The following is a 143,882-nucleotide window of genomic DNA, read 5'->3' as shown; positions in this document are numbered from 1 at the left end:
GTGCCTCTCGATGCCAGCCTGATATGTGGTCCAGGCTGGTTTTGTCCCATGCAGCTGCACTTCAGGGGAGGGGACCCGTTTCTCCTGCTGCAGACTGCGCCCCTGGCCTACCACCAAAGCCGGAGGTGGCTCCCCTCCTCTCCAGGTGCACAAACAGGGCAGCCAGCCCCAGTCAGGAGAAAGCCCGGCAGTTAGAGATGGGATCCCACTCCACCCCATTTCCAAGGTTTTTCTCTTGTCCGGATACAGTCCTGCACCTGCCAGCTCCTCTTTCTCTTCCCTTTGTCTCTCCGCAGAAGGAGATCCCTCCCCTCTGTGCCTACGCGGCCTATTTTATCTCCCCCACTCTCAATCACCCACCTATAGCATGTCAGGTTGTCCCAGTTTCTCCCCAGTAGACTCAGTCTCTTTTCCTCCCCAACTCTTGGGGTTCAAAGTCCTTTGGCTTCAGCCCTTCTTTGTTTGAGAGATGCAGGAGGTACGGATCCCCCTACTTCTCCGCTGCGTTGGCCCCTCCTCCCCAAGAAATTCTTTACTGAATTCACAGAAGGTCCTATGGAACAGTGTTTGGGTGTGCAGTCTCCAGAGTCTGACAGGCCCAGACGCAGCCTCTTTACTCCTGATTAAGCTGAGCAGACCATCTAAGTTCCCATTCCTGGTTTTCATGCCCATAACATGTGCATGTAAATAGCATCTTCTTCCTGTGGATGTTTTGAGAATTAAAAGGGCATAAGCATGGGAAATGGAGGATGTGTGCTGGTTACCCCTCACTTCCCTAACAGACATAAACTTGCACCTGAGCAGAGGTAGGGATTCAGTGAAAACTCCGGGCGCCTGGGTGGCTCCGTCAGTTACGCTTCCCACTCTTGATCTCAGCTCAGTTCTTGATCTCAGGGTTGGGAATTCGTGCCCCGTATTGAGCTGCACGCTGGGCATGAAGCCTACTCAAAAGAAAAAATATATAACATTTGACTAGGGATTCAGTGAAAACTGGCATTCAAAATATTAAAGTACTATCAAATGACCTACTCGTAATAAACATCTTCATGTAAGTCAGACTTGGGATTTTTTTTAATCAACAAAAGTCCTTCACAAATATTTGTCATTATCAGCAGACTGGATCGCTTTTGAGTTAACTGGTGTAAAAGACCACTACGGGGAATAGCGTAAGCATTTCTATATGTCTGAGGATTCAAATCCTGCTTTATTATTTTAATGTTTATTTATTTATTTTGAGAGAGAGAGGAAGAGAGAGCCTGGGTGGGGCAGAGAGAGAGAGAGACAGAGAGACAGAGAGAGAGAGAAAATCCCCAGTAGGTTCTGTGCTGTCAACACAGAGCCTGATGTGGGGCTCAAACTCACAAACTGTGAGATCGTGACCTGAGCCGGAATCAAGAGTCAGATGCTTAACAGACTGAGCCACCCAGGCACCCCTCAAATCCTGCTTTAAATAAAGCAAATAATTTAGTTACTCCTGAGCTTTTCATTTCTGTATTAATATTTGACCCTCTTAAAATCTTAGTGAATGACTGTACATTTAATATAGTTGACTACAGTAGAATTTTCCCAGTGGAAACTGTGCGCTTGCTTGCCTTGTCCTGAATTCTAATGCACCCACAAAGCATTAAAGCCACTAGGAATATCCTGTGTCACTTCAAACACCAAATCCTGAGGTGTATGCCCGGGCAGCCTCGTAGGTTTGCAATCTAGATGCATTCCTCCGGCAGCCATGGACGTGAGCGGCAGGGATCTCCATCGAGGAAGCAATGGCTGATCCTGCCAGGAACGCAGTCAACCAAGAGCTCCCAGCTGTGGTGCCTTAGGGATCTGCTGCAGCAGTCGAGCTGAGGCCATGCTCTTCCCAGGCTTCCCCCAGCCAGGGACTGAGAAAGATGGGGGGGGGGATTATAGGCCCTGGCCACTTCTGCCCAACGTGGACCTCCTCTATGGGAGATCTCGGTGTCAGACGTCCCTGCTGGGCTGGCCAAGACTTTCTCGCAGCTGCACTCCTGCCTGAGACCCTTCATACCCAATCTTCTTCCTCGTCCCCTCCTCTCACAAGTGCTAGATCAGCCGTGTGGCCTGAAGGTTCCCCCCGCCGACTCCTGTTCTCTCTCACCTTTATTCTTCACAGACATTACCCCCAAACATATATTGCACATTTAATTCCATATTGGCATCTGCTGGCAGGAGGGTCCCTCCGGTATAATTCTTAATCAATTAATGATTACTAAATCCTGGCGCAGCTGGGTGGCTGAGCTGGTTGAGCGTCCAACTCTTGATTTTGGCTCAGGTCATGATCTCACGGTTTGTCAGTTCCAGCCTCTAGTCCACCCCTAGTCCCTATTCGCACTGGCAACTGGGAGCCTGCTTGGGATTCTCTCTCCCCCTCTCTCTGCCTCCATCCCTCTCTCTCTCTCTGAATAAAGTTTAAAAATAATTAGTAAATCCAAAATAGGATAATTGCTATCATGAACCTAAAAGCAATATGAAAGGCATAAATATATCAGACAAGCTCAAGAAAATACCAACTCTTCCTGTCATAATCTGTCTTTGTAAACATACCTTTGAGAGGCCAAGCCTCTCTGTTTCAGGGATTAAATTTATATTTCTATTCCTAAATGTCGAATATTTCCACTTAGATAAAGTAAGGATTTAGTAGGCTGCACATCTCTTTCATTTCCAAAAACTCCATGATCAACTACCAACGCCAAAATTATCTAGGAATCAGACTACTCTGATTATCATACCATCTCTGGTGTTCATTATGAGAACTGTTCCTGCTTGGTCTTTGGCTAGTAAGTTCTGCTACTTGGTTCTGATTCCTCGGACTCCAACCATGACCATTGTGTTTATGGACGTTAGAAGTTTCCATAGTAATTTCTGGCCAACAGACAGGAGCTACCATAGAGCTCTTCAAAGATGCTGGGGGTCTGATTATAAATTAATTTTTCTCAGCCTTGGTGAAAGTTGTGTCTTCTGGACCCTCCAAGAGGTAGATGAGCAGATCTTACATTAAAAAAATTCCCTCTAACATAATCTCCCAGAGGCCTTTGGATGCCTCACGCTATAGTCCACTAGGAAAGTTCTTGCGTTTCTCCTTAATTTAGAGTAAGCGGCCGTTGTTCCTTATTTCACTTAACCAACCAAGCAAACTACTGGAGCCAGCCCAAAAAGCAAAGAGATTTCATTCACAACCTCATTTTAATCATTCCAAATTAAGACATTTGGCTTGATCCAACTTTATATTTCTCCCACCTTTTTATACTCTGCCCTTAAGGGCCATTTCCAAACAAATATCCGCAGTTGTTGGTTATACGTATTGGGAAGAAGCTTACAGTTTTTCAGTTATGGCACAGCTCCCAGTGGGTGGCAGGGTATACCTCGCTCCCTGTGCTTGTGGGGACTTGGGTGTAGTCATTCCTCAGAAGCAAAAAGGGGTGGAAGGTGGAGCTTCTGAGGAGGATCTGAGTGCCCTGGAACTGGCTCAGAGAAACCACATCAGGTTCTTCAGAAAAAGAGGAAACTGAATCTCCTTGGGCAAGAGTGGTAGAGTGCTGAGGAGCAAAGAAAACTCACAGAGCTTACGGGGTCAAGGTAGACAATTTCATCGCAATGGACCAATATATCCCAATGATAAATGTCGAGATTCTGTTCCTTTCTACTCAGTGCCCTAACATTAGTAGAAGGCATCCTGTGAATTTGGGATCCAATGTGTTGTAATTCAGTGTTATGGACTGAATGTTTGCATCCATTCAAAATTCATATCTTGAAATGTTAACCCCCAGTGTAATAGGAGGTGGAGTGTTTGGGAGGTAACTAGGTCATAAGAGTGCTGTCTTCAAGAGGACTGCCAGGCGAGGAAACCAGGAAAAGGTCCCTCATCAGAACTTGACCTTACTTGCACACGGATCCTGGACTTGCCAGTCACCAGAACTGGGAGCAACAAATGTCTGTTGTTTAAGCCAGTTTCTGGTATTCTCTTATGGCAGCCTGAATTCAGACATCGAGCCACTTACAGGATTATACTTTGGATCCGGTTTTCCCAAATCTCGGGACTGCAGTTACTGGAGGTAATGGCTTCTTCAAAGGCAACTTGCCAATACCGCAGGTCCTTTCTTAGACCTTGACCAGGGGATGTGAGAACTTGGGCTCCTCAGTGTCTTTCCCTGGCTCTCAACACATTTAAGAAGCAACCAACCAACCCTGTTCTACTTTCTATTGCAACCACAATGTTCGAAGGTAACAGATACTTGGTGACTCAGAGCCTGTTTTTTTTATGGACACTGATTAAAAGGGAGATAAAATTCACAAATTGAATAACTCTTTGCCACTTCCTGCCACTCACTACCTGTAGCCTCTTTAACACTGGAAACAGGGGAGCTGATGCCTCTAAATCTCATGAGATTAAAAAAGATGTTCCAGAAAACACAGAAGCAATTCAGAGAACAATCCCTAGATCTAGGTTTCTCTGGAACTCTGAGCACCAAAATCAGTATCAGCCACACTTCAAGCAGGAAAAGTAGAACCAATATATGTGTGTAGTATACACATATATTCATAGATAGTATAGAGTTCTAAATATATATAAAATAGATATAATTTTAAATATCATATGTATGTATGTGCATATGCACATATATATTATATACATATATATATATGGCCTTATATAGTATTTGGAGGTAGTCACACTGTCTCTGTCTATGAAGCTGTTGTCTCACGTGAAATGCTGAAGCAGGGCAAACATGCAAGAAGGGGAGATGAGACCAGGCTGACACCTACAAGCACCGGCTGAAACTCCGTGAGGATTGATGGAAACCCATGGCAGTTCTTGCCTCTGCCCTTAGAGACGAGGGTATCCTGTAGAAGCAGAGGCCTTCCAGAACGGAACTGAAGACACCCTCTTGGTCCTGGAGTCAGAGAAGCCGAAGTCAGACTCCGGGAAGAGAACAACCGATGAGGTGACCCAGCAGATTGGCCACAAAGTGTGTGAGCCACAAAACGGTCACCGCTTCCCTCCTGCCCCTGAAAATCCCCAGGAATCTCCCTTGTGTTCTCCTCTGTCCAGAAACACGTGAGAGTGGAGACCAGGGAAATTGTCCATCAGCCTGGCCACCTTGTAGTATGACAAAGGCATCAAATGGCCATTGCACGAAGGCGGTCAGGAGGAGCCCTGCCGCAGAGAAGAAACCCCAGAGCAGGTGGTTAGGCAGGCGTGCATAAGGGAGGGCCTATTCATCGATCGCATTGGGAACATACCTATCCTCTGACTGGGTGGACTTTGCCACAGCGGGGACTCGAGGAAGGTGAGCCACTAATCTGGATACGGATTTGTTTAACCTTCCTATTGTTCATTTATCAAGTGGCATTAAGTGAGAGTTTAGAACAGATTCGATTTTACATTTCTCAACATAAACTAGCGAGATCACCGGATGGGCCACGTGAACTGTCAGGGATGGTAGTTTAGTTTCCTCTACTTGAGAGTTAAAAATAGACCCCAACTTTTGAAATGACTGCTAATTATAGAGGTTTCGCAGAGTGCTTTTGTAGGGGATTCTAAGATGGAAAATGAGGGGGCACCGGGGTGGCTCCGTTGGTTGAGCGTCCACTGTTGATTTCGGCTCAGGTCGTGATCTCATGGTTCCAGCCCCATGTTGGTTGTGGGATGGAGTCCCGAGTCAGGCTTCGTGCTGAGCCCGCTTAAGATTCTCTCTTTCTCTCTCTCTCCCTCTGCCACTCTCCCCCAGTCACACGCCCTCTCTCTTTCTCTCTCACCCTCTCTAAAAGAAAAGAAAAAGAAAAACAGTTTTCAAAAGATGGAAAATGAGTTGTGAGGTTCCCACTGCTTCTTTGGCAACATTTAATTTCTCAGAGCAGTGGGTGAAAACTCGCAGACCACGTACTGGAAACATCTAAGCCGGGGGCACGGCTTAGCGTGCTTACAGAAATACCGTTCCCAGCCAACAGAGCGGCCACGGCTCAAACACATGAGACTTCCGGGCCCGGGCAAGGAGCCGCGCATGCAGTAGGTGGTGTGCCGACTTGGCTTCCAGACTCTGCTCTGACCCCAGCTGCCTATGATCCTGGATGGGTCCTTCCCTCCTTGGGGCCTCCTGTGTGTCTCTGTAAAATGGCAATCCGGGGACAGATGATGCCATAAGGTCCTTGTGGCCTGGACACTGCTGTCTGGAGAGGTGGCTTTCCCTGGCCACAAGTGGTGTGCCTCCATCCTACCTTTCTTCTAAAGTCCGAGTGACAGCACAAATAGTGGAAAGAACACGGAGAAACTGGATTAATCATGTTTCGCTGGTGGGAACATAAAACGGTAGAGCCATAATGGCAATCTCTTATAAACCTAAACATGCAACTAACATATATATTTTCAAACAACTAAATTATCTGAACATATTTACTGGTGCATGCATTTATCAATTTTAATTGCTTCAACTTCGAAGTTGAAAATGATCTTTATGAATAAATGTTATTTATGAGTAAGAGATTGAATGTGTACTCCCCACGTGCCATAGTTTTTGTTTTTCCTTTGCACGTGTGCAATGGAGCCGGAACAGAGAAGGAAAGTGTATTTGATAAGTTAAGAAGCATGTAAAGAACTGTCAAGGCCCAGACTGCAAAAGAGCCTAGAAGTTTTCTAGGATGTTTATGTAAATCATTTCTCAAATAAATCACAGTTACAGAAGAGAAAGAAAGAAAGAAAGAAAGAAAGAAAGAAAGAAAGAAAGTCTGAAAACGACCTTGTTGGAAACCAAAAGAGTTCCCGTAAGGAATTTGAGGTATTCCCTGGACACTTGCGATGTTTCCTTCATTCAACAAATGTTCATTGAGGATTTCTAGCGCCGGGATTTCTAGCGCCGGATTTCCACAAGGGGTGGAAAAGACCAGGTGTCGATACTTTGCACATCTCATACTTCAGGGGCACACTGCCCTGGCAGAAAATCTGCCGTGAGTCCCGAGATGGCTCAGGGTCTCACACAACGTGAAGTTCACAGGGGCAGGCAGAGCAGGGTCAGGACTAGCTTGAAACAAGTGAAGCACTCCAGGTGCAAAATTTTAGGAACTGCTGAAGCACTTGGCAATCAATATGAGTAATGGCTTACCAACATTTTTTTTTAAAGAGTGCTCAAAGGTTGGTTGGTTGGTTGGTTATTTATTTATTTATTATTTTGAGAGAGAGCATGCGCGCGTTGAGTAAGGGCGAGGGGGCAGAGGGGGAGAGAGAATCTTAAGCAGCCTCCACGCTCCTCGTGCAGCCCACCTCGGGGCTCGATCCTGGGATCATGACCTGAGCCAAAATGAAGAGTCGGACGCTCAACCGACAGAGCCACCCAGGTGCCCCTCAAAGGTTATTTACTGGCGGAGCAAGTTTGTGGAGACAAATTTCAGCGCTTGCCCTTCCAACTTCACTGCGTGTCATAATCCGGTCCCTTTAAAATCTGTTCAACCTCATCCCTCAAAAGACTCAGCCTCAAACTTGAGGCTCCTTGTGGTTCCTGAAGCTCATCGCACTCTTGGGTACCTGGGCTTCCTCAGTGATGTCACCTGGAGAAGGCCCTCCCTCCCCTCTATTCATCGGTCCATCTGCCGTCCCATCTTGTTCCTCCTGTACATTTGAGTTTATGCCGCGGCTCCTCTGAGAAGCTTTCCCTGACAATCCAGGTTGACGCACTGGCACGTCCCCTGCTCTCCCACCACGCTTTGGATGCTCACCCAGAAGACCGGGACCTTTTTCAGGACGAGGGCTATGTGCCTTTTCATTTCTGTATCCCCATGCTTAAGAGAGCCTAGAGCGGTAGAAACTTAATGAACATCTTCTACGTAACTGAACGGGTTATACAGTGCCACGAGTCGGGGAGCCTTGACTCTGACCCCAGTTCAGCACCCTAGCTGTCTCTGTGACCTTTCTCAAGTCGCTCTTCTTCTCTGGCTCTTCATTTGCTCACCTGAAGGAATGGAACTGGCGCAACTCTAGGTTCTTTCTACCTCTACTGTTATGTTCTTTTCCTTCTGGGTGTCCATCCTGAACCTAGTGAATACATAATATTTACTGGGTACATACCACATTGAGAGTCTTCCCAGAATATCTTTCTTCTTCATCAAACACTGTCAATATTGCCATTGTGCAGTAAAATTAGAATTAGAATTGTTCTGTCTTGGAGATCCAAGCCCCTTCATTCTATGGCCTTAGTCTACCACTGGACTATGAAATTCCATTAAATTTAGCAAAAATGGCTCGCTGTCATTTCTTTTTTGTTATTTTTTTAATGTTTTTCATTATTTTTTAGACAGAGAGACAGAGCAAGTGGGAGAGGGGCAGAGAGAGAGAGGGAGACACAGAATCTTAAGCAGGCTGCAGGCTCTGAGCTGTCAGCACACAGCCCGATGCGGGGCTCAGACCCACAAGCCGTGAGACCGTGACCTGGGCCGAAATCGGACGTTCAACTGACTGAGCCACCCAGGCGCCCCGGTTCGCTGTCATTTCTTAAAAATCAAAATTAATGCAAAATAATCGTGATGAGCACAATGTCAAAATTTTCTTTTTTTCTTTTTTCTTTTAGTTTATTTATGCATTTTGAGAGAGAGAGAGAGAGAGAGAGAGAGATCACAAGAGGGGCAGAGAGAGAGGGAGACAGAGAGAATCGCAAGCAGGTTCCGCACTGTCAGCGCAAAGCCCGACACAGGGCTCGAACTCATGAACCTGTGAGGTCATGACCTGAGCCAAAACCAAGAGTTGGACCCTGAATTGACTGAGCCACCCAGGTGCCCCTCAAAATTTTAAATACAGGATTCGACCTTGTACTTGCACAACTGTGATAATCACACATGTGAAGGGAACAGCAGGTGCCACAAGCCAAACACTGAATACGTACTCTCGCTGGCAATGCCTTCTAAAGGCCATTGCTTCCTAAAGAGGGGAGTTGGCAAGACGTTACCTTTATATGTTCTGGCACTCCACAGTGCTTCAGGGCAAAAGGGATAGTTTGATTTCATTACAAATATCTATTTGTCCAATTTTTGAAAATATTATCGAGAGCACTCAGCAACTTACACAAATTGTATTCATTAATGTATTTGACATTTTGAAAATGAAGTTTGATCAAATGTCAAACATTTCTTGAAAAAAATATTTTTTGCCAGGAAGAGAAACATTTTCCGAAAACTTTTATACTTTATTCACTTAACACAACTATGTAGATGACAACGGTGCTCACTTCATTTTTAGAAATTTATTTTTCACGAGTTTTCTCCACCACCATGGTCTGGAAACGTGGTGTGTAATTTTCTGTTTGTAATTATTGGTGTTTGTATTTTATACAAATTCTTGTGTGTACCTAAGTGCAGTAAAATCTTAGTTTGCGAGCATAATTCGTTCTGGAAACATGCTTGTCATCCAAAGCACTTGTCTATCAAAGCGAATTTCCCCATAAGAAATAATGGAGACTCAGATGATCCGTTCCAGAACCCGAAAATATTCGTATCAAAATTATTACAATACTGTAATAGAATACACAATAATAAATAAAATACAAAATATAAAGAGTAATAAACAAATTAACCTGCACTTACCTTTGAAATCTTCGTGGCTGGTGTGAAGCAGACAAGAGAGAGGAGGGTTATGGTGTAGGACGACTTTCACTATCACTCATGGAATCACTGCTATCTGTTAGCTCAATGGAATCTTTTTCTGCACGGGGGCCATTGTATATGCTCGCACGGGTGTTGACTACAGTACAGTATTAATCAACTCTGGTCATAGACTGTATTTAATGTAACTGGCGATAAGGCAGCAGAGGAAAGGGTCTCTAACTGCAGGCAGCCTGAATGACTGAAGCAAAGCATTCCTGAGCTTACTCTTGTCTGGAAAAGTATAGGACCGTCCACAGGTGCCTTGAAGTGACAAAAAATACACTAGTGCCAGTTGTGGGCACCTTCCAACGTTCTGAAAACTCACTGATTTCTGCCGAACGCTGCAGACTGAGACCGAGCCTCCAAGCATGGGGGATGATCACCCACAATCCCTCAGAGCGAGAGTGAGAGAGAGAGAGAGAAGAACCATTGGCTCAGTGGTGATCATGTGATGTTCGGCACCACGTACTACTCATATTGCAAGACATCTCTCATTTATTTAAATTATTAGTTAATAATTAAATTAGTTAATAATATATATAATAATATATGTAATTATACATATAATAATATTATATGTATAACTATATATAATATAATTATATATAATTAATAATTAGTTAATAATTAAATTATTATTTAGTTAAAATTTATTAGAAATGTTTGCTCGTCTGCAGAACACTCGCAGAACAAATTACTCACAATCCAAGGTTTTATTGTATTTAATATTTTAATTTAGATGCCTATAGGTAGTGAATATAAATTACTTAAATATGTATTATACATGAGTTACATATGACATTTACTCTAAATAGGTTGTATTAATTTAAAAATATATTTGTAAATTATACAATTAATTAATGAAAATAAGACGTCAAAAGGACTTCTTTCAGGAAAAGAGGAAGTGGAAACTTGTCAAAAGTACAGGAGTCAATCCGTTACAATTTTGACATGGAAAAGTATCGTAGCTTGACAATGACAGGTATCGTAGCTACCAAAAATGAAAGAGCAGTCCCTGCCCACGTGGAACCAATGAAGAACCAAAAAGCAGGCCGATTAACTGTCTGCAAGTGGCAGTGCTCTGACAGTAAAGGGACGGAAGGAGAACTACTGAGGTCTTACTTTAGTTGGGTGACCCAGCACTTCTCTGAGGAGTTGACCTTTAAGGAGAGAGGGGACGGGTGAGAAGACGTGGGAAGCAGAGCTGAGGCAGGGGGAAGAAGAGCCGCAAAGACCCACGAATGGGCGCAGGCTGCCACATGTAGGGAACCAGGAGGCCGGCGTGGGGCAGCACAGGGATGGGGGAAGGGAGGGCTACCAAGTGTGTTTGCACACGTCCGCGGTTCTTTCCAACTGCCCTTCCGTGATTGCATGGTCAGTCGCACGGGGCTGAAAGGGTCAAAGTTATGGTTAAAGTAGATACACACGGGGGTTCCCGGCTGGCTCAGTCTGTTAAGCATCTGACAGTTGACTTCAGCTTAGGTCACGATCTTGAGACCCCACGTGGGGATCTGCGCTGACAGCATGCAGCCTGCTTGAGATTCTCTCTCTCCCTCTTTCTCTTCCTCTCTCTCTGCACCTCCACCGGTCACACACTCTCAAAATAAATAAACATTTTTGAAAAAGAAGGGAAAAGAACAAAAAAACCCAAGCAGTTTAAACACAGGTCTGTGCCGCCCACTGCTGCCATCATAAGGGACTTTTGCCAGAAGGTGATAACTCTATTCCTCTTCTTAGGCTCCCTGACCATCATTTCTGGTGATTCCATGAATTGGATAATGAGCTTCTGGAAAGTCTACTTGAAGCAGAACATCAGGGATAAGAAGCAGAGATCTGGGGAGCCTCTGGGGAGGCTCCGTAGGTTGAGAGTCTGACTTCGGCTCAGGTCATGATCTCACAGTTCGTGAGTTCAAGCCCTGCATCCGGCCTGCTGCCATGAGCACGGAGCCCACACTGAGCCTGCTTCAGATCTTCTGTCCCTCTCTCTCTCTCTGCCCCTCCCCTGCTCTCTCTCTTAAATGGAATAAACATTTATTTTAAAAAATAAGCAGAGACCTGCTGCCCATCCAAGGGCACAACTGCTCGCGACCCTGATTTTTGTTCATCCCACATGATCTACTTGTCACGTATTCGCCCTTTCCTGAACCATCAGGGTAAGTTGTCATGGAAGAAGGACATGGAGATTAGCACCTGAGGTTAATATGACCCCCCCCCCCCCAATCAAAGCTCCTGAATCCATTTCCTGCTTCCACTGGACTTGCTGTTTACCGCTGTCCCCTCTCCTCTGTGAGAGAGCCGGCCTCTGCTTTGTTCTCTGAATTCGCCTGTGGTTTTGCTGGAGCCTGCTTGGCCCGGATCGCAGCTCTCGGCTATTCCCAAATACGTGCATTTTGCTGGCGAAATAACTGACGGTTTTCTTTTGAAGGTTAGCAACTTCTTCACCCGGCGAGGCAAGTCCGCATGCTCTTTAGACTTTACATCTCAATTTAGTAAGGAATGGAGTTTCCCTTTTGTGAGGTCCGGGCCCAGAGCTGCACGGCTCTCGAGAGCGCACGCAGTGGAGGGAGGGACGCCCGGGTTGAACTCTGGCTTCAGCTCCCAACCAGCTGTCTGACCTTGAGCAAGGACGTGCTCCCTGGGGGCTCAGGTTCCTCAGGTGTTGAGGGGAAATCGCAGCCCCTGCCTCATGAGGTAGCTGTGGGGTTGAGGTGAGCGGGATGGGCAGAAGCCCCAGCCCATCCTGGCACGATGTGGGTGCTCTGCAAATGTGCTGCTCGGGGTTGGTGCTGCCTATGGGAGACAGTCGTGGCCCAGAACCCAGGAGAGGCTACCAGCTCCGGGGCAGAGAGCAGTGCACGGTGGGTCATTCACTGATGGGCAGGGATCTCCTTTGGGGCACACACAGAGAGCAGACTCCCCTACGGGCCTGGCACTGGCTGAGGGACACAAGCTTAGGCCTGTGTGACAGGACAGGTGTCCCTGGGAGTCCTCAGTGCTGAAGGGCGGAGGCCGAGGCTGAGGCAGGTGAGAGCTAGGCCCTCCCTCCCCTGGGAGCTCCCATCAGGGAGGGAGAGTGAGCAGAGAATGTTCCAGATCCAGGGTCAGGTGACAAATAGGGACCAGTGGGAGACTGTGGGCCAGGGGCAGCCAGAGGCTGTGGAGTCCAGGGGCAGCATCGGAGGCGTGGAAAGAACTTGGCTTCAAGGGAGACCCGGCTCCCAGTGGTTCCTCCAGGGACCCCCTCCTTTGCTCTTGACCGGGGGCTCCGTACAGAACATCTTTTTTTCCACATCCCCTTTGGTGAACTGAGGCTCCTGCCACCATCCACCTCCCCTGCTTGTGGTGAGGAATAAAAATAATTCATTCAATATGTGTTAGAGCCCATCTAAGTGCCAGCCACTTACCTAGGTGTGAAATAACCGTGAACTAGACCTCATTCAAATGGATCATCCAGGAGACACTAGCCGGACAGAGAAACTGCCAGGTAATGGTACGCACTCTGCAGAAAGTGGAGATGGGATGGAGAGATGGGAAAGGGTGGACCGTATTTCCCTGTGGTGGTCAGGGAAGCCTCTGCGAGGAGGAGACATCTCACCCGCAGCAGAGTAAAAGGCCTTGGCAGTCAGTCCATTTCCAAGGGCCCTGGCCTCTGCAGAATAGCCTCTTCCCCAAGGCCGGGTGCAGGTGAACGGGCCCGCGCTTCGGCGGTCTTCGCGGTCTGCGTGGGGGGTGAAGCTCATGTCCGTGGGTCTCGGCCTGCTCCCGATCTCTTGCTCCTGAACACCTGCCCTGCTCCGGCATCGGAGGAGGAGACCGTGGTCCTGCAGAGACTCCTGCATGAGCAAGTACCACTGCATGCAACCATTTCCCGGCAACAGGTCTATACTAACACACACAGCAACATACTTGTGCATGTACGTGTACAGACACGTGTGCGTGTTTTCCCCTACTGGTTTTCCTTTCCTGGCTGAAGCCTGATTGATACAGATTTTATACTGAGAGTGGTTCCAGAAAAACAGAATGCTAAGGATGAGTACTTTGAAATTGTTCTGGGTTTATGGGATTTCTTCTTTAATCTGATTCGATTTAAAGGCATTAGTGACTCTGTTTCCAATGGTAAAAGAGCACTGGTATTCTGTGGCAGAAGTGACCACTGAGTTTCTCAAACTATGACATCTGGATGCCTATAATCAAGAACCTACAGAATCCGAAGGTCGGCGTAAACAGTAGGTGCTACCTGGGAACATTTTAGTCAAAATATGGAGTATATGGTAGAGGAGTGGTTGCCTCCAAGTCAGCTAGAGAATATAGGGAAAGAAAATAATGCCCTCATGTCCTTAAAGTCCCAGCTCAAGGTCTACATAAAGGACGTGCAAGCTTCTATGAACCAGCCACGAAAGAAATCATTATCTCCCGTGGCCACAGGGCCAAGAGGTGGGAAAACCAAATTCAAAGTCTACTCTTGCCATCTTCTGTATTACAACACAGCATGAAGTCCCAGATTCTCATGGTTTTTTCACATAACGTTAGGGCACTACTTGGGAATGGTCGGGGCCCTGAAAATTGTAGTGCAGCACATAGGCACAGCCTGATGAAGCTGTGCAATTTGAACCCCCGAATTCTCTGAGGTGTCTTTGCCAACAGATGCAGACTTTCTGAGGAGGTATTTCCTCTCTGTCTGAAGAATCTGTCATAATCTTGCCTGACGTGGCCGCCTTGCAGGGCACTAGTCACCCTGCACCGAAGCTACATCCAGCACCTCTCGTTCCTTCAAAGCCCTGCAACGGGCCTCAAATTCCCACAGGCCAAAAACTGTGAGTTTTAGTGAGACCTATGCACAGGTGTAGAATCTACCCAAACAACGGCACGATTTTTCTAAAACAAGGAGTTAGAAATCTGGGAAATTTGTGCAGGAAAATACTTGAAGGTAGAGTATGAAGAAAAAATAAAGTCAAGGTAGGCCAAATTTATTGATAGGGAGTCATTAAGCCAAGGCTGTGGAGTCAGTGGTTTTGCTTGAGCAGATAGGGGGATGGCTCTAACAGTTTGCCTGGTCGGCTGACTGAGGTAAGTCCCAAAGGTGGCCCATCCTTCTTTCAGGAGAAATGCAAGAACTTTCATGATGTACTGCAGAGGAAGAAATCCAAAGCCTTAAGGAGACTGGAAAGTTAGAGTGAATTTATCATGTAAGATGTGTTCACTCACCTTGGGAGTTCTAAGAGATACAATTTCCACCAAGGCCATGGTAAAATGCTTTCTAAGGGGAGCCCAGGCATCTGTGGTGGCTCTTCTCTTCTCTGCTGGTCAGAAATTACTGTGGGCTTGTCCTTGAGGAAGGACCATGCTACATCGCCAAATATTTATGCTGTGAATTGCTATCCCAAGTTTCCCCAATTGACCCCGGGCCAATTGCTAGGGTGACAATGCACAGTGGAAAGGTACATAATGAGAATTCCATGAGACTATTCAATATTGGCTCTGACCCGACACTAATTCCAGGCGACTCAAATACATACATCAGTATTGTTCTCTGGTTAGAGTATTGGCTTATGGAGGTCAGGCAATCAGTGTGGTTTTATCTTAGGTTCCCTCTCACAATGAATCCAATTAATCAATGAATCCATGCTCTGGTCATTTCCAAGAGCCATAGTGCAGAATTAGAAAGAACATACTCAGTAAGTGGCAGAATTTCCACATTGGCTCCCTGACCTATGGAATGAAGGCTATTCTGGTAACAAAGGCTACATAGAAGCCGCTAGAACTGCCCTAACTATAAAAATAGTCAACCCAAAGCAATATCATGTTCCTATAGGGAGTGGAGTGATTTTGCCACCATTAGAATTAGAAAGATGCAGAGTTGTGATTCTTAGGACATCCCTTCCAACTTCCATACTTGTCTTATGCAGAAAAGATGGATCTTAGAGAAAGAGAGATTATTACCATCAGCCTAATGATGGCTATTCCAATTACAGCTGCTGTTCTACATGTGGGTTTGTTGTTTTAGCAATCAACACATCCCCAGGCACTTGGTATACAGTATTGGTTGGGTAAATGCTTTTTTCCTTCTTCAATGAATATCACCAGAAGGAGTTTGCCTTGAGCTGGAAAGGGCAGCAATGCACCTTCACTTCCTCTTTCAGGCTATATCAGCCTGACATCTCTATATCAGAGATGAGCTTATGTCATAAATTATTCCTTAAGGACGGGGCGCCTGGGTGGCTCAGGCGGTTGGTTGGCCGACTACAGCTCAGGTCATGATCTCGCGGTCTGTGAGTTCGAGCCCTGCGTCAGGCTCTGTCCTGAGAGCTCAGAGCCTGGAGCCTGCTTCCAATTCTGTGTCTCCCCCTCTCTCTGCCCCTTCCCTGCTTGCTCTCTGTCTCTCTCTCTCTCTCTCTCTCTCTCTCTCTCAAAAATAATAAACAATAAAAAAATTTTTAAAAAATTATTCCTTAGGGACTTTGATTACATAAATTATTCTTTCAGGACTTTGATTACCTTTCCCTTACTGCATGCAAGATACTGTTTCGTTGCATTGATGACATTATTCTGGTTGATAAAGAAGTTGAAACTAATATGGCCACATTGCAACGCACTTGAATGACAGAACATGTAAAATAATTTGGTAAATAATTCCCACACAAAATCAGGCGCCTTCCCAATTAGTGAAATTTTTAGTGATCTAGTAGTCTGGGAAATGTCAAGATAGTGCTCATAGGTGAACAGAAAGTTCCTACATCTTGCCTCACCACCAAAAAGGAACTCAGCAATGAGGTGGCCTGTTGAGATGCTGGTGGTAACATATAACACATCGTGGTGTGGCACTATGATCCACGGACAAGTGATCTGAAAACCTGCTACTTTGGAATGGAACCCCCAGAAAAAGAGAAAGTTCTGTGCTCTTACACCTATGGCTTCACAGGGAGTTCCCTGTGACCAGAGGACTAGAAAAGAAATAACATTGTGCTCGATTTTCAGTTATTACTTCACAACAGCCATGCACCATCAAATTGATTTTCTATTGTTGTATAACAAGTTACCCCGAATTAACAGCTCAAAACAATGCAAGTATTTTAGCAAACAGTTCTGTAGGTCAGCAGCCAAGGCAGGGTCCATTGGTTTCTCCGCTTAGGGTCTCGTAAATTTGAAGTCAAGGCGTTGACCATGCGGGCTCATTAAAGACTCGGAGAAAGAAATTGCTTCCAAGCTCATTCAGGTCTAGTTTAATAAGGATGTAGGACTGAGGGCCCTATCTCCTTGATGTCTCCTAGCTGAGGCCACTCTAGGTTCCCGGGACCACTCCTACACCTTCTTCAGAGTGGTAATGGAACATGATGGTCACAGTGGCTATGATGGTTACTCATGGGCTCAACAAAATTAACTTCCACTTACCATGACCCATCTCACTAGAGCCACTGCAGACCGTGTAATCTGCTGGCAGCACACCAACAATAAGCGGCCAATATGATACTGTTTCTGAGAGTGGTAGGTCAGCTTCAAGGTGACAAGGTGATTCCTTGGGTCTGATTTCATAACTGAAGCAGTGCTTTGCTCTTACTCAGTTATTCTGGATATGGATTTTCTTCCCACTCAGAGTTCTCATAGAAAACCAGCATTTGTAGTCTTAAAAACGTCATATCCAAGGGTGGGGCTCAGTCAGTTAAGCATCAGACTTCAGCTCAGGTCATGATCTCATGGTTCGTGAGTTTGAGCCCTGCTTCCACCTTGCTGCTATCAGCATGGAGCCTGCTTTGGATCTTATGCTTCCCCTCTGCCCCTCCCCTGCTCATGCGTGTGCTCTCTCTCTCTCTCTCTCTCTCTCTTCTGCCCTCTCTCTCTCTGCCCCTCCCCTGCTCATGCATGTTCACTCTCTCCATTTCTCTCTCACTCTCTCTCTCAAAAATAAACACTTAAAAATGTCATATCCACCATCATGGTATTCTACACTGTATCATGTCTAAGAATGAAAATCACTTTACGGGAAATAAAGTACAGCAATGGGGTCGTGCTAATGGATTTCACTGGTCGTATGTTCACTATCATCTTGAATTGGCTGGCTCAATAAATAACGGAATGACTCTTGGAGTCTCAGTGTTAGTTCCAGCTTGATGTCAATTCCTTTTGGAACTGAGGCGAATCTGGGAGGCGGCAATGTTCTATCTTAGCGTCTGGTATGTGATGGCGTTTCTCCCATAACCACATTTGTGTCTTCGGCAGTGAAGAACTGGCAATGTGGGGACCTCCTCCCACTTATTCCTACGATGTATCCAGTAGCAAAATTTGGCTTCCCATCCCCACATCTTGAAGCTCTGCCAGACCAAAGGTTTTTGTTCCAAATGGGGAAATTTTATCAACAGGTGACCCAGCAATGACTCATTGAAATGGAAGTTGAGACTGCCAGTTAACTACTTGGGATTGCTCATCTGTCTCAGTCAACAGATACAAAGGGGGTTTCTGAACTGGCCGAGGTGGTAGAACCTATCAAGGATATGGAGTTCCCTGCTAAGCTGTGGCTAAGGATAAGGATGTGGGGAAGGTCTAGAACACTTCCTAATATGCCCATGTTTTGTGGTTAGAGTATGTGGAAAGTTACAACCACCCAAATCAGGCAGGACATCTAATGGTCCAGATCCTTCAGTACAGAAGGATTAAGTCACCCGACCCCCAGGCCAAGCACCATGACTAGGTGAGGTGCAGTCTCAGGGCAAAGAAATGGGCATTTCCAAAGAAATGGACAGTGAGCAGACACTGTAATAGACACCAGTTATGACCATGTGACCTGCAGAAACTAGGACTGTTCCATAGTCTGATGACTTGATAGTAACTCCCACCTCAGGTGGCAACACAAACAAACACAAGTTACCCTTTCAAATGAACTCGTAGGGCAAAAGCCCAGCTTTTATTAACAACAATTAATAAAATTTTTAAAACTTACAACAACTTTTTCTTAGCCTCTGGAAGGCAATTCTCTTAACTAACACATGCTAGGAGGCTTCAGCAATATCCCATTCCGTTCTAGAAGACAGCAATCTGGTTCTTATTTTTCGATTGTTGAGATAACAGGATTATATGTTTGGGCTATGCTTATCTTTGCTGAGAAATTTGTCAGATTCTATTTTGTCGAGTATCTTCTCAAGGTGCTTAATTAAGTCTCGTCTTTTAAATCTGAAAATGAAGAGACACGTCATTAACCAAAAGACACCCCCCAAAAAAACCCCTATGATGTGGTTCAATCTACATGGGAATAGAAAATGGACCCTGGTGGTAGGGAAAATCCAGCAAATACAAAGAGTGTCATTCAGGGTCAATGCCCACCTAAAACTCTGTGTGAACAGAAGTCTCCTGGAGCTTAGAAGAATGAGTGAGACTTAGATAATATAGATCTAAATAGCTGCAGAGACAGCACGAATTCTGAGTGAGGACCAGGGTTTGAGAAACGCCAGGCAGTCCCATCCCCACCCCTCCCCCAACACTGCACTGGGCCCCAGTGTGAGACGTACTGGAGTTTCTCTCTATACCCACCTTGCTGCTTCCTTGATGGCAAATTCAACAAACTGTCTCCTCACTTTTGGAGGTCCTTGAATTCCTTCAAGCAATTTGAAGATTTTTTCATATTCTGAAGACATTTAGAAAAAAAAAAAAAATCCCGTCAATATGTCTAAAATACAAAGAGAAGGTAGAACTCAATCTTGGTGTATCTGCTGCCCCAGTAGTCATTCAAGGGCTAGAATGTTACATAGTACGTGTAACAAGCTTTACATGCCTACATCTGGACACCTGAACATACCTACCTATGGAATTGTGGTAAACAATAACCAACTAAGAACTGAAAAAGAACAAAAAAAGAAGTCTACTGGGACATTTCAGTTAGAATAAAAATGAGCTATCTTAAATTATGGGAAAACCCCATTCTGGAAACAGATCAACCTCAAGAGGCAAGCCGGATTTATTCCAAGTCGTGAAATGAGAGGGGCTTCCCATGGGTTTTTGTTTGTTTGTCTGGATACAAGTTCTGACACTACTTACTTCGTCCAAACTGTCTAATTTCTTTCATGATTTGATGTTTTACATCACTATTCATCGCCTCTGGATTGAATGACAACTTATCCGGCATCATTCCGAACAGCACAGACTTCCTGGTGACCTTGGGGTCATCTGTAGAGAGACAGCTGGGAATGATTCGTCCCGCCAGTGAATCGCTACCAGGTTTGTGACTCAGCCCACCTTTGCTGAGACGGGTTAAGTCATGAGACAGAGAATCCAACTGGTTGGCGTGGAATACCATCTCCTGCCACATTCATAGGCTCTGGGGGAACGGAGTTGGACAAGAAGCCATCAGTGTGGATCGACCACTTTCCCTCACCTCCCCGTGGATATTGTGACTGACAGGAGCATGTAGAAGCTAAATTTAGAGATTGAGCTGTAGTTAGGTACAGGGGTGTTTGAACAACCCCACAGAGACATTCATGTACTCCACGGTTTCTTAAATTTTGTATTTCATAGCAGAAATATAGGCCAGAGGAAAATCTCAGACCTGACATATTCTCATGGGGAAGTCAGGTAATACACGTAAAATGGACAAAGGAAACAACACAGTGTGAATGTGCGTTGGGAAGGAAGACATCAGGGATGTGACAGAGAGCAGGAAGGGGAGTCTCCGTGACCCCAGGGTCGGGCAGGGTCCTCTGAGGAGGTGACCCCTGGGCAGAGTCTGAAACAGGAGACAGGGCGGCCTGTGCACATGAGGAGGACTTCTGGCTGCCGTGAGGGCCAGTGCAGGGCCCCTAGGAGGGGACGAGCCGGGGCCATGGAGCAAAGGACAGAGGCAGAGAGAACAAGGAGGACACCCAGAGGACGCGTGCAGGAGAGGAGGGCAGGCCCGGGTCCTGCAGAGTGTGTAGACCAGCGTCGGGAGCTCTGATTCTGTTCTGAGTGCTCGGGGGAGTTGGTGGCGGGTTTCGGGATGGACGTGGCAGGGTCGGATTTCTGTGTGCACATGGTCAGTCGGGCTGCAGAGGTAGACAGTATGAGTCAGATCAGAGCTACAATGATAGATCAGGGGCGCCTGGGTGGTTCAGTTGGTTTAAGTGTCCAACTCTTGGTTTCGGCTCAGGTCATGGTCTCATGGTTCATGGGATCAAGCCCTGCGTAGGGCTCTGTGCTGACAGCATGGAGCCTGCTTGGGATTCCTTCTCTCCCTCTCTCTCTGCCTCTTCCCTTCTCTCTCTCTCTCCTAAAAATAAATACATAAACTTTTTAAAAAGAATGATAGATCATATAAGAAGCTACTGTAATATCTTGGTGAAAGATCATGTCAGAGAGAATTAGGAGCACAGACAGAAATTGTTGGATTCAGGAATTTTTACAATATTTATAGGGAGAAAAATAAAGGAAAAGCAGAAGACAAGAATGAAAAGGGGTTACCAGGGCACCTGCGTGGCTCAGTCGGTTAAGCGTCTGACTTTGGCTCAGGTCATGATCTCATGGTTTGTGGGTTCAAGCCCCCCATTGGGGTCTGTGCAGACAGGTCAGAGTCTGGAACCTAGTTTGGATTCTGTGTGTCCCTCTCTCTCTCTGCCCTCCCCTGCTCACAATCTGTCTCTCTCTCTGAAAAATAAACATTAACAATTTTTAAGAAAAAGAAGGAAAGCGGTCACCAAAAAAGAGAAGGAAACCAGTAGAGTGGGGAGCTTGGGAATCCGGGAAGGTTTCCAAGTAGGAGAGTGGGAACACCTGTGCCCAGTGTGGCCGAGAAATTAAGGGCAGCGTCACCCAAAGCCGGTGACCTTGAGTGAACTGCTCCCTGGCAGGGAGGAGCCAGAGGCCAGGCTGCACTGGGGCAGGCCAGGAAGGGGAGGGGGGCACAGGCATCCTCACCATCTTCCAAAGACACGGCTGAGCCCCTGGCCTGGAATGCTCCCTCTCCTTCCGGCATCACTGACAGCAGCCCCCTGGTCAGCCTACTCTTACACAGAGGAGAAGTCATGGGTTCTCCATGACATTTCATTTGCTTCTCGGGCCCAACAGTAGACTCCTCTGCTTTATCGGTCATCATTTCCTGAGAAATATCAAGAAACACAGTCCATCAACGACAAAAATGCAACCATTGTAAAACCGCCTTGTACATACGTGTATACAACATGCATCTGCATCATTGTGAGTTTTCTCGGAGGCCAAGGTTTACCAGGCCCTCACAAACACCCTGTTCTCAAGAAACCCAGCCTCACTTCCATCCAGTCTAGGGGGCAAACGGAGGAAGCTAACATAGAAGACTATACAAAGTCAAACATGTTATAATCATAATCACAGTGCTTAGGGAATGAACAACTGTCATCAGCCGAACGTGGATAAAAACATGATTACCTCTTTGAAGAAGCACAAACCAATCTGTGTCAACCTGTTAGGGGAAATAGTTCCTCTTTTCTGTTCTCTTTTTAGGAGGCCACTACAAACCTGTTCACAACAGCTGACAAGACGATGGAAGGAAAGGAAAACCTACAGGCCAAGATCTCTCCTGAACTTAGACACAAAAATCCTAAGCAGAAGTTTAGCAAATAAAATATAATAGTATCCTGAAGGATGCACGTCTTGTCTTAGGAGGGGGGGTTATTGCAGAAAGGCAATATTGTTTTGAAATTTGAAAATCAGTGTGATGTGTCGCATTAACAAGCAAACAAAAAAAGGAAAAACCATATAAGTTATATAAATGGATTAAATTTCAACACCTATTCATGACAAACACAATTCGCAACTTAGAATACAGGGTGACTTCCTTAATCTCATAAAGCACATGTACAAGAGAAAACTATAATAAACGTCATACTTAATAGTGAAATATCAAAACAGTTTCTCCCTGAGTTTGGAAGAAAGGCAAGGATGTCTACTGTCCACTCAATAATTTCCGGAAGGTCCTAACAAGTGCAGGAGCACCCGGAAAATATAATAGTTATAAAGTCTGGAAAGGAAGAAGTAAAACTGTCATTATTCACAGATGAAATTGTTCTCTATATAGACTATGCAAAAGAATACAAATCATTAGAGTTAATAAGTGAATTTAGTCAAGTTGTAAGATATAATAAAAACCACTTTTTCTATTTCTGCAACAAATAATCGGAAAAGAAAATTTTAAATGCCATTGAAAATAGTATCAAATACATCAAATATCTGAACCTAATGAGAGATGTGCTAAAGCATGACATGAAAAGAACAAAACGTCACTGAGAAATTAAAGACTCCAGGAAATGAGGAGAAATACTTTTTGCATAGATTGAAATTCTTGTTGGTAAGACTCATTATGATCAAATCTCCCCCAGGTGATCTCTACCAATCCTGCTTAAAATCCCACCATGTTAGTGGGTTGTTTTGTTTTTTTTTTGAAAATTCACAAGCAGATAGTAAAAAGTCTATGGATACCTAAGGGCTCAGAATACACAAGACAGTCTTGAGGAAAAAGAACAAAGTTGGAAGACACACCCTACCGGATATGAAGATTCACTATAAAAATACTGTCATTAAAACAGTGTGGTCAGGGTGCCTGGATGGCTCAGTCGGTTAAGCATCCAACTTCGGCTCAGGTCATGATCTCCCAGTTCATGGGTTTGAGCCCTGCATCGGGCTCTCTGCTGTCAGCAGGGAGCCTGTTTTGGATCCTCTGTCCCCTTCTCTCTGCCCCTCCCCTGCTCGTTCTTTTTCTCTCTCTCTCAAAGATAAATATTAAAAAAAAAAAAAAAGTGTGGTCATGAAGTAAGTTTGGGCAAACACACCAGTGGAAGGGCAGAGGACCTAGAAACAAACCCGGAAATACAAAACAGCTAGATTCATCACACAAGAGTCCCTTCAAATCATTGTGGAAAGGATACTGTCTTTGATAAATCCACATGATAGGTACAGGGGGAGAAAATGAACCTTTATTCTTACCCCATTTCATTCCATAAAACTTTATTAGAGATGAATAGGAGATCTAGTAGAAAACTTAGGATATTATCTTCATGGCTTTAGGGTAAGCAGAGATTTTTTTAACAAAGAGAAAAGAAGCACTGACTAAAAGTAATAGATTGTTTAATTGGATAGAATTAAATTTAAAACTTCTGTTCATCAAAAAGATGCTTTTAAGAGAGAGTAAAAGCAAAACAGATTGGTAGGAGAGACTCAAAATTGTATATATACATAGTTGGACAAACATTTATATATAAAATATTCATATATTCATATATATTTATAATGTATAAATATATAGTAAATATAAATAATATGTAAATTTTGTGTATTTAAATATATAAACATGTATGTATAACTGGAGATATATATATACACTTCTCTGTCCAAAAATTGCTGGAATCCAGAATGTATCTACGTAGAACTATATCAGTTTAAAACTTACAAACATTCCAGGTGCCCCTGGTGGCTCAGTCAGTTAAGCGTTCGACTCTTGATCTCAGCTCAGGTCATGATATCATGGTTTGTGAGTTCAAGCCCCACATTGGGATCCTCACTGATAGCGTGGAGCCTGCTTGGGATTCTGTCTCTCCCTCTCTCTCAAAATAAATAAATAAACTTAAAAAGTTTACAAACATCCCAGTAAAATATAAGCAAATGACCCAAAGAGGCACTTAATAGAGACACACCCAAATGGTCAATCCATATGTAAAAGGTGCTCAACTTCATTAATCAGCAGAGAAATGCAGTTTAAACATCATGAGAGGTCCCTGTACAGCCCCCAGAGTGGCCTAGATTCCCAAATGTCTGTAGAGTGTTTATAACGCGGTGCATCTAGAACTCTCATCCATTGCTGGACCCAGACTCCCACCCAGATTCCCAAGGCCATAGTTGAAAGGTTAGATAGAACTTTCAAGGCTGAGATAAATGAAGGAAAATACAACTGAGCAACCTGGTGTCAGTTGAAACAGGGTAATTCTGGAGATACAGGAAGCATGAACTGATGAAGAGTTTTTTTAAGATGTTGCTGTTTGAACAACTCAGCCTTGACTTTTGTCTGCAAAGAGTGTGGGCTGCCCTAGTTTGTGTTAGGAGGGGCACAGTTCTGGTACGACCCTGTGAGGGAGAGGACGCGTGGTTCCCCAAAAGGACACAGTAGACAAAAACAACGGACATCAGCTTTGCTAGTGAATAAAAACATGTCCCCATACACCCGTTGGTGATTGTTGCTTCTTCTTTAGTGAATTGCTTTTTCTTTAAATGCCCTTAACTTCCCCAACTATTACATTTGTTCTTCTCTGTTAGGTTTTTATACATTAAGACCATATGCCCCATATCTTTCATATTCATTGTACATACTTTCCCCCTAGTTTGTTGAAAGCTACCCTGTATTCTTTTTTTAATTATTTTTTGAAGTTTATTTATTTATTATGAGAGAGAGTGCACAGGAGAGTCAGAGAGAGACACAGGAGAGTCAGAGAGAGACAGAGACAGAGAGAATCCCAATAAGTGTGGTTATTATACTGATGTGGGGCTAGAACTGATGAACTGTGAGATTGTGACCTGAGCTGAAATCAAGAGTCAGACGCATAAACAACCGAGCCATCCAGGCGCCCCCTCTCAGTATTCTTTTTAAAAAGTGTTTGTTTAAAAAAGAATAATAAATAAATAAAATAAAAAGTTTTTGTTTTCGGGGCACCTGCGTGGCTCAGTTGGTTAAGTGTCCAACTCTTGATTTCGGCTCAGGTCATGATGTCACAGTTTGTGAGTTCGAGCCCCACGTCGGGTTCTGTGCTGACAGTGCAGAGCCTGCTTGAGATTTTCTATCTCCCTCACTCTCTGCCCCTCCCCCACTCGCTCTCCATCTCTCTCAAAAATAAACATTTTTTAAATAAAAATAAAAAAATAATTCTTTTTTTTGCTAGAATGAACCAGTGCCTGTTCAAAATGTTTGAAATGAAATAAAGATACGAAAAAATAAAGAAAAAAGTCAAAAGTAAGTCAAGAAAACACTACATTCCATATAAATGTTAAAATTAAGTACTAACAGGAGTAATTATGGCCAAAGTGACAAGAAAATGTGCCTTCTTGTAAAGTTTCCTAACTGCTGCCATTTTTTTGAAGGTTAATGTTTCATGACTTCGTCCCCTGCAATACTGTTTCTGCTAATTTATAGATGTGAATTTTATAAAATATTGTCTATAAGTATTATATTATAAATGAAATTTAAAAAGTGGAAAATTACACATATACTGAAAGCTTAACACTACAGAAGCGGTGAAATATCTTTATATTGCTACAAGTACTTTGCAACCATTAAAGCACAGGTTTGACACTAACATTGACCAACTAGAGAAACTGCTGATGATATAAACTTATAGGACACAACAGGTTCTGAGATATGCAGCATGATCTCGATTTGGGTTAAAACGTATCTGCACATAAAAAAAACTGCTGAAAGGGAAGATAAAAAATATATTCATGCTTTACTGTTTTCTCTTTGTATTTATAACATTTCATCTTTTCCCCAATAGGAACAAGTTTTGTTTTTTAAATCAGAATAAAATGTCATAGCTAAAAGAAAAAAATAATAAATCAAAGAAAAGTACCTCACCCCACAACTGAGACACAGCATCCAAGGAACAGCACCCCCCCAAAGTGCCTTCGCGCACCCAACGAAGACCTCCCCCCAAAGGCTGAGACAGAGCCCCACACGGCTCCGCAGCCACGGCTGAGACGGCAGCCGGGGCCTAGTCCCCCCACTGCAGAAGGGACACCTCCTCGGCCAGGGCTGAGGCGGAGCACTCAAGGCGGAGTCCCCCTTCTGTGCACAGATGGACCTTTCCAACGACAGTCTCAGCTCCCCAGACGGCAGCAGAGGGAGCACCGAGAAAGAGCCCAAGCCGCCAGCGCTGAGAAAGGACCCAACGTCAAGTTGTCTCCCCGACGGCTCACACAGAGCCCCCGAGGGCGACTTTCACTCCAGTCTTAGACGCCCGAGGAACGGCACCCCCACTGGCTGTGACGCGGCACCCGTGAAAGCCTCCCCGGGACTAAGCGTCCCCCCACCCCCACCCCGCCCGGGGACCCGCCCGACGCGAGCAAAGCCCACCGCCATCGTGGCTGCGACAGAGCACCCAGGGAAAAGGGCCCCCTCAGGCTGAGCCAAGCCCCGAGGAGAGGCTCCCACAGGCTGAGGCAGTGGCCCTCGTGGGCAGGAGCCTCGGGGCTGAGGCAACGCGCCGAGGAAACGCTGCCCTCGCACGGCTCGGGTGGACTGCCAGGAAACACCCCCGGCCCCGCTCACGACTCAGATAAGCCCCCGGACGAGAGTCCCCTCCCCAGCACCGAGACGGTTCCACGAGGAACGCCCCTCGCGGCACTCTGTCTCTCTGACCACCAAACTGGCCGACACCCGCTGCCCGGGGAGACGCCGCCCACCCCCGGGCTGAGGCCAGAAGCCGAGGAACTGTCTCCACGGAGCTGAGGTAGATCACCCAGCAAGATACCGCACCTGAGGGAGACACGCCCCCCGAGTTCAGGGACAGCTCCCAGGGACAAGAATCCGCGCTCCGAGTGTGCAAATCCTGACCTTGTTCCCGGAGCCTGGCAGCAACCCGCACGATGGCGGTGAGGCTGTGGTGCCTCTCACGTGGAACTTTCTAGAAATGCGCCCTCTAAGGGTTCTGGGAGTGGTGTGCACAGGCACGTGTGTGGCCAGAGGACTGATACATTATTACTTTCCCGGGGGGTGTAAGCCAAGCTGCAGACCCCGGATGCTGCTCCTCGGCGCAGAGCCCGGTGCTGGAGAAGCCTCGGGCCCCCAGGAGCCTGCTGTGCCGGTCCCCCAGCGCCACGAAGCACGTCTTTCCACCCCCCACGCCCCCGCTAGCATGTGCCAGGCGCCCCCTACAGACAGACCTCGGTCACTGACGCCACAGGAAAACTTTTAAAGGAACCAGAATTATTTTTCACATTTCAGGAAAAAAGGGTGAGTAGGAAGCTGAGACGGAAAAAATAAAAATCCAGCATACTATATTCACAGGAAAGGAGGAATGCTTATGATAAAAATGAACACATATTCATGAGGAAAAATTAAAAGCATTTGTTAAGACAGGTGTCTAGCAGAAATTGACATTGCACATTCTCCCTGGGGGAAAAACATTAGAAGAGTTCCAAGTAAAATCAAAGCAAGATGAGACTGCCCACCATCATCCCTTCTATTCAACACTCCCTACAGGAATTCCTACCTTGCACCTTCAGGTAGTAAATACGCTGTGCACACAGGGGGTCTCCGACTGTTCAATTACAGATAAGCCCCAGAAGTGGTGCTTTTCAGGGTGACTACCAGGCATGTCAAACAGTGACAATTGTCTAGGAACAGAGATTGCTGGGGAACTGCAATCAGTTCCGTCTCCTCTAGTGGCGGACAGCTTGCTGGCGTTCAGAGCTACCCTGGATGTGAGGTCATGGGTTTCAAGGCCACCGTGGAGCTGGGGAGGGGGCGGTGGGAATAGTGCTGTTACCACAGCCCGAGGCTCGCTGTTCCTACTGGGATGTAGCCAGGTTTCGGGAGTAAACGCTCTTCTGGCCTGGCAAGCCTTGGGTTACTTTGCACAGTTGTGAGCCAGTTCATTTAGATACGATGCCTGTGTTCGTATTGCTTTTATGCTGGAGTGGATTTTCACAGGATCTCATTCCACTAACCCCCGCGCCTCTTCGTGTATGTTACATTTTGAACAAAGTCTAAATCCAGTGCATCCGGTTGTAAATTACTTACACTGTTTCTCTTCTTGTTTTGGAAGAAACTAGAATCGGCAGTGCCTGCCTGTTAGGAAGAACTCCCCAATCCAGGCCTCATGCATTGCTTCTCTAGCCAACTGGTTTTCGTGAAATCCACATGGGCATATGTGAATCCCCATTCGGAGAGGGTATTCGTTTTTTTTATTTTGTGTCACAATTTGCCCCCAGTTTAGTGACTTCAAAAGGTATACCAAACTTGGTGGATTGAAACAGTCTTTGTTATTTCTTCTCCCACAGTTCTGTAGCTTGAAGTCTGGATAGTTTTGACTTGGTTCTCTCCTTTGGGGCTTGAAAGGCCGAAGCCAGTATTTTAGCTGCGCTGGGTTCTCATCTGGAAGATCCGGGATGGAATGAGCTTCCAAATTCACTGGGATTGTTGGCCGAAGTCAAGTCCTTTGTCCTGTGAGACCGGTCCTGCATTTCTCACGGGCTGTTAGCTAGGGCTCAGTGTCACCTCTAGAGGCCACTGTCAGGCCCTTTTCAGGGGCTCTGTCCATCTCCAAGTGAGCAATGACACATCAGATTCTTCTCGAGCTTGCTAACTACCTGGGCTGCCTGCAATGCTACCAGCTGGAGGAAACTGCAGAAAAGGCTCAGGAGGGGAGCTCTGGCACTCCCATGAATCCCACTCTAGAGGTCAGATGGGAGGACGCCAATATGACGATGGGAGAACACCAGAGGGCAAAGGTCACAGGGAACATCTTCAAATTCTTCTCTTCTTTCCAAGAGAAAGAAGTTAAGGTAGCAGGAGTCAGAGCCACGGGTTTTGGGCCCACTTCCTCGTGCAAAGCCCTTGTGGCTTCAGGACCTGCTTGAGTTGATCTTGTACAGCCACTTGCACTGGAAAAGGGGTGCTTCTCTGCACACCCACTGCTGTGACTGGTGGGTCACCCAGGTTAGGACGGGCAGCTCAGGTGACCTGGGAACTCGGTGTCCCTTGGTCAAGCATTCATTCCTGCTAAGTCCCAGTGGTAGGCCAAATGTTGTTCAAAAGGACCAGGATGACATTTGATATGTCAAGGATATTAGTGCCACTTCAGAGCTGGAGTCCTGTGATCTTGGATAAATCTGATAATTTCTTGTCCCCAGTGCACAGTCACACTGGTAAAGGGTTGCAGGCCCCTTTGGGTATGAATGGGAGAAAGATAACAATAGAAACTTTTTTTTACAAGGGTCCTTCCAACAATAGAAATTTCTGTAGAAGGGTCCTTCCCTAAGAAGCTTCCCCTTCATACATGAGTCTTTGGACCTTTAGTGAAGTCTGGGCTTTGGTTGACTCAGGGACCCTTAGTCATTAGTAGAGTAAGAAGTATGGTCTGCAGTGCAGGTGATCGTGTGGGGGTCACCTCTCCATACTCCCGTGTCCCTTTACTATGGTCAATGCAAACTACACCAAGCTCATTTATTCAGGACTAAGGACCATGAACCTCAGGAGACAAAGTTAGGGTCGACCCCCCATCAGGAAAAGGAGTATCACCAGTCACCAGGTAAGAGGATGTGGAATGGAGAGTGGAAGAAGTAATGATGTAATCAAATGCAGAAAAAAGGACTTTAATAATGAGTATTTACTTCTTTCTTTTCATATGAATTTATCCACATATTTATTAACCAAATAATTTTGGTTTTGACACCCTCCCTTCCCTCTGTCTTGCAACACAAGGTGTGTTATTAACTTTTTTTCAGCATTTAAGGTACAGGATGTTAAGTTGGGATGTGAATCAGGTAGCAGAAGAATAAGCAAGGCGAGAAAATATAAGACTTAGTGCCCTCTTTTAGAGAAGGCTTAGGATTTTCTCAGTGTCACGGAGAAAGTCACTTGTAATGTGTCAACTTGTGTCACTTGTAATGTGTCAACTTGGCCAGGCCAAATCACGTCACCCACAATACCCTTTCTGGTATGCATCTGGTTAGCATGTGCCACGGGCAGCTTCTGTGAAGATAGGGGGTGGTGTGTGAGCGGAAGCAGCAGCCATTTTGTAGCTCACACGCGTTGTTGCTGATTGGCTGATTCACTTCACTGGGGTGAAGTAGCAGCTGGCCCTGCAATTTCTCTCTTTTCCCCTGGATCCTCCTTCGGCGGCTCTATCTTCTGGGCCAGGTGTGTGTGTTTAGCTGCATGCAAAGGGCCCTCTTGGCTTCTATGGGTCACCATCATCACCAAGGTCAGAGGCAACAAGGATGAGTATGCACTTCAGTCTGTCCTCATAGCGCCCCAGATCACGTTTGTGAGTTCCAGCCTGTTTGCTACCTCCTTACCCTTAGTTGAGATGACAACAACCTTATAGAGCCTGCTTAACTGCCTTCCACAGTTGTGTAAGGCCATTTTCTTTAACAAATCTATCTATCTATCTATCTATCATCTATCTATCCATCCATCCATCTATCCATCTATCCATTCATCTATCCCCCTGACTTCTTCTGCAGCTGGCTGAATGCTAAGCGAGGGAGATGTCCAAACCCTTACTAATCCCATTATACCACCATCTTCTAGACTTGTGAAGACTGCAATCTCTGTGCTGATATCTTCAACATTGGCCTATTTTGAAATCCACCTTTTAAAATTACCCAGCTGTTAAGTTCAACATTTTTTAAAGGTTATTTATTTATTGAGAGAGAGAGAGAGAGCACATACGGGTGAGCAGGGGAGGGGCAGAGGGAGGGAGAGACAGAATCCAAAGCAGGGTCCGCACTGTCAGTGCAGAGCCAGACGCGGGGCTCAATCTCACGACTGTGAGATCCTGACCTGAGCCAATATCAAGAGTCAGACACTTAACCGACTGAGCCACCCAGGCGCCCCTGAGTTCACCATTTTGGAACCAAAAATGAACAAATACCATTGATGACAATGAGGGATGTTTTGAAGTCCAAATTCTTATGAGCTCATCTTAAATTTCTAAAAGAAAATAGTAGAATTTATTTTTCTATGAAGGAATGACAAATCCTGAGAGAGACATAACTAGAAATCTCTCCAGCATCAATGAACTTGCGAAAAATCAATAAAATGTATTCTTTTTATACATGCAAAGTCAGTCTTTTGCTACACAAAATATCTGCAAATCAATAAGAGCGTAACACTGCTAAATATAACCTTTGGTATAAACATGAAAAGAAAAATTCATATTTTGCTTGTCTTTTAGTGTATCTTAAAATTATGTTTTATTCTGATTTTTTAAATAAAAAATTGTACATGTTTACGTTTTACAACACAGTGTGTGATACATATATACACGGTGAAATGATTATTACAGTCAAGCTAATTAACATCTCCTCACACAGTTACCGTGTGTGTGTGTGTGTGTGTGTGTGCGCGCGCATGTGGTGAGAGCACCAGAAATCTACTCTCTCAGCAAATTACCAGGATTCAATACAGAATTAACTAGAGTCACCATGCTGCACATTAGATCTCTAGGCTTCTTCGTCCTACACAACCACAACCGTACCCTTCGACCAACATCTCCCTCTTTTGGTGCTTTAAAAGCATAGAAGGTGCCAGTCAACCTGCACGCGGTCTTCCCTTCCTGCCTGCCTGACTTGCTCCAAGATCATACCTGGAGACAGTAGCCTTAAGGGACTGCTGGAACCAACTCCGCATAACAACTACATTCATTGTATATATACTTGTCTACGTAATATACATACACCCTTTAAAAGCTCCCATTAGTTCTGCTTTTCGGGTCGAAGGTTGACTGATACAGGTTGTGGTCCCGAGAGTGGTTCCAAAGGAACCGAATCTTGACAGTGTGTTCTCTGAATTTGTACTGTGTTTTCTGGAATACATCCTTAATTAGATTGGAAGGCTTTAATGACCCTGTTTCCAGTGGTAAAGTGGGCACTGTTAGTCCGCAGCAGGAAGTGGCAAAAGCGTTACACAAATTTTCAACTTTTCATACCTATAATCAAGTGCCTATAAAAGACGAGTCTCCGGGTGACTAAGTGTATGATATGTTAGAATATTTTCATCAAAATAAGGAGTATTATGAAGACAAAAGATAAAGAGTATTATGGAGTAGATTTGTCATTTCTAAAGGAGCCTCAGAACTCGAGGAAAGAAAATGCTGAGCTCAGAACCTTACAGTCTCAGACCAACGTCCAAATGAAGGACCTGAAAAGTCCTGTGACAGGCCTGAAAGAAACCAGTACCTGGTATAGCCACAGGCGCAAGATTTGGGGAATCCAGATCCAAAGTTTAATCTTTGAGGGGCTGAATTACAACACAAACTGAATTTACAACTTCACGGGGTCTCTTCTGCTAACGTTAGGGGAAAATGGGATATCGGAAATTGGAATAGGGATATACGGGTGCATGCCAATGAGTGCGGGTCCCTGAGCCTCTGAATTTCCGGAAGTATCTCTGCCAGGAAAAAGCAGGCCTTCCACTCCTGCCTGAGAAGGGCTATTTCCCCTTTGCCTGAAGAACCTGTAAGGGTCTCACCTGAGATGGTCCTCTGGCAGGGCCCTGCTGATTCCCCTCCTACCACCACCTCTCACTGCTTCTTAACCTATGACTAGACACGAGTGCCCGCCGGCCAGAAGAGCGGGTTACACAATGAGACCCACGGGGAGATGTGACATTCACCAAAAAGAACAGCGTGATTTTTCCAATATGTATAGGGTAGCCTGGGGTAAATGTAGGAGAATGGTTCTAGAGGGAGGGGTAAGGAGGCAGAATTGGTATATGCTTGGATCTCGCTCGTGTACAAGTTTTTGCGTGGACACGAGCTTCTATTTCTCTTGCATGCCAGCAGTGAAATTGCCGGGTCACTTGATACCTTTATGTTTAGTGTTGTGATGAGTTGCCAGGCTGTTCTGGGCAGATGCGCATCATTTTGCATTCCCACCGGCAACGTGGGAAGGTCCCAATGTCTTCACCCTTGTTTTTTTTTTTTTAAATTTTTTTTTTTCAACGTTTTTTATTTATTTTTGGGACAGAGAGAGACAGAGCATGAACGGGGGAGGGGCAGAGAGAGAGGGAGACACAGAATCGGAAACAGGCTCCAGGCTCCGAGCCATCAGCCCAGAGCCTGACGCGGGGCTCGAACTCACGGACCGCGAGATCGTGACCTGGCTGAAGTCGGACGCTTAACCGACTGCGCCACCCAGGCGCCCCTCTTCACCCTTGTTAAACACCTGTTAGCAGCTATCCCCGTGCGTGTCAAGTGGTATCTCATTGTGGTTTTGATGTCCAGCTCCCTGGTGACGGAGAAGGTTTGGGGATCTATTGGCGTGTGTAAGACTGTAAAGATGAGGTCCCCATTGCCTTGCTGAGTGTCATCCAGGAGCCGCTGTCAGCTCCTGCTTTCCTCCGCACCCCTTCTCACGTGGACCCCAACATCTTCCAAGCGGCAAAGGGTGGCCAATCCTTCCTGGCTTCCTCTTCTGCTCCCCAATCAAGAAATCGGCCTGCCTTCGATGGACCCACCTGCGTGCGTCAGGCCCATCCACGGGACGCGACAGCTCCCGGACAGTGGAAACAGGGAGGTTAGGCCAGCTGCAAAAGCCCATCACAGAAGGTCACCGCCGGGGTGGGAGGAGGCTGCGGGGCTGCTGGGAGCAGCGAGGACCAGGACGCGGGGACGCTGGAGGCCCCGGTCGCGGAGCTGGGGTGCGGTAGGGCGGCGGCGGGCTGGGCGGCTTCCCGGTCGCGTGCGGCTCCCTGCAGAGGACCCGGGGACTCCGAGGGCGCCTCCTAGTGGCGGGGGCGCCTGCAGCCGTGCAGCCGTGGGGGCGGGGTCGCCTGCAGCCGCGGGGACGGTGGCGCGGGGGCGGGGACGCGCGGAGCCCCAGGGTCGCCGGCGAGCTGAAGGCCTTCGGAGCAGGACACCACCCCCCCCCCACCCCCACCCCCCTTACCCCTCCCCCCCTCCCCAGGCCGGGATGAGTCAGCGAGGGCAGCCGCGGGGTTCTGGCGATGGCTGGGCGTGTGCATTTCCGTCCGTTTCCGCAGGTGTCCGTTGGCAGTGTTGACAGTGACCCCAGGGACCGCCCCAGGGACCAAGAGAAGAATGCAGCTTTGCGGGTGGGGTGCGTTAACGCCGAGTACCCCGACTCCTTCGGCCACTGGGGAGAAGCCAAGTTCTCCCAGGCCAAACATCGGTGGGGGGAGGGGCTGCGTTTTGTAAGGGAAAATGTCAAAAAAACCCTCAGGACGCTGCCCGACTTCACGCTTCTGCTGGATGGGGATCACTGCCTAGCCCCCAGGCTTTTACCGTGTCTTCGAAAAGATGGGAAAGTTAGAGGGGACCTAGATAGACTGCCGGGCGCAGTTTCTGTGGCACTGCCCACAAGGTGGGGACGAAAACTTGGCACCCCGCAGACTACACCGCGGGCGGGCCTTGCCCGGGATGCGTATCAGAAGCGGCGAGAATGCAGACACTTTCTGTTCTGATGGTGGTTGTCGCGGGGACTGGATTCTTCCATATGTGACAGTACCCTGGCTTCCAGCATTCTGGAAAGTGCGGTTCCTCAAGTGCCCAGCATTTTTCACGCTGGAAACTGGTACGCACCACAAGAAAACCTGTAGTCCAACCACCCAGAATTCCCGCATCGAGCCCCTCTTAAATAATGACAAACAGTACATGTTTCCGGAAACTCTATCAGTGAGAAGTTTATTATGGCTGCCATTTCCCCACCCGGGAAACAGGGGGGGGGGGGGGGGGTATTAGGGACTATGAACTCTGTGAAAGCTATAGAAGACCCCAGAGAAAAGTCGCAATTACAGAAGCAAAAGTGACAGTCTTCCAGTTCAGATATTGGCCCAATCAGGATACATAATCGAATGAGAGGGCCTGGGAACCAGATTCTGCTTTAATACAAAAAAGAAGAAATCTTATAAAAGGTGTCCAAATGTAGTAAACGTTTCCAGTTACAGCTGATTAAGATTTAAAACTTAGGGGGCGCCTGGGTGGCTCAGTTGGTTAAGCATCTGACTCTTGGTTTCAGCTCAGGTCATGATCTCACGGTTCCTGAGATTGAGCCCCCGCCTGAGGCTGCTGTGCGCTGACAGCGTGGAGCCCGCTTGGGATTCTCTCCCTCTCTCTTTGCTCCTTCCCTGCCCATGTTCGTTCTCTCTCTCTCTCTCTCTCTCTCTCTCTCAAAAATAAATAAGTAAACTTTAAAAAAAAAGATTTAAAACTTGGGTTTTCATTTTGGGAGTGGCATTTTATTTTTTATTTTCTTTTTAAAGTTTATTTCTTGATTTTGAGAGAGAGAGAGAGAGAGAGAACACAAGGGGAGAGGCAGAGAGAGAGGGAGACAGGGAGAGAATCCCAAGCAGGCCCCACATTCTCTGTGCAGAGCCGGACACAGGGCCCGAGCTCAAGAACCCCGAGATCATGGCCACCCAGGTGCTCCGGGGGGGTATTTTAAAGTTCAGCTCATAGCTGCTAAAGGTCAGCAATCAAAGATAAAGGAGGGGAGGGGAGGGGAGGGGAAACCTTAGTAAACTGCATCTCATAATCATTTTATCTGGGACTTTATATACTTTCCCACTTTCAAAGCTTAGTTTAAATACAGCGAAATTTATGTAAAATTGCCACTGCAGTACAAAGCATTACAACGAAATCGTTAGAGTGTTGAATGGAACGTGCTAGTTCACTCTTGACACATGTGTTTGGAAGGGGTTGCTTCACTGGCTTTATAATTCAAAAAATAGGTTTTTAAGCCCCCTGTGAGAAGAGAGCGATTTTCAGTATTACAGACTCCTGCACCACTGTGTTAAGATGTGCCTGGGCTTTGGGACCTTCATAAAACATACTCTCATCTGGATTCCATTTGACTGATAACAAAGTTTAAACAGTGTTTTCACCTCACCGGTAGAAACACCGTTGTTTGGGGTTTTCGTTTAATGCTACCACAATAAAATACGCATTTTGGCATTAAAAAATCCGACCTCAGCAGTACGCATATTAGTGTCTGAATAACCAGACGACCGGACTATGGTGGGGGCATAATTAGAACCCTGCCTCCTACGCAGGCCAAAAGCGGACAACTGCCGTGCTACAGCCCCACCTGCGACCGCCCTGAAGGACAGTGGTGAAGAGGAAGCCTCCCAGAGGGAAGATTTTGAGCAGTGCGCTTGCTTGGCCATGCTGTCTGGAGGAGAGACGGCCAGCGGTATGAGCGTATGGCCATGCATATGCCACGTCCGAGTCGTTAGCTGAATGGTCAGGGACTTTGAAAACACATGACTGAAAATTGGTGGCAAGGAGGTCTAGGGAAGACGTATGTGGACACACTTACCTGAAGAGACATATGAAGGGAAGTGTGTGTCACGGGTGATCTGCCAATCTAACTTGGCAACTAACCTCACTGGCACAAACACTCAATATTCTGATGGCTAGCATACCCATTTGGTAAATATCCACCAGGCTCTTCCCCAGCAGTCATGTCAGAACCCAGAGGGGTCAAGAACTAAGCGGCCAAGTGGCAGGGATGGAGGTCGTGCTCAGCACCATGGGCCTCCGCTCACCAAGGCTGACCTCACCACAGCCACTGCTGAGTGCCCCATCTTCTGAGGGCCAGAAGCAGGGCCAACATGGAGCCCCTGATATGCCACCAGTCTCCAGAGTGATCAGCCAGCTACCAGGTGGCAGGGAGTTCACTCTAGAACACTTCTATTAAGGAAGGGGCAATGCTTTGTGCTTACCCAAACAGATACTTACTCTGGATATGGATTTTCCTTCCCACCTGTAGTGCTTTGGAGAAACCAATATTTGTTGATTTGAAAAATGCCTTATTCACACCCTACGACCCACCAATTGCATTACTGGGAATTTATCCAAAGGATACAGAAATGCAGATTCGAAGGGGCACATGTACCCCACTGTTTATAGCAGTACTATCAACAGTAGCGAAAGTATGGAAAGAGCCCAAATGTCCATCAACTGATGAATGGATTAAGAAGATGTGGTGAACATATATACGATGGGCTACTACTTGGCGATGAAAAACAATGAAGTCTTGCCATTTGCAACAACTAGAGGTTGGAACTAGAAGGTATTATGCTAAGCAAAATAAGTCAGTCAGAGACAGACAGATATCATTTGATTTCACTCATAAATAGAATCTGAGAAACTTAACAGATGCCCATAGGGGAAGGGACGGAAAAATAAGATAAAAACAGAAAGGGAGGCAAACCATAAGATACACTTAAATATAGAGAACAAACTGAGGGTTGATGAGAGTGGGGGGTGGGGGGTGGGTTAAACGGGTGATGGGCATTGAGGAGGGCACTTTTCGGGATGAGCACTGGGTGTCATATGTAAGTGATGAATCACTGGGTTCTACTCCTGAAGTCAAGACATACACTGTATGTTAACTAACTTGAGAATAAAAAAGAAAAGAGAAAAGAAAAGAGGAAAGGAAAGGAAAGGAAAGGAAAGGAAAGGAAAGGAAAGGAGAAGGAGAAGGAGAAGGAGAAGGAGAAGGAGAAGGAGAAGGAAAAGGAAAAGGAAAAGGAAAAGGAAAAGGAAAAGGAAAAGGAAAAGGAAAAAGGAAAAGGAAAGAAAAGAAAAGGAGGGACGCCTAGGTGGCTCAGTTGGTCAAGCGTCCGACTTCGGCTCAGGTCATGATCTCATGGTTTGTGAGTTTGAGCCCCGTGTCTGGCTCTGTGGTGACAGCTCAGAGCCTGGAGCCTGCTTCGGATTCCGTGTCTCCCCCTCTGTCTGTCCCTCCCATGTTCATGCTCTGTCTCTCTCTCTCTCTCTCAATAATAAATAAACGTTAAAAAAAATTTTAAAGAAAAGAAAACTGCCTTAGTCACCATATCATGGCATTTCAAACAGCATCACTTCTAAACAAGAAACCCATTTCATAGGAAATGAGTGCAGCAATTGAGCAATATTCGTGGAATTCACTGGTCTTCGGTTTCTCCTCATCCTGAAGTGGAATGACTTTTGGAAGACCTCCATTGTTTCTAGCTTAGTGGCAATAATTTGAGGGTCTGGGGCAACAGCCTCTAGGAGATGGTCACCATTTACCTAAGCACGTACATGCATAGATACATGGTGCCGTTCCTCTTGTCACATGGCTTTACGGATCCTGCAATCAAGGTATGGAAATGGGTATGCCTCTCCTCACTTTTACCCCTAGCAATACAATGGAAAATTTTTGCTTCCTGTCCCCGTGGTAATAGATCTAGCTCTTCTGGACCAGAGGTCTTAGTTCCAAAGAAAGAAATGCTTTCACCAGGGGATAAAACAATGACTCCATTGAATGGGAAGTTGAGACTTCCAGCTGGCCACTTTGGACTCCCCAGACCTCTCGATCGACAGGAAAAGAAGGGCTGTACTGTATTGGCTGTGGTGACTGAACCTGACTATCAAAGGCAAATTGAGTTCCTACTACAAAAGTGCTACGGAGGAGTATGTCTGACATATCTAGAGAGCTTCCTGATACACCCGTGTTCCGCGATTAGTCAATGGATGACGTATGTATATCACATCATCACGGTATGCATTTTAAATACCTTACACTTTTATTTGTCAATGAAGCTGGAAAAAGGTCAATAGATAATAATAATAACCTAACTGAGAGAGAACATCTAACGCCCAAACCATTCAGGAATGAAGGTTTGAGTCATCTCCCCAGGCAAGGACTCAAGAGGAGCTGAGGGGCTGGCAGAGGACAAGGGTTGTGAAAGAAGGCAGTTATAGGGGCACCTGGGTGGCTCAGTCACTTAAGCATCTGCCTCTTGATTTCAGCTCAGGTCATGATCTCACGGCGTGTGAGATTGAGCCCCGAGTTGGGGGCTCCATGCTGACAACATGGAGCCTGCCTGGGATTCTCTTTCTCCCTCTCGTTCTGTTCCTCCCCCGTGCTCGCTCTCTCTCTCTCTCTCTCTCTCAAAATAAATAAATAAACATTTTTTAAAAATAAATAAACTTAAAAGAAGAAGGTAGTTATAAGTGCCAGCAATGTGATCTGCTGCAGAAACCAGGAATATAATAGCTTCTGCCTGAAGAGTTACTAACACACATCTCCTCAAGTGGGAAAACAAACAAGTAAGAAATCCAACTGTATTTTCAAAGGATATCCTTAGGGCTAAAGCCAAACTTTACGGATGGAGAATCATAACATTAAAAAGCTCCATTGCTTTTTCTTAACCTCTGGAAGGCAATTCCCTTGAGTGTCACATTCTAGGAAACCAGAAAAATCCAGCATCATTCTACAGCACAGCAAACCTATCCTTGTTTTTCCCAGAGAGTTGCGATAACAGGTTATGTTTTTGATGTAATTAGCTCTGTTATGAAGATGGTGAATGAAAATTAACTTTTTCTAGTACCTTCTCAAGGTCCTGAATCTTTTTTTAAACCTGAAAATAAACAGAAATGCCATTAACCAAAAGATGCCTAAGACATCTATGCTATGCAAGACATTGTGGGGATACAAAACATGGGACTATAAAATGAATCTACATGAAAGGTTGCAGGATACAAAATCAACACGCAAAAATCAGCTGCGTTTCCGTACACTAACGACGAAATACCTGAAATGAAAATGAAGAAAACAATTCCATCTATAATACCATCAAAAGGAATAAAATACTTAGCAATAAACCCAACAAAGAAAGTGACACGCTTGTACATTGAAAACTACAAGACATTGCCGAAATGGGGTGCCTGGCTAGCTCGGTTGGTAGAACATGTGACTTTTGATCTTGGGGTCATGAGTGTGAGCCCCACATTGGGTGTAGAGTTTACTTTAAAAACTCACTGAAACAGGCACCTGGGTGGTTCAGTTGGTTGAGCGTCCGGCTCTTGATTTCAGCTCAGGTTGTGATCTCAAGATTTGTGAGATCAGTCCCCGAGTCAGGCTCGACACTGACAACATAGAGCTTGCTTGGGATTCTCTCTCTCTCTCTCTCTCTCTCTCTCTCTCTCTCTCTCAAAATAAATAAGCTTAAGGGGCACCGGGGTGGCTCATTCAGTTGAGCGTCCAACTCTTGATTTCAGCTCAGGGTTCATGGGATGGAGCCCTGTGTTGGGCTCCATGCTGAACATGGAGCCTGCTTAAGATTCTCTCTCTCCCTGTGTCCCTCTCCCCCGCTCATGCTCTCTCTCTCTCTCTCTAAAAGTAAAAAAAAAAAAAAAAATTAAATTGCAGACAGAAATTAAGATGATACAAATAAATGGAAAGACATCCCATGTCCATAGATTGGAAGGTTTAATATTGTTAAGATGCTTATACTACCCAAAGCAATCTACAGTGCAGCCCCTACCAAAATCACAATGGCATTTTGTGCAAAAATAGAAAAATTCATCCTAAAATTCATATGGAATCTCAAGAGACACTGAATAGCCAAAACTATTTTGAAAAGGAGGAAAACACCGGAGGACTCAGGCACCTGGGTGTCTCAGTCAGGTAAGTGACTGACTCTTGATTTCCACTCAGATCGTGATCTCACAAGCCCCACATTGGGCTCTGGGCTGACAGCATAGAGCCTGCTTGGGATTCTCTCTCTCTGCCCCTCTCCTGCTCTCGCTCTCTCTGTCTCTCTCAAAATAAATAAATAAACTTAAAAAATGGGAAGACTCACATTCCTAATTCCAAAATGTATTACAAAGCTTCAGTAATTAAAACAGTGTGGTACTCAGGGCGCCTGGGTGGCTCAGTCGGTTAAGCGGCCGACTTCGGCTCAGGTCATGATCTCACGGTCTGTGAGTTCGAGCCCCGCGTCGGGCTCTGTGCTGACAGCTCAGAGCCTGGAGCCTGTTTCAGATTCTGTGTCTCCCTCTCTCTGACCCTCCCCCGTTCATGCTCTGTCTCTCTCTGTCTCAAAAATAAATAAACGTTAAAAAAAAAATTAAAAAAAAAACAAAACAGTGTGGTACTGGTGGGAAGATCCACAAAGAGACCAATAATAGGATAGAGATCCTAGAAATAAATCCTTGCATATATGGTCAAACTCTCTTCTACAAGAGCGCCAAGACCACTCAATGGGGAAAGGAGTCTCTTCAAAAAATGGTACTGGGGGGTGGGACGGGGGTGCTTGGCTGGTTCAGTCAGTAGAGCATGTGATTCTTGATATCAGAGTCATGAGTTCAAGCTCCACATTTGGCGTGGAACCTGCTTTAAAAAAATTTTTTTAATGGTACTGGGAAAACTGGATAGCCACGTAAAAAAGAATAAAGTGGGGCCCTTATCTCACACCATAAACAAAAAAACTCAAAATGGATTAAAGACTTCAATGTAACACCTACAATAATAAAACTCCTGAAAGAAAACATAGAGGGGAAGCTCCTTGACATTGGATTTGGTAATAATTTCTTAGATATAACACCAAAAGGCAAAATGGTGCTGTATATAGAGAAGGCTTTTGCAAGTGAGGGAGTTCAGGAGTTCCGTTTATTTATTTATTTATTTATTTATTTATTTTAATGTTTGTTTATTTTAGAGACAGAGGGAGACAGAGCGAGAGTGGGGGATGGGCAGAGAGAGAGGGAGACAGAGAATCCGAAACAGGCTCCAGGCTCTGAGCTGTCAGCACAGAGCCCGATGCGGGGCTCGAACCCACGAACCGTGAGATCATGATCTGAGCCGAAGTCGGACGCTCAACCGACTGAGCCACCCAGGTGCCCCAAGGAGTTCAGTTTAAATGTGTGGAACGGGTTGAGTTTTAAATGTCTCTTAGCCATGCAAGTGGAGGTACCATGTATGCATTTGAATTTGAGTCTGGAGTTCAGGAGCAAGTTGTAATCTAGAGGTATAAACTTGGGAGTTGCTGAAATACACATCGTATTTAAAGTTCCAAGACTATGTGGGACCATCTAGGGAGAGGGTACATTCAAGGGGAAGAAGGCCCAGGATTCGAATTAGTGGCCCTACAATATAGTGTCGGGAATGAAAAACAACAACCAGAGAAAGAGAATGAAAAAGAGGGCAGAAATCAGGAAAACGGGGTTTCTGGAAACCCGAGAAGTTTTTCGTGGGGGACTGAGCAAATGACTGTGTCAAATGCTGCTGAGAAGTTAAAGGCAACACAGTTTCAGGTAGAGCGGAGGAGGTAGGAGCCAGGCTGCACTGGGTTAGAATGTGAACAGGAGGTGAGGACTGCAGAGAGTGAACACAGGCCCATCTTCCGGTTGAGCCCGTCATCTTCTACTGCCCCCAGAGACCCGCTTCATCCTACTGACTCTTGCAGCAGCTCCAACTGGTTGCACATTATTAGATTCTTTCTCGTTCATTTGCAAGCATGCTCATATCTGTTTCTCAGAGACATAATTACCATCTTCCTTCCTATTTCATTAACAGCAAGGCCATACTCTACCTTCTCTTAGATGACGAAGGACCGTCGAGTTCTCCAGGACTTTTCATTGTGTTTTCAAGCCCTGCAGCAAACTCATCTGCCTCATCAGTCACCATTCACTGAAAAGAATCAACCAACATGTCCATTAATGACAAAAAATGTAACCACTGCAAAATCGGAAAGTCTGCATATATGTCTAAAATCATGCATTTGCATCATTAACATAAGTGTTAATCGCGCAACAAGAATTTACCATCCACCAAGAAATGCTCTGTTCTCAGGGCGCCTGGGTGGTTTAGTCAGTTAAGCATCTGACTTGATTCAGGCTCAGGTCACGATCTCATGGTTCATGGGTTCAAGTCCTGTGTTGGGCTCTGTGCTGCCAGCATGGAGCCTGCTTGGGACTCTCTCTCTCCCTCTCTTTCTGCCCCTCTCCCACTCATGCTCTCCCTCTTCAAAATAAATAAATGAACCTAAAAAAATAAATGCTCTATTCTCAGAAATGCAACTTAATTTTAATGCAGTCTAAGTGAAATGAGGAGGAAGTAAAATACAAGGGGTTGTCCAAAGTCAAACATGATACAACCATGATTAATCAAAACGTTTGGGGAATGAGTGGCTCTCATCAACCAAAAGGAGCCAAACACGTGGTTACCCATGGACGAGGTATAACCCATTCTGTGTCAACCCTCTTTAGGGGAAATCATTCGTGTGTGTGTGTGTGTGTGTGTGTGTGTGTGTGTGTTTATGCTTTAAACTCATCATTGACAACTATTAATTACCTACCTAATGCTACACATAGATGGTGAAGGGTTAGGTAGTTTGAAAATGTTAAGTCCCCAAACACAGGGAAATTCAAATATGTCCATCAAGGTGCCAGGTAGAGAGGGGTGCTTTTCGATGTTGGGGAATAAGGACCAGAAGTATAGAAGGTTATCTTTTTTTATTTTTTTAATGTTCATTTATTTTTGAGAGAGAGAGAGAGAGCAGAGGAGAGGCAGAGAGAGAGAGGGAGACACAGAATCTGAAGCGGCCTCCAGGCTCTGAGCTGTCAGCACAGAGCCCGACACGGGGCTTGAACTCACAAACCACGAGATCATGACCTGAACCGAAGTCGGACACTTAACCAACTGAGCCACCCAGGCGCCCCTAAGTTATCTTTAAGCTGTCAACATCCAAAGGTAACCAAAACTATGCCCCGTGTTGTTTGAATAAAATCACAAGAAACAATTTTCCACACCATTTGCATCTTCCACAACAGGAGAGTACAAAGAGGGTGAAAACATTTCATTGAGTACCTGCCAGGTACTGTTCTAAATGCTTTACATGTATTGACTCACTCACTTAATCCCCTGCAGAGCCCTGTGAACTAGGTATGACTATCATTCTCATTGTTATAAATAAGGAAACCAAAGCACAGAAAGATTAAGGAAAACTCTAATTAATTGAAGATTGGGGTAAAACGGAATACCATCAAGTCTAGTTTTTGTGAGGCAAGGATTATTACCTGTCCTGTGCCTCAATACCGATGGCCTCTTCCACAAGTGCAGATATAACATGTCCCTCCCATCCCCACTAGGGCTGCGATAGAGCCCCAGAGAAGAGCCAGCCTTCAAGGCTTAGAAAGAGCACCCAAGGAAAAGCACAACTCCCAGCACTGAGTTACAGCACCAAAGGAAGCATCCTCACCAGGGCTGAAATATAGCACCCAAGGAAAGTCCCCCAAATGCTTAGCTGAGATATGGTGCCGAAGGGAAAGCCCCTCCTCCAGTGTTGACATAAACACCCCAGAAAGAGTGTCACACTTGGGCTGAAATAGAACAACCAGTGAAAAGTCCTCTCCAGGACTTAGCAAGAACTTAAGAGGAAAATCCCCACCTCCAAAGGGTTGAAGTCCGGATCTTGGAGATGCCGAGCTATGACTCAATGTATGGCAGAGGATTTTTGTGGTGCTGGAAACCCAGCCTCTGGAATGAGAGCTGTAGCACCAAAGGGAGAATCCCTTTGTCCAGGGCTGAGAGCAAACACTCCAGGAAAAAGCCCCCCTTTTCACATGGTTGAGATGGAGGGCCTTGGGAAGATCTCTACCCTGCCTCCACTCAGACAGGGCACCTAAGTAAAAGCCCCCTCTCTGTGTCTAAGACAGAGCATCCAAGGAAGAACCCCCACCCCAGGGCAATATAAAGCACCCATAGAGGAGCGCACTTTCACAGGGCTTAGATACGGAATCTAAGAAACAGCCCCCAACCCAGGGCTGAAATGAAGCAATCAAGAAAGTAACTCCCCACTGCATGGCTGATAAGCGAGAAAGGCAGGTCCCTTCCCCCAACATAGCTGAGATAAGGAGCACCCATGGGAAAGTCTTCCCCCAGTACTGAGCTAATCATCCAAAGAAGAGATCCTCCTCGCTGGACTGAAATAACACCCAAAGAAAGCCCCCTCATTAACACAGCTGAGAGAGAGAGTGCCCAAGGGAAATCTCTCCCCTGGGGCTGAAACAATCACCCAAGAAAGAGTCCCCCATATAGCTGAAGGCAGAACCCCTACAAAATAGTCTCCCCACCCCATGGCTGATCTATAGCACCCAAGGAAGCACCTCAATCCCTCCCAGGGTTGAGATAGGTCAACCAAGGAATAGTACCACCCCCTGGCCTGAGAACACCCAAGGAAGAGTCCCCCTTCCAGGGCAGAGATAAAGTGCCCAAGGAAAAGTATTCCCACCCCAGGAGTTGAAATCCTTACCTTACTGAAGGAGACTAGAAGTAACTCAGACAATGGCAGTCAAGTTGTGGTGTCACACCGTTGGAACTTTCTAGAAATCAGCCTTCTGACAGTTGCCTGAAATCTGCCTCAGGGGTCGCTGAGGATGTTGTACGCAGAGATGCCTCACCGGAAGCGCTCGGATGTATTACTGCTTGGGAGGGTTTAAAGGGAAGCTGTTGGCGTGCTGCCGGCCACACCGCCCTGTAGCAGCTGGGTACAGGAGAAGCTGCGTGCAGGGTCTGGTGCTGGAGAAGCCTGGTGCCCAGCAGGTGCCAGCGCCGCCCGATCAGGAAGCAAAACTTTCCCCCTGCAATGTCTCTGGCGCCCCCTACAGACAAACTTCAGTGACGACTGCCGCAAGAAAAAGGAACCAGATCAGGCCAAATCTGGTGGGCCTGAATTGGGAGCTGAGAGGCAAGAAATCCGTAACCAGTACGCTGTATTCACAAAGGAGCAAAGTCATACAATGATCCTAATCAATGTAGAAAGCACAAATGATAAGACGTAATAACTATCCATGAGGACAAAATCAAAAGCATTGGTTGAAGAGTGAATCTGCCAGAAATCTGCAATGCACATCATTCCTTGTGATGAAAATGAGAAATATTCTTTGCCAGGACAAGAACGTCCACTATCACCATGTCTATTCAACACTGCACTACAAGAATCCCTAGCTTGCACCACGAGACAATAAAAGATAAATAAGTTGTTTAGCTAACCTGAAAACTCAAAGTAGTCTATAGACTAAGAATTGAACAATGAGGCTAGATGTAAAATCAACACATGAAAATTAACTGTATTTCTATATAACAGCCACAAGAAATTTTGGGAATGTAAGTTTTTAAGCTATTGCTAAAGTTAGCTAAACTATATAAGGAATAAATATATAAAGATAGAAATACATAGTATATATATGGAATATATATGTATATGAGAGTGTGTGTGTGTATGTGAGAGAGAGAGAGAGAGAAAGAGAGAGAGAGAGAGAGAGAGAGAGAGAGAGAGAGAGAATGGAATGAATATAGCCAAATGTGTGTAAAACCAGTATGCAGATAATTATAAAATTTTATTGAAAGACACCAGAGAATATTTAAAGAGACGGCTATGCCATAAACACCATAGATAGGAAGACGTGGTGTCCATTTCCTTAACCACTCATTTAGTGTATAAATCTAGCACAATTACAATCTAAATCCCAATAGAGTTGTTCATGAAACCTGACAAGCTGATTCTGAAATTTACATGGAAAAGTAGATGCCCCCAAATAGCCCAGACAAACATAAAGAAGAACAAAGTAGGAGAATCTGACTTGCTGTCTCAAGACTTACTAACCTTTAGTAATAAAGACAATGTGCCAGGGATACAGAGATACATACATCGAACAAAGCAGAGCCCACATCATGCATAGATGGACATTTCATGCATTTCAGAGATGCCATTTCAGATCACTGGGGTAAGAACAGACTTTTCTTCTTTTTGCAGTATATGGCACCGGGACAATTGGCAATCTATGTGAAAAATAGATTGGGTTTCTTCTTTATACCGTATACAAAAAAAGAAACAATTTAGATGATTAAGTACTTAAATATATAAAAAAGACTGTAGAAGAAATTTGGAAGACTTCAGAATAGGATGTCAACTATACTTCAATAAAAAAAAGAAAAAAGACTTCAAATTAGGAAAATACGTCTTTTTTCATGTTTATTTCTTTTTTTAACGTTTATTTATTTATTCATGTTTATTTCTTAAATTTATTTTGAGAGGGAGAAAGAGGAAGCATGAGCGGGGGGGGGGGGGGAGAGAGAGAGAGAGAGAGAGAGAGAGAGAGAGAGAGAATCCCAAGAAGGCTCCATGCTAAGCACAGAGCACATGGGGCTTGATCTCAAGACCTGGAGATCACAACCTGAGCCAATATCAAGTGTCAGCCACCTAACCAATGGAGCCACCCAGGCGCCTCCAAAATAGGAAAAGATTTCTTAAGAAGGAAAAAAAAAATTGCTAAGCATAACAGAAAAGGTGGATACAATTGCATTGGTAATACTCTCATTTTTAAGTTTGATGATAAATTTACAAACATCCATTTTATTAAGTTTCATCTTACGTAAAATGTCCCATATATTTTTGTATGAATGAAGTTACATTATAAAACGTTTGCCTGGGAAAAGAAAGGCTTATAAGTTACGGCAGAGAAGGAGGACAGTGCCCTTAATAACCACGGAAGAAATAAATCCAACTTTTAGCAGAAGTTTAGTCTTACTAGTGAACCTGTGGTTTGAAGAAATTATTATAGAAGCAGGGTTCCCATTAAAGAAAATTGAAAAAACAAAAATCCTAGCAGGCTGTTATTTTTAATGGATATTTGCTACATCCCTTGAATGCAAAGATGAGTCAACATTTAAAAATCTATTCTTGGGGCACCTGCGTGCCTCAGTCGGTTGAGCGTCCGACTTCGGCACAGGTCATGATCTCGCGGTCTGTGAGTTCGAGCCCCGCATCCGGCTCTGTGCTGACAGTTCGGAGCCTGAAGCCTGCTTTGGATTCTGTGTCTCCCTCTCTCTCTGCTCCTTCCCTGCTCATGCTCTGTCTCTCGCTCTCTCTCTCTCTCTGTGTCAAAAATAAATAAATGTTAAAAAAAAATTTTAAATAAAAAAATAAAAATCTATTCTTATAATTTACCACTTCAATAGGTAAACAAAGAAAAAATTATGATTATCTCAATATATACCAAAAATGCATATGACAAAATTCAAGATCCATTCCCAATTTTAAACATAACAATAACAAGGAGTAAGATATAAGGTTAATATATAAAAGTCAATTGCTTTCCTAAATACCAGTGATTAATATTGGAATATGAAATTTAAAAAAAAAATGCCATTTGCAACAGCACCAAAATAATGAAACACATACACATCAAATGAAATATGCACAGGATCTCTGTATGGAAAACCACAAGAGCTATATAAGTCAAGAGATATTCCATGTTCACAAATTGGAAGATTCAATATTATTAAAATATCAGTTCTGTCCAGCCTGATCTGTTCAAAGCAACCCCAAATCAAAATCTCAGCAAGTTATTTTATTGACCAACTGGCCACAAAGACTATAGGGAAAGATGCAAGACCCTGAACAGCCAACACAATACTGGAAAATAAGAACAAACACGGAGGACCCACACTACCCAATTCCAAGACTTAATATAAAGCCATAGTCGTTGGGGCTCCTGGGTGGTTCAGTCGGTTAAGCGTCCGACTTTGGCTCAGGTCATGATCTCACAGTCTGTGAGTTCGAGACCCGCGTTGGGCTCTGTGCTGATGGCTCGGAGCCTGGAGCCTCCTTCAGATTCTGTGTCTCCCTTGCTCTCTGCCCCTCCCCTGCTCACGCTCTGTCTCTATCAAAAAAAATGAATAAACATTTAAAAAATTAAAAAAAATAAAGCTATAGTCATAAAGACAGTATGGTACTGACAAAAGAGTAGACACGTGGATCAATGAAACAGAGTAGACAAGCCAGAAAGAGACCAGCACATATAGTTAACTGACTTTTGACAAAGGAGCAAAGGTGATTCAAGGGAGAAAGCATAGTTTTCTCAACAAATGGGATTGGAACAATCAGCTATCCATCCATGTGGGAAAAAAAATGAACCTAGACACAGATCTTCTGTCTTTCACAACAATTAACTCAAAATGTATAATGGGCCTAAATATAAAATGAAAAACAATAACATTTCTGTAAGAAAACATAGGAGAAAATCTAGACGACCTTGGGTTTGGAAATGAGTTTCTAAGTTCAAAACCAAAAGGAAAATTCACAAAAGAAATCTGATAAGTTGGACTTTACTAAAATTAAAAACTTCATTGTGATACACGCTTTTACAAGAATGAAAAGACAAACCACAGGGGAGCCTGGGTGGCTCAGTCGGTTGAGCGTCGACTTCAGCTCAGGTCATGATCTCACGGTTGGTGACTTCGAGCCCCGCATCGAGCTTGGGCTTGCTGCTCTCAGCGCAGAACCTGCTTTGCATCCTCTGTCTCCCTCTCTCTCTGCCCCTTTCCCGCTTGCACTCTCTCTCTCTCTCTCTCAAAAATAAACATTAAAAAAAAAAAAAAACGACAAACCACAGAATGGGAGAAAATCTTTGAAAAACACATATCTGTAAAAGACTTGTATTTGAAATATACCACAATCTCTTAAACCTCAACAGTAAGAAAAGAAACAGCACAATTTGAAGTTGGGGAAAAGATCCAAATTAGATACTTCACCGAAGACAAATACAGCTGGCAAAGAAGTACGTGAAAAGGTGCTCAACATCATTTGTCATGAGGGAACGGCAAATTAAAATGAGATATCACTGCATACTTATTAAAATAGCTAAAACTTAAAACCTGGCAATACCAGTTGCTGACGAGGATGCAGAGCATTATCTCACCATATGGTCCAGCTAAGCATGCACCTTGGTATTTATCCAACTAATATGAATAATTATGCCCATACAAAAATGTGCATGCGTTTAAGCAGCACTATGCACAATTGTCAAAAACTGGAGATGTCCTTCAAAAGGTGATGTGCAAATAAACAGTGGAACATCGATCCAACGGACTGTTATTCAGAGATTTAAAAAAATGAATTAAACAGTAGACAGACATAGAGGAACCTTGAATGCATATTGTCAAGGGAAAGAAGCCAGTCTAAAAAGGCTACATAATGCAGGATTCTGACTATATGACATTCTGGAAGAGGCAACACCATAGAGACGGTAAAAAGATGAGTGGTAAACTGGGGCTCAAGGGAAAGGGAGAGGGTTGAGTAGATTAAGCACAGGGATTTTTAGAGCTATGAAATTATTCTATATGAGAGTGCAATTGTGGATACATAACATTATCAATTTCTCAAAACCCATTGAACTTCAAAGCACAAAAACTGAACCCTGATGTATACAATTTATTTTTTTTAATTTACATCCAAGTTAGTTAGCATATAGTGCAACAATGATTTCAGTAGATTCTTTAATGCCCCTTACCCATTTAGCCCATCCGCGTCCCACACCCCCTCCAGTAACCCTCTGTTTGTTCTCCATATTTAAGAGTCTCTTATGTTTTGTCCCCCTCCCTGTTTGTATATTACTTTTACTTCCCTTCCCCTCTGTTTATCTGTTCTGTCTCTTAAAGTCCTCATCTGAGTGAAGTCATATGATTTTTGTCTTTCTCTGACTAATTTTGCTTAGCATAATACCCTCTAGTTCCATCCACGTATTTGCAAATGGCAAGATTTCCTTCTTTTTGATTGCCGAGTAATACTCCATTGTATATATACACATCTTCTTTATCTATTTATCCATCGATGGACATTTGGGCTCTTTCCATACTTTGGCTATTGTGGATAGCGCTGCTATAAACATGGGGGTGCATGTGTCCCTTCGAAACAGCACACCTGTATCCCTTGGATAAATACCTAGTAGTGCAATTGCTGGGTCATAGGGTAGTTCTATTTTTAGTTTTTTGAGGAACCTCCATCCTGTTTTCCAGAGTGGCTGCACCAGCTTGAATTCCCACCAATAATGCAAAAGAGATCCTCTTTCCTGCATCCTCGTCAACATCTGTTGTTGCCTGAGTTGTTAATGTTAGCCATTCTGACAGGTGTGAGGTGGTATCTCATTGTGGTTTTGATTTGCATTTCCCTGATGATGAATGATGTTGAGTATTTTTTCATGTGTCGGTTGGCCATCTGGATGTCTTCCTTGGAGAAGTATCTATTCATGTCTTTTGCCCCTTTCTTCACTGGATTATTTGTTGTTTGGGTGTTGAGTTTGGTAAGTTCTTTAGAGATTTTGGATACTAACCCTTTATCTGATATGTCATTTGCAAATATCTTCTCCCATTCTGTCGGTTGCCTTTTAGTTTTGCTGATTGTTTCCTTCGCTCTGCAGAAGTTTTTGTTTTGATGAGGTCCCAATAGTTCATTTTTGCTTTTGTTCCCGTCACCTCTGGAGACGTATTGGGTAAGAAGTTTCTGCGGCCAAGATCAAAGAGGTTTTTGCCTGCTTTCTCCTCGAGGATTTTGATGGCTTCCTGTCTTACATTTAGGTCTTTCATCCATTTTGAGTTTATTCTTGGGTATGGTGTAAGGAAGTGGTCCAGGTTCATTCTTCTGCATGTCGCTGTCCAGTTTTCCCAGCACCACTTGCTGAAGAGACTGTCTTTATTCCATTGGATATTCTTTCCTGCTTTGTCAAAGATTAGTTGGCCATACGTGTGTGGGTCCATTTCTGGATTCTCTATTCTGTTTCATTGAGCTGAGTGTCTGTTTTTGTGCCACTGATGTATACAAATTTTTAAAAATCATTTAGGTCAGGGGAATCCCAAGATAGAATGCAGAATGTGACAAAGCAATCGAACTGTGTTACAAATTTGTGAAGCAAACATACTGAAGGGGAGGGGTGTAGACCTAAGTAACTTTGGAAATGAGTGGGGTCTATAAAACCAATGGCAAACAAACATGTATAATCACTGCTGTAGTTGGGAATGTTGTTTTCCATGAGAGTACAGGGTAACGATTCTGAAACCATGTATAATGGGTTTAAACAATTCAAGTAAACAGGTAGCAGACCGTGGGAGCCAGGTTTCTTAGCATGGGAGTAGCGGTTTGCAGATCAGCAAGGGGAGGTGGTTCGAATGATTTATGTGATGATGGATGGAATGTCGGTATGAACTCGTGTTTCACATAATAGAGATACAGCAGTTATGTATGGAAATATTTATATATGTGTGTATATGCACAGGTTAGTGTATGCACATATATTTTCTTGCCCCATCAGTTGAAAGGGCCTTGACGCAACAAAACCCCAGCAGCACTGGGGCCCAGATCCTGGTTTCTAATACCATTCTTCAAGAAAAGGACTCAGGTTCCCTGGAGAAAAGCCCGATTCTAGGACTGGGGAAGGAAATATACACGATGAGCCTGGAACATCTTGTAGTGGCAGAAGGTAAGGAAGTGCTTAAAACAAAACGAAAAAATCCGCAACAATGGGAGTATGTCAAAGGGACACACAGGAGCCCAGTGAAACAGCTACCAATGTCCAACACTGGGGCAATTTCCACCTCAAAATAGCGTTGCATGATAATCCAAAGTATAAAAAAACATACCCAAGAGTCGAAACTCATATAAATGACCAAATAAGTTAATAAGGGGGAAAGAAGAAACATACCTCCGGTGCAGAAGAATGCCAAATGGGGCTCCTGGGTGGCTCAGTCGGTTGGGCATCCAACTTCGGCTCAGGTCATGATCTCAAGGTTTGTGAGTTCGAGCCCTGCGTTGGGCTCTGTGCTGACAGCTCAGAGCCTGGAGCCTGCTTCAGATTCTGTGTCTCATTCTCTCTGTGCCCCTCCCCCACTTGTGCTCTGTCTCTCTCTGTCTCTCAAAAATAAATAAATGTAAAAATAAAAAAAAATAAAAATAAATTTAAAAAAAGGAAGAATGCCAAAAATAACTTATGTAGATACTCCATCCTCAAGGAAGTAGAGCAGAAGTCCCTATTCCCTGTGTGGGCTATGCATAGTGACTTCCTCCCAAAGAGGACAGTATGGAAATGGGGAAAAAAAAGAGGGACTTTACAGTGGAGAAACCTGACAAACACTAACTTAGGTGATCAGGAATTACATCAACAGTGGTAAGTCATGTTCATAAATATGTACCCTTGATAGAACAATAGCACGCGTAATCCCAGTGTAATGGTAAAAACATCAGACAAATCGCAATAGAGGGATATTTTACCAAATACCTGGCCAGTATCCCTCAAAGCTGTCAAGGTCATCAGAAACAAGGACAGTATAAAAAACTGCCACAGCCAAGGAAAACCTAAGAAAACATCACAATTAAATGCAATGCAGTATCCTGGCTGGAATCCTGGGACACACAAAGGACGTTAAGTAAAATCTGGAGAAACTTGAATATTAACTGTAGTTTATAACAATGTATCAATATTGGTTCCTTGATTGTATCAAATGTCTCATGGTAATGTAAGATGTTAGCAATAGGGGAAACTGAGCATGGGGTATGTGGGAACTCTGTGCTATCTTCCCAATTTCTGTGTACATTTACAGTTCTGAGAAATAAAGTTTATTTGGAAAATATCATTTTTTAAAAAGAGGTATAGGAACTGTTTAAAAGGGACGAGAGGGGCGTCTGGGTGGTTCAGTTGGTTAAGCATCTGACTCTCAATTTCGGCTCAGGTCATGATCTCACAGTTCGTGAGTTCGAGCCCCGTATTGGGCTCTGCACTGGCAGTGTGGAGCCTGCTTGGGATATTCTCTCTCTCTCTCTCCCTCCCTCCCTCCTTCCCTCTGCCTCTCTCCCACTCGTGCTCACTTGCTCACTCTCTCTCAAAATAAATAAATGTAAAATAAAATAAAATAAAATAAAATAAAATAAAATAAAATAAATAGGAGACTAGAGAGACACGCTATAATGTGTGAACCTTGGTGGGCGCAGCTATGAAAGTCATTCTGGGGACATATGGGGAAATTTGAATATATTGGATGGTTCACCATTTTCTTCAGTGTGACAGTTGTATTGTGGTTAAATGGGAAATGTACTCATTCTTACAGAAATGGCACACTGACATATTTAAGGATGTCGTGATGTCGTGAAGTGTGATTATGAAGTCCCCAATTTACCATAAACTATTCAGGAGAGAAAAACAAAAGTGGCAAAATATTAGGAATGGTGACTCTAAATGAAACATATATTGGCATTATTATTACTCTTTCACGTTTCCCGTAAGTTTGAAATTTTTCAAAATACAATTTTAGAAAAATAATCAACAGGATTCTAGAAATGGACCAAACGATACTAATATCCATCTGGAAATATAAACATGCATGAATAAGTAGGAAAAATCCCGGTCATTTTTGCAACAGACTTCAGAACTCAGAAACAGGTCTAAGTATATACATAAATTCAATGTATGAATGAGGATGGCTTTTCAAATCAGTATGGGGGAAAAAAGTCAAAAAATGGAGTTGGGATAACCACACAGCTATTTGGGGAGAAAAATGTTGAATCCTTACCTCACTCCTTCTACCTAAATAAAGTCCAAATGAATCAAAGATTTAAAGATTAAAAAAAAAAAAACTTAAAAGTACTGGAAAAATACATTAAATTTATTCTTAAATGTAAAGAAGGCCTTTCTAAGCAAGGCATGAATCCCAAAAGCCATAAAGACTGAGAAGTTTAACTACATAAATAAGTAAATAAATAAATCTCAGGAAAATATTGCTAAACATATGACAATGGACCAATTTTCTTAGCTTACAAAGAGTTCATACAAATCAATAAAAAACAAAGCATCTAGTAGAAAACAGAACATGACCACACAGTTCACAGAAAATGAAATATAAGTAACCAATAAACATGAAAATGTGTCCCATATCCTTTATTAAAATGCAATATAGCTGAAGTAAGGTGCAAGGTATCACTTATTCAGTTTCAGATGATCAGATGTTTAAGTTTAGTACCCAGCAACGGCATAGGCCTCGGGGATAATTGTTCTTATACATTATATGTGGGAGAATAACTAGGCAAAGACTTCTGGAGAACCATTTGGCAATAACTACTTAACTGAAAGTGAAAAATAGCCTTTGACCCAGCAATCCTACTGCTAGGAAGTAACCCTGTGGGTGTAATCTCATTATATGTACAAGTCTGTTCACTGGAGTATGGTTTAACCATAGAAAAATACTGAAAACCTGAGATCCCATGAGTGTTTCGACATTTGTAACACATTCATACACTGGAACGCCACACAGTCATTAAAAAGAATGAGGTATTTCTGTATAGCCTGATACAGAAAGATCTTGCAAGACACAGGTGGCAAAAATAGCAAGATACAGAAGAGTGTATACATTCTGACTCCATTAGTGTAAAAAATTTTTTAATATATATTTGCTGGCAAATAATGACATCCCCGAACAAATACACATGACACTTTAAGCTGGTTACCTTTGGAGAGGGGCATTAGGCACGGGAGGGAAGGGGGCAGGTTTTAATGTCATGCCTTTCTGTACAATCTGATTTGTTGTTTTTGCCATGTGCATATTAACTTCATACTTGATTTGTAGGTTATTTTGACATATCCCTAGGTAGAATTGAATGCTGGTGGTGTTAGTTTTCAAAATACTCCAGAGAGGTGCCAAGTTTTACAAACCAGAACTTCCCCCTGGATTTTCATCAGACTCCCGATTGGCCACCTGATGCTTTAATCATAATGATGTCAAGTATAAAGTTATAACAAATTTGCAATGGGATGATTGGACACTGCTACTCACGGACTGAAATTCTTATACTCCAAAGGGCACGTGATAATTTATAAATATAAGTGAGATTACACATTCTGTTTTGACTCTAAAAAAAAACACAAAATAGCCATTAGACTTTACATGTACAAGAAAAAGTGAAGTATCCATTGAATTTAGTAAAACAGCATCACACTGGAAAAAAAAATACAGTCATAAAATTAGCTCTTACATTTTTCTGGGGACAGAGAAGCAGAAGAGAATGATATTTAAAAAACAAAACAAAAACAAAAACCACTACCAAAAACAGGGTGAGACAATCATTTATTTATTGGACAGGGCAAGGTCATTTAAAGAGAGGAAACATATCCAAAAGAAGGTGTTTAGCTTGGTGTTACAGGCATTGATGTTCACAACAAACAACACTACTCAATACATCATGGAAACAGGCCACATACAACCGGGAAGATGCTGTCATGTCACTCAAAAATAAGCCACACTGCTTAGGAAACAATCATTAGGGAGTTAGCAGAGCATCATGGTCTCTAATCCGCCGATCTGCATTGTCTGTGGCTGGGACATTAGCCGATAGCATTTGGCTGGTTCCCTGGTTATTAAGAAGTGTCTTGCTATATTCTAGCGAGCCTTCAATATTGAGTACACGCTTCTGAACGTCTCTAAAATTGGCAGTCACCTGCAGGCTTAACTAGCTCACATCACTACATTTTTGGACTACCCTAGGTAGTCGTGGACGGTCTCAAAGTATTATAAATAAAATTCTGAATTTAATTCATTTAGCACAGTTACGATGCATCCAAATCAGCTTTAGTCCTATGGTACATACTTGAAAACGGAAACAGAAATTCACGGGAGGAAAGTAAAGAAGAAATTTGGGAAGCTCATCTGGCTTGAGGTATACACACCTGCTAACAAAGTTAGACGCACCTGAAAACTATGTCAATTATCTGCCAAAATATTTGGCATGATTTTTACTTGGACTTTCCTGACTGGGCAGGCAAAGATTTCAATATCCATTCTAGAGCCTAGCCAAAATCTTGTAAATAGTAGTAGATCATGAGTGACTGGTTACGAGGAAAAACTATTCAGCCTAAAACTGACTAAAAAACAAGTAAGTGTCTGGCCCTCCCTAGTCACATCCACTGATTTTACCAACCACTTCCTTCCACAGAAATCACGGTTCTCGGGAGGAGACGCGCTCACTCCACGTGCAACAAAACTACACTCGAGAAGCCAGTCACTAAAAGACCAGACACTGTACGAATCCACTCATATTAAATGACCAGAATAGGCAAATCTATAGAGGCAGAAAGCAGATTAGTGGTTGCCCGGGGCTGGGAGGCACTGGGAGGTGGGGTGGGGTATGAGAGGTGCCTGCCAAAGGGTACAGGGTTTCTTTTGGGGGTGACAGAAATGTTCTAAAACTCACTGTGGTGGTGGTCATACAACTTTGTGAATATATTACAAAACCACTGAACTATACCCTTTAAATGGCAGCATCGAAGGTATGTGAATATTAAAAAAGGAAGACAGCCCCCAAAAAGCAGAAAAGAGGCTCTTGCAAGTCAAGTCATACCTGAGGAAATGGTAGACAAGCCTGATATAAGGAGCTGCCTTCTCACACACTATTTTGATTTACATTATAACCACATTAACCCCTGAATTCCACTGTTCATTCATTTCTAAATTATTCTAGGCTATCAGCAGATTTCTAACTTTGTTCTCCTTAGAGAGCAGAGTCAGTGTTCCACAGACAGACTGGCTTGGCAAAACAAAACTAAACGACAATAAAAACTCAATGACGAAATAATCTCGTGCTTTGGGGCTGTGTGTTACCAGGCAGAATAGAAGAGCTGAGGTTCGTTTCTAATGGGAAAAATGCCACCAGGCATAAGGGCACCTTACGACTCTTGCCTAAAGCATATTTCCTTTTCAAATCTGCACAGTTATTCCCTTTGCACCTATACAATTCAACAAAAGCAATGTTTTCATACCTGCACAGTTCAACAAAAGCAACCTTCTCTACAAAACAATGTGACGCTCCCTGCAGATCAAAGAGCTAGCCAAATTTCCCCGAACCTAAAATTACTGTTTCTAAACAAAAAAAACAAAGTCTCCTCTGTACTCTCATCCTTACCTTCAGCAGCACACAATGAAGATGGAAAACTCTAAGCCTGCTATAAATCCGAAGCCATAAAACAATTTCTTAAATGACCTTGTTTTTAATTAAAGGTATTAGTTCCAAATATTTAAAACACATTTGTCCCGAGGCCTTGGAAGTTGACCTCTGATGAGAACTTTCCTTTAGTTTTACTAATTCACTAGTTTAGTATGCAGTAAAATAACAGAGTCTTCGAAGAAGTTAAACAGGCTAATGACCAGTCATGGGCTTTCTTCTGTGATTACTATTCTTCTGCAGACAGGATAATTAATGAAACCATGAATGGTCTTTTTGGTCTATCTGCAGCTATCCTTAAACTACATAATTGGTTAGGGAAATTTCTGACAGATAAATGAAGAGAACACAAGTAGCTTTACGGCAAGTTGAATTTGTTAAACCTACTTATGACAAAGAATTTCGGACACAATCGCTCACTGCACACAGAACCCCAGAGAAGTGATGGCACAAGACAGCTGACGTGGGAAGGTATACGGGAGTGGGGCGGGGTGAGAGGTCGTGAGAAATTAAAAACTGGCATGTATCTGCTGGAGCAGAGCCACTGTTTAGGGGGCGTCAGAAAAACTGCTAAGTCACCATTTTGGTCTCTTGAGAGAAGTCCATTTGTTGTTAAGAACCAAAGACCTTTCTACTATCATTCGTGCTGCAAAATGCAGTAGTCACATTATTGCCAAAAGGATCCCAAAAACTCAAGTGCAAAAGAAGAGAAATCTAAGAAAATAAATAGTTACAAAATCATCAACATTTTTCAAAGAAATGTGTTCAAAACAGTGACTTTTACAAAAGATAGGAATTTCTTTTAAGTGGAAAAAGGAATTCTCTCTATGAAAGCTCAAAGACTCATTTCACAGATAACTTATACTCCATAATGATTTGATTAACAGTGTACAAACAAGGGCCATAGACTCTTTTTAATTAGGTCTGAAAAATCAATATAATATAAATACTGATGATGGGGGGGGAGTGTTTTATACCCCAAACTCCAATATTCCAGCTCTGTGTCCTGTCCTGTTATTATAATCTGTAAAAATCTTAACGACGCAGTGATTCAAGTTTTCGTAACTTCAATGATGTATTAGAGGACAATGCATCTTGATTTGAAGAGTTTGTTGTATCCGAAGGCCGGAACAGCACTCGACCACGATGATTAAATACATAAAATGATGGGTGATTCCTTAATGTGTCAAATGTCCTTAAAAGAAAAAACAAAGAGCATCCACTTTAGATAAACCTGTCAAAAAGCCTATCTGAAAACAAGCAGGCTTCTAATGAATTATGAATTTGCTCTTAACTAAGTTTAAATCCGTGAAATCAGGCTATAAACAGGCTATAATCATACTGTGTTTCATTTCTTTTTCCTGCGCAAGGACAATAAGAAGCCTGGGAAAGAAACATAAAGCCCTCAAATTTGTCTTTCAGCCATTCCTTTCTATGAATAATAGCACGAATCATCGCTCAACTGTAATCACATCTATAAATCTTACACTAGCTAGCCATGCCAAAAATTTTTTTAAAAACCAGTACACAGATTTTACCTTTGATTATTTTCATTTGGCCCTCACTACTCAAGCAATACGATCGTTTCACAGATCTGTTTCCAAGAATCTTTCAAGTACAACAAAAAGCTCCTTTTGGCCCTTCTGTACCTTCTGTTGTCCAAACTCATACATTTTGCTACCACCTACTAAATTTATATATTTTGCTACCACCTACTTAATGCCATTCTGTTTTACTTCTTTCCTGGCCCTCTGCCTGCAATTCTTGGTAGACTCTTTGTAAGAACTACAGTGGGTGGTGATAGTAGAGTATCCTTTCTATTTTCTCAGCAAGATATATATATATATATATATATATATATATATAGTCTAAAAAAGTTCACAAACACCTAAGTGTATGGCTTTTAGTATTGGTTTGTTTAAACATTATTTTCCTGGAGAAAGAAGGACTCTGCCTCGATAAAAATTCACATCTCAAAGTCAGCCCACCTAAAAATCCAAGCATACTCCCACGTAAAACAGGAAGCCTGAGATGTGACTATTCAAAATGTAAATTGAAAAGTAAAAGTAACAAGGGGGTGGGTTTCCTCTAACAAATAAATGCTCACTGTGAATCCTTCTGAGGACACATTGTAAAGGGTTAAAATTTCCAGGTTCAAGAAGGTGGGTGAAGTCCAGAGATGGAACTGAACAAAGGTACAAGGATAATTTCATGACAGTAAGAAATATGGAAAAGAAAAAGCAAGCAAAGCTCAAGGACATAGCTTAGAAGTACAGGAGAAAAAAGAAAGCAAAATAACAAATATACTGTAGTCCAGGAAGAGGAAAGGGCGAGAGAGCAGAGTCTATGTCACAGACTAGGTTCAAGTGGTAGAGGAAACAGAAAACCCCTATTCTTCCAAAGACTGAGCTGGAACAAGTGGATAAAGAGAGTGGGGGGGGAGGAAGGAAGGAAGGAAGGAAGGAAGGAAGGAAGGAAGGAAAGGAAAGGGAAGGAAAGGAAGGGAAGGAAAGAAAGGGAAGGAAAAAGAGGAAGGATGAAAGGAAACAATTTCTGAGGGGATATCTTCCTATACGTCTATTTCTTTCCATCCGTCAAACCAATAAATAATTTTAAGCAAATATAACACATCTTAGTCTACTGTCAATAATCTGTCATACGACTTTCATTTTTCCATCTCATCAAACACTGCCTCGGTATTTTCACCTCACTACTCAAACGAGCTGCATAATCAAAATGTAAAAACAAAACCAACTTTTATGTACCAGAAAACACACATTTTAAATTATGTAAATGAAGCAAAACTCCTATGAAACTAAATGCCTATGAAAAGGGAAGGACTTACTTATTTTTTAGTTCTGAAGTGGCATCCATGTCTTTAAACTCCCCTGCAATATGAACTATACCGTAACAGGTAACTGCAAAGGCCAGAAGTGTCTGAAGAACTATCTGTGAGTATAAAGATTGAGATTATCAAATAACATACAAATATTATCATAAAACTTTGCCATTTTCTCTCCATCTCTTTTTAGCCTCTGACAAGTATTTCTCCCAGGTCCTACCAAGGAGTCAATTCTCCCTTTAAATAATTTGAACTCAGACACACCAAAATCTTCTATACATTCTGTGGATCGGCTGCAAAGATACTTCTGGGTCTTCTCAAATAGCAAACAGGTACTGAGCCATTCAGAACTCAGTTATCAATGGTTACCTGCTTCCAAGAGCAACTAAGAATTTTTAAATGTATTATTGTTAAATATCATTGAGTATAAAAAGAACACCCCTGACCCACCACCCAGCTTAAGAAATAAACCTACCAGTACCTTTCAAGTCCCACATGTCCCTCTCCAGTTATATCCTTCACCCTTCCCTCAAGGTGAACTATTGTACTGAACTGTAGATTAACCAGTTTTTGAGGCTTTTCTTTATAATTTTACCAGCTATGTATGTACCTCTAAAATGTATATTGCTTCCTTTTTCCCATTTTTGGACTTTCTTGTGAGATTCACCCCTATTGTAGTATATGTATCCTTGTAGTCCATTCATTATCATCATGTTTTACATTATATGAATATTCCAAAAGTTATTCATTCCACTGCTGATGGCTACGGGGGCTGTTTCCTGTGTGTTACTTTTAAAATGTCAGTATGGATATCCTGGTGTATGTCTCCTGGTACATGGGAGTAGAACCACTGGGGGAGAGTATACACATGTTCAACTTTATTAGGTAATACCAAAATGTTTTCCAAAGTGGTTGTGCAAGCAGAAACTTGCAATGTTTGATATTAACCAACATGGGATTACAGGCACATTTGATTTTCTTGATTGTGATTTTTCTGTATTTTCCAAATTTCCCAATTTGTAAACAGCAGCAAGGTATTTTAAATAGATATAAATGAATACATGTGTGGTGGTGGTGGGGGGGGTTAATCCACCACAAAGCAAAGGTGATAGGAGAGTGAGTTAATAGTCTCATCTATCAAAACTTTCATTACAGACAACTAAAGTCAAAATTAGCCACAAGCTATTACTCTTAACTTTCTAAATTAAAACTCATATCACATGTTATACCAATTTACATTCCCCCACCAGTGTACCAAGACCTATTTCATACAATGTAATCACAGGCACCATTAACAAGAATGTGGTAAATCAATGACTTATCATGAAATTATGTCACAATATACTGTTAGGTAATAAAGAGCTAATTATCAAACCATACATATACACACAGAGATAACAACTTTTTAAAAGAAAAACTGTTTTGATTAGGTAAAACTGTACATATGTAAATAAAGATAATACTGTTTGTGCACAGGAAGAGGGCTGAACCACTGACATACTCCAAACTGTTGGGAGTAGAAGCAGAATTGCTGACCAGTGGGGTCACTTCTCTTTTATTGTACAGGGTCGGTTTTACTTTTTACACATACTGTTTGATTCTGTTACAAAGAAGTTACTAGTGTGTCATTTACAATCCTTTAAAGATAAAAAGGGTGAGTGAAACTAATGTAACATTTTAGCTTAAAAAAAACCAACAACACGTGTTTGTTTTTATTTACTTTTACCCCCTACATATATGTCCCTAAACAATGTTGTTACTTTTTCTTGTTCTTAAACTTTACATAAAAAGGAACTTTGCTAAAAAATGAAGCCAAATAATCAACTTTTTAAGTTCGTCTCAGACTATGAACGGAGAAACTTCAAGAATGACTATTTAAACTACAGTTCTAGAAACCAAACACAGAAATCTTTTGTTTCCAAATCTTCGGGTTTTACAATGAGTGACAAAAAGTAGAAAACAGATGTTATTTCATGTCTGGAAAATTTTATGAGAATAAAAACCAGTAAAAAATTATGATAAGCTATGTGGCTAATTTTTAAAATATATTTTAACGGAATATAAATGACCAACTTACATCTATTGGCAGTGATTCATCTTCCTTTTCTGTTAATCGCATATAAGAACGATCTATAAACCAGAAGCATACCATTAAGGAAATTGTAGCCCATTTTTCTTTCTTAAAATGCAAGCAAATCAATACACCAAAGAAGCGGCCGACTAATATGCTACATAAAGCAACGCTAATCCCGGATTCCTCAAAAACCTCTATCTTCTAAGGCAGTCAGCCTGATCTTGAACTATTTTATTTTCATCACGACCTGCTTTGTCACCTTATAAAACACAGAAAGAGTGAAAGGTGAGCAAGTACAAGGAAGAAATACCTAAAACCATATTTTTTTCTTTCTTTCAGTACTATAGGAAAACTAGAATCCTCTGAAACTGTTTCTTTCGCTAACGGGTCAAAGAAATCACAATTATTTAAAAACGAATAAGCCTACAGAAAATCTCAACTCTGAAGTAGCACCACCATCACATAGTATGGACCAAGTAATACCGGTATGGATATGTTTTTCTCCTGCCAGAATATGTTGGAGCAGTGGGAGAACAGGTGAAATTCCAGGATGTCAATTTCTGCCTCTCCGATTAAATTACAATTCCGCTGCTGCCTTAGCCTCAGGAAGCAGCAAGGTAGGAAAGAAAAGCATCAGGATTTGGAAGCTGATAAGCCTGGATCATAAAACCAGCTCCTCAACTTACTGTCATTGAGTTTATCTCATTCAACCCGAAGACATCCATCACCATGAGTTGTAACATGTATCTCAATTTCAGAATGTTAGAATGAAGGACTTGGAAAGGGACGTGTGTCTGAGTGTCAAAGAAATACAGTATCTATTTTTCAACTGCCCATGTTTCTGCAACAGTAAAATGGGGATAATGTGAAGATTAAGTAAGATACATGATAGCCATTCTGCCATAACAAAGCTCATTGCAGCAAAGATGGGCATTGCTACAGTACAATAGTTTGCTATCCGCTGCTACGGTCTGACAGGACACAATTAGCTTCCAAGGTAAATATTAGTCTTTTTGCAACATAAGCATTATAAAGAGGCCCCACTGCAGTGACAAATGCCACAAGGCATTCTCATCTCACCGGAAACACGAGTCTCTAACTCTAGAAGAATCTTGCACAAGCCCTATTTAATAATGTGCTGTGGACTAAAAAACCCAAACTGCTGTCAGGGAACATGTAGTGACCCTTAAAAGAGTGCACTTACAGACATTTCTCAAGTTTTATCTTATGGGTTTAACATAAGGACCGGTGTAAAAGAAACATCCAGCCAGTACCAAAAATAGGTTTGGCTAGCTTCCTACTGTCAGTTCGATTCCCAGCCAGCCTTCTTCTTTGCATGAAGGCTAATCTGACTCTAACACTACCTCTAACCAGGCATTTCCTCATTTGTAAAATGAAGGAGTCGGACTTACTTCCATGATCTCCTCGCTCTAGAACTCTGAAAATTCCAACGCCGAAGCCAACTGTACAGAATGACGCAGAACTCAAAAGTACCCTAATCTCGTCTACAGTAGCGCTTCTCAAAGGACTGCACAACCAAATCATCTGAGGATCTTATTAAAATGCAGATTAGTATTCAATAAACTCTGGGGCAGGACCTGAGTTTCTGCCTTTCTAGCAAGCTCCCAGGTGATTCCCTCGAGGCTGGTCTGTTAAACACACTTGGGCAGCAAGGCTCTGAGATATGTTCCTTAACCTCCTTGTCTCTCACCTCCCACCCCCGGCCCATCTCCAAGCATCCTTATGTACTTTCAGCATAGCATCTATATTACTTTATTGTGACTATTTATTGATCCATTTGTTTCTGCACTTGACTTTGAACTTCCCCAGGGCATCACTGTACCTCTAGCACCTAAGCACAGAGCAATTTCAACCAATTACATGAAACTGAATTTCATAAAGTGGTGCAGCACATAGGCTCTAGAGCCAAACTGCTTGTCTTTGAATCCTGACCCCGCCATGTATCATCTCTGTCAGTTTGTGCAAGTTTCCTAGCTATGTTCGTCTCAACTTCTTCATCTTTCAAAAGAAATAATAACAACAGCTACCTCCCTCACAGCGCTTTTGGTAGGACTGAATTATATAATACACATAAAGTGCTTAGTTCAGCGCCTGGCACATGGTAAGCACGTAATGAATGTTAGCTGTTATTATTGTTATCATTAAAGATTGGAGCTTTGGAGAAGCTGTCACAGAATAGAGAAGACTGGGGAAACAAGACAACCAAATGTAACGTGATACCCTGGATTGATTCCCGGAATAGAAGACCTTATTGGAAAAACTTGTAAAATCCAAATAAAAGCTAGACTTTAGTTAACAGTAATATGCCAGTGTCAGTCTTTCAGTTGTGACAATATGCCACGGTAAGAGAAGATGTTCCCAATATGGGAAACTGGGCGAGGGGTATACGGTATCTCTGTACTACCTTTGAAACTTTTCTGCAAATCTAAAATTTCAAAATAAAAATGTACGTAAAAAATAAAACTGAATTTCTGTCAGACAAATGTCATGTCATAATACATGCATGAAAAAAGTAGTGAAAATAGCTGGGTCATTTTAACTGTGTATAATAAACAGAACAAAAGATTTTATCTTGAAAAAAAATTAAAGCTTTGAAGGAATTCACATTTCATTTTCTACTTTACTCCTGAAGATGGGAAGTAATCTAGCAAACGAATAAAGTTCAACTTTAAATTCACTTCCTTCATTTAACAAATTTATTGAGTACCTACTGTGGGGAGGATTATGCTAGGCAGACAGATCATAGCAATGGATTGAGCTGCCCACGTGCGCTAGGACAGAGGTTAGCAAACTTTTCCCGTGAAGAGTCAAATAATAAATATTTTAGGCTTTGCAGGCCACACTGTCTGTGTCAACATCTCAACTCCCCACTTAGAAAGCAGCCAGGCAACACCTAAATGAATGGGTGTGGCTGTCTGCCAGTAAAACTTTATCGATGGAGACTGAAACTTAGATTTTTTTTTATTTTTTATAACTGTCACGGATCATAAAATGATATTCTTTTGCTTTTTCCCCCAACAAATTAAAAAATGTGAAACTATGTGTAGCTGACTACAAAAACAGGAGAGAGGCTGCATTTGGCCCACCTGCCAGAGTTTGCTGACCCCTGGTCTAGAAGAGAAGAAAGACCTAAAAACGGATCCGCTGTCTAAAGACTGCACTACCTCGTCTGTTGGCCTTCCAAGTTTCTTCTCCACGATACAACCGTATTGGTATGTTAAAGTACTTTTACTTGTTTGCTTTTAAATTTCCCAACCACTCTGTGACACAGGAAAGGCAAGAATTAAAATCCACCTCAGTGAAAGCTCACAGAAGGGACATGACTTGCCCAAGGTCATACAGATTTAGTGGTAAAGCAAGTTTTTCGGAACCAGCCCTCCAGGCTCCCGGTCCAGTGCCCTTTCTCCTGCAACACAGTGCCCCCACAAGGCAAACGGTCATTTAACTTCTCAGTCTCCGCCTGGACAGCCCAGGAGCGCCCAAGATGCTGTCCGCCTAGCTGTCATGGGACCATGAGCACCAGAGGTCCTCAAGCCGACACTTAGCCTGCTCAGCCCCACGCTGGATCTGACATCACTCGTCACGGATTCCGGGCCAACTCCCTCTCTGGCCACCCTGCAGCCCCACGGCCTCCCTCTTTGCCCACCCTGCAGCCAGCTCAGAGCCCTCTGCCAGGCACCCCCTTCCCCTCCCATCCCTGCTGCAATTTCAGGTGCCCGTCTCCTCAAACTCAAGCCCCGCGCCGCTTCTCGGAGTCACCCCCAACTCTAAGGGCTCAAATGACCATCCCCGGGAAACTCGGTCCGACACTCCCTCAGCGTGCGCCCACACACCGCCCCCGGAGTCCCGCACAGGAGCGGCCGCGGTCTCGCCCCCACCCCACCCCGGCACTTACGCTGAGCAGCGGAAAAGGCCGCGTGGGCTAGGGCAAAGAGGCCGACGCCCACCAGCCCCTTCCATAGCGACGGCGCCATGATTCCGGAGGAGCGGCAGCCCAACAAAAGAGGCGAAGGGCGGCGGAGCTGTTCCTTCTTCCACGGGCGGGTGTCCGCGCAGCGCAGACAGATGACGTCACCGAACCCCTGGGCGCGAAATGCCTTAGAGGTGGAAAAACCAAAGAGCCGTGAGAAAGCGGAAGCAGGAATGCCGGGAAGGAGGGGAAAGCGACACGGAATAAGGTCCGCGAGTGACCACGAGCCGAGCCTGCGCCGCGCGGCCTCTCCGCGAGGGGCAGCGCTGAGCCGAGAGCCTCGCAGAAAGAAGCGAAAGCGGATCAATGGAGAAGCGGAACGGAAGGGCGCCAGCAAATGAGCGTGGGCCGCGGGGCAAGGGGCGGGGCCTGCGGAGAGGCCGGGGTGGGGCTTGAGGGGCGGGGCGGCGAGAGGGCCGGAGGGGGAGGTTCAAGGCGGCCCCGGGTCTCTACTCCTGGCAGGGGGGTTTGTTTGTTTGCTTTGCCTTTTCGCTCCAGAAGTCTCGTGTGTTTTCTGACGGCCGGTCCAGTGCTTCAGCCTTCTGGGGGCCGACACTGCTGAAGGAGGCAGAAAGGGAAGCGGCGGCGGGGTGGGGGGGGGGGGTGTATAGAGGAGGAAAATCCCGGGATTTGGAGTCCCAAACACGTGGCATGCGTGGGATGCTCGGTAAAAGTTAGTTCCTTTCCCCTTACTTTCAGAAGGGCTTGAAGGAAGATTCACGCCCCAGGGGGTATGGTGCCATGGGAGAATTTTGTTCTGGAGGGAGCCAGTTTACGTTAGGTTGCAATGAAAGGGCGCGAACGACGCCGGCCCATTTTCTCTCTCTCTCTCTCTCTCTCTCTCTCTGATCAGAAAAAAAAAAAAAAGTATACTCTCCTTTCTTGATTTGTCTTTGTGTCCATCCCCTAAAATGTAGACATTCATTAGTGAGGTTCTTCCCTGGAATTCTTTCCACCCTGCTCTCCTTTGGCGAGCTCACCTATTCATTCCCACCGCTTCGACCACAGGGATTCCAAAGCGACGTCTCGATCTCAAACGTCTCTCCTTCGCTCCAGATCTGCATTTCCAGACCCGCTAATCTTATTTCTGTCCCGCGGCACTTCAAACTTAATGTGGCCGAAACGGAATTCATTCTCAGCTTCTCCAGTGCCCCCTAACTGATAGGCACAGCGTTGTAAGCTGCACATCAGGAGGTAAATGCCCTCTGCCCTGTCAGGATTCCACGTTTTGCTAACTGTCGTGTGCTCGAAGATCCCTATCCTGGCCACCCCCTTTAAATTTGCAATCTCCCATTCCTGTTCCCCGTAGCCTACTCTATTTCTATATCACCTTTTGAAATATTCTATAATTTACCTGTTTACGATGTTTGTTGTGTTGTTTTTGTTTATTGTCTCTCTTCCCACACTGGAACGTAAGTTTGGAGAGAACAGAGATTTCTGTCCATGCCTGAAACATTGCCTGTCACATGCAGTAGGCATTCAACCAATGTTTGCTGAGTGAATTATGGGAAAGAAGTGGGGAGTGATGTATCCTTGTTTGAAAGGATCTCTATAAAGAGTCCTTCCATTATTTTGGATTGGGTTCAAAAATCCCTGTGGACTTGTATGCCCTCTTAAATTTTGATAACTCTTTGATTGATGATGAACATTTTCTTATATACTTGAGCTTCCCCAAAGCTGAAAAAAAAATTAGAAAATAAAGAAGGCATCCAAGAGCCTTCAGATTTCCTAAACTTTATGTGTTTTGTCCTCGATCCCATTTTCCAAACCCTTAATTATGGTCATTATTTTTCTCTGGGCCTGCTCCAGTTTTTTCACCTCTAAGCCAAGATTTGACACAGTACTCGATCAATATCAAGTACAGTATAACGTATTCCTTACAAATGTAGGTGTATTTATAAACCTCACAATCAGGAAGAACAAGGAAATAATCTTTCTGTACTGATTTGAAAGTGCTTCCTTCCGCCCCGGGAGGTAGCAAGATAGAAAAGGTAAAGACCAAAAAAAAAAAAAAAAAAAAAAAGAACTTGGTTTTAGCTTTGACAATGGTCAAATTGAAATTAGCGTTTTCAGGCACCTTACTAAATTGTCTCTGCTAATATTAATTTATCTGAAGTAGAAAAATTATTAGGTTTCTGAAGAGAGCTTAGATCTGGTTCCTTTCTTTTCTTAATGTTTATTTATTTTTTAGAGAGAGGGAGACAAAGCGTGAGTAGAGGGGGGGCATTGAGAGAGAGAGAGAGACACAGAATCTGAAGCAGGCCCCAGGCTCCGAGCTGTCAGCACAGAGCCCGATGTGGAGCTCAAACCCATGAACTTTGATATCACGACCTGAGCTGAAGCCAGATGCTTAACCAACTGAGCCACCCAGGTGCCCCTGATTTTCTCCATTACATTCTTAATATGAATGCCCCATTCTCTTCTTTTAAATATCTTACCCGTGTAAAGAATGCAAAAGAAACGAGGCTAGTTTCACATCTTCTAGAAGTAAATGGTCAACTCCTATTCATGGAGTGGGATTTTAATGGTCTTATCTGTAGATTTTAACATGAAGGGAAGCCTAAGTATTCATAGTCATGGTTACCAAGTTCTGTATCATTCAAATAAGTACCTTGGGTCCATTCATCCATTGTATTCCAGGTTGGAGTTAATCCCAAAGGTGCAAGGTACAGCAAGGGGCAGCGCTGTGTTCATGAACTCTTATAACAAAAGAGAAACTTCATGTGAAAGAGCATTTAAGTTCCTAGGTGAACCCAGAAGTGCCTTTAGTTTGCCTACGGAAACAGCCATTTTCCATATTCACAGTGGGTACATGATGGGGATTTGTTAAAGGTGGGGACAAAGACCTCTGAAGTGTTTCCTACCCAGATGTTATTTACGAAGACTCATCAAGTCTTCCCAGGATCGTTCGTTGTATAGTGAAGGCACCACAATCCAAAATTGTCTTCAAGTTAATTCATTTTGTTATGTGTCACCCAGCGAGGCGAGTGACTTCATACACCATTCGTACGTGCCATTTCCCATGCAGATTCTCTTTCTATCCAGCATGCTCTGTCCTTTCCTACCTAGTTCAAAAACCCACTTTCCCTTTGACTGTACAGGTTATCTAGAAGAGGAATATATCTGTTGCAGGTACTAAACCTTTCTTCAAACTATACTTCTTCTAACCTCACTGGGTAACAAATTCTAGAATTTTACCACCTGCTGGGTAAACTATTTTTTTTTTAATTTTTTAATGGTTTTATTCATTTTTGAAAGACAGAGAGATACAGAGCGCTAACGGCAGAGGGGCAGAGAGAGAGAGAGAGAGAGAGAGAGAGAGAGGGAGACACAGAATCCGAAGCAGGCTCCAGGCTCCGAGCTGTCAGCACAGAGCCCGATGTGGGGCTCAAACCCACGAACCGTGAGATCATGACCTGAGCTGAAGTTGGACGCTCAGCTGACTGAGCCACCCAGGTGCCCCTAAACTACTATTTTCAATATTTGTCTTGATAATTGCATAATCTCTTTTTTCTTCACAAAAATAGTGTATGTTCAGTGTAAGAAATTCAAACAAAACGCTGTATCCCTCTTAACGTGTTGAGTGGTGCTTTGGTATCTAGAGTTTTGAATCTTAGTAAGCAAGACTGTGATTACTTGATTCATATCTTTAAGATTTGTTCACTGAAAGGTTTATACCACTGGGGTTAAAAGCATATGCTCTAGAATCAGGTTGGATTTGAATCCTGGCTTCTCCTTTACTATCTGGGAGATTGGGCAAGTTACTTAACTATGCCTCAATTTCCTCATCTGTAAAGTGGGGATAATGATAGTACTTACCTTGAAAGATTGTTGTTTGTACTGAGTGAGACCATCCGTGTAAGTCGTTTGGAATAATCTCACATGGTGAGTACTAAATAAATGCTAGCCATTATTGCTGCTGTGCTACTGTTGACTCTCCTAGATATTTTTCCAGACTAAAAGGGTTCCTTATCCCTTTAGTTCTTCCTGAAACATCAGTTGCGTCTCACCTTTGGTGATTTTAATTGCTCTTCTCTGGACCATTTCTAGAGCTACTAATAACTCTCCTGGGGTTTCATTACCACATCTGCACGAAGTATCCTAGGTTACTTGTCTGAGGTTAATATGATTATTCATTTCAAGTAGCCTTGGCACTGAAAATGGCACCAGAGGTCTTATATGCTTTTTTTTTTTTTTTAGCACATTGAGCTGGTACATTTAGAAAATAAATGGAAAACTCCAGCATTATACCAGGTCCTAACTGATATTTGTGACCTGTTCTTTCTCTCGCTTTTTTAAAAAATTTTTTATAGTTTTTTTTTTTAATTTATTTTTGAGAGAGAGACAGAGCATCAGCAGGGGAGGGGCAGAGAGAGACGGAAACACGGAATCTGAAGCAGGCTCCAGGCTCCGAGCTGTCAACACAGAGCCCAACGTGGGGCTCGAACTCGTGAACCGTGAGATCGTGACTTGAGCCCAAGTCAGCCGCTTAAACGATTGAGCCACCCGGGCGCCCCAGTCTCCCACTTCTTGAATATAGGCATTCCCTATAGCACTGCCCCAAAACCGGGTCTCTTTCTACCTTCCCTTCTTTGGAGAACACATGAACTCCCATAACTTCAATATTGTGCATATAGCTCCCAAATCTTTAACCGGTCCTGACTTCACTCGTGAACTGCAGACCCTCTACTTGGCCATCCCGCTGGTCCCTTAAAACCGACCTATCCAGAGCCAACCTGTACCTCCTGCCTCCCATCTTAACGCTACCAGCAGTCCTGTGTTTTCTAGTTATGCAGGTTCAAAACCCTCCAGTCATCTTCCAGTCGTTCTCCCTCAAGCATTCCCAGTCTACCCAGCCAATCAGTTGCAAAGACGGGTTAATCCTACATCTGCATTGGCTCTTGCATCCAGCCTCCCTTCTCCCTTTTCCATTCCTACTGCAACCGATAAGTTAAGGCCCCCTGACTTTTCAGCAAGACTACTGTTCTAACCACTTTTTTCTCACCTTTCTAACTTCTCAACTGGCCTCACCTCCTGCCCCTTTCTGCTGTCAAATTAACATTGGGGAAGTTTGGGGTTTATTATTTTTTATTTTTTATTTTAGAGAATGCACGAGCAGGGGAGAGGAGCAGAGGGAGAGAGAGAGAGAGAATCTTTTTTTTTTAAGATTTTTTTTAAAGTTTCTTTTGAGAGAGAGGGAGCGTGGGGGAAGGGCAGAGAGAGAGGGAGAGAGAGAATCCCAAGCAGGCTCCACAATGACAGCGCAGAGCCTGAGGCGGGGCTGGATACCACGAACCAGGAGATCATGACCTGGGCTGAGAAAAAGACATGTTCAACCAACTGAGCCACCCAGGCGCCCCATCACTGGGGAAGTGTTGACCAGGGAGATGAATGAGTTAAAAATGTCTGCAGCATAAAGACCTTCCAGGTATGGCCTCAGCTTAGTTTCTGGCATTTCCCCCAACACAGGAATTAATCAACTCAACGTTTATCAAGCACATCCAGTAAGCCGAGGACTGTGCTAACCGCGAGGCTAAACTTATCTACACTTTTCAGTGACCAAGTATTTCCTGAACACTTACCTTGTACCCAGTACTGTAAAGTCCTCTTTCAGTTTAGTCCTTGAACCGAGTCTATGTTGCTAAGAGAATTTAATGTCCTCTGCAAACATGGTGATTTCCTTGGTACTCAGTTAAATTTGAGAGACAGTCATGGATGCCCAGATGTGTTTTATTGAATACCTGTTTTGGTTAGACTTTATGCTAGGTGCTGTCGGTAAAGAAATAAGTAACACCTGGTTACTGCCCTCAAGGTTCCCATGACCTGTAGAGTAACAGATCTGTAAATCAAGCATGAAAATACTTCAGGAAGGCTTAAGAGAGAGTTGCGCAAGGGGCTGTGGGGGCTCATACAAGGGGCGCCACACTCAGCCTGAGGGCATCCTGGAGAGCTTTAAACTGAGTTTTGTCAGGTGAGCAGAAGTTAGGTGAGGAAAGGGTTGAAGAACATTCAGGCAGAGGGAGTGCATGGAAATGCACGTGAAGCATTTGGGAAACTACAATGACTTCAGAATGGCTGAAGCAACATATATTTTGGGGAGAAGGATGGGCTAGGAGGTAAAGAAGTGGTCGGAAGTCAGGACTTCAGGAGTGTTGTGTGCCACGCTAAGCAGCCAGAACCGAAGACAATGGTGGGGGCGGGGGGGGGGGAGGTTGGAGCTGGGCTGTGCTATATATAATCAGATTTGTGCTTCAGAAAGATCCCTCTAGTAGAAGTATGGAAGGATAACTGGTGGAGACCATGGCAGAGGTCAGCAAACCTTTCCCATAAAGGACCAGGCAGCAAATAGCTTAGGCTGTTTGCAGGCTCCACAGTCTCTTTGGCAACGACTCAACTCTGCCTTATAGTGCAAAAGCCGCCACAGACCATAAGCAGACAAATGGGCATGGTCGTGGCCAATAAACCTTTACTGATAGACACTGAAATGTGAATTTCACATCATTTTCACGTGTCACAGAATATTCTTTTTTTATCCTTTTTTTTAAACTTTATTTTTTTATTTTTTAAAATTTACATCCAAATTAGTGAGCATATAGTGAAGCAATGATTTCAGTAGTAGATTCCTTAATGCCCCTTACCCAGTTAGCCCATCCCCCCCTCCCACAATCCCTCCAGCAACCCTCTGTTTGTTCTCCATATTTATGAGTCTCTTCTGTTGTGTCCCCCTCCCTGTTTTTATATTATTTTTGTTTCCCTTCCCTTCTGTTCATCTGTTTTGTCTCTTAAAGTCCTCATATGAGTGAAGTCATATGATTTGTGTCTTTCTCTGACTAATTTCACTTAGCATAATACCTTCCAGTTCCATCCACGTAGTTGCAAATGGCAAGACTTAATTCTTTTTGATTGCCAAGTAATACTCCATTGTGTGTGTGTGTGTGTGTGTGTGTGTGTGTGTGTGTGTGTGTATACCACATCTTCTTTATCCATTCATGCGTTGATGGACATTTGGGCTCTTTCCATACTTCGGCTATTGCTGATAGAACTACTGTAAACATTGAGGTGCATGTGCCCCTTCGAAACAGCACACCTGTATCCCCTGGATAAATACCTAGTAGTGCAATTGCTGGGTCGTAGGGTAGTTCTATTTTTAGTTTTTTGAGGAATCTCCATCCTGTTTTCCAGAGTGGCTGCACCAGCTTGCATTCCCACAGAATATTCTTCTTTTGATTTTTTTTCAGCTATTAAAAAAAATGTATAAAGCATTCCTAGTTTCAGGTCATACCAAAACAGGTGGCAGGCTGGATTCAGCTGGCTGTACATTGCTAATCTCTGGACTAAGGGATCAGAGTGTAGAGAACGTAGCCAACTCTTTTGAGAAGCTCATCACCGAGGGGGAGAAAGAACTAGTGCGATAGTGGAGGCAGGTGTAGACAAAGGCCTGTTTCTCAGAAGAGATCTGGAAGTGGTTTGGGAGAACAGGAAGACCAGTTTTTGAATAAATCAGTCACAGGGATGAAAGGTACAGCATAGGGAATGTAGTCAGTGGTATTATAATAGCGCTGCATGGGGACAGATGGGAGCTACACTTGTGAGCACAGCATAACGCATAGCCTTGTGGAATCACTGTGTTGGGCACCTGAAACTAACAATGTAACCTATGGCGTATGTCACCTATACTTCAATAAAAAGAAAGATAGTGGACAAGGAGCCATTGCAAACAGTGGAGAGAGATGATTATCGGACTAGATCCTGGAAGAGGCAGGAAGGAGGTCACAGAATGCGGAGTACAGACTGCAGTGTAGGTGGTTTCATCAGGGAGGAGGAAGCACCTCTTTCACCTGAGGCTGGAGGAGAGAAGAAAGGAGGGGCCCTAACCAGATACTTAAGTAGGTTGCGGGGTAAAGACGGTGAGGAGTCTTCTTGAGGGTCTTGATTTTCACAGTGAAAAAGGAGGGAAGGCTCAAAGGGGCTACTAAGTTTCTGGGGCCTGTAAACAGAGGCAGAGTCTGGGGCTTGAAGACATTTGCTTTGTGTGGTCAGGGAAGCAGTCTGTGACTTTGGTGTTTTTCAAGTTCCCGACACTAAAAGAATGATTTGTGCTGAGGCAAAACGGCCTGGGATTAGGTGGTTAGGCCTGAAGAAACAGGTAAACTAATTTTCTTGGTCTTCTGGAGTGACCAAGACAGGTCTGGGGATGGGGCAGTGGGGAGACCGGGAAGGATCCTCACCTGGGCTTCTAGCTTCTCTAAAGTCTAGCCCTGCGTGCACAGGGCAGTGTGGTTAGGCTGGAGCCAGGGTATAGCGGACAGGCAGCCACGAGGTTTCTTGGGAATGCTGACGGACACAGGTACTAAGAGGAGAAAATGGGCTCAGAGTCCCTAGGATAGTTCCTGATGCGACAGAGCCAGAATTTGGAGTTGAACACCTGTTCTAGGTCTTTTTTTTTTTTTTTTCCCAGCTCACTATCCTCACAGAACTTAAAGAGCTGGTTAGTGGAAGTGAGTCCAAAATGGGGTATCTTGGAGTTGCCTGGATGTTATTTGCCTTAGCAAGGAGGTTATATGGCCATGAGATTTAAAAAAAAAAAAAAAAAAAAAGGAGTTTGAGAATCAGGACCTCTACTAAGCAGAATAATAGGAATTGGATACCATTAATGGTATGAAATGGTATGAACATTTTCAGAAAGCATTCAGGTCTGTAGTGGGGGGAATGAGCTCATTTCAAAGCAGTTCTAGTTTTTGAGGGGCACCTGGGTGGCTCAGTCTTAGGTTCGACGTCAGACTTCAGCTCACAGCGCTGATCTCACGGTTTGTGGGCTCGAGCTCTGTGTTGACAGCTCCGAGCCTGGAGCCTGCTTTGGATTCTGTGCCTCCCTTCCTCTCTGCCCCTTCCCCACTTGTGCTCTGTCTCTCAAAAATAAATAAACATTAGCTTTTTTTTTTTTTTTAAGCAGTTTTAGTTTTTGAGTTTGCTAGGTCCCTCAAAAGGATGTGTGCTCAGTGTCCAACCCGTAGAGGGGTGAAGGGAGGGTGGCAGATCAGAGTTTGGGATTTGTAGTTCATTCACGTAGAGGTAGAGATGAAAGTCCAGACTGTAACAGAGAAGCCCATACAGACTAAGGTGTGATCTGATACGTATGGGGGAAAATAGGAAGAACTGTGGATTTTCTGGTGTGCCAGGTCGAGAGGCTGAGAGTAAATGCTCTTTGAGGAAGAGAGACGAGAGATGGTGTCAAAGGTGACACCAGTTGGGTGAAATGTGCATTAAGACAGCGTGCAAAAGGTGCAAGAGGATAGGGAGAAACGCGCCACACCTCAAAAGATTTCTTCTTTGGGAGGGGAGAGGAGTCCTTGGAGCTCAGGTAGATTTGAGCACACACCGATTGGATCTTCTTTGCGAGACTGATGAGCGTCTCTGCACAGGTTCCTGACGTGAACGATAACTCGTATCTCGGGTGGTTTACGTGTAAGGAAAACGGAACGTACCGGCACACGCATATTCCTTGCCTTTGAGTCGATTCTTTTATGAGCTACTACAGTGTTGTTGTTTTTCCCAGTGAGGGCTGAACAAGGAGAACCCGATTTAAATGAGATGGAGTTTCAGGCATCTCCCAAGGGGACAACTTTTTATCCAGTTAAGAGACACCGGGGGACAATATTGAGATGGCTCATGAAAGCTCGAGTCCCCTGAGAGCTATAAGGATAGGACCAAAGTAGACCTAGCGCGATCTGCCTCGGCTTGATTACGCCCAGCTGAGGGTTCTTTTCCAGAAGGCCGTGGAATAGATTCGACAGCCTTTCGTTCCGTGGCAGCACCTGAGGGTGCGCGTCCCGGGCTGGGGGGAACCCGTGCGGTGGAGACCCGAAAGACGAAGGGATGGGGCCGAACCAGCCGGGAGTGTCGCGTCCCCTTTAAGGGCGGCGGCGGCGGCGGCGGCGCCGGCGCGCGCTCCGACGGCTTCCCTGGGGCCCCGCCCCTTTCCCGTGAGCCCTCGGGGAGTGGTCCGACCGCGGGCGGCTGCGGGTGAGGAGCGGGGCGGGGGGCGGGGGGAGTCATGGCTCGACGCGGCTGGCTGCGGGCGCCCCTCAGCCGCGGCGGCGGCGGCGGCGGCCCCGGGGCCCGCAGGCTCACGCGGCCGCTCTGGTTGCTCCTCGCAGTGGGCGTCTTTAGCTGGGCCGGGGCTTCGGACGGCGCCGGCGGAGCGGCGAGAGCCATGGACGAGGAGATCGTGTCCGAGAAGCAAGCCGAGGAGAGCCACCGGCAGGACAGCGCCAACCTGCTCATCTTCATCCTGCTGCTCACCCTCACCATTCTCACGATTTGGCTCTTCAAGCACCGCCGGGCCCGCTTCCTGCACGAAACCGGCCTGGCTATGATTTATGGCAAGTGCCTCAAACCCATGTCCGCCCCCTGGCGCTCCCCCTTTCTCTGAACGCCGGCTGCTTCGCCTCCTCTCCTGGCCCTGCTCGGCCTGTGTTCGGCTCCCCTTCTGATGCCTTGTATTTTCTGCCTCGCCTGCCCCCTCACCCCCGTTTCTCTGCCTCACCTCATTTCCTCCTCGGCCTCGTCCCCCGTTTTCTCTGCCTCGCACCCCCTTTCCTTTGCGTGTCCACACCTTTTTTCCTTCGACCCCACCCCCTTTTTCTTCCACGCATTCCCCCCCCCCCCCCCCGCCTCTGCCTACCGAGCTCGGGACCGGGACCCGGGACTGAGGATGGGAAGGGAGTGGGTGCGGTGTCTGGGATTGGGCTGGGGACTGGGGGAGGGGAAGACAGCCTAGCAATCCATTTCTCTGGGGTGTCAGTTTGTTTAAGGTCCATTGAAGCTGCAGTAGTGCCTCTGCTGCTCAGAATCTGGCGTCCTCTTGGAGCCAAGAGTCCACCTTTACCCATCACCCCCGCTCTTGCTACGCCCTGTCCTTTCGAGGTTGAGAATGAAAACCTTACTCCCGTGTAGCCCTTGAACGCGAAAGAAGCTATAAAGAAGGCTTAGGGTATTTTTAATGATGTCCTGGTTTATTGTACTATGCTTGTAACATCTGAATAGGATACGTGCGGTCGACCCTCCTCATCTAGGCGTACCGAGGTGAGGACAAGGAAGAGTTAAAGATCTCCCAGCGCTGTGTTGTACTATAGGATGATCAGGACAGTTCAGCCCAACAGTAATTAGGAACACCACACATAGGCAGTATGGGTGACGCTGGTGGCATGAGGTTATTGACCGATCGTTGAGTAAATGGCTTCAGTCCTTGTGTCTTCGTGTGCTTTCTTTCTGAGATTTATTTACGTATTTTTATATTTTGGTCTTGAGAGTAGGGCAAAGCAAACCATGGGCTCACAGGCGTTTTGGCCTGTGCAGAGGCCTCATGAGAGGAAAAGATACATATTGCCGACTGTCTTAATGTGGTCGTGAGGGTATATAGACGGCTGAAAAGATGAGTGCAGTCTGTGAGTGAAGATTATCTTCACATGGAACAAGCTTACACTGATGAGCTTGTTGAGCTTTGTTTCCGGACTCGCAAATCGGTAGAAGCAGCCTTGGCACAAAAAGACATTTCTCCACGAGCCTCCCCACCCCCCCTCCCCACCAGCCGTTTCCAGTCCATACAGACTTCTGGAATGTGCATCTCAAGGGTGGCCCAACAAGGTAGTTGTGTGCATCAGGAAAATGCATGAACTCAGGCTTCTTTTTCATTTGTAAGGTAATAAAATGCTAAGCCTATGTGCAAGTATCTCTGCTCCCTAGGATTCTTGGGTTTTAGACATATTAGCTGGTTTTCATATTTCGTATTTTTTTGCATTTTATTTACAGCACCCCTTAAGCTAAATTGGCCAGATAAGCTACACATCTCTGTATAATTTCTTGTATAACAATGTAAAATCAAATGTATACATGATTTATTTATATTTACTGCCCTCAACAAACATTTGCTAGGCAGCCAACTATGTATTAGGCACAGAAAATACAAAGAAATAGATCCCCACCTTCAAAAAACTTTGCTTTCTTGGGCAGACAGGCCATATAAACAAAATAATGGCATCTTAAATTTAGTTAAATGCCAAATGAGTATTATGGTGTTAAAATAAGGAACCGATCACAGAACCCTCTTCCCTCCATATGGAGAGAGAGTACAGTGTAGTGGTTAAAGGTGCAAGGCTTTAAGACCAGAGGTCTGCTAATTTTTTCTATAAAGAGTCAGATAATAATTCGTGTTGATTTGGTGGGTCACATATGTCTCTGTGTCTCTGTTGCGTTTTCTTCTTTTTGTTTTTTTCTTTTTAGAAACCTTTTATAAACTTACAAAATGTAAAAACAGTTTTTAGCTCTCAGGCCATGCAAAAACAAACCATCACTGTAAGTCACCAACCCCTGCTTTAGAGCCAGACCTGGGTTCCTGTACCACTGTGCCATCTGTTCTGCGTGATCTTAGACAGAGTCCCCTACCCTCTTACACTGTCATCTATAAATCGGGAAAAATGATAGTTGGATTATTGCGAGGAAGAATTGTTTTTAGCTTAGTACCTGACCCCTAAGTAAATGTTCAATAAATGATAACTGTGATACTATTGTTACTGCTCTTATAACTGCATTTTCTCAGGTTAGGCTCAGAACAGTTCTTTTAATTTCTCTTATAAGAGGCAAACGTAGTGGTTTCTTTCTTTCTTCCTTCCTTCCTTCCTTCCTTCCTTCCTTCCTATCCAATAAGGACTTAGAATTGCCCTGGAAACATTTGCTCCTTGGTAGTTGATATCTTTAACCTCCTCTAACTCTTGAGCTAAATTGAAAGTGGGATTACTGACTGCATTTCCTGGTGTGTCTGAGTTAGTGAAAGGTGATGGAATACCTTAGCATTAGTATTTTGTGAAGGAAAAACAAAGGTATGCCTTGCAGAATATAAAGTAGAAGGATGTTGGGCTTGGTTTGCCACGGCTTGGCATTCTGTAGCCGGTTCCATTTTCTCACTATGGCAATGGAGGCTATGGATGAACAGCCTCCTGACTAATTCCCAAGTCTAACTTGAGAATAGATGGGATTGGGTCGAAGTATTTTCAGTGCCATGGAAATTGATGTTTTTAAATCCTAATTACTGTCTGCCATTTACTTTTTCTTATGACTCTTATACCATCAGAGCTGTTATGTTAATATATTATTTTAAGACCTTTATTTTTCAGCTTGACTTCCAGATGAATAGGCTCCTTACTCTGGGAATATCCAGCCCTCCAAGATTCAGCCCACTGATAGTTTTATTTCTGTGATGTCCGTTTAGCTACCTAAATCCTGGAAAAATGCTATTTAAAATAAGCCTCTCCTTTATATTTTTGAGAGTCAAGAATAAAAAAAGAAAAAAAAAGCCAATATGGTCAGTTTCTAGATTGTAATATAGCCTAGTTGCTACAGCTACAGACACAGTGTGAAAGCACCCAAGTGTTCTATTCATTGGGCTCGCTTGCTTAAGAAGCTTAAAAGTGAGTCACCTTTAGTAAAAATTGTCAGGGTAGTTAATTAAGTCTGAAAAGTGATCACCCACTGTAGTGTGCTTACAGATTGTATAAAAAGCAAGGGACAGGGAAGAAATGTTTTGCCTGAAACTTATAGTATCCGGGATCCTACACTTAACTGATGTGATTCATCAGTAAATATTAAGTGTCTTTGACGTATGAGATGTGATGGGAAATACAGATATGAGTCATCATCCCTGCCCACAAAGCACTTACGATCTGGTGCCTTAATAGGTAATGTTTGTTGAGCATTATAACACACTCTACAAGTATCATTTCATTTAAAGCTCCTAACAACCCTGTGAGATGGGTACTGTTATCTTTCCCATTTACAGGTAAAGAAATTGGGGCACAGAGAGGTTAAATGACCTGCCTGAAGTCACATAATTTGTAAGTATTGAGCCAGGATTCAAACCCAGTCAGCCTGGCTCAGAAGCCCCATTCTCTTAGCCTGGAACCATATTGCCTTATATTGAAGAGATAAAGCTTAACCGTAACGATAAACTGGTTAGTATTCTCATTACTACATTTGAGAAAACTGAGGTCCAGTGAGAGGTTATCTACCCTAAGGTCACAGACTAGAACTTGATAGAGCCAGAATTAATACATCTATCTGACTTTCAAACTTGTGCTTTTTCTCCTACATCGTACACTATGCTGTACTAAATTTCGTGAGATCGGATACGTAGAAAGATAATACTTACAGTTGTAAGGGTTTTGGAGGTGGATTGTGAGAGAACGGAGACCTTAACCACTGAAGCAGTTAGTGGTGAGAGCCAGGAGATGATTAGAAAATTAGAGAGGCTTTGGAAATAGAAAAACCAGATTTCCATGCTGGTTTTTATCACTTAATGCCAAATACTGTTGGGCAAATAAATCATTTATCCCCATTTTAGTGATGAGGAAACAGTGACTGAGAGATTCATAATAGTGTGGACTGCATAAGGCTATGAGGATCAGATAATATATGCAGAAAGAATTAGGATGGAGATTGATTGACTCAGGGTGCTAGGCGAAAGGATTCCCTTGGAAAAGAGGTTGATCTTTCCCCGAGAAGGCGGGGGGGGGGGGGGTTAGGGGAAATGAGCTAATGTTGACATGGAGAAGCATGGAATTGAGGCAGTGTACATCAGATGGCCTATAGCTTCTCTGAAAAGTAGGCAGTGAGATTGAGGATCTGAGAAGGAGGGTCAAGATTGGAAGAGCTACTACAGGGAATGTGCTAGAAGACAAAAAAATACACAAACACATGTAAAACTAACCAGAGGCTGGCAAAGGCCTTGCCCTTTTTTTTGGCTGTCTTAAAGTCGAGTTGACTTTTAAAACAAAGTCTAACAGCATTCTTCAAGAAGTAGATAAATGTTATATATACACATACACAGATATGTGTATATAAATATATATGTACCTACATACACTATGTGTATATAAATATATATGTACATACGTACACTTGTTAATCTGTAGAAATTTTATCAATTTTGGCCACACTTAATATCCCAGTGATGTTCCTTCCGTATTTTTGACTATCAGAGGCTTCTAGTGTGATAGCTTGGGAAAATGGGCTGAAATCTATTAGAAAATCAATTTCCATTGATGGTGAGACCTATACGGTGTTGTGGCTTTGGGTGATACTGAGTTCTTTATCCCTGGGAGGGGTTCCAACACAAGAGGGTCAAGAATGTATAGGAGGGGTGGGGCCTCTCTGTTTTGTGAAAGATAGCGCTTTGTGGTTGTATTCTTTGTTGCCTGTTAGTGGTGATTTTAAATTTCGTGATATCAATATTTTTTTGTGCCTCTGTGGGAGGCTAGAAGTTTCCGCCTTATCCCTTTAACAAAGCCCTCTTTTTGTGCACTTTCTCTTGACTGAGAATTGCTTTAACTCCGTGATGATGATTTGACCTTTCACAGAACCCCAATTAACTTGAACTGTCAACTTTATTCAAAGAAATTCCAGTTTTTCAGATGTCTGATGCTGTAATAAAAGGATCTTGATTTTTCCCAACCTAAGTAATTATTCTCCTCACTGAAGTTTTAACTGCCGAAGTGTGTGTTCCAAATTTGTCCAAGCGCTGAGCCCTCCTCAGGGCACCCACCGACATTTCAGCTTTGAGTCAGAGTGCAATAGAATGGGTAGATACCATTCCTTACACAGTCAGGCTTAAGGACTTGGAAAGAATTTGTACTGCTGTTATTATTTGTAGTAGCTTAGCTTTCATTTTTGCACATACACATAAGGGGGTAACTTTTTCTGCACCTCTTAATTAGGTCTTATGGGATAGTAGACAAAAGAGCTCTTACCGTATCATGTAGGCAGGATGACTATGGATCTATAGCCTTTTCTCACCCAGGCTGTGTTTATCAAACCCAGTTGATACCCAGCCATCACTTTTTGGTTTTTAGAGGTGGGCTATTTTCACAGTGTATCTTTCATTGTTTTAATTTTTTTTTTAAGTTTATTTATTTATTTTGAACGACAGAGAGAGTGAGCATGAGCAGGGGAGGGGCAGAGGGAGGGGGAGAAAGAATCCCAAGCAGGCTCCGTGCTGTCAGCACAGAGCCAGATATGAGGCTTGAACTCCCAAGCCATGAGATCATGACCTGAGCCAAAATCCAGTTGGATGCTTAACTGACTGAGCCGCTCAGGCTCATTTTTTAAATTTTTAAATAAGAGTATACTTCACTCATTTCTTGCACCTCCCACCCCACCTCCTGTCTCTGGCAACCACCAGTCTGTTCTCTGTATCCATGAGCTTGGTTTTGTTTTGTTTTGTTTTGTTTTTTGATTCCACATATAAGAGGTATCATAATGGTATTTGTCTTTCTCTGTATGATTTATTTCACTTAGCATAAGTGAACCTCTTCAGGGTCCATCCATATTGTTGTAAATGGCAAGATTTCATTCTTTTTTATGGCTGAATAATATTCCTGTGTGTGTGTGTGTGTGTGTGTGTGTGTACGTACATACCACATTTTCTCTCTCCATTCATCCATCGATGGCCATTTAGGTTATTTCCATATCTTGCCTATTGTAGATGATGCTGCAGTGAACATGGGGGTGCATATTATCTTTTTGAGTAGTGCTTTTGTTTACCTCCGATAAATACCCCAAAGTAGAATTACTAGATCATATGGGAGTTTTATTTTTAATTTTTTGAGGAATCTCCATACTAGTTTTCATAGTGGCTGCACCAATTTACAATCCCACCAGCAGTGCACAAGGGCTCCCTTTTCTTCACATCCTTGCCAACACTTTTTATTATTTATCGTCTTTTTGATCTTAGCCATTCTAACAGGTATGAGGTGATCTCGTCATGGCTTTAATCTGCATTTCCCCATTTCCCTTATGCTTAATGATGTTGAGCATGCTTTCGTGTACCTGTTGGCCATCTCTATGTCTTCTTTGGAAAAATGTTCAGATCTTCTGGCCACTTTTTAATCAGATTTTTTTTTTTTATTGAGCTATATGGGTTCTTTATGTATTTTGGATATTAGTCCCTTATCAGATATATGGCCTGAAAATATTTTCTCTTTCGTTTATTTTCAATCTGAAACTTTGTTAAAACTTTTTAAAAGGTCGAGATCATCGTAATGTGTAGTAGTTATTCATTGCGGCTCACTTTAAAAAACGTGTGACTGTAATTTGCCTCGGAGAATCCCTCATCTCTGCTCCCTCCCCACTTCTTAGCTCTTCTCCTCTGTCCCCATTTCATCACTTCCCACTCTGGTCTGACTTTTGCCCCTACCACTCCACTGAAACTGCCCTTACCAAGGTCACCTGGGAGCTCCTTGTTACCAAACCCAATGGACACTTTTTAACACCTGTCTTCCTTGACTTTGCTGCAGCATTGACTACATCACTCCCTCCTCTCTTCTTCCTACTCCTGTTGCTTTTCCTTTTTAGACGCCTCCATCAGTTGCCCCTCCTCTACCAGCTTCTTCATGTTGGCTATTAAATGTTGGGATAAAGCTCTGGGCGTATATCCATTGTCCTCTTCCCATTTTATTTGCTCCCCAGGTAATCTCAAAGGCACCTGACTTCAGCAATCTCCACTTGAGACCCCGTACTTCCTTGAGCTTCAGATCCCACATACTCCACTGTGCATGTGTCACAGGTACATCAAACCCAGCATGTCCAAAACAGAACTGTACGTTTTCCCCTGTGATTCTTTTCCCTTTCTCACAGAATGGCCCTGTTGCTACCTGTCTGGTCGCTCAGGCCAGCTTACCCACCTAGTTGCCAAGTCAGTTTGGCTCCCAGTCTTTCTCCCAGTCTCCCTTCCTCCTGGTCTACTCAGTCACTGAATCCTTCTAAAGGATAATACCTTCTAAAAATCTTTCTCTGTCCCTTTTTCTGCTCTCTTAGATTAAGCCCTAAGCTCTTAGTGCCTGAATGACTGCAGTGGCCTTCTCTCTGGCCTCTTTGAACCTCCGTAGTCTAGACCAACCATCTCTTTCTAAAATAGAAATCTGATGTCAAGCCCCTGTTTATTTATAACCCTTCTATGACTTCCTTTCGTTTTCGAGATACAGTCTAAACTCTCTTCTCCAACTTGCAAGGTCTTTTATGACTCAGCTCTTGCCGATCTTTTACACCTTAGCTCTGCCACTTTATAACCCAGCCATACTGAGCTACGTGTGATTCCCTGAATGGGCTGTGTTCTCTCGCTCTTCTGTGACTGGATGTGTACTACTGTGCCTCCTACCTGGAAAACCTCTTTTACTTGTTTCCTTGCTTAGGTGACATCTTTGGAAAGGCTTCCCTATTGTCCCACTTCCTCAGGCTTGGTTAGGTACCTCTTTTCTGTTTTTATAACACCTTGTATAACACCTTGTGCTGTAATTGTTTATTTTGTCTGTTTTGCTAACTGGACTGAGGGCTACTTGGAGGAGGGACCTTGTTTTCATCTCTGAACCCTGGGGACCTTCTCAGCACAATACTCTGTTTATATATATTAAAAGGATGGTTGGCAAGTTAGTGTGAAAGGCAACAGGGAGGTAAAATGTGATAGTGGTGCGCTGTACATCTTGGAGTTAAGCAAAGATCCAGAAGTTTGAGTTCAGTTTGCAGTTGAAGTATATCTATACAATAAAGTATTATTTGACCATAAAAAGGAATGAAGTTCTGATACATGCTACAACATGGATAAACCTTAAAAACATGATGCTAAGTAAAGAAGGCAGACCTACAAAGTCGCATATTATAGGATTCTATTTGTATGAAATGTCCAGGATAGGCAAATCTATATATAGGGAAAACAGATCAGTGATTGCCGGGGCCTAGGAGTTGAGGGGAGTGGAAATGACTGCTAATAGGTATGGGGTTTCTTTTTGGAGCAGTGAAAACGTTTTGGAATTGGATGGTGGTGATCAGTATACAACTTTGTGAATACACTAAAAGCCACTGAATTGTGTGGTTTAAAAGGGTAAACTTTATGGTATGTGGATTACATCTCAGTAAAGCCATTATTAAATCGTTTGATCAACGTAGATTTTATTTGTGCACACTTGAATACCAATATGATGATCCAAGAACAATTCTAGCAATATGTTGATGTCTTAGTGCCAGGCTGAGAACTTCTATTCCGTGTTTTGATTTTAAAGCACATGTTTTAAAATTACAATCTGACCTTTTAGTGGTAGAAGAACTGGATCGATCCACAAATATTATTGACGTTCCAAATTGTTAAGTGTGTATGGTTTGGCCAACCCGGTACTGTAGGGTTGAGTTATTTCTCAATAACTTGAGAAATGTTGTGTTTTGTTTAACAGTCTTGTGAATAGGCGGATGGAGGGGGAGGTGGTAAACGTATTTCTAACATGATCACAGTGTCCATTTGGGACACCTTAGAGCATATTCTGTGTGCAGGTAATTTGAAGGTGTTTTTTCATTTTGTTACATTCGTCATCACTTACTTCTTGTTGACTTAGAAAGGCAGTGATATATGCTGTACCCTAGGGAATGTTTTTCCCTCTTGTCCCACTGGAGTATATGAATATTGGACTCAGATTTGTGAATTGAGTAATACTTTAAAATATAACTGCGTTCAGCCTAAAAATTGGTTCTGAAGCACAGGGGACTATCATAAGAGTTCTTTTGCTCTCAACCCAAAGGTATGTATGGGGTATAAAAGAAGTAGTCTTTGTCCTAGAGAAGAGCTTATATGGTTCTTTTATTATTTCCAGGTCTTTTGGTGGGCCTTGTGCTTCGATATGGCATTCATGTCCCAAGCGATGTAAATAATGTGACCCTGAGCTGTGAAGTGCAGTCAAGCCCAACTACCTTATTGGTAAATGTTAGTGGGAAATTTTATGAATATACACTTAAAGGAGAGATCAGTTCACATGAACTCAATAACGTGCAAGATAATGAAATGCTTAGAAAGGTAAGTTCTCAGTTAAAGGGACTATTGGGATTTTTTTAAAAAGTGTATATGTAACTAGCAGCAAAATGATTCAGGAGAAAAATTTATAATGAATTTTTAATGATGTTTAAAATCATCTGTCTTTTAAAATGGAGAAAGATCTCAATTAACAAACGTAATGCTAAGGAAATGGGCATCTGTACGTTTCATTTTCTGATTGAGGCTAAGTACTGTAATCCTTTTTGTTTCACTGCATGATGTTTATAATTGTAATAAATGGTTACCAGTATTGACTTGAGCAGAATTCATAAGCATTTCTTTCAATTTGCAGATGGTCTTTAGAGTTTTATCGTACATCAGCACATTGAGTAATACCTAAAATATTCCATTAATATTTCTCTGAATTCTTTCTTGCTTTGATTGTATTCTATACTGAGGACAATTTAATCTTTCTTTGATTCATAATCTGGCACAACTTCAGGGTCCCCATTCTGAGTATCAGTTATTGTACCATGCTGTGCATAAAGCTTTATGTAGGAGGCTGTGTTGCAGTCTTGCTCCCAGACATTCCTGGAGCTGCTTTCTCCTGTCCCCATCATAGTCCCCCCTCCCATGAAGCTTCTAAGGGCTTCATCGCGCATGTCTCTTTTTTTCCGCCCACCCTTGGCCATTTGCCTCCATTTCTGTCTTCTGCATGGGCAGGATTTGGCTCTCATAGCTACTTGGTTGTGGTCCTGACCATCTTTAATGCTTTTTAAAATTTCATACGAACTTCATTTACTTTGCAGCAAGAGTTCTTTCCACCTGCGGAAAATTTCAGTTCCTTAAAAGTTCTAGTAAATAAAATTTTAGCATGGGCTATGTGTGTAGCTGCTTTCTGTTCATGTCAGATCCTACCGTAGCCTCATGAACGGAAAGGGGTGCCTGTATTATTATAGGGAATAGATATTAAAAGAAATAGGCTGTCAGAACTAGAAATCTTAGTCTCACAGAAGTATTTTAACTGTAATATTATGCTATATATTTTTAGGGATGTTCCCTATGTAAGAAGTCTGTTTCTTCTTGCCAGCAATAATGCCATACCCCCAAATTTTGTTACCAGTTTGAGGTCTCTTTTATTTAAAGCAAAGATATGTTCATGTTTTTTTTCCCCATTTTAAAGATTTTTTAAATGTTTATTCTTGAGACAGAGACAGACAGAATGTGAGCAGGGGAGGGGCAGAGAGAGACACACACACAGAATCCGAAGCAGGCTCCAGGCTCCGAGCTGTCAGCACAGAGCCTGACGCGGGGCTTGAACTCACCAGCCGTGAGACCATGACCTGAGCCGAAGTTGGACACAACACACTGAGCTACCCAGGCGCCCCCCCCCCCACCATTTTTAAGATTTTTAATGTCATAGTATTTTTTTAACATTTTTTTATTTTTTAAAATTTACATCCAAATTAGCATATAGTACAACAATGATTTCAGAAGTAGATTCCTTAGTGCCCCTTACCCATTTACCCCATCCCCCCTCCCCCCTCCCACAACCCCTCCAGCGACCCTGTTTGCTCTCCATATTTATGAGTCTCTTCTGTTGTGTCCCCCTCCCTGTTTTTATATTATTTTTGTTTCCCTTCCCTTCTGTTCATCTGTTTTGTCTCTTAAAGTCCTCATAGGAGTGAAGTCATGTGATTTTTGTCTTTCTCTGACTAATTTCACTTAGCATAATACCCTCCAGTTCCATCCACGTAGTTGCAAAGGGCAAGATTTCCTTATTTTTGATTGCCGAGTAATACTCCATTGTATAAATATATATACCACATCTTCTATATCCATTCATCCATTAATGGACATTTGGGTTCTTTCCATACTTTGGCTACTGTTGATCGTGCTGCCATAAACAATGGGGTGCATGTGTCCCTTCGAAACAGCACACCTGTATCCCGTGGATGAATGCCTAGTCGTGCAATTGCTGGGTCGGAGGGTAGTTCTATTTTTAGTTTTTTGAGGAACCTCCATCCTGTTTTCCAGAGTGGCTGCACCAGCTTGCATTCCCATGTCATAGTATTTTTTAATGTTTATTTATTCTTGAGCGAGAGAGCGACAGAGAATGAGTGGAGGAGGGGCAGAGAGAGAGAGGAAGACACAGAATCCGAAGCAGGCTCCAGGCTCTCCAGGCACAGAGCCCGACATGGGACTCAAACCCACGAACTGTGAGATCCTGATGTGAGCTGAAGTCGGAAGCTTAACCTACTGAGCCACCCAGGTGCCCCTAATGCGTGTATTGTAACACGCTTTCCACAGATAGGACTTAACAGATTGCTCCGACACTGTCTCCTTTTCGTTTGGTTGAGAAATAGAACAACAGCTATCCTATATGAAATATTTTGCAGTTACCACAGTAATATTCTTGCCTTTCACCAGTTTAAAATTAAATCTTTTTTCTTTTTGATAATTTGATAATGTAATACGAGGTCTCCTAAGGGAATTCATCTAAAAGAACTCTTTATTTTAACAGGTTACCTTTGATCCAGAAGTATTTTTCAACATATTGCTTCCTCCTATCATATTTTATGCAGGATATAGTCTGAAAAGAGTAAGTGCTTTTGTATTTCATATACTTTGAACGACCTTAACCTCCATGGGCTTTTTCATCTTTGTCACTTCAGAAATAGGCAGTTCTTTCCAGGTTTCCCTCCCTTCTCTCCCTGCTGAAATTTATGCCTGCACAAAAATTCTTTCTCTTACTTATTTCCTTTAATGAATAATGCATTTAATATTAGCAAAGCAGACTAGAATAGAAAGCCTTTTCTTTTTCAAATAATTGGTAAGTATTCTAACGCACTATAACTTTTTTTTTTTTTGTCAGAGACATTTCTTTCGAAACCTTGGGTCTATCCTAGCATATGCTTTTCTTGGAACAGCAATTTCTTGTTTTGTAATTGGGTAAGTACTTGAAGGTTAAAACATTTTTTATCCTTCAAATTATACTTTTTAAATAATGCATATTCAATTTTTGCGGTATTGTGTTCCTGAGTGTGTCTAAGGACCTTTTTCAGTAAAATGTATTCACATAGATATCAAGTTGTTTGAATTTTCCTTAAGGCCAAGGTATTACCATATTTAAATGGCATGAGTTAAATTTGCGATTAGTCACCAAGTACTACAGTAGACCCATCTTCTTAGGATATTCTAACTTCTGTAACAGTTACTGTTTTCTCTAAAGTAGAAATGTGTTTATTGACCAGGTCAATAATGTATGGTTGTGTCACACTGATGAAAGTGACCGGACAGCTTGCGGGAGATTTTTACTTTACAGACTGTCTGCTCTTTGGTGCCATTGTATCAGCAACTGACCCAGGTATGTGTCCACGAGAGGGGAGCTTAAGTTTTTAAGTACTTACGGTACCATGTTTTGCCAGCAAAACGGTGTGTGTGTGATCCTTCCTTTAGGTGTAGAATTCATAAATTCCCATAGTATTATACTTTCCGACTGTGGAGGAAAAAACAAAATGTATGGGCCCTTTTGGCTTAAACATACATTTTGTTTTTATTTTATTTTATGACTTTTGCTCATTAGTGGCCCACAGTTTGATGCTATTTAGATGAGGGCTCTAAGGCCTTTGCTTCAGAAATTCAGGTTGGTTCTATCTTTAGTAACTGGGTATTTGGTGACTATGAACTAGATTAGTTAAAATGGGTAATAATAGTATATTCTTTCAAGCTTCGGGAAACCATTTCCTTAAAAATCTAATGTTTATATTCAACTATCTGCATTTAAGAGTAAGAAAAACAGTTTTTAAATGATTGTTAGAAGGCAGTTGTGTGGGGTACCTGGGTAGTTCAGTCGGTTGAGGGCCCTACTCTTGATTTCAGCTCAGCTCATGATCCTAGAGTCATGGGATTGAGCCCTACATTGCGCTCCATGCTGACCATGGAGCCTGCTCGAGATTCTCTCTCTCTCTCTCTCTCTCTCTCTCTCTCTCTCCCTCCCTCCCTCCCTCTCTCCCTCCCTCCCTCCCTCCCTCTCTCCCTCTCTCCCTCCCTCCCTCTCTCCCTCTCTCCCTCCCTCTCTCCCTCCCTCCCTCTCTCTCTCTCTCTCTCTCCCTCCCTCTCCCTCCCTCCCTCTCCCTCCCTCTCCCTCCCTCTCTCTCTCTCCCTCTCTCCCTCTGCCCCTCTCTCCCATGTGCACACTTGCTCTATCTCTCTAAAATAAAAAAATAAAAATATCTATAAATATGTATTAAAAAAGAAGGCAGTTGTGCCTCTATAAGCGTGATTTGGCATCATCGGTGGGCCTTACTGTACATTAAAGGATTGGTTTTACAGCTATGAAATAGTTTTGATATGAGCACAGCTGGAGAATGAATGTAATTCTATAGAGTTAGTTTGTAGCTTTTGTGATACAGTACTGGTGAGCCTCACAGCTACATTCACATTAGGAATCTAGAGAATATGCACACTGGGGGCACCCGGGTGTCTCAGTCGGCTAAGCGTCCGACTTTGGCTCAGGTCATGATCTTATGGTTTGTGAGTTCGAGCTTGGCGTCGGGCTCTGTGCTGACGGTTCAGAGCCTGGAGCCTGCAACGGATTCTGTGTTTCCCTCTCCCCCCATCCCCCGCTCACACTCTGTCTCTCAAAAATAAATATTAAAAATTTAGAGAATATGCAGGCTGAAGACGTAGCAATGGGAACGTAGACTGCAGTTTTTGAACTCAGGATGCAGGGTTTCTTGTACTAGGCTTTAGAACCTTGGCAGAGGTCTGTTCTGTTTTACTTTTTGCCCTTGTTCATTTACTCATCTACTTTAATTGTCATCCGGTACAATTTGAGGTATGATCTTAAGGTTAACTCTGAATTCCTGTGTTAACTGATAACACAGGGAATTATATTACAGGAAGTAGGAAAATATGTTCTCTATATGAGATGATTTTATAAAGCTCAGAGGGCATTTTAGAGAGGCGTTTGTGTAGTTTAACATTTTTAAAACTGAAAATCAAATTGCTCCCTTAAAGACAATAAAGGCTGCCACCTTACTGTTTAGAGCTGCACGCATTATCAGTATGAAAATAGGATGGTTTTTGCAAGGAGCCAGTGGTCTCTCTTTTCTGGGTCCTTTTGCTTGGAAGCAAGGTCCTCGACTGCAATGTCTATGAGAAATCTGAGTCAATTGGACTAGCTACGTTACTTCAGTCTTCCGGTTTTGTTTTGGTTACAAAATATTGCCAGAATGGCTCTAGCGAAACTGTTCTGCTTATATTAAGTTGGACAGTTACATCTCTTCTGAGTGATATAGGCATTTGCCCCTATAATAATTCTGTTATTTTATAATTGTATACTTGTTAGAAGGGTGAGCTGTAAATCCTCTTTGCAAAATTCTTCAGCACTGCTTTTGCCCTCCTTTTCTCCTCCTCTTGGTAAGCTTTTATCTCCATATATTCCAGATGAAATGCTTTGCAGTAGAAACTACATCTTTTAAAATGGAAGTTTCCTGTTTTGTTGGTTGGCATTTGAAAGAGCTATCCCATCTCTGGTTATAATATTCTTTCATGTGTGCTCAGGTTTGTCTAGGGAGTGAGCTGTATGTGACTCAGCAATCAAAGTTATAATGCAACTTCAGTCTCCTCTGATTTTCTAAGAATTCTCATAGAATTGTTGCCTAGAAGAAGGATTTTTTTTTTATCTTCTCAAGCTGTAATCGTCTGATCATTGGCTTCTTATTAAATTAAATATAGAAGCTATAACTCTGGTCATAAATTTTATCTCAACCAATACCAAACTTGTGCCTTTCACTTCCTACTGTCTTGGCTAACCCAGTGTGTTTGAAATTTGCAAGTCAAATAGAAATGAGTTGTAAGTCTCCAAAGAAAAAAAAGAAATTTGCAGGAAGAGATGCTTTTCATAATACCCTTCTTCATCAAAGATTAATGATTGCCTGGTCTGTAAGAAATTTTGTGTATATTCTTTATGGAAAAGAAATATACAAGACAAGAATATTAGCATTTGCATGACACATGTAGGTCAACTCAGTCCTCCAAGCTAATTTCAGCTCTTTGTAAGATAAAGGAGATGTTGCAGGTACACAATTAGGGAAGAGAGAAGTATCGACATGAACTTACCTAATCTTTAATATGGTAAGAGAATGTTTATTGGGATTGGATCCTAAGAGGTAGAGATGAATTTCTAAGTAACCATTATATAATCACGTGTGGAGACGACTATGTTATATTTGTAATATCTGAATATTCCTCTGACCCTTTCTACTTGCTAGTGACTGTCCTTGCCATATTCCACGAGCTTCAAGTGGATGTTGAACTCTACGCACTTCTTTTTGGGGAGAGTGTCCTCAATGACGCCGTTGCCATAGTGCTGTCTTCGTAAGTGTTCTTTTTTCTTACTATATTCTGTATATTCAATGTCAGGGTACTAGGAACCACAAGTTACTTATTGAATAAAGTGCATTATGAATGCAGACATTTGAAAGAATGAGGCTTTTGTTTCCTCTTAAAGAAATACATACTTACAGACAACATGGAAAATTCCAGGAAGAAAAAGGAAGAAAAAATGATATCTCCTCCTCACACCTAAAGACAGTTACTATAAAGATTCAGGGTACATTGCCTTTTATTTTTGTTTTGTATCCATGCTATTTTTACACAGTTGTGATTATGGCGTGTATATAATTTTTTATTCTTTTTTTTAACATTATAATATGAATGTTTCTCTTTAAATTAAATTTTGGAACAGATAATATATTTACATGGTTCAAAAATCAAAACCGTATAGAGAGGTGACGTAGAAAAGTCACATTCTTACTCCTGTTCTCATCCACCTCTCCCCCCAGCCCCTGCTATGTAACCTTTTTTATTAATTTCTTGTGTGTCTTCCTATGTCTTATACAAATGCAAATACACATATGAATAAATATTTTTATTTGCCTCTTAGTTCTTATTTTAAAAGCATGATAAATATGTTCTATACCTAGCTATCTCTCATGCAACTATGTCCTGGAGATCTTTCCATATCAATACAGAGGGTTTACTCAGTCTATGTACTATACTATGAACTGTATTATAGTTTATTTAATCAGTCTCCTATTGCTGGAAACTTAAGAGTTTTCAGTCCTTTGCTATCCCAAGCAATGCTGCAGTGACTAACCTTGAACTCACCTGTTTTATACGGACAGAGGTATATTAGTGGGATAATTTTCCAGAAGTGAGATTAGCATGTTAAACGGTAAGTACATTTGTAATTTTTTTTTAATTTTTTTTAACGTTATTTATTTTTGAGAGACAGAGCATGAGTGGGGAAGGGGCAGAGAGAGGAGGAGACACAGAATCCGAAGCAGGCTCCAGGCTCTGAGCTGTCAGCACAGAGCTCGACACGGGGCTTGAACTCACGAAGTGCGAGATTATGACCTGAGCCAAAGTCAGACGCTCAACCGACTGAGCCACCCAGGCGCCCCAATACATTTGTATTTTTGTTAGACATTGCTAAATCGCCCGTCAAAGAGATTATGCCATTTTGTACTTTAACCATTGAATTATGGGAGTGCCTGTTTCCTCATAGCTTCACCAACAGAATATTTGTCAAACTTTTGTATTTTTGCCAATTTGATGATTGAGCAATCTCTTGTTGTAGTTCAAGTTGTATTTCTCTTCTTTAACATAAGCATTGCAGAAACATTTGTTAATTTTCAGAAGTGCCAAATAATACACTTTTTAAGGACAGTTATTGAAATGAGCAATATTTTAATCTACTTATAGAAATTACTATGCATGTTATTAGAAGTGTTTGCAGGTGAATGAGTCTAAACCTCTGAGGAATTCAATCCTGCCAACCCACTCCTACTAAGCAAATACCTAGCCCTGTAAACAGTTGCCTTTACTCCAAACCATCTAGTGGGTGGAGGCCAGGGATGCTGCTCAGTATCCTTCAATACACGGGACAGCATTCACCACCTAACAGATAATTCTCTGGCCCCAAATATCAATAGTGCCGGGACTAAGAAACCCTGGTGTTCTAACCAAGATCACTTTTACATTGTTAACATTGAAATTAGTATCACCTACTCTTTTGTATTCTATCTTTTGTCATTATTTATGATAATAAAATTAATACGTTTGTAACAAAAATTTCAAAGTATTTGACTTAGAATGGAGAAAATTCCTGAAATTTCAGCTCTCAGAAATAACCACTGTTAAAGTTTTCATCCAGACTTTTCCTTTAGGATAATAAAATGCATATAAATATGTTAATAATTTTTAAACAAAAAAAGGCATAGCACTAAACATATTCTTCTATAACTTGCTTTTCTCATTTGGACATTTTACTACATTAATAACTTCTATTATCCTATTGTATGGATACACCACAAATTTACCTCTCCTATCCCCTATTAATGTGTGGTGTTTTCTAATACATTATTGTGAATGGCACTGCAGTGAACATATTTATGTGTAAATTTCTATGAATCATTATGGATATTTCTGTAGGATATTTTTTAGAAGTAGAATTTCTAGGGGCGCCTGAGTGGCTCAGTCGTTTAAGTATCTGACTCTTGGTTTTGGCTCGGGTCATGATCTTGCAGTTTGTGAGTTCAAGCCCCTCATCAGGCTCTGTGCTGATGGTGTGGAGCCTGCTTGGGATTCTATCTGCCCCTCCCCCACTCAGGATAAATAAACTTTAAACATTTTTTTAAAAAAGAAGTAGAATTTCTAGGCCAATGGATGTGACCAGTAAAACATTGAGAGAGGTGGTCCTATTTCCCTCTAAAAACAGATCTACTTTGAAAGTTGCACAACATGTAAAAGGAGCCACAGGTATAGTAATGTAGTTTCCAGGAATGTAGCACAAGAAAATAGTCCAAAATTTGTAAAAAGTGTAAATATGCTCTTTCACATTTTTGTTTAGAGTAGCAAAAATATCAGAAGCAACTTTTAAATATCTAACAGTGGGGAAATGGTTAAACAAATCACTACATCCATCTGGACCATTTTTGAAGTCTTAAAAACCATGGTTAGAGAGACTAATAGTTTATGTCATTGTCGGATGAAGAAGCAGAATTAAAAACCATATATTCCCTATATAATTACAACTAAACATGAAATAGCACACATGTAGCAAGTAGAGGGGAAAGAAATAGAGAAGGCAAATAAGACAGCTCTGTCAGGGCAGTAGAACGAAGGAATGATTTTTTCCCCCTAAATTGTACATTGTATTACTTTTAGGATTAACAAAAGTATTTATAGGGGCGCCTGGGTGGTTCAGTCGGTTGAGCATCCCACTTGGGCTCAGGTCCTGATCTCACGGTTCGTGGGTTCGAGCCCCGCATCGGGCTCCATGCTGACAGCTCAGAGCCTGGAGCCTGCTTTGGATTCTGTGTCTCCCTCTCTCTCTGCCCCTCCCCTGCTCACACTCTGTCTCTCTCTGTGTGTCTCTCTCAAAAATGAATAAACATTTTAAAACATTTTAAAGGATAAAAATATGGCTGCCTCAAGATAAAGTAATATTTGTGGAAGAGATGAGCTAGGATATCAATCCAGAGGCCAGTGTTTGACAAGAAAAAATAAGCCTCTCGTGTGTTCTCAGCCCACCATGCTTTCATGTGTTCCTGTATATTTTAGTGATTAAAGAACAAAATCATGATTAGTGTGAGTCTTGAGTTTACATGAACGAATCCAGGGAAAGCAGTTTTAGGAGGCATGGCGTAGATATTTTTTTTTGTTCCAGCCAGCATTTTGAAAGCTGTCACCAGGGAGAAAGAAGATTGTAGCAGCAAGATTCTTTTCTCCAGCCAGCTGCTACATTTTCCTGTTCCTGTGTGGTCAAATCTCATTTCTGGTGGTGAGGCCCTTTATGTATGGGCAAGATAGCATGACATTAGAGGCCATTTCTTATTTATTAAAATAATAATTTTTTAACCTAACTGGGGAGGCATGAGAAGAACTTGGTATACATGGTGTAGCAAGCCCATTTTTCAGCCTTGAACCTTAAAACACACACACACACACACACACACACACACACTGCAGTAACCACAGGGAGAATTCATTATATATTCCTAGGAATGTGTTTTTTCTCCTTCGTCTCTTTGACATGACTTATATGATATCTTTGAGTCTAGACTTTTTATAAAAACCCTCGGACTTCAATTAACTGAGATGAGAACTGATTTAGTAATGGTAGGTACTCTCGCCAGACACCTGCTGGCAACAGTGATTTTCTCCGCCATTTCTGTTGGGCGACTGTTCTAAAAAGAAGCATTTTTAGACCAGGTTTGGACTGTAAGTTCAAGATGGAGGGCGTCTCCTGTAATTGTCTGTCTTAGCTTGTTGCAGAATGACTTTTCTTTCAGAAGTTTGAGGTGGAGATCCAGCTGGGCAAGCTAAAAGTACGGTCAAGTGGATTCAAATTCCTTGGATGGACTTTCAGGCCCATTTGCCTGTAAAAGTCCATTTCAGTGAGTGAATGGATGTTAGGCATAGGGCCCATTCTGGTATTCTAAAAGTCGACAGGGAAAACAAAATGTGACCTGGTTGAGTACTGAACAGTATTGAGCAGTATTCTTTATATTCTTATCCCTCTGCTGGAAATAAGTGGAATTTTTCATTAGTTTCTTCACATTAGTGTGTCAGGGCTTGTAGGCACTGAGTGCTAGTAAGTCTTAAACAGAGTCCTGAAAGAATAGTGCTGCACAGGATGTTGTCGCTGAAGGAAAAGCCTTGGTGCAACTTCATATAGAGGACCGTAAAACATTCTGTCTCCTGAAATTGTCATTTACATAAAAGCGGAGTTTTCTTGCTAGTTGCATCCACCACAGGGCATTTTGGTAACCTTTTGTCCTTGTTTTGGCAATTCGAATAGAAAGTTTTTGTCCTCTCCCCCACAACCCCCACCCTGACCCCAATTTCATCTTTCAAGCTCTACTACACCAGATGATGTATTTATTTATTATTATTTTTTTTTACATTGTTTTTAAAGTAAAACCTGCTTCTGGAAGTAAAAACAATCACTCTTTTGTAGCTCAATAGTGGCATACCAGCCAGCCGGAGACAACAGCCACACCTTTGATGTCACAGCCATGTTCAAGTCCATTGGGATTTTCCTTGGGATCTTCAGTGGATCTTTCGCAATGGGTGCCGCTACTGGCGTGGTGACAGCTTTAATATCCTTTTTTTAATTTTCCTTGTTAACCTAACAAAGTGGTTGAATACTGTATTCCATGGTCTCTCCTAATTCCATAATTGTCACTGTGTTATAATTATTAACCTTATAACCAAGTACTTGGCTTGAAAACGTTAGGCAGTCATCTTTTCCGATAGATAAATAAAGGAATTTCATCGTTTTGCATTCAGCTCCATGCCCTCAAACTTTCACTCAAAGAGTCTAATTAGAGACAGTGACCCCTCCAAGATTGTAGACTAAATTGATAAAAGGTAAATATATTTCACAGAGCCTCGGAGTATTCTGCACTACTCTTCGTTTGCTCTTTGTAGAATAGGACGAATAGAAATGTGCGACCACGATGCCTATTGAACAAAAGAGGCTTCCTGGGTTTAGACAGATGGGAGTTCATCTCAGCTCTTAACCGATTTTAACCTTCTGTTCCAGAGTCTTTGGCATTGCCACCAGTCTGCCACTGGAAATGTTGGGCAAGCCATTCTTATGTTCGTTCAAAAAACACTTCCTGATTGCCTCCTGCATGCCAGATGCTACGCTCTGGGCATCAAAGATGGACAAGACAAATGTGGCCTCTGCCTTCCTGGTGCTGCCTGTATAGGAGCACCGACATTTCGCCTGTGGACCTTTAGTGTAGGAAGGTGGCAGGTGGGGACAGCAGGGAAGATGAGTGGGACTAGATGACCTCTAAAGAGCTTCCAGTTCGAGAACTGTAAGATATTTTTATATAAAACAAATACTCTTTGGGGCACCTGGCTGACTCAGTCAGTAGAGCGTGTGACTCTTGATCTCAGGGTTGTGAGTTCAAGCCCCACATTGGGTGTAGAGGCTACTTAAAAGTAAAATCTTTTAAAAAAAATTTTTAAATCTTTATTTATTTTTGAGAGAGAGACAGAGTGTGAGCAGGGGAGAAGCAGAGAGAGAGGGAGACACAGAATCCGAAGTGGACTCCAGGTCCCGAGCTGTCAGCACAGAGCCCGATGCGGGGCTCAAACTCACGAACCGTGAGATCGTGACCTGAGCCGCAGTCGGACGCTCAATCAACTGAGCCGCCCAGGCGCCCCAAAAGCAAAATCTTAAAAAAAAAAAAAAAAAAAAAAGAAACTTTTTTCAAGGATCTGTAAGTTTGCTCTACTTCAGCTTTGCGCTGGAAGGGACTTGTCTTATGGCTTTTTACAGGTGAACTGAGGCACAAAGAGACAGTAAGATGTTCTGAAGGAGGAACCAGTATCACTGCCCGTTAACAATCTCCTTGAGAGTAGGGAGTATATCTTGTTAGGAATCTTTTTGTTGTGGTGCACAGTTGTTGAAGCGAATGTAGACTCCAGTCTGAGATTTGTCACAGGTCTACACAGGCCCTTCTCCCCTTGACTAACAGAATACTTTTGAGATTAGTATACATGGGTGACGTGCCTCAGTTGCTTCATCATGGACTACTCTGCATCACAGAGGTGCTAGGGGATCAAATGAACATGAAATCTCATGGAAATGCCATGTTCTGAGTGAATGTAAATCGCTATAATTACGGAAGCTGTCTTGCTTCGGGTTGCAGATTTATAATCAGAGCTGGCATGTTGTGTGTCTGCTCTGTCACTCCCGTCTCTGCCTGTCCTTTATGATGTGGTTTCCGGCAAGGCATGCGATACCCATAAAACGATTGGATTGACAAAACTGCGGCTTCCTCACGGAAGCAAAGACTGCTGACTCCTCAGTATGACGCTCATTTTAAGAGTTCCTTCGCTTTGGTGCCTCCTTATTCTGTGACTTTTGTGTTAGACTGGAGAACCCTTCTTGCGTGGTTGCCTTGCTTCGACTTTTATTTTTTTTTTCTAGTCGCACTTCTGTATCACGAGATCTTGTTATCAACCTTGACGGTCTTACGTGACAAAGTTCACCAAATTACGGGAGTTCCATTTGTTGGAGACAGGCTTGTTCTTCTTGATGTCCTGGAGTACTTTCCTCTTGGCTGAAGCGTGGGGTTTCACAGGTAGGGTCCTTGCCCCTTTTCATTGTAAACGTTCACAGGGAGTGACTTTAGCAGTCATTTTTTTTTTTCTACCTGTGGGCAGAGCTTCTAATATTTGAACAAACTCGTTAGGGTTGGGATTTACGCAGTTACTTCATGGTATAAAAAGAAAAGATTTTTAACGGAAGTGGTTCCTCTTAACAAAGTAAGTGACAACTGCAAATTCCAACACTGAGCATATGATCTTCTGTGAAGTAAAAGCCTCACTCTGAAAGTCGGGAATTCTCCTTTGATGTGAACTTGGAACTTGTTGTCTTTATAGGTGTGGTTGCAGTGTTGTTCTGCGGCATCACACAGGCCCATTACACGTACAATAATCTGTCCACAGAGTCTCAGCATAGAACTAAACAGGTAAGACAAACTTTAGTTTGTGAATAAACTTTTCCTCCTTGCAGCAAAACAGGAGTCTTTTTTTTTTTTTTGTTACTGAAAAATCATCTTTAGTTGGTTCCAAACAATGCCTATTCATTTCAGCTTCTCTCACTTTGACTCTGGAAATCGATGGGGGTTGAAGGGTGGCAGCTCTTAGGTTAGAGATAGTTCAGCAGAAAAGCGAGGGGTCATTAGTATCGTGGCTCCAGCGATCAGTTAGCTTCCTTTCCTTGTTTTCCTAAGAGGAACGTTTTGGAAATTCGTTCAGGTCTGACCAGAAGTACCTCCGGGTGATAGAAATAAGGTTCATTTCTGACCCGACTGGGTCTGCTGCCGGGTGACCCAGAGAAGAGGAGATCGACTTCCTTTCAGGCACTTCACAGCCGCTGTGTTTCCAGGAACGTCAGCTACACCAGTGCTTGGGTTTCCCATGGTATTGAATGATCAGTTGTGCAGGGTACCTGAAGGGAGTTCTAAAGGAAATAGACGTAGGGTTTTCTAGTCTTACAAAGTGTATGGAACGAGTGGATGAACAATATGTAATGTCTGGAATAGAAACCAACGCATGCCCGATTATGGTTATATCGAGAAATCGAAGCTTTCCGTTTTCCCAAGTGATTAGAACACAGTGAGATTACCCGGGAAAGGACTCCTCTGATAAAGCAGGAGCAGATGTCCTAATTCTTTTTTTCTTTCTTCTGGAGCCAGAAATGTAGCATATGAACCTGTGCTTTTTTCTAACTCCTCAAGAGATTAGACTTTTCTTCCCCAAGCATATGCACTGGGGCTACAAATCCCTTTTACAAATTCATTCACTTCATTAAGTGTAGAGAAGAAAATCAGCTGGGGTATTTGGCATTTTTTCTAGGCAATGAGGTGGGGAATTCAGAAACAACAAGGCAGGAGTTTCCAGTCTTATTGGTGATATGAAGCTTGTATAGCAGTAAAAAAAAAAAAGTCCCAGATTAATAGAACTTCTAGATTCTGTGTTTCAGATGATATGTCCTACAAGAGGTCAGAGAAGTGGAGAGAGGGTTTGAGGCCTGAAGAGGCGGGAAAACTATCAGAGAAGAAATGGTACACCTAGAAAGATAGGAAGGATTCAGAAAAGCCTAGAAAAAGCATAAGCATAAGAAAAAAAACCCACAGGGAAATAATACCAGCAAAGGTGGAAACAGAAAGTAGGTAACCTTAGCGAATAGAAGCAGTGAAGTGTGGCCCCGGGGGTTGGCAGTCAATGACCAGACCTGCCTGTAAGGTCTGTGAGCTGAGGATGATGTTTACATTTCCCCAGTGGTTGGAAACAGATCGAAAGAAGAAGAATATTTTGTGACACATGAAAATTATATGAAATCCAGATTTCGGTGTCCACTAGTAGTTTTCTTGGCACACTGCCACACCCTTGTTTTTTTTTTTTTTTTTTTAGCATGTAGTCCGTGGCTGCTTTTGTGCTTCATTGGCAGAATTGAGTGACTGTGACAGGGACCGTGTGGCCTGCAAAGCCTCAAATATTTACTTTCCCTTTGGTCCTTCCCAGGAAAAGTTTGCCAACCCTTGGTGTTGTGGATTAAAACAGAGATTCCGTGTTGTTCCAAATCCTGGTTCCAGTACTTGCTGGCTGTGTGACAGGGGCAAGTTACATAACTTCTCTGTGCTTCAGTTTTATTATCTTTAAAATGAGGATAATCATAATACCTAGCTCATGGAGTTGTGAGATTAAAACAAGATAATGCTTGTAAACGTCGCAAGCATAGTACCAGGCGCATGATAAAAACTGTCTTAGCTATTAAACTAAAAAAGTTTAGCTTGATAATTAAGCAAATGAGTAACTAATAATAATAGTATATTAAGTCATTTAAAGTAAATTAAATATATACTTACTTATTTCCATTTTTAATTCCCATTTTTCAAGAATGAGGCAACTCCGGTTTAGAAAGGTTAACTTGCCCGGAGCTACACAGCCAGCTAGTGGGAAAAGCAGGATTCAAGCCAAGGCATTTTGACCCCCGGGCCCATGTTGTTACTTAACCACTACCCTGTTTAGTGGGCCAGAGGGCTCACGTTCAAGAGCAGTGGTAGATAACTCTGATGGACCGAGGGATGTGGATTACAGAGGGCCTGGAATTCATTCAGTCGGCAAATCTTGAATCCCTATCGTGTCAGTAACACTTGACAGGCAGTGGTGTGAAGTGGTGGGGGTGGGCAGGCAGCAGGGGAGGGGACAGAGCATGTGGCTATAACGCGTAAGCCCCTGCTCCCTAAATGAGGGCTAAGACCCGAGTCAAAAGTGAAATCACACAAGGAGGTGATACAAGACTTGTCATGAAGCGTTCAATGCCAAGAGAAGAGAATTTGAACTAGATATTCCAGCCTAAAAGAGGGAAGGGTCTTCAAACTGCCATGCTGAGAGAGACCCCCTGGGTGAGGGTGCAGGATGGGGGCGTCAGGGACACAGTCAGGGGCCCTTTGCAGCAGTAGGGGCGGGCGGTGATGAAAGCCAGAAAGACAGACTAAGGCAGTGGCAGGGATGGCAAGGAACATCCCCAGAGAACACTTCACAAGGTTTGGAGAAGGAAGAGGAGAATGACTGAACATGGGGATTGGGCAAAGGAAGCCAATGGAGGGACATGCGGAGGCGACATTTCTGGCTTTCTCCGTGGGACCAGAAGCGTCATGTCTACGTTTGCTCCCCTCTGAAGCACATATTTTGGGGATGTACGTGGGCTTTACCTAGGGGAAGGGTCTGCTTCATTATCTTAGTGATAGTCATGTTTTCAAATGATGTAACTTAATGCACTTACTGGACTAACCTTTTAAAATTTCGTTTCAGTTGTTTGAGCTTCTCAATTTCTTGGCAGAGAATTTCATCTTCTCCTACATGGGACTGACACTGTTCACCTTCCAGAACCATGTCTTTAACCCGACATTTGTAGTAGGTGCATTTGTATCCTTTGTTATGTGTTCTATTTTGAAAACTTGTTTTCACTTGAGGCTTGCGCTTGTTTTCTGGAGGGGTGGTTGATAAGAATACATTTAAATATATGAAACTTTCCTCTGAGTAAAACGAATAAGGATTTCGACTCTTGTTCCTATTCTACTGTATTCCATTCTCTCTTTGTTGTTGTTGAGTGCACAGATAACACAGGTCAAAATGACAGAAGGAAGTCCCTACCCATCCCGCCAGTCCCCCAGAATACAACTGTCCTCTGTCATTGAAGGGGAGAGAGAAAGAGTGGGTCCTGGGGAAGAGTTTGCACTCTGCTCCCTAAGGCAGTGGTTGCAGGAGGGTGAAAGGCCGACGGAGGCTGCTTTCTTCTGTCTTAGTCTCTGTCTCTGTCTTTAAAAAGCAGTCGAAATGGAAAAGCTGAGTCCATGAAAGCGAGTGCCAGCCTCGGGAGAAAGCAGGTGAAAATGGAATCTAACACATGTGGAGAGGGGTTGGCCTCCAGAGGGAGGAGGCACAGCTCCACCGTTGTCCCAGGAGAGGACAGGGCGTGTAAAGATGGCCGCTGTACACGAGTAAGATGGCATTCCTGCCTGCTGGCTTCTATTTTTATCTGTGGAGTAGGAGGTGGGAGCACCTGCTGAGAAGGAGGTAGGAGCAGGCGGCCTATCAGTTTTCTGTTGTAGAACAAATTAGCCTAAAATTTAGCAGCTTAAAACAACAAATATGTATTACCTCACACAATCTCTGAGGGTCAGGAATCCGGGAACAGCCTAGCTGGGTTCTGGCACAAAGATCTCTTGTGAGGTTACTGTCTCGCTCTGGGCTGGAACTGCACTCTCTCAGGACTTGACCGAGGGTGGGGGATCCTCCCCAGGCTCACTCACATGGCTGTTAGCTGGAGGCCTAAGTTTTTCTCCAGGGACTTCTCCATGGGGCAGCTCACAACATAGCTTCCCCCAGAGGGAGAGCGTCAAGATGGAAGCCGAAGTGTCTTTTATAACCTAATCTAGGAAGTGACCATCATCCCTTCCACCACATCCTATTGGTCACACAGATGGACGCTGATACAGTGTGAGTAGGGACTACACAGAGGGGCGAGTACTAGGAGGCGGGGATCATTGGGAGCCATCTTGGAGGCTGTCTTCCACAGGTAATAGGAGTTTGGAGGAGATTTGGAAATAGTTGTAGAGAGTGGGGGAGCGAGTGAGCGAGTGAATTGACCAAAGAAATGCTGTGGGATTGCTGAGCGGTATTAGGGACCCATTTGGGTTTGAGGAATAGGTAACTGACAGTGGAATCAGTCTGCCCTGTTGTACTATTGTGTCCAGGAGTACTTGGCTGGCAGCATGAAGAAGACTGAGATGGGTCCTTGCAGGTTTGGGGTCTAGTTCAGTGACTACAGTGAAATCCCAGAGAGGGGCAGATGAATCCAGGGTATAGGGAAGAGTGTTATTTTTTAATTTCTTTTTCTTAAGCTTTTTTTTTTTTTTTATTTTGAGAGAGAAAGAGAGCGTGAGTGGGGGAGAGGGAGAGAGAGAATCCCAAGCAGGCTCCGTGCTGTCAGCATGTAGCCCGACTCAGGGCTCGATCTCACAAACTGTGAGATCATGACCTGTGCCGGAATCAAGAGTCGAGACACTTAACCAGCTGAGCCACCCGGGCGCCCCGGGAAGAGTGTTAATAAGATGTGGCTGAGAATGGAAGTAAAGAGGAGAGAGGGCTGGACTGGTTGTTTGAGGGAAGAGTTGAGAACTCTTTGCGTGGGAGGTCCCAGGGAGGTGGGGGAACCATCCGAGTGGGATAGATAAACAAACATGGAAGCAGAGAGTGTGGTTGGGGGTGAGATGTTTGAATTAGTGGTTTCCAAAAGAAATAGTTTTAAAAACTGCTTCAGAATGAAGTTTCTGCCAAAGAGATTAGCAGAGGGGCGCCTGGGTGGCTCAGTCGGTTGAGTGTCCGACTTCGCTCAGGTCATGATCTCACGGTCCGTGAGTTCGAGCCCCGCGTCAGGCTCTGTGCTGACAGCTCAGAGCCTGGAGCCCGCTTCAGATTCTGTGTCTCCCTCTCTGTCTGCCCTTCCCCCATTCATGCTCTGTCTCTCTCTGTCTCAAAAATAAATAAACATTAAAACAAAAAAAAACAGATTAGCAGAAATATTTTTTAAATTAAGACTTTAAGCAGCATGTCTGTGAAAGTGAGGTCTTACTGAAATGCCATTCTGGAGTGTTTTCGTCTTCTGGGAACGAACTTCAGGCAAAAAAGAGAAAACCCTATAAATAAGAGAGGAACCCTAGCTGGAAGACTCCCATGAGACCAGTATAACTTCCTGTCCTGCCAGTCTTTGAAAATTTTTTGAGCAGTCAAGTGGCTTGATCCACTATACTTCTCCAGAAACGAGGCTAAATATTCTCCATAGGTTTCTGAGTCTGTTAGGAATTCCGGTTCCTCGGTACAAACGCCTACCATGAACATTGACTTTTACCGGGAGAGAGTTGTCCTCTGCTGCCTCTATCAGTTCGGATGTAGGTTTGGTTTTATGTGACAGTGACCCAAATTAACCCAGGTTGAAGCAAGGTAGAAGTTTCTTTCTTTCTCATGTAAAAGTCTGAACTGGTGTGGCAGCTCTACCTCACAAAGTCATCAGGGACCCATGCAGCCTCCTTGCAACCATCCTTGGGGAATTGCCCTTTCTCTTAGGGGCCAAGGTGGCTCAGCCCTGTGTCCGCCGATTCTTTTTAAGGACGTGACCCAAGATAGGTACACATCATTTCCACTTTAACATCCATTGGGTTACACTTACCTACAAGAGAGGCTGGGAATTACATTCTCTATCTAGGTGCCCATGTACACAGATGAAAATTGGAGGCGGAAGTGAGGAGTGTGTCCTCCTAGAGAGGAAGGGAAAGATAGATATTGGGGATAAAACTAGCAGTCACTGCCATGTTGGCCCACATGTTATTTTGTTTTTTCTTTTTTCAAGGAATCACTATTTTTTATTTTTTTAAGTTTATTTATTTATTTTTGAGAGAGAGAGAGAGAGAGAGAGAGAGAGAGAGACTGCACAAGTGGGGGAGAGGCAGATAGGGAGAGAGAGAATCCCAAGCAGGCTCAAACCCATGAAACCATGAGATCATGACCTGAGCCAAAACCAGGAGTCAGGTGCTTAACTGACTGAGCCACCCAGGCGCCCCACGGAATCGCTATTTTTAATGGTCTTTGTAGTCTAGAGTAGTTTTAGATTTACAGAAAAATTGTGAGCATAATACAGAAAGCTCTCATATACCCCATGCCCAGGTTCCCCTGTTATTAACATCTCACATTAGCATGGTGCACTTGTCACAGTTCGTGAACCAATATTGGCACATTATCATCACCTGAAGCTCATACTTTATTCAGGCTCTCAGAATTTTTCCCTCATGGCCTTTTCCTCGTCCAAAATCCCATCCACGATGCCACATTTCATTTAGTTGTCATGCTTTGTTAAGTTCTGGTCGACCGTGTCGGTTTTGCAAACTTGTTTTTGATGACCCTTGATAGTTTTAAGGGGCTACTGGTAAAATGTTTTGCAGGGCATGTCCCAACCAGAATTTGTCTGACATCTTCCCCGTGATTAGCCTGGGGTTGTGCATTCTTTGGGAGGAAGTCACAGAGGTAAGGTGCCATTCTCCTCGCGTTGAATCAAAGGTACATACTTGCAGGCATGTTAATAATGTTGGCGTCAGCCTTAATCACTTGATTGAGATAGTGTTGGTCAGGCCACTCCACTGTAAAGTTACTCATTTTCCCCCTTTCTATATCGTACCGCTTAGATGGAGTCCATCTCCTCAAGGAGTTCTTTCCATGGGGTATTTATCTGTCCCCCTCCATTTATTGTTTTCTTGTCATTTATATCAGGATGGACTCAATGGTATTTATTTTATGCTTTGGGTCATGATACATTACTACTTTCTAAAATCTTGTTGCCCAAACTGTTCCTGCTTTGGCCATTTGGAACTCTTTCAGTGGGTACTTTGTCCCTTTGTCCCCTTACCACCATCGTTATGTGTTTTGAATTTTTTTAAGTTTATTTATTTTGAGAGACAGCGCATGAGCGGGAGAGGGGCAGAGAGAGAGGGAGAGAGAGAGAATCCCAAGCAAGCTCTGAACTGTCAGCATAGAGCACAGTGCAGGGCTCGAACCCACAAACCATGAGATCCTGACCTGAGCTGAAACCAAGAGTCGGATGCTTAACTGACTGAGCCACCCAGGGGCCCCGAAGTTTTGTTTTTTGTTTTTTGTTTTAAGTAGGCTTCACACTCAGCGTGGAGCCCAACACAGGGCTTGAACTCACAACCCTGAGATTAAGCCCTGAGCTGAGATCAAGAGTCAGATGCTTAACTGACTGAGCCACCCAGGCACCCCTTGAACACTTCCTTACTTCCTAGGGAAGATGCTTCACACTCTTCTTGTATATTTTCTGCCCTAGCCTTGAATCAGCCATTTTTCCAAGGATCCCTGGTTCCTCTTATTGGGGAATGGTATTAGATATCAGGATCTGGGCTGTAGTGTATTCAGTGCCATTGAGGTATCCTGGCTTCTAGGCCCTCTCAGCTGACACAGGGAGGAAATATGTATGTATATGCTAGCTGCTATATGTGCGTATATCTATAAATACGTATGTAACCATCCGTATGTCTGTTAAGCTAAACATAAGTTCATACTGATGTCTCCAACTCTAATCTGTTACCATGTGCATCATCCTGGCCGCCTCCTCTTGACTGATCTGTGAACTCCGATTCCAATAGTGAGAAACCTGGCTCCCACCATTGGAGACCAAACTTCTGAAGATGGTCTTTCACCATCTTGAATGTGTAGTCTAAATAGCATTAATGGTAAAAAAGAAATTTGCCTTAACCTATTAATTTTAGGTTGCTATTTTCTTGGGAAGAGCTGCTAATATTTACCCCTTGTCCCTCTTACTTAATTTGGGTAGAAGAAGTAAGATTGGATCAAATTTTCAGCACATGATGATGTTTGCTGGTAAGTTGTAACTTTCCCTCTCTTAGCCTACTCCAAGAAGCCACTCACCACACATATGCCAACTTGATTTTAAATGGAAATGATGTGCTAGTAAGATGAGACTCCCTGAAATGTGGAAGTCGCAACCTCCAATAGAAAATTCTTTTTATAGTGTCCGATTCCCTTCTGTGAGAATGTTTTTCTGGTTTCAAATTCCTGGTTTAGAAATACAGCACATGTAGTGGAAAAGATAAAGATTAATGTATTTTCACACAAAAACCTGTTACGTATTTACGACAGCTGTATTCACAATTGCCAAAATCTGGAAATAGCCCAGTGGGTGAATGAATAGGCAAACTGTAGGATGTCCATGAGGCCACGGAGTGCTCCTCAGCACTGAAACACCAAACTGTGGATAAGCACAACATGGACGAACCCTCAGGGCATCGTGCAGAGTGAAAGAAGCCAGTCTCAAAAGGTTACATTCTCAAAAAAGACAAAAGCGTAGTGATGGAGAAATAGCTCGGGGGTTGGCAGGGGTTTGGCAGGGTGACAGAGAGGTTGGGCTAAAACTGTGTGGCCCCAAGGAATTCGGGGAGGGGGTTGGTGAGGGCGACGACACTGTTCTGTGTCTTAGTCGTGGTCGTGGCCACACACTTTGATGCATCATCAAAGCGCATGGGACTGTACCCCAGAAAAGAGTAGATTTTAGTATATGTGAACTTAAAAATAAAATGTTAACTATTATTAAAAGGTCAGGGCATGTCAGTATCATCTGCTAATTCTCTTTATCTGTGTATGCTTTCGTATGTTCATGTAGTTGTTCATGTGCTTCTGAGTTCTCAGAATGTGCTTTATTTCTCTGAATTTATGAAGCTCGCGTTGGTAATGAGTTATCGAAGGAAAAGACCTCTTCCGTTCCCTTCTAGGCCTCCGCGGCGCAATGGCATTTGCTTTGGCCATTCGGGATACTGCAACTTACGCACGGCAGATGATGTTCAGCACCACGCTTCTGATTGTGTTTTTTACTGTATGGGTATTTGGCGGCGGCACAACTGCCATGCTGTCATGCTTGCATATAAGGTAGGTAGCGCCTGGGGACCTCATTTGCAGTTAAATGATCATTCAGGGGGTTTTTTCTTTTAATTAGGAGAAAATTCTAAGCTTTGACGAATGTATGAGGTTTTATTTCTTTCCTTTAAAAAAGTATACAACGTAGTACGGAGAAAATGGGAAATGGGCAAAAGAAAGTTGTTCACACTTCGAGGGATGTCCTTCCAAGATCTCTTGCTGTGCATTATATATATATATTTTTTAACAAAAAAGGGGCAACGCTACAGGGATTCTTGTAAAGTGATTTTTAAATGTAATCTAGCATGGACATTTATGTCAGTAAATATATTTACATCATAATTTAGTGGCTGCATACATCATAAGTTATTTAAACAAATCCCTGTCTTTGGACTTTTGCATTGTTTCTAGGATTTTTCTAGTAGCATTAACATTTGAGGATTTGCTATTAGTATTACCATTAACAGTGTGAATGTTCATAAACGCATACACCAATGTGCATTTGTTTGATCATTTCCTAAGGATCCATTCCTAGGAGTGGAGTTGCTTAATCAAAGGATATGCATATATTTAAGGCTTTTGACCCATATCACCCGATCAAATCAAAACTGTTTCTTCTTATCTGCAGCCTGTGAGACAATCCAGTTTGTCCCAACCCTAATCAGTCCTAGACATTATCTTTCTCTCTCAACTTTATGATCACCACTGTTGCTAACCTGACAACCCAAGGCTAAGATTGTGAAGTGTTAAATGCATACTCATTAATGTATTCAGTTGGAAAGCTCCCTGTATCTCAAGAGTTCTGCATTGTTTCCATGGATACAGCAGCCTGTGTTGCTAAAGCTTTTGTAGATTTTAGTTCTGTGTTTGGCTGAAACTTCATAGACCCTCTACTGAGCCTCTAGAACATGTAGGGTTCATTAGAGAAAACAGCATTTAACATTTTATAAAATCTCTTCTCCATGTTTTTCATTCTATTATGCCTTTCTCTTTTTTATTTTATTTTATGTTATTTTTTTAATATGAAATTTATTGTCAAATTGGTTTCCATACAACACCCAGTGCTCATCCCAACAGGTGCCCTCCTCAATGCCCATCACCCACTTTCCCCTCCCTCCCACCCCCCCATCAACCCTGTTTATTCTCAGGGGTTTTTTTACATTTTTTTTTATCATTTATTTATTTTTCAGACAGATACAGAGCATGAACAGGGGAGGGTCAGAGACAGAGGGAGACACAGAATCTGAAACAGGCTCCAGGCTCTGAGCTGTCAGCACAGAGCCTGACGCAGGGCTCGAACTCACAGACCGTGAGATCATGACCTGAGCCGAAGTCGGACGCTTAACTGACTGAGCCACCCAGGCGCCCCTATTCTCAGTTTTTAAGAGTCTCTTATGGTTTGGATCCCTCCCTCTCTAACTTTTTTTTTTTCCTTCCCCTCCCCCATGGTCTTCTGTTAAGTTTCTCAGGATCCACATAAGAGTGAAAACATATGGTATCTGTCTTTCTCTGACTGACTTATTTCACTCAGCATAACACTCTCCAGTTCCATCCACGTTGCTACAAAAGGCCAGATTTCATTCTTTCTCATTGCCACGTAGTATTCCATTGTGTATATAAACCACAATTTCTTTATCCATTCGTCAGTTAATGGACATTTAGGCTCTTTCCATCATTTGGCTATTGTTGAAAGTGCTATTCTAAACATTGGGGTACAGGTGCCCCTATGCCTCAGCACTCCTGTATCCCTTGGGTAAATTCCTAGCAGTGCTATTGCTGGGTCATAGGGTAGATCGATTTTTAATTTTTTGAGGAACCTCCACACTGTTTTCCAGAGCGGCTGCACCAGTTTGCATTCCCACCAACAGTGCCAGAGGGTTCCCATGTCTCCACATCCTCGCCAGCATCTATAGTCTCCTGATTTGTTCATTTTGGCCACTCTGACTGGTGTGAGGTGATATCTCAGGGTGGTTTTGATTTGTATTTCCCTGATGAGGAGTGATGTTGAGCATCTTTTCATGTCATTATGCCTTTCTCTTAAACATTCTAAAGACCAGCCAGCCCTAAATCACACTTTGAATGTTGTTATTTTTGTCTTTATTTCTCTTTACTATTCAAACTCCTTTCTTCCAATTTCTGTGCTATTATGGCATATAATTGAAAATAATGTTCTTATAATTCTGATCATGACTTCAGGGAAGCCCTGGCATTTGTTGAGCACCTGCTATGTGCTGGGCATTGTGCTACGTGCATTTCACATATTTATCTTATCATAACACCTCCATTTTGCAAGTGAGGAAATAGTGGCTTTAGAAGTTTCTAAGCTGCTCAAGGTCATACAGAGAATGAAGTAGCAGACAGAGAAGCCTCCAGTTTCACCTTTCTCGTGGACTGTGCTGCATTGAGAAATGAGGGTGTTAAATTTCAGAAGGATTAAACTCCTTTCTTAAGAGCTTGTAGGTGAAGATTTTTCCTTATTCTACTGAGAACAAAATTAAATATAATTTATGAGAAATAATGCTGTCCAGTAGAGTCTCCGTTCTCTTTCCTGACTGACATCCACACAAAATTACCCATGCTTACCCCCCCTCCAAGAAAAACACCCCTTCTCATAGAGTTGAATCAATCTCACCAGCTCTGCAAGTGCCTTGGCCCATCTTGCCTGTCCCGTAGCATAGTTTGGCACTTAATTATATGCATTGCCTTACAGTGTTAGATTAGTTCTTTTTATTGTTGTTTTGGGGTTTTATGAACTCTGTGTGAGCAGAGGCTGGATTTTACGTTTCCTTTCCTCCCCTGAAATGTTTCTAGTGCAATTTTGAGGATGCTGATAAGTCCTTAAAGTTTAAGATTCATGCAGGCTTAGATCTGACTCTGGGTTCTTGCTCCTTCATTCACCAATTCTATGATCTTGGGCAAGTTCTTTAACCTTTGTGAGCCTGTTTCCTCATTTGTAACGTGTGTGTGATAGTACCTGCCTCCTCCAGGGTTGTTGTAAGGATTCAGTAAGCTAATGTCTGTAAAGCTCCTAGCACAACATTTCAAATGTACCTTTTATTCATTCATTTGATTAATACCAATGGATACCAACCATGCGCCAGGCACTGTTTTAGACTCTTACTGGTTCTCAGGTTGGGGGAGGGAAGGCATTTGGCAATGTCTAGAGACATTTTCGATTGTCACAATCCCAAGAGAGGAGGCTGCTCCTGGCATCTCGTTGGCAGAGGCTAAGGATGCCCCTTAATGTCTGGTAGTGCACAGAGCAGCACCCCACAACAAACAGTCATCTGGGCTGAAATATCAGTAATGCAAAGGTTAAAAGACCCTGCTCTGGAGGGAGGGATATAGTGGTAGCAATAAGATAGAAAAGGTCCCTGGTCTCATGGAATCTATACTTCAGCGGGAAAAGACAGACAATAAGCTAGTAAATGAATAAATGAAGAAAACAATTTAGATGGTATTAAATACTGTGACGACAAACACAGTACTGTGATAGTGACTGGGGATAGAGTGAACTTTATACCCAGAGGTAAGCTAAGGTCTCTCAGGTTCCATTTGAGCTCAGTCTACCTGAATGACAGGACATTGAGAGTTAAACAGTGAGCGAGAAGAAGAGTGGTCCAGGCAGTGGGGAAAGCAAGTGCAAAGGCCCTGAGGCAGGACGAACTTTGCCTGTATAATGAACAGAAAAAAAGCCCACATAGCTGGAAATAGTGATTGATGGGTAGGTAGGAAATGAGGTGGGCAAGACCCTACAGGGGCAGGAGTTGGCAAACATGTCCTGTAAAGGGCCAGATAGTAAATATTCTAGGCTCTACAGCCCATATGGTCTCTGTCTCCACTACTCAGCCCTAGCGTGAAAGCAGCCATAGATAATATGTAAATCAGTTGCGATGGCTGAGTTCCCAGCAAACAGGAGGCATACCAGATGTGGCCTCTGGGCCGTAGTTTGGGAAACCCTGCTATCTGGTCTTGTAGGACATGGTGAGGAGTTTGGATTTTAAAATCCGGTTGGAAATCGTGTAGGATTTTAAAGCAAGGGAGTGACGTGATCTGTTTTACGGTGTGAAAGGATCACTCCAGCTGTTGTGCGGACAAAGGGTCCTCAGTGAGCTGGAGCCAGCCAGCCAGCTTATCCCTGTGTCCTTTCAGGTAGTTTGTGACAGTCACACTTGGCTTCCTGTCATTTCCCGCACACACTTGGCAGTCCTCTGTCTCCGAGCCTTTGCTCCTACTGTTTCCTCTGCCTGGAATTCTCCTTCACCCCCAGGAAATAGCACAGCTCAGAGGCCTCCTCCCTTTGCCCTCTTCCAACGGAGCCACTCTTCCTTCCGTGTGCTTCCCGCGGGTATCTCTATGACAACGCTTATTTGGGTTGGCCTCGTGATGACAGGAGTGCTGTACGAACTGCTGTTTAGTGAGGATGAAGTGATGCATCAGATACCTTTAAAATCTTTAGATACATTTTCTCATTTAATCCTTGCATCAACTCTAAGTGGTGGATATTATCCCCATTTTCCAGGTGATAAACTTGGAGTTCATTGGACTGCATAACCCAAGTTCACACAGCTAGAAAGGGGCCGAGGCCAAACTGGAGCCCAGCTCTCCTTGATTGCAGAGCCCTTGGGGGATTGTGCTCTAGTTGTTTCTGTAGCCCCCACTAGTCTGTGAGCTCCTTGAGGGAAGGGGCTGTGTCTCATTCGTGTCTATGCCCTGTGCCTAGCACAGTGCCTGGCAGATAATAAATGCTCTGTAAATGTTTATTACGCTGACCTGGCTTCTAGTAACATTCTGAGTGTTACAAATGTGCTATCTCCAAGACCACTAGATGTCACTTTATGTACACAAATGGGTCCAGAGTTTAATATGGCTAAGAAGGTATTAAACAGCTTCTGGCCATTTAACACAGAAGAACTGAGCCTTTCTTTGAATTATGAATCTAGTCATGGCTGTCCGTTTTCAAGTACTTGACCATGATTCACTTGCCTTCCAGATGAGGTCTTGCATCATTTTCCTCCCTTCGGTGTGTTTGTATTCTGAGATGCTCCTGCTACAGCTTCTCACACTGCTGTTTTTTCTGTGTTGTCTGTAGTAGTGACCTTAATCGATAAACATTTGAGCACCTATTGTGTATCAGGTACTGTGCTAGACTCTGGGGATACAGAGATGAATTGAGACATGGCCTTTACCCTCAAGGAGCTCACAGTCTATTTGGGGAGACTGACAGGTAAATAATTATACTCTACTCTGCTAAGTGTTCTAATAGAGGAATCTAGAAAGTGCTGTGGAAGAATGGAGGAAAGAATGATTCCACCTGCAGGGGTTATAGAATGATTCGTTCGGAATTAGAAAAAGTTGTCGGGAACACATGAAGGGCCATGTGTTTCGGTTAGAGGGGATGGCCTGAGCAAAGGCATGGAGGCTTGGGAGAGGACAGGGGCCAGGGAGAGAAGGGGGTGGGAATGGCTAATAGAGGATATGTAGAGGAGAATGAGGAGAAATGAGAGTGGAGAGGTAGGTCAGAGTGGCAGGGGTCGCTAGTTTGTAGCATCTTCAAAGCCGCCCAAGGGGGTTTAGACTTGGCCCTGTCGCTTGTAAGCCACTCTCAGTCTTTTGCCAAGGGAATGACCCAGTGAGTTCCATGCTTTAGACACCTGACTCTAGGGGACAGCCTGGCAGCTGGACAACCTTTCGGCCGCTGCCTCCGACCTCATGAGTCAGAATGAGGCCTGAGCCCGAGCAGTTGGGATAGAAAGGAAAGAAGATTTGGGAAACGGTTTAGAGAAAGAATGAACAAAGTTGGTGGGTGCTGGTCTTGAGGGGAGAGAGGGGGGAATCAAAGAGAGCTTCATAATGAAGCTGTTCCCTGGGTTACGGAAAGCAGGAATTTTAAGCACATAAAAGATAATTATGAAGAACCGAGGCTAATATCTGTCCATTAGCCTATGAAAAAACACTGTAACCGGGCCCTCTCTTCGGTCATCATAACAGAATGTTGCCATGAGAACTGAGAGGTCCGAAAACACGCAGCTCCCTCCTGGAACTGCATTGTGCCCGCCTTATGTTTGGAACTAGCCAGCGGTTCCTATTCGGCAATCAGGGCGGCGCTGCTTTCCCCGACTCTGCTTCTAGTGCACTTCCATTCGGGGCCGAGAATGTTATTTTTCTGAAACTGGTCAGTGGGATTGCAGGAAGGGAATCATTAGTAGACCCTGCCTGCCTCAGGATCCAAGCTGTTGCTAAGGAAAGTGGCAGGGGCCAAAAATCGACATCAACAAGCAGAGAGAAGCAAGAAAATGTTAACCATTCCGCAGCTCGCATGTTAGGAAAAGTAGCTGCCTGACACTGTTCGTATGTGAATAGACCTTGACTTGGCCTCAAGATCTCATTTGCCTTTTGTGTTTCTCCTTTAGGGTTGGTGTTGATTCCGACCAAGAACATTTGGTAAATATGCGTTTGTGTTGTCTCTAGCATTTTTGTCGAATGTGCAGCTGTTTGGAAAGACAGTGGTCTACTCTAGACTTCACGCCACTATTATTTAGATCCTGTCCTGTTTGTACCAGCTTTTAACTGACATCATTCCTGGCTTTTCTCACCGCTTGATAGAGACAAAACCAAATTCTAGACAACATGTGGTTATCAAGGGTGACAGCTCTCATATCTGTGGGCCAGCCTGGGCTTTGGCCACGAAGGGGAACAGTCCCTTAAGCACTCCTGGGTTTTCAAGTGACTGCTCTGGCACAGGGAGCCTTTTTCCACTCTGGTTTGAGCATGAAGGCTTGTCTCTGATGTCAGCCTCACTCCAGCTGCTCTTCCTGTGTAACTTTCCAATTGGATGACCAGCAGCTGCCCTTGAGAACCGCCTGGAAGCTTTGCAGTCTTCAACCAGTCTTCCCTGACTGTTCAGGAGAATGCACTTCCTTGCCCTGGGCCTCAACCTTGCTTAATCCTAGGTGTTCATTTCTCATTTGTTCCTCTGAACCTGAGCCTGAGACTGACCATCCTTTTCTGGTCTTTTCTATCTGCTTTTTAAAAAATAATTTTTTTTAAGTTTATTTATTTATTTTGAGAGAGAGCATGAGCAGGGGAGGGGCGGAGAGAAAGAGAGAGAGAGAGAGAGAGAGAATCCCAAGCAGGCTCTGCAGGGTTAGTGCAGAGCCCAACACGGGGCTTGACCTCATGAAACTGTGAGATCATGACCTAAACCAAAATCAAGAGTCGGACACTCAACTGACTGAGCCACCCAGGCGTCCCCCCATCTGCTTTATAAGGGTCTCTGAGCACCACTGAATACATGACTCTGTCCTAAGACATTAGATGGGAAATCACAGAAATTAAATTTTTAAAGGTGGAAAGCATCTCTTTTAAAATACATTCTTTTTCTGTCTGAAACGAGCCGTGGTCTATTTGTCTTCAGGGTGCGGTTCCCCCCAAAAATACATTTCTCAGATTCATTTCCTTGATGCTAATTTTGTCAGCTGTTGAATGATGAGTGTGTATGTAACACAGTAAGTACTCGCCTCTTTTGTGGTCAGAACCATACAAGTGTAGTTTCGTGGGCTTGAAATACTTGCACAAACAAGGCTGGATAAATCCCCATGATGCTGCGCTGCTTGGAGTGGTGTCTAAGAGGTAGTAGCTCCCCAGTGCCTCCACCCCTGTGTCCAAACAAGAATAAAATATCACACGGCTCACCAGACAAATGCTTTGTCATGATCCACGTAAGTCTTCACCCGCTGTGTCACCTCAGTCACCACAGAGGACAAATAGAAATGGAGAGAGAATGCCAGGTAGGGGAGTCCCAGCTGGGACATACAGAAAAAATACCATTTTTCCCTCGCCCTCAAAACCTTGTGGATGTCTTGGTTGGTTCTATGGTTTAGTCAGTGTTTCGAGTGTCCACTGGGAAGCAGAGAGGAACATGATAGTAAGTATGGAGTGTGTGGGGGTCGGTGTCCAGGTGTTTCTGTGCTGAAGGGGTCATGAGATTTGTAGATTAACTGCCCTTGGAAACGCAGAGGCACGCAAACCTCTGTGTACTGGTGTGAAAGGAAGTACACCTGTACTCCAAGATTCTTGCATTGTGTATGTTTTGGTACATGCTGAGAGGAAGATTTATTTAGTTTGAAGACCAGGAAGGACAGGAAAGGACCAAAACCCAGAATCTAAACTGTGTTCTTCACAAATCATGGAACCATGGAACATCCATGCTGCAGAGGGCTTTTGAGATTCTCTAAGCCTCACGCCGTGTACGTGAAGAAATCCAGGCCCTCAGAGGGGAAGGGACTTGTCCAACTTAGTCCACGTCAGAGCTGAGATGAACCAGATCACCTAACTGCCCTGCTGCTGACTGTACCACATTACGAATCCTTATCCAATTTGTTTTTGGAAGCTATTTTAGAAGAGGCCCGCTTGCTGTGTTAGTTTTCTCTTCTAGCCAGTCAGGCCTACCGTGGGTTTTTTCTACTTTATTTTGCTAGTGTTCTCAGAACATAGTAGCACCTTTGAAAATGCCAGTTACTTTTGGGACCCATAACAACTCCCAAAGATAGTGATGTCGATGTGATGTTTTCTACTTAAGATGCAATTCGCATTGTGGGTGTAAGTCTTTCAGATTTAGGGATGAATTATTCCACATTGATTTTTTTAAATGACGGTAGACTCCTAACTCAGCAGGCAGCCTCGAGTAATAGAGGTGTTGAGAAAAATTTCCATTTCATATTCCAAAGCTGCAATATGCAAGCTAGTAAATTTCTGATGTTACCCATGATAGAGAGTATCTTCTATGAAGTAGGCTATATTTCCAAGTCTACAAAGAAATGACTCTAAATAAATGTGTCTTTTATCTTGGTGTATGGATTGATTTCTTTATTATCTGTTTGCAGGGCATTCCGGAAAATGAAAGAAGAACCACCAAAGCAGAGAGTGCCTGGCTTTTCCGGATATGGTACAACTTTGATCATAAGTATCCTTAACTGAGGAGGAAAAATGGTAATGTGAACGTGGCCAGTTACAATTTAATGGAACAACTGTTGTGACTCTTCCCTTCCGGAAGTGGAATACAAAACCCACGTTTGGGCTTCCCTTTCCCCTTCAGTGGAGCGGATGGAGAAAGCTATTAAAGGAAACCCACACAAATGAATTGCCCTGAAAACCCACGAAATCAGTAGGGACTGGTTAGTGCAGAGGCTGGCTGTGAGAGGGGGGACTCAGGAGCCCTTACAATAGACTCTGTCCCATATATTGGTTTACTTATTGAGCAGTCGTGGTCTTTTACCTAATTTAGTGAATCTTGCAAAAGGTGTTTGTTGGTCTTTGTCAGTGCACTTGCTCTAGGGTCAAAGAGGAAAGGCTGCCTTAGGGAAAAGCATACGGATGAGATGGAAAACACAGAAATACTAGATACCTCAGTAGTCAGAGACAGGCCTGTTTTCTCTGACCTTTCAGAAGACTGGAAGATTCTCCTCTCCACTAAGGGTGCCAGTGTTTCCCTGTTTGCCAAATCTCTTTCTTCTCCTATCACAGTCGTCTTCTTCATACCTCTGCTTTGGATTGTGTTACGTCCTATGACCTGTTTAAATCATGCCTTTCAAAAAATATTTTATCTCTTACTATTTATTAAAATTAATTTCTTACTTGAAAATTGAACTAGAAAAAGGGACCACGGAGTTCTTTCAAGCTGAAGCTTATTAGTAAATGAATCAAAACCTGGTTCATGTTCTACTGAAGGCAATTTGGGACAACCATGTAAAAACTTTTCCCTTCCTTTTGACTTTCTGATGAAAGCCTTGAATATTTGAGAAAAATGCAGTTGGGGGGCCCTGGATGGCTCAGTTGGTTAAGCGTCTGACTCAATTTCGGATCAGGTCATGATCTTATGGTTCGTGAATTTGAGTCCCGTGTCAGACTCCGTGCTGACAGTGTGGAGCCTGCTTGGGATTCTCTCTCCCCCTCTCTCTCTCTGCCCCCCATCTTAAAAATAAATAAATAAACTTAAAGAAAAATGCACTTGGCACTTTTCGTTAGAAGCTACTACTTACTATATTCTGTTGGCTGGATTTTTATAATCACTTTTTGCAAGTACTCAAAATTAAATTGCTATATGGAAACAAGAATGCAATCATGTCTCTTGTATTAAGACTCCCAGTAGGAGATCCTGGCTCTTTAAAATTGTTTAATGATTATGTCACTACTTTTGGCTCCGTTTTCAGCATTTTGGGTATAAGCCACTCCCATATCTCTTGGGGCTTTTTCATCCCTCTAATTTAACAAAAATTGTTTAATATTTCCTGAATAAAATGTTTTATACATTTTCTGCATAATATACGTATAAAACAATCCTAATGTAGAGAAAGTGTAGAATGATAGTTTATTTTTCTGTGTATTCTTACAGAAGTAAACACCAAGATTTGACTCAGTACTACCCTTTTAAGCACTACTGGACTAAGACCCAGTAATTTTCATACCTAGTGCCCTAGTAAAATTAATCATTCACACTCTAGATCTCAGTTCCATTGTATAGCCAGATTATTTGTTGTAATGGAGATATATATACCTTAAATAATATATCCAAATCTTAAGCTTGTGACCTATGTATATGCCTCTGTGCTTGCTACCCATCTGAAGATATAGGGGCACCTGGGTGGCCCTCAGTTGGTTAAATGCCCAACTCTTGGTTTCGGCTCAGGTCATGATCTCACAGCTCATGGGTTTGAGCCCCACATTGGGCTTCCGTGCTGACAGCATAGAGCCTGCTTGAGATTCTCTCTATCCCTCTCTCTCTACCCCTTTCCTGCTTGTGATCACGCGCTGTCTCTCTCTCTCACATAAATAAACTTAAAAAAAAATTAAAGATATATAGAAGATCTCCAGCACCCCAGAAACTGGCCTGTGTTCCCTTAGTGTCAGTAGTGCCTTCCCTGCCCCCCTCAAAGGGCAGCCACTCTTCTGATTTCTAGCAACATGGGTTTTCATCTTCAACTAAATGAAATCCTGTATTACATATTATTTTATGTCTTGCTTCTTTTCACTTAACAACGTGTAATTTATCCATATTGTTGCCAGTGCCAGTAATTCATTCTTGTTCATTGCTATGTGGTGTTCCACAGTGTGAATATACTACAGGGTTGTTTTTTGTTTTGTTTTTTCTCCAGCCGTTCCACTGTTGATAAACATCTGAGTCATTTCCCAGTTTGGGCTATTACAAAGTTAAACATCTATGTATGCATCCTTTGGTGAACACCAGCACTCCTTTCTGTTGAGTACATACCCAGGAGAAAAATTTAGGGCAAGTGTATTGTTGAGCTGGACTCGATCCTGGCAGCCAGTTTTCCAGAGTGGCTGTAACTGGTTGACGCTCCCACCAGTGACTTAAGGGAGTGCCAGTTGTCCCACACCTCCCCCAAAACTCGATCTTTAATCCACCTTTTAAATGTGAGCCATTTCAGTGGGTGTGTAGTGCTACCATATGTGGCTTAATTTGCAGTTCTCTGACGGCCAGTGAGGCCAGACATCCCTTCATATATTTGTTGGCTACTTGGATGTCATTTTTTTTTTTTTTATGAAGCAGGGTCTGTTTAGTTCTTTTGCCCATTATTTGAGGCATCTTATCTTTTCCTTATTAACTTGTAGTTCTTTGTTACTGAATTGGGTTCTGTGTTGATTATACACACGATGACTATCTTCTCCCAGTCTGTAGCTCACCTTTTCATTTTCTTAATCCTATGTTGTGAAGGACAGAAATTCTTCATTTTAATGAGGTTTACTTTATTACTCTTTTCTTTTGGTTAGTGCTTTCATGTCTTGATAAATCTTTTATATCCCAAGGTCCTATGTTTTCTTCTAAAAGTGTGATTATCTTAGCTGTCACATTTAAGTCTTCGATCCGCCACAAGTCAATTTTTGTGTATGGTGTGAGGTATGGGTCAAGACCTACTTTTCTCCCATATGAGAATTCAGTTGACCCAGCACCATTTATTGAAAATGCTGTCCTTAACCTTCTTAATTGCTCTGGAGCCTTTGTTGTAAACCACTTGGCCATATAAGTGGAGGTCTGCCTCTGGACTTTCTTTTCTATTTGTCGTTTTTTTCACATTAATACCACACTCTATTAGTTATTACACTTTGTAATAAATCTTGCTGTCCAATAAGGGAAAGCCTACAGGTTTGTTATTCCTTAGTATTGCCTTGGCTATTTTAGGCTCGCTGCAGTTTCATCTAAATTTTAGAAACAGCTTGCCACTTTCCATACATACACACACACACACACCAAGAAAACCTGCTGGCAATTCTTTGGGGTTTGTATTAAATCAGTAGATGAATTTGGAGAGAACTGACATCTTAACAGTATTGAGTTTCGAATCCATGAACAGAGTATATCCCTCCATTTCTTTAGATCTTTAGTTTCTCTCATTAATGTTTTATAGTTTTAAGTGCCAAGTCTTGCACATCTTTCATTATGTTACCCCTAAGTATTTGATGCTGTTGCAAATGGTACTTTATTTTCTACTCATTTACTCTTAATACGTAGATATGTAATTGGGATTTTTATATGTTGACTTTGTATCCAGCAATCTTGTTAAGTTCACTTATTATTGAAGAGTTTATAGATTCTTTTTGATTTATTGTTCATAAAATCAAGTGAATAATAGTGTCTTATCTATTTTATTTCTTTTCTAATTCCTTATATTTTCTTTTTTTACATCTTACTACACTGTCTGGACCTTTCCAGTACAAGGTTGAATATAAGTGGACATTTTGTCTTATTCCTGACCTCAGGAAGAAAATTTTCAATATTTCACCATTAAGTATGATATTAGCTGTAGGTTTTTGAGATAGCCTTTGTCAAATTAAGAATATCCGCTTCTATTTCTAGTTTGCCAAGAGTTTTTATCATGAACAGGTATTGAATATTATCAGATGAGTTTTCTGCATCAAATGAGATGATCATGTATTTGTTTTTTCTCCTTTAATCCATCTTTGTGCTGATTTTCACTGATTGTGTTTTTTTTATGTTTATTCATTTTTGAGAGAGACAGGCAGACAGAGCATTAGTAGGGAGGGACAGAGAGAGAGGGAGACACAGAATAAGAAGCAGGCTCCAGGCTCTGAGGTGTCGGCACAGATTCTGATGTGGGGCTCGAACCCACAAACTGTGAGATCCTGACCTGAGCCAAAGTCGATGCCCAACTGACTGAGCCACTCAGGTGCCCCACTGATTGTTTGAATATTAAACCAGTCTTGCATTGCTGGAACAAATCTCACTTGGTCATGATATGTTATCCCATGTATGTACCATTGGATTTAGTTTACTAATCCTTTGTGTCTGATTTTTGTGTCTGTTTTCATGAGTGATACTGACTGGCTTGTGGGGTTTTTTTGTTTGTTTGTTTGTTTGTTTTTTTGTCATAATGCCCCTGTCAGGTATCGTTAACAAGATAACATGTTGGATTAACAAAATGAAGGGGGTAGAATTTTTCTCTTTTACTATTTTCTGGAGGATTGGTGGGGTTTTTTTTCCCTTAAATGCTGGGAAGATTTTACCGGTGAGGTCACCTGGGCCTGGAGTGTTTTGTCTGAGAAGGTTATTAATTTCTTTAATAGATACAGGACTATTCCTCATGTTTAAAATTTTTATTTCTTTATTTTGAGAGAGAGGATGATCAAGGGAGGGGCAGAGAGAGAGAGGGAGAGAAAGAATCCCAGGCAGGCTCTATGCTGTCAGTGCAGAGCCCCATGTGGGGCTTGATCTCACAAACTCTGAGATCATGACCTGAGCCGAAGTCAAGAGTCAGATGCCTAACTGACTGAGCTACCCAGGTGCCCAGACTATTCCTCATTTTTAATGTATATGTGTATGTGTCTTTCTCCCATTCTCTCTACTTTTTCTTATGATTCCCTCTTGCTTTCTTCTGAGTATCACATATGTTACCATGTCTGTTTTTAGTTTTTGAAGATGAATGAATACTGAAATGAGGGTCTATGATAGAGGAACTCAACGATACATCATTTTTTAAACGTTTTTAGAATTGCGTTTCCTTTGATACTAAGTTTCAACTCATTCGGGAGGCCAGCTGAACTCACAGTAAATGATTAAAACCATTTTTGTCACTATATTCTGCAACCGAATATTTCATCTTTTTTCTCCTCTTACCACTCTTTACTTTCTTCCATATCTCCTTTGGTGCTAAATCAAGAGTGATTTTGTCTTCCGTTTGGCTTTAGTAAAATCAGAAAGGCACTAGGACGCCGTGGAAATGGCACTTGGAATCAAACCCGTCTGGGTTTGTGTATTGGTCCTTCCCTTTGCTTCATTGTGTGACTTCGGGCAGATCACTGATTTCTCTGAGCCTCGCTTTCCATTTCTGCGAAACAGAGGTCATCACAAACTCTCCCTTGGCTATCTCACGGGCGTATAACATGGTGACAAAATGAGCGACATAAATGAAAGCCCTTTGCTCTCCTCCGAAGTGGCAGGTACGCAGCGAGGGCGGTTGTGATCAAAGGGGTGGCTCTTTTGAATTTGTGAAGAACGGAACCCGGCTCTTCCTTAACCAGCACAGCTACCTGAAGCCTCTGCTGACGCACAGCGGGCCTCCCCTCACCACCACGCTCCCCGCCTGCTGCGGGCCCATCGCGCGATGCCTGACCAGCCCCCAAGCTTATGAGGTAAGTTGTTTTTAATCCACAAGCGAAGTTCTTCATGAAGTGAAATTCTTCCGCTCTGTGGACGGGTTGCTGGTTTGATTTTGCTTTGCTTGCCTCTGACGTACAGAATCCACAAGAGGGACTAGAAGTATAGTTTGCTCAGCCAGAAAATACACTGAAATCCGCAGCTACCATTCACAGTCTTTGAAACGTCATTTGAAAACAGATACGGCGCGTTCCCTCACCTTACTGTCCGTGATTTTAGTACATGGTTCTGGTCCCGTGCCGGTTTTCATGTATTTGCGGTATGTGGCCTGAGCTCGGTGTCACCTCTGAGCTAGAGGTGTCCTGTTTTCCCCTATGAACTAGAGCGGCCGCAGACGTGTTGAGAGGACTGACGCGGCAAACTTTGATATCCCTGCAGCGCGCCAGATGGTCTCGTACTTGAAACCTGCCAGCGTTTGAGGATCAGCGAGCATTTATCTACCCGTGTTCCACATTGCTAGGATATGCCAGCATATCTACATATAATCGAGATTCCAGATATTTTTCCTTAGCTACCGACACATGATTGGTGGTGCGGCAAGTGCTGCAACACGGAAAGAAATGGCCAGTGCTGACCAGCCTTTATTTGGAAATACGAACCTCTTATTTTTCGAGTTCTTTTTTTTTTTTTTAATTTGCTTCTAACCCAACCCTTCAGAAATAATCTGTGGCATCGCATAAAGTGCCCACATTAACGAAACCCACCAGCTTGACCACTGTGATGCAACACCATGAGTAGAGAGGCCAGGCAGCGGTGAAGCAGTGTAGACCCGCAGCCTTCCGTTCCCTACGGCCTCCTCTGTGGCACGTGAGAGCAGACCCCCCAGGGAATGGACCGGAAGAGGAGTCTTGAGGGGGGTGGCACCAGCAGGGAGGGCTGCCCCACAGCTTTGTGTTCCGCTGAGTCCGTGTACATTTCTGACAGACTGTGCCTCGTGCGGCGGGGACACGCGTGTTGTCTCGCCTCTCTCCCCCGCATCTCCCGGGCTCCCTTTCAAGAGGCCTCCTTCCCCTCTGTGCCCTGTCAGTCCACGAGGCCCTGTGCAGAGGGGACAGCCAGCTTCGTCAGTCCAGTCAGGGAGCATCGGCTCGTGGATTCCAGAGACCTGCTCACTGTCACCAGAAGCCACGAGTTCCCCAACAACCGCGTGCCCTGTGGAATATAGCTAAACACAACATGATCGTGTTCGTTTCCCGGGGCTGCCATAACAAAGTACCGCAAACCGCATGGTTCACCAGAAATGTATTGTCTCATAGTTCTGGAGGCTTGATGTCTGAGGTCAAAGTGTGGGCAGTGTTGGCTTCTTCTGAGGGCTGGGAGGAAGAGCCTGCTCCAGGCCTCTCCCCAGCTTCTGCTGGTTTGCCGGCAGTCTTTGGTGTTCCTTACTTACAGATGCACCGCATGGATCTCTGTCTTCATCTTTTTTAAAAATATTTTTTACGTCGATTCATTTTTGAGAGAGACAGAGCGTGAGCAGGGGAGGGGCAGAGAGAGAGGGAGACACAGAATCCAAAGCAGGCTCCAGGCTCTGAGCCATCAGCACAGAGCCCGACGTGGGGCTCGAACCCACGAACTGTGAGATCATGACCTGAGCTGAAGTCAGATGCTTAACTGACTGAGCCACCCAGGCGCCCCTCTGTCTTCGTCTTCACACGACGTTCTGTGTGTGTGTGTGTGTGTGGCCAAATTTCCCCATTTTTAAGGACACCCACCAGTCCTATGGGATCAGGGCCCACACTAATGACCTCATCTTAATTTGATTATCTGAAAAGACCCTATTTCCATATAATGTCACATTCACAGGGACTCAAGGTTAGGATTTCAACATCTTTTGCGGGGGGATATAATGTAACCCATAACAACCATAAAGCTTGACTTTTAATGTTATTTTTCATTGTCCTCAACTACTTTTTTAGTTATAAAAGTTAACATACTGTGGCCAAGGGGCGCCTGGGTGGCTCAGTCGGTTAAGCATTCGACTTCGGCTCAGGTCATGATCTTGTGTGGTTCATGGGTTCGAGCCCCACATTGGGCTCTGTGCTGCCGGCTCAGAGCCTGGAGCCTGCTTTGGGTTCTGTGCCTCCCTCTCTCTCTGCCCCTGCCCCACTCGTAATCTGTCTCTCTCAAAAATAAACGTAAAAAAAAAACATACTTATGGCCAAATAGTGTGGAATAGACAATACAAAATATCAAAGTCCCCTCCTCCCACATACGTCTCCCCCGCAGAGGCAGTCTTTACGAAGGATTTATTGTGTGTACTTCCTAATCTGTTTTATCCACATAAACTTATACATGTGTGTATAGCTTTGTTACTGGCTTACACAAATGAGATCACAACTGCATCGTCCTGCTACTTGGGTTGTTCACTTACTGATACATCGTGGCCACCTTTTGAGGAGTCCATGAGAACCCATTGCCTTCTCTTTATTCATGGCTGCATAGTGCTTGCACCAACATTGACTTAATCATCCGCCTTTGGCTAGACCTTTAAGTTGTTTCCTTTTCTTTCTTTGTTATTACAAGTAATGTTTATAGTAGAAGGCAGGGGCGTTTATTCCTTCCTGCCTCTCCTGGTATGGTAAACGTTCTTGTTACATATGAATTTATCCAAGTACATGTAAAGGTATATAAAATAGATCTTAAAGGTTAAATTGCTGGGGCAAAAAGCATATACATTTTAAAATTTGGTAGACATTGGCCCAAACCTCAACCTTAATGAAGACCTTAGAAGGTGCTCAAGAGCCCCACTGACGCGTGAAGGCGCCACAACTTCGTTGGAAGTATTGCTCAGTGAGGGGGTAGACGCTGCTCAGACTTAGCCTTTGAACTTGTATCGGGCAGAAGGGGATTATGGTCGGTTGGTGGAGCGGGCTTGTTTGGGTTTTGATTCACGTATCTTCGAGTGGGCAAATTTCCACTTGAAAATTAAAGTTGTAAATTTAAAAAAAAGTTAAAAATTTTTTTAAAAAATTAAAGATGTTTTAAATTTGCGTCTAACAGCCTCCTCAGTCTATGTTAGACAAATTTTAAGATTTTTAAACACACAGCTTAGAAGAGCTGGATGTAAGCCGCTTCTATCAGCCTGTGCACACGTACATTTTTTTCATTGACCAAAATGGCATTATATGTATGCTTGATTTTTCCCCCTTTTGTAGAATGTTATTTAATTATACTTTTGTGGCCACAAAGTCTCCGTTACAACCGAGGCTTATTGAGCTGGTAGACAAATACGCAGAGAGGGTTTAACACATTTGGGGGTATTCTTTTATTAGGCATTGTTAATACAGAAGTTAAAAGCTTCACTTATATAAACCCATTCAGTAATCCATTAAACTAACATTTGGGGAATACTTTCTGTGTGCCCCGAACCGTCAGGTGGCTGGATCAGGGCAGAGAAGGGGCTCAGAGGCTGGTGTGGGATATGCCGAGCAGACCAGTGCACGCGCGGTTCTGGTACACGGGTAAAGGCCGCTGCAGGGAGAGGGCGAAGTACAGGATGCTAGGAGAGAACACAGGAGGCACACCTAAGCCCACTTGGCAAGGTCAAGGAAGACTCCTAGCAGAAAGGGACTTTATTTTAAGCTGAGACCTCAGTGATAGGCTCTAGTCACAGGAAGGAAGGCGGGGGAGACGGGAGATAAGGGAAAGCGTGAGCGATTGGGCCACCTGTCAGCGGTTCAGATGGCAGGCACACGGTGGGGTGGTTGGAGTGGGTGAGGCAGTTGCAGCAGAAGGTGAAGGGTCTGGGTCACGAGGAGTCATTAAGGTAAGGACTGTAGGCCTTCTGAAGGCAGCAGGCTGGTGCTGGAGAGTTTTAAATAGGGAATCCTTGAAAAGTCTTCCATTGGAAATGTTTCTTGAGTCGCACAGCAATTCTTAAGACTTATTTTATTTGCATTTAGAACCAGGAGCAGTTGAAAGACGATGACTCCGATCTCATTCTCAATGATGGCGACATTAGTTTGACGTATGGGGATTCTACTGTGAACACCGAATCAGGAACATCCGGTGCCCCTAGGAGGTTTATGGGAAATAGTTCAGAAGATGCCTTGGATCGGGAGCTCTCATTTGGGGACCACGAACTGGTCATTCGGGGAACACGCTTGGTTCTTCCCATGGATGATTCTGAACCCCCATTAAATTTGTTAGATAATACGAGACACAGTCCGGCCTAAGCTTACTAATACTCACTTAGTGATTTGTAAAATTTGCACATGTGATTGTGAAGAAATTTGTACTACCTAAAAAGTCCCAGTGCATGTCTCTGAATGTTTAAGCTATATAAATGCTCTTTATATGGCATCGAGAGAATATAAATATCCTGTACAAGGCAGATTGTGAACAAACTATTCCTTTATGTTTCATTGGCTGCACTATGTAGATTGGATCTGTTTTAGAAAAAAGTTATTTTCACAGTGATGTTGTGTGTTCCGTTAGCTTTATGTCTCAGTTAAAGTATAAAAAGTGACACATGTACTCTTTCTTACACTTACCCGATACTTAACCAGAGTACCAAGTTCTTGTGCTGTGAATTAATTTTGTTTTGTGGGAGGGGAGGGAGAGGAAAGAGGGCGTGTTATTTCTGGGGAAGCCCAGGGAGGAGAGAAACAAGCACGTGTTCATTGCTCCTGCCTTGGATGTGACCTTTTTCTTTCTTTTTTCTCCGGTGGCCTGTTGTGGCATTAGAGGCTGAGGGTGTTCAGATCTTGCCCCGCTGGGCTTGGGAGTGAAATGGGCGAGGTGGGGGGCGCTTTCCCCCCTCACCGTGAAAGAACAGATTCATTGACACTGGTGTTCGGAAAAGACATCCAAGACTTCGTTACTTTTCTCCCAGACCAAGACCGTAGGAAGGCGTCGCGTTATCCGGCCAGCTTAGCCAAAAGTACGGGTGTTCATAGTTCAGGGCACGTGGTTTCCGTTGGCAGGGGCAGGGGCAGAGCGCACGAAGGGAGTAAAGGGGTGGGGGGTGGTCTTTCGGAGATCTCTCTTCCCAAATGTGTAAATATTCAATACCAGATAAGTTTAAATAAGAAACTCAGTTGCTGCTTACTTTTTGATTATAAACTTGATCTGTATAGCAAGCTTTGTGGTCAAATGTTTTTATATCAATTTAAATTGCTGCTCTTTAGCAGCCAAACAGGAGCAAAATGTAAAATTTTTGAACTTACTGTGTCTAATTGTCAGTCGTTAGTCTGCAGTTGATGTTAAAAGTTAATTTATGACTCCATGATCGTTGCCACACTACATCAAAGTCCGTCGTAAAGAACCGCGCTGCCCTGGAGCTTATCATAAGGGCAGTGGCTTCTTTATGTGCACCGGCGGTAGTTGTCTTAGTTTTCATGCGACTTTTTAATATGAAATGCCCAAGCTGCCATGTGTGGGTGTGTGTGTGGTGTGGTGGGTTTTGTTTTTGTTTTTGTTTTTGTTTTTTCAAGGAAGAGTACATAGCAACTTCCCATTTCCTACTGAGACAATGAAAGATTCTACTTTGTAATGCTGAAAACACCTGCAGGTGCGTTGAACGCTTAGAAGGGGGTTAGTCTCTGATGTCGATCCTGACCTGTTAAGGTTTCAGAAGAAAAATACGAGCTCTTGTGGGTCTTTCCCCCCTCGGGTCTGAGTAGCATTGCCTTAAATCTTCCCCAATTCGCAAAATTGATTTGTTTACATGATACTAAAATTTTCCAGCCAAAAATCTCTTTTCCGAGCAAAATATTCTCCCCCAGGTAGCTGTACTGTTGCAAACACTCCTGGAGATTTTAAGGGAATTCCCCCGTTGTACCCTTGAGTGGCAGCTCTAACTGTTGGCATAGATAGCCATTTGTTATGTGGTGGTACCGACTTTCCTGCTATGCAGGAACCCCGCGAAGTGTGCATTTTATATAATGTGTGCCTCTTCATGCAGTCTCTGATTCTTGCTAATGTGTGTTTGAGGGGCTTTGAACTTCAGCATCATTTACCCACGCAGTTATTCAAGTTGTAAAAGGTCATACAAAAAATGAACAACTACCTTTTATATTCTGTCAGGTTACTGAGCTCACTTCATGAAAATGGCTGTAAATACTTAGCATGACAAATTCAGTAACTCGTCTCTTTCAGCATGCATAAGACTTTTTCTTAGGGAAACCGATACAGCTTGAGTCAACTGAATCTGCCTTCGTGCTGTATCAGAGGGGAACCAAGCCTTCTGTGCTTACGTCAGCATCTGGAAGATTCTCCTCTCCTCTGATCTGTGTGCGCATCTCCAAGCAAAGAAGAAAACACAAACTGTGCTCTCATACCCACTGGTTTTAGACACCTGAGTGAACTTGAATGAAGGACAGTCTGAGTTACCATCACGCACAAGTAGAGCTGCTCTCGGACTTGCTGTTCTGTTCTTTGTGAACCCTACACGTTTGAATGACTCAAACATTGCATCTTTTAAAGTTATTTTGTAAGGTTCCTTGGCATCTATCCTCCTTGTCTGTGTTTGGCAATGTGCTGTTAAAGAAATAGACTTAATCTGTATGTATTTTTTGTTTTCCCTTGCAGTACTTGGACAGATGTTATAGTGGTTTCTTTTAGGAAAATCTGTCATTAAAAAAAATTATAGCCTTGCAAATAACCAGTCACCGTATTTGAGTCCCAGTTTATTCTAGCGAGAAAGCAGTAAAGAGTACTGACTTCATTTATTTTTCTACCTATACACCTACTGAGAAAGCAGGAAAGACTGATGTTTAATAAAAGAACAAACAGAAACCTACCAGAACGTAACGTATGGGGTTGCCAATTGGGGGGGGGGGGCCTTATGGGTAAGGCTGGACATATTTGCTTATGGTCACGATTGAACCATTTAACAAATGGCAGTCAAATTAACAATTCGACTCAGGGCAGTCGAATTCTGTCACATTGGTTTGTAGCCTGTTAGCTTGGTAATGGATGATGTCACGAAAATGTTCATTGCGTTATTTGGCAAGAGTAGATTCTGTATCTGCTTAGGTAGAAAGGCAGTTCCAAGTCTGGTGGAAAGCATGATCATGCAAATAATCCTTTTTGCAAGTTAAAGATAGGTCTTTCTTTTTGTACCTGAGCAGTTTTAGAGGTTAGATTGTTATTGACAGCAACTTTGTCTAGTAAAGGCACCAACCACACTGGTTCTGTGTTTTGCTGCCAGCTTTCTTGTTCGTGATCCAGTGAGAGACACAGGTGGCCTACACACCACACCTCTTCTGGAACAAACCCATGTTTTCTTTAAAAAAAATTTTTTTTAATGTCTTATTTATTTCTGAGAGAGCAAGCACAAGCTGGGGAGAGGCTGAGAGAGAGGGAGACACAGAATCCACAGCAGGCTCCAGGCTCTGAGCCATCAGCACAGAACCCGACGCGAGGCTGGAACCCACGAGCCGTGAGATCGTGACCTGAGCCGAAGTCAAGACGCCCAACCGACTGAGCCCCCCAGGCGCCCCACAAACGTATGTTTTCTAATTCACAGGTGAAACCCAACATTTGATTTGAGCAGGTACATTTGTTAACCTGACCCAATGCAGCATTGTAAAGAGATGAAAGTATAGATGTTTTGAACTTCATCGGGACATCCTTGATAGGAAGCCCCCCATATGGATTATGCAGTATAAGGTATGAGGCTTGGAATAAATTGGAAGTCATAATAATAGTAGGTCCCATTTTTTGCACCCCTCTCTGATACAGGCTGTGTGTATACACGGTCTTTTTTCAAATTTACATTTTAATTTAATCTTTTTTTTTTTTTTTTTTTTTTGAGAGAGAGAGAGAGAGAGAGCAAGCGTGAGAGGGGGAGGGACCAAGGGAGAAGGAGAGATTGAATCCCAAGCAGGCCCCACTCCCAGTGCGGACCCCAACACAGGGCTCTATCCCACGACTGTGAGATCATGACCTGAACCAAAATCAAAGGTCGGATGCCTAACTGAGCCACCCAAGCGTCCCCTCATTTTAATTTAATCTTAATCATGCTGTGAGGGTACGTTTTATTATTCTCATTTCACAGATGTGAAAACTGAGGTGCAGGAAAAGTTGTTGCACTGCTAGTAAGTGACAGGCAGGCCTCAAATCCAGTCTGGATCCAAAGTCTAGATTGTTAACCGCTGCTCTGGGTGGCTCCAGTGGTGGGCTATGGGCTAATCCATCTCGAGAACTAGAAGGATGATGCAGGGAATTGCAGACTTCTGCCCTGTTGGCCACCACTCGCTTGACATCAGGCCAGGGTAGGGCATGAAGTCTCAGCTGTGTCCCTCCATTTGCTGCACTGTTGGCTGCTGGACATGAGTTATCGTGGTTGGGAAGTTTCTCGAATTCTTAGCAAACTGCCCTCCTGGGTCTCTTTGAGCCCACAGCCGAGTCAACCTGCCTAGCATCATGCCTTTCCATTCTGCCTTCCGCCATTTTCACCAGGGGGGCCCATCTTTTACGGCGGAGTGTGTGGTCCTAAACAGCGGCTCTGCGCTCACATAGTTCGGTGTCGTAGGAAAAAACCCAGGCTTCGGAGTTACGCACACCTGGTTTCAAATCCAGTCTCTGCTCTTTGCTCACTGTGTCCTGCCGGCTGGTTACTTGACTTTGCTGGGCCTTTCCACTTGCTTAGCTGTAGAGTTAATTCGCTCAACAAATATTTGAGTGCTTCCGCTTACTGTGTGGATACACTAGGGAACAACTCCACAGCGATCCTTGCTCTCACAGAGCATGTTCTACAGGAGATGCCAATAGCTGTTTCATGGGGTTGTTAGGAATCATTCATGCAAGAAGGACTGATTGCCTCCTGGCAGAGGAGTAGCTGTCTTAAACAATCAGCAGGTCGCATGAGCTACACTAGCCATAAAGGCTATGATGGCAGAGTACGGGAGGCCAGGAGGGGGGCTGGTGGTAGGGGGATAGGGAAGCTTTTACGGACGAGGTGGAATTTAAGCTAAGACCTCGAAGGTAAACAAGGGCTCCGCCAGACGATGGGAGGTGAGAACGCAGAGCATCCCAGGCAGAGTGAACAGTGACAACTCGCCAGCTATACTTGATCGTCCACACAACATACATCCAATCAAATAGCTATTGAGTGACAGACATACGATGTACTGTGCTACATACAGATAGTGGGGAATGAAGTAAACGCGGGCTACCCTCCTTGCACTTCCTTATCAGTGGGGAAGACAGTACCCGACAATTGTCACGAGGGGCACCTTGAAGCCAAACCTGCCCCTGGGACTTTCTCCCCTTCAGCCCTTCCCTGCTGCACCTGCAAGGCGGGTCCGTGGCCTCTGTTGACTTGTAGCCTTTAGACATTTGAAAAGAGGAACGGGTATGTCTTCTGGGTCTTTTTGCCCCCAGGCTAACAGCCCCACTGTCTTCCTATCTTCTGGACATGTACCAAGAGTCTACGGTTCTAGACTTTGTTTATGAATGGGCCCAAGACCACACTGGCTTTCTGTTTCCGTGGCCACATGTCCCCCCATCTTACGAGAAAGTCGAGCCGGCTCCCTGCCCTCACAGAGCTTATGTTCCAGTCGGGGAAGGCCAAGCAGAAATAAACAAATCCATAAAATAGAGATTGTGCTAAGTGACAAGGAGGGAATGTGGCAGGTGGCAGGGGAAGAGTGTGGGAGGACTCCAGAGATAACATGAAAACCAAGGCTTGAAGGAACCAGCCAGGCAGACATCGGGGGAAGAGTGGTAGAAAGGTCTGGTTTAGGGTGGACACTCAACAAATGTGTGTTGAAAAGGAGCCAAATGTCCTCCTGACCTTTACTGAGTCGGATTTGGAAGGCCTCTGTGGTGGGATAGAAGTGGTAGGCCACAGGCCCGGCCCCACCAGCCGCTGGGCGCTCTTAGGAAGCCACTTAAACCTCTCTGAGCCCGTTTCTTCTTTTACAAAACGACAACAGTTCACTGATGCAGCAAACATTTATTTAGCTACTGTCCCGTGCCAGCACCGTGGTAGGTGCTGGATTGTGCTTCCAGCCCCAAGTAGCTGCCAGCCCTGTTGAGAGGATCAGACGAAGTGAGGTACATTGTAACGGTTTGACCAGGATTCAGAAGGCTCTGGAAACAGGTTGAGTAGTCTGTAAGGTTTCGCTGATGAGGTGCCATATGAGTAAAATACGGAAAGCACTTTCCAGACCATGATTCTACCCCGGGCTCCTTTCCTCTGAAATCTCCAGTTCAGCAGGTTGGAGGTGTCCCAAGCGGTTGCCACGGTGAAGACTGAACTCCGGGAACCGGCTTGGCTGGGGCTGTCGTGGCTGGAGCCGGAACTCCCTGAGACCTGACGGTTTCTGGACAATTCTGTCTGCCTAGTCAAAGAGCTGCTCTCCTTTTCCCTGCACCATACTGCGCCTATATCCTGGGAGTCCTGCCCTTGGCATCCGCTTGGGCACCAGGTCTACTCGTTTTCCACTTGATGCTGTCTGGTGGGCGCTGGGTCCCACCAAAGAGACACAGCTTAGTTGTGCCACTTATCTCTTTTGCAGTGATGCAATCAAATGCACCAAAGGCTCAGTGAGCACTTCTTGGAAACGAAGTTTGATTTCTCCAGATTTGTTGGAACTGAAGTGGCTCACTGTGTGCTTAAATACTAATCTTACAAAAATTGCTTGAGAAGTATTCAATTCTCAGTTGCTTTGGGAGTCACGAGGCTTTATTGCATGATTTTTTTTTTTTTCGTGTGTTCATTTGAATTTCCTATACAGCTGTGTTCCCGTGTAGACTAGGCAAAAAGCATGTGAGCTGTTTTTTTTCATCTGAAAAATCTGGAAGACTTCTGTCAAATAGTGGGAGATGCCCGTGTTTTGTTTATGTTTTTTAACCGTAGAGCTGGTTTAGTGTGAGAAAGCAAGAGAATGGCAGTTGGACACCTGATTGTGCTACAAAATTGGTTTTTTTTTTTTTTAACACTTTCTGGAAACCTTGACAATCACAACCCCGCCTTCTAAGGGGAACCAAGAGGTTGATATTTAAACATTCCAGCCGACCGATAATTCACTTCCTCACTTCCAGTCAGCGAACACTGAACATGGCATATGGGCTGAGCCCTGGGCCAGGCACTGGCGACACAGGGCGGACTCAGTCACGGTTTTGATCTACAGGCGACTGTGGCCAATTAGGTGAAAGCGTTGCAGTTGTGTGAAAAGCAGTAGCAAGGGAATTCAGATGGCATCCCCTCCCCCATTGCTGCTTACGCGGGCAGACCAATGGTCCCTAAAGACATCCGCAGGACATCCGGGAACCTGTGGATATGTGAGGTTACGTGGCAAAGAGAATCAAGGTTGTAAGTGGAATGAGAGTTGCTAACCAGCTGATCTTGAGACAGGGAGGTTATCCTGGGCCCAACCTAATCACACAGGCTCACAAAACTAGAGAACCTTTCCTGGCTGTGTTCAGGGAAAGAGATGTGACAACAGAAGCAGGGTCAGAGAGATGCTACGTGCCTGGCTTCGAAAAGAAAGGCAGGAAGTCTCCGGAAGCTGGAAAAGGCAAGGAATTGGATTGTCCCATACAGCCTCCGGAAAGAATGCAGCCTGCAGACACCTTGATTTTAGCCCAGTGAAATCATGTCAGACTTCTGACCTACCGAACCCTAAGATGGCAAGTGGGCATTGTGTTAAGCCACCAAGTCGATGGCAATCTGTTCTGGCAGCAATAAATAGGTCACGGACACGCTGCCTTCGAGGGAGAGAGTGTGGTCTCTGTTACTATTGAGTTTTGCGTGTCTGCTCTGTGCTAGGCCACCATGCCCGCTACGTTACCAGGGAGTGGCAGTGTGGGGGAGGCACGATCACATTTGGGTTCTAAGGGGCGCCTGGGTGGCTCAGTTGGTAGAGCATCCAACTCTTGCTTTCGGCTCAAGTCGTGATCCTGGGGTCGGGGGATGGAGCCCTGTGTCAGGTTCTGCACTGAGCCTGGAGCCTGCTTCAGATTCTCTCTCTCCCCTGCCCCTCTCCCCACCTCTCCCTCTCTCTTTCCGCCCCCCCCCCCTCTCTAATTAAAAAAAAATTTATAGAAAAAATATTTGGGTTCTAGAAAGGTCCCTCTTGTAACTGCAATGGGAAGGACGGATTATCCAGACAGGAGCAAAAGCAGCCAAAGGAATAATGGTCAGAACACTTGGCCAGGTGAGAGAGCTGGCCTGGACTAGAGAACTATTGGTGGGGTGGAGAGGAGAGAACAGATGCAGGAGACATTTAGTCGGTAGACTCAGCAGGACTCGGAGACTAAAGTGTAGCGAATGACTGGGGAGGGGGGCGGTTACAGTGATTCCCAGCAGCCTGGGTTGGGCAAATGGGTGGGCGGAATGGCAGTGACTGCAATTTTAGAAAATACTTTCATGACGAAGAAGTGAAGAGACGTAGCCGGCAAGGTACAGATCTAAGTTTGCCTCTGGATCACTTAAGCAAAGATGGAGCCCAATGGGGAAGGGGGTGGGAGACGGGGACTGAGGGCCCCAACTGAGAAAGTTGGGAGAGGACGCCAAGTTTGAAAACAGCGCCAGGACTTGTAATCCATTCTCCCATTGTAACCCAGGAACATCTGGAGTTTTCTGCTGTGGGTGGTGTCTGGGGAAAATAATTGCTTTAACCAAAGTACAATAGATGGAGGAAAAAATAAATTATTTTCCCTCCTTACAAAAAGCGGAAAGCTTCCGAAGTTCTCAGGGAATGATGGGTGGTGTTATTAGGGAATTAAAAAGTGCGTCACTCTGGATTTCGGTGTATCCTCCACCGGTCTGGCCAGAAGAATGAAAATATATGTTGTGGGCTCTCTAAAATGCAGTTCTTAGCATTTTCCGGAGGGTCAAGGGCCAAGGAATGAACACTGGATCTGGAAAGGAAGCCACGGCTAGCTGGCCAGACCCTTTCTGGTTCTGTGGAGGCTTACGTGCAAACAAGGAGACCGCTTCATTTTGTGCTTTTCCCCAAAGGCCGTTATAAGAGTTCTCTAGCAAATCCAGAGCTCTCGGCTATGCTGTTCTCAAGCACTTTGTCTTTGTGGAAGTTTGAGCCAAATAGCGACTATTGGGACAGAGTTCACCGAATATGCAGGAGGGATTCAAACTTTGTAAAAATTGATTTTTGCCTCAGTAGAAGGAAATCAGCAATGGACAGTGTAACGGACAAAAGAAAGCATAGAGGCCTATATTAAAGTGAAGGAAACATCTGGTTTTTGTTTTCTTAACTTTTATTAATTCATCTGAGGTGTGAGTCACCAGCTCCCCCAGCCAATGTTTCCAAAATGGAGTCTTCGTTGCCTCCAGACTTGGGAAAAGTCACTTGAGAACTACCTTGAAGGAAAGATGATCCTCGGAGAGGTGTCCCTTTTTTAAAAAATGTAACGTGGGTCCTGATAAGTATTTCCTAAAATTGCGTTTATGGTAAGTCGTGACTATAGTCCTTCCTCAGCAAGATGTTAGTCCTCCACCCAGAAATTGTAGCTCGAATGTGCTTTCCTGAAAGTGTTCACTGAACTCCGAATCTCACAACGTATGCCCTTCGCACTATAAAGGCAGCTTTATGGGCTCACCTTAGTCTTTCCTAGTGGAGAGTGGGTTAGATGTGTAGCCCCTAGAGACACTAAAGGAGAAAAGTCTCTCCGTCTCTCCAAGGTTTCCTTGAACCGACACACCAACCCCACCCCACAAAGGGAGCTCAGGTGGAGATACTGAGGAGAGAGGAAGATTACTTGCTAGGGCTAGACCCTACCACCCTTTGGGCTAGTGACTCTGTGTTCTCATCCCCTCCTCTTGGTGACCAACCTTACATTTTCAAGATGGCCGGTCAGAGTTCAAAGTTGGCCTGTGGTCACTGTCCAGGACAAGCTGATCTGTGTCATGGCGGAGCCTGCAACTTTGCCCTCGTTACTCCGTACTCTCTCCGGCCGAGCTCTACTTTTTCTGACCCATTGGTAGTGATGCCAGTAATGGGAGTCAAACGTCTACCTTTCATAGGTGATTACTTGGTTCTACTAACCACTCATTTATTTATTCAGCAAACATTGCCTGAGTGCCTAGGCTACGTCCTGGGAACTGAAAGGTGAATGAGGCAAGGGTCGTGCCCTCAAGGAGCTCACAGAATAGTGGTAGAGACAGACCTGTATTTAGATGGGGCTGAATTAAGCCTTAAAGGATAAGTTAGATCTATGAGCCCGAAGTACAGGAGAGAGAGATCTAGGCTTTGGATGTGGATGGGATCACCAAAAGACAGTGTATGATAGAGGGAGTCCTAGAAAAAAAAATATGAAATAAGCCAAAACGAAACCAGAACAAACGAAACCAGTGACATTTAAAGGGTAAGTAGGGGGGCCTGGGTGGCTCAGTCAATTGAGCGTCCAACTCTTGCTTTTGGCTCAGGTCATGATCTCACAGTTCGTGACTTCAAGCCCAGTGTCGGGCTCAGCGCTGACAGCACAGAGCCTGCTTGGGATTCTCTCTCTACCTCTCTCTGCCCCACCCCAGCTCACACATGTGTGCGTGTGCTCTCTCTCTCTCTTTCTCTCTCTCTCTCTGTGAAAAGAAATAAACACTTTTTAAAAATAAAGGGAAAATAGAATAAAAGACTGGAAGGGAATAATTTGAGAAGTTGGTGGCAAACAAGAAGAGAGTGGGGTTACAGATATCAAGGGAGAAAAAAGAAGTTTCATAAGGAGGGGATGGCCAGTAATGCCAAAGTCAGCAAAGAGATCAAGTAATACAAAGACAGAGGATCGTCCACTGGGTCCAGGAATATGGAGGCATCGCTGACCAACGGTGACAGTAAGGGAATAGCGAAGGCAGGTTTAGGAGAGACATACTGACTGCTTGGACATGGGAGGTGAGGAAAAGTACATCTGGGATAACTGCCAGGTTATCGGCCCAAGTGACTGATGGCGAGTGGTGTTTCCATTCCCTACGACGTGGAACTGAGGAAGGGCAGATCGGGGGAGGGGGAGAGGGAAGGGGTTCAGGTTTGGACACACTGAGTATGAGGTACCTGTGGGTGTCCAGGCGAGGATGGCCACTATCCTAGTTTGTAAATAAAGTAGACTGACACGGCCAGTTGTCTTCTGCAGAAACTCCATGCCACCTTTTCGTCATGCCCTTTGCCAGGATCAATTGCTTAGATACTTCCTAATTCTCGGTATCTCTCTGTGATTTCTCGACTGATTTCATTTGAACCCAAAGCGTCCGTATGTGTGGTTTCTGTACCATGCATTTGGAGCCACTTGTAAGGAAAAACAGAAGAATTTACAGGCGAATTAAAAACTAGCGGGGACAGCTCTTTTCTCTGTACTGAGCCAGTTACCCACCTTTCCGTATCATTGATGTATCATAGAACTTTCTCGTTGGGAACCTAAGGGCAGCTTCGGATTCTGTCTCAAGTACACAGCATCCAGTGTCAGTAATTATGGACAGTGATCTGATTCTATATTAAATAAAGCACAAAGCAGTCACAAGTATTTAAAGCACATGACTGAATTCGACAGCGTCTACCCTGGGCATTCAGAACATGAAATGTAGCGCCTATCCCTGTGCCATAGAGACAGTAGTCCCTCAGACTTTATGTGTGAGGGAGGGTCCATATTCCTCTTTCCTTCCACAGATAAGCCTCAGCCTCACATAGTTTCCTACTCTACGATAGTCTTTATGTCATGTCCCTTGCAGTAAGTGAAAACTCCAATCTTCATAAACGATGTCACCGGCTTGCCCTTTTCTCGATTCCTCCATCTGATTGAATTTAGATACGATGCTGGCAAGAGCAGCAGTATAAATGATCAATTTGTGATGCATCTGGTCCAACTGTACAAGCCACGTTTCCAATAAAACGTTTTATTAGGTGTTGTCACAGATGTAAATGTTTCATAAAGACATCACTCCAGTTGTAAATCATATACTTGAATTCATACTAAATTCACCTCATTAAATACCAAGAAAAACTATATCTTTCACATAAATCCTGGTTGCAAGTGACTTTAAAAAAAAAAAAAAGGAGCAAAGAACAAAAAATAAAACTCAAGCCCTGGCCATCCAAGGCTAAACTTGGAGAGACTGACAGGCAGAGGAAAATTTTCTTTGTTTCTTTAATCCTTCTTTTGAAATCACGTATTCCAAAATTCTCATTATCTTCCTAGGTTTGTCGGAGGAATAATAGAACTGTTGTCCAGGAATAATAGAACTGGAGAAATGGTCTAGACTCTAACTTAAAAAAAATAACTGATTTATTAAGGAACGATCTGTATACAGTAAAATTTATCCTTTTTCGTGTTCAGTTTGGCGAGTGTTGAGAAACACACAGTCATGTAACTATCAGCACAATAAAGATACAGAACATTTTTAATCACTCCAAAGAATTCCCTTGTGTCCCCACCCCAGGCACCTGGCAACCACTGAACTGTTTTCTGTCCCTATAGTTTTGCCTTTTCCAGAGCATCATATAAACAGAGTCATACAGCAGGTAGCCTTTTGCTGGCTCTTTACTTATGAAATCAACATTATTTTTCCAATAATAAAAGTCTGATGCTCTACCAACTGAGCTCCCCAGGCATCCCGATAATAAAGATTAATACATGTTCAGTGTGGGAAAACGTAAATGTTTAACAAGAAACAGGAAGATACAAAAATGCTTCCCAAAGATAACCGTCATTAACATTTTGATGTGTTTCCTTCTGGTCCTTTTACTGTATGTGTCTCTGTACTCCCACATACAGAAACAAAGTGTCTAAAATTGAAATCCCAGTGTATACAGGATCTTGCATTTGTAAAAAATGCTTATTTATTTATTTTGATAGAGAGAGAGTGTGCAAGCAGGGGTGGGGCAGAGAGAGAGAGAGAGAGAGAGAGAGAATCCCAAGTAGGCTCCACTCTGTCAGTGCAGAGCCCAATGCGGGGCTCGATCCCACAAACAAAGCGGGATCGTGACCTGAGCCCAAACCAAGAGACACTTAACCGACTGAGCCACCCAGGTGCCCCGGATTTTGTATTTTTATTGTGTATTTTGTAACTTCAAATTGTGAGCATTTTCTTTTTTTTTTTTTTTAAGTTTACTTATTTATTTTGAGACAGAGCATGCGTGAGCAGGGGAGGGACAGAGAGAGAGGGAGAGAGAGAGAATCCCAAGCAGGCTTCGCACTCAGCACAGAGCCCAACGCGGGGCTCAATCTCACAACCCTGAGATCATGACCTGACCTGAAATTAAGAGTCGGGTGCTTAACTGACTGAGCCACCCAGGCGCCCGTGTGGGCATCTTCTTAAGGATTAACTCTTCCTTGTGGGTTGGGGGCAGGAGCCTAATTGGCAGCCTCGGGGGTGGACGGGAAAGAAAGCCAGAACCACCATGACCCAGAGGAAGAAAGCTCCAGAGCTGCCTTTGCAGGTGGCGCACCTGCTGCATTTGGTTTCCTGGGCTGCTGAATCCCACTTGTTTTCAGCAAAGCCTGTGTTTTGTCATTGCCGCCGGCTTTTTCTGGGACTAAAACAAACACACCCCCAGATGAGTTCGGCTCCCGTTCCTCTGGGGCCCGACGGTGCCCGGAACTCCTCTGCTGCAGAGAACTTTTCACTGCACATTGGAAGTGTTCGTTTATTTTGCTCGGCTCCCCCACTAGACGGTGCACCCCTCAGGCACAGAGCCCGATGTGGGGCTCGAACTCGAGAACCGTGAAATCATGACCTGATCTAAAGTTGGATACTTAACCAACTGAGCCGCCCAGGCGCCCCGGCCTTGGCATTTCTGATTCACAGCTACACATTGCCTCACGCGTTGCCCTGTGGAGGCCAAGGTCACGTTGTCAAGGGGATGTGAAATGCAGAAAACAGACCCGGCCCGGAGGAAGGAAGAGACAGTCTGCTCAGAGTTGCCATTGATGGGCACCTAGACCGACGAGTGATTAGTCTGCCCTCCCGGGGGGTCGGGAGAGAGTTGAAATGGTCTGTGTCTCAGGTAAGGTGAGAAGACGGAGGGTGAGGGAGGGCAGAAGTCAAACAGAGTCAAGGCTGTTCTCATTTTCCCCTTTGACCCTAATCGTTTGAGGTTTTTCACGTGGAATAATAATAGCGATCGTGGCCACTTACGGCGTGCCTGATAGGGGCTAGGGACATGGTTGAGGCCTTCACACACGTCACCTCGATGAGTCCTCAAGACAGCCCTCTGAGCTAAGCACTCCCATTCTCCCTCTTTACACATAAGCAACAAATTGAGGCCCAGAGAGGTTCGGTGAATGTCCCAGGTCACACAGCTACTTAGTAGAGTGCCTGGGCTACCGTGAACACTCTGTCAGTGGTAGCTGTTATGGATATTATCACTATTATGGGCTCAAAGGCCCAAAGCAGGCTCTGAGATGCAGACACGCTTAGGCTTCCTGGAGCTCACAGAGGCCGGCTCAGTGGGCCCCCAGGCTCCCTGACAACCCCCCCCCCCCCACTTTCTGCCTCTTTAGGACTTGGGAAGGTGGCTCCTTGGGTGGTGGGGAAAAATGATGCCATGCTTGTGTTTGGCTCCTTCTTGGTTCCCACAAATGCCCTGGACATTTTCCATTTTCTGAGCACTTTTGTGAAACGGCTATGATGTGGTTGACGGTATTTGTAGTCGGAGCCAAGTCAAGCCTTCCTCTGGAGGGAAGGCTGGAAGCCTCTAAGGGTCTCGTCGGTGCTCGCGTAGCCCACGGGCCCCTTGCCAGTGTCTCCGGAGGCCGAGGCTTATCCAAGCGGGACGCTGCTGAGACAGGGCGCCCAGTGACCCCCACGCTGCCTCTCTGGGTGGAAAACCAGCACCGTATCAGGCCCACCTTGGCCTTGCGGGGGCCTTTCCCCAGTAAGCCCTTTGCTGGGGCCTCTGATCCTCTCATGATTCTCTTTGTGGCTCAGGGACGGCTGCAGACGGCTCAAGATGATCTCCCTTCCCGTGTTTTCTGCCGTGTTTTTTTTTTTTTTTTTTTTCCTGGACCCGGGAGGAACTTTGAAACTTAAAATGACCCTCGTGCCAGGAATCCCCACAGCCTCCTCCTGAGGGGTAGATGAGCACCAGATGCTGTTTATATAAAATAAATGGCTTCCCCCCATGAAGCACACGGGCCTGAGTCACTGGCTAACCCGTCTTTTACCTTAGCAGCTGGAGCACACAGTCCTCTGGAAGAGGGCGCGTCTGCAGAGAGCAGTTTGGCTCGAAAAAGCCCCAGTGTGTTTGTGTGGGAGCCGTGTCGTCCAGGGAGGCCGGCGGTGGGCAGGCCGGCAGCCCCTGTGGGACCAGAAGGCGGGTGGTGCCGCACGGTGATCTTCTTGCCCCCCCCACCCCCCGATCCCCGCGAACGTCTTGAGCCCTAGAGGTGAGGGAGAAAGGGTGTTTTTCTTGGACTTCAAATACCAGAGGACTTGGCCTGGGCAATAGCTGCTCGTTCGTTCGTTCGTTCGTTCATTCGCTCATTCATTCATTCAACGCACTATCCGTGGGGGTCTACTGTGTGCCAGGCAATGTGCTAGGCACTTGGCTCATCAGGAGGGAGAGCCCCAGCTCAAATCCAAGGGAATTTCAGATTTCAGCTAACAGGTGTTGAGTGCCAAAAACTGTACTCACCGTTGTCCATGCCTTATCTTTGTGAATCCTCATTCCACAGCTGGCAGGCTGGTCCTGACAGATGGGGAAACTAAGGCTCAGAGATTCCGTGGACTTGCTCAAGGCCACCTAAGCAAAACGTGGCAGAAGTAAGCTTGGAAAACCCAAGTGAGTCCAAAGGCCCAAGGCTGCTGGCCCGCCGCCTGTTCTTTTTAAATTTATTTTCAGAGAGACAGAGAGACAGCATGCAAGCTGGAGACAGGCAGAGAGAGAGGGAGAGAGGATCCCAAGCAGGCTCCGTGCTGTCAGCTCAGAGCCCGACATGGGGCTCGAAGTCACGAACCGTGAGATCGTGACCTGAGCCGAAATCACGTCGGACACTTAACCGACTGAGCCTCCCAGGTGCCCCACTGCCTGTTTTTATACTGGCAAGAGCAAAGCATGGCTGTTACG

At 43.8% G+C, this 143,882-nt stretch overlaps 3 protein-coding genes across 8 annotated transcripts; 1 reads left to right on the top strand and 2 right to left on the bottom strand.

The window, feature by feature from the left end:
• Nucleotides 1-18,507: 18,507 nt before the first annotated feature.
• On the bottom strand, nucleotides 18,508-27,257 carry LOC145713967 (integrator complex subunit 6-like). Its single transcript, XM_081792896.1, has 5 exons — nucleotides 27,170-27,257; nucleotides 21,520-21,700; nucleotides 19,669-19,797; nucleotides 19,165-19,258; nucleotides 18,508-18,807 (listed from the first exon to the last, which is right to left on the bottom strand). Exons 2-5 carry the CDS (start codon nucleotides 21,695-21,697, stop codon nucleotides 18,708-18,710), a joined length of 501 nt encoding a protein of 166 aa, XP_081649022.1. The 5' UTR covers nucleotides 21,698-21,700; nucleotides 27,170-27,257; the 3' UTR covers nucleotides 18,508-18,707.
• Nucleotides 27,258-55,984: 28,727 nt separating this feature from the next.
• MMGT1 (membrane magnesium transporter 1) lies at nucleotides 55,985-67,114 on the bottom strand. Its single transcript, XM_081792940.1, has 4 exons — nucleotides 66,704-67,114; nucleotides 62,791-62,843; nucleotides 60,717-60,820; nucleotides 55,985-59,066 (listed from the first exon to the last, which is right to left on the bottom strand). Exons 1-4 carry the CDS (start codon nucleotides 66,780-66,782, stop codon nucleotides 58,907-58,909), a joined length of 396 nt encoding a protein of 131 aa, XP_081649066.1. The 5' UTR covers nucleotides 66,783-67,114; the 3' UTR covers nucleotides 55,985-58,906.
• Nucleotides 67,115-67,727: 613 nt separating this feature from the next.
• SLC9A6 (solute carrier family 9 member A6) lies at nucleotides 67,728-130,519 on the top strand. Of its 6 annotated transcripts, none has more exons than XM_081792937.1 (17): nucleotides 67,728-67,972; nucleotides 76,936-77,160; nucleotides 86,464-86,663; nucleotides 89,146-89,223; nucleotides 89,497-89,573; nucleotides 89,876-89,988; nucleotides 92,900-93,005; nucleotides 97,654-97,795; nucleotides 99,691-99,796; nucleotides 100,098-100,186; nucleotides 103,038-103,151; nucleotides 108,062-108,173; nucleotides 109,082-109,235; nucleotides 115,637-115,667; nucleotides 118,109-118,188; nucleotides 123,785-123,890; nucleotides 127,818-130,519. In XM_081792937.1, exons 2-17 carry the CDS (start codon nucleotides 76,992-76,994, stop codon nucleotides 128,088-128,090), a joined length of 1,950 nt encoding a protein of 649 aa, XP_081649063.1. In that variant the 5' UTR covers nucleotides 67,728-67,972; nucleotides 76,936-76,991; the 3' UTR covers nucleotides 128,091-130,519. The 6 variants fall into 6 exon arrangements, with proteins under 6 accessions (XP_081649063.1, XP_081649061.1, XP_081649062.1 ...); XM_081792935.1 differs by lacking the exon at nucleotides 67,728-67,972 and adding an exon at nucleotides 69,015-69,149; XM_081792936.1 differs by lacking the exon at nucleotides 67,728-67,972 and adding an exon at nucleotides 76,738-76,801.
• Nucleotides 130,520-143,882: the final 13,363 nt, after the last annotated feature.

This window comes from Panthera onca, chromosome X (assembly GCF_046562875.1).
Source record: "Panthera onca isolate mPanOnc1 chromosome X, mPanOnc1 haplotype 2, whole genome shotgun sequence".
Classification (NCBI taxonomy): Eukaryota; Metazoa; Chordata; class Mammalia; order Carnivora; family Felidae; genus Panthera; species Panthera onca.
This window is presented reverse-complemented; position numbering and strand designations above follow the sequence as displayed.

Excerpts from the sequence above, each read along its gene's own strand:
- LOC145713967 (XM_081792896.1), bottom strand. The coding sequence starts at position 21,697 with ATGATGACCGATAAAGCAGAGGAGTCTACTGTTGGGCCCGAGAAGCAA. Across the intron at positions 19,259-19,668 it reads AATTAGACAGTTTGGACGAA|AATATGAAAAAATCTTCAAA; the intron begins GTAAGTAGTGTC and ends AAATGTCTTCAG. Across the intron at positions 18,808-19,164 it reads GCCATCAAGGAAGCAGCAAG|ATTTAAAAGACGAGACTTAA; the intron begins GTGGGTATAGAG and ends CTTCATTTTCAG.
- MMGT1 (XM_081792940.1), bottom strand. The coding sequence starts at position 66,782 with ATGGCGCCGTCGCTATGGAAGGGGCTGGTGGGCGTCGGCCTCTTTGCC. Across the intron at positions 62,844-66,703 it reads GGCCTTTTCCGCTGCTCAGC|ATCGTTCTTATATGCGATTA; the intron begins GTAAGTGCCGGG and ends TCTGGTTTATAG. Across the intron at positions 59,067-60,716 it reads ACTTCAGAACTAAAAAATAA|GACATTTGACACATTAAGGA; the intron begins GTAAGTCCTTCC and ends TTTTCTTTTAAG.
- SLC9A6 (XM_081792939.1), top strand. The coding sequence starts at position 76,833 with ATGGCTCGACGCGGCTGGCTGCGGGCGCCCCTCAGCCGCGGCGGCGGC. Across the intron at positions 100,187-103,037 it reads CTCAGCATAGAACTAAACAG|TTGTTTGAGCTTCTCAATTT; the intron begins GTAAGACAAACT and ends ATTTCGTTTCAG. Across the intron at positions 123,891-127,817 it reads CCAGCCCCCAAGCTTATGAG|AACCAGGAGCAGTTGAAAGA; the intron begins GTAAGTTGTTTT and ends ATTTGCATTTAG.